General features: G+C 36.8%; 2 protein-coding genes across 2 annotated transcripts; one reads left to right on the forward strand and one right to left on the reverse strand.

The window, feature by feature from the left end:
* Positions 1 to 24,318: 24,318 nt before the first annotated feature.
* LOC150109981 (uncharacterized) lies at positions 24,319 to 83,158 on the reverse strand. Its single transcript, XM_090416235.1, has 2 exons — positions 82,900 to 83,158; positions 24,319 to 31,419 (listed from the first exon to the last, which is right to left on the reverse strand). The coding sequence occupies exon 2, from the start codon at positions 30,858 to 30,860 to the stop codon at positions 24,603 to 24,605; it is 6,258 nt and encodes a 2,085-aa protein (XP_090272361.1). The 5' UTR covers positions 30,861 to 31,419; positions 82,900 to 83,158; the 3' UTR covers positions 24,319 to 24,602.
* Positions 83,159 to 139,265: 56,107 nt separating this feature from the next.
* Positions 139,266 to 141,523, forward strand: LOC150109982 (zinc finger protein 711-like). The gene has a single exon (XM_090400612.1). The coding sequence runs from the start codon at positions 139,466 to 139,468 to the stop codon at positions 141,521 to 141,523; it is 2,058 nt and encodes a 685-aa protein (XP_090256738.1). The 5' UTR covers positions 139,266 to 139,465.
* The last annotated feature ends 2,656 nt before the right edge of the window (positions 141,524 to 144,179 follow it).

Here is a 144,179-nt window from a genome sequence, read left to right on the forward strand (position 1 = left end):
TATCCTTCACATATCCCTAAAGAAAAACGTCTAGGGGTGTAATGTCCAGGGACCATGGGATTGGACCATCTCCTGCCAATCCAGCGATTCGGGAATTCTCGATTAAGTCGATTGCGAACATCATAAGACCAATGACGGGGGGGGGGCTTCGTCTGGTTGAAAGTTAACATTTGGTTGCATCTCCTGTAGCTGGGGAATGGCATAATTATTGAGCATATCTAAATACACATTTCCATTAATTTCGTTTTCAAGAAAGAAGGGCCAATCATACGATCATGCATTAGTCCGTACCACACACTGTCCGAATGTGTTCTCTTAGGGAATGTTAGTTTTTCAGATCCCCAGATCCTTACATAGTGTCTGTTGACTACTCCACCCACGCGAAATGTTGCCTCATCAGAGAAACAAACACGCTGCAAAAAAATCATCGATGCGGTTCAAAATGAGGTTAGCAAATTCTTCATGCCATGAACGATCATCTGGCTTTATCTCCTGGACAACTTGGACTTTTTGCGCAAATAGTTTCAAACGTTTGCGTACCACTTTGTGGACTGTACTCTTTGGCATTTGAAGTTCTAGTGAAGCTCTTCAGATTAACTTCTGCGGTGATCGGGTGAAGGCAGTTTGAAAACTGCCTTAACTGTCTCCTCGAAAACCGATGGTCTCCCACTGCCTGTACCCTTATGAACTGAATCTGATTCTAAAAACTTTCTCTTCCACGACTTAATGAGCTTGACATCAGGTGCGTTCTTTCCATACTCTGCCCTAAACATTCGCTGCACTGTAACTGGAGATTTTGTTTCTGCTAGCCAAAGAACACATTAGGCTTTTTCCTGTACTGAAGCCATTTTTTAAAAAAAAATCAGCAGCAGCGCTCTTAGTGGCAAACTGGTTTTGGTTCTCTGCAGTCCTCCGGCAGAGAGGTTACATGCTCATTTTTTGTTGTTACACAGGAATATATGTAACACTTGTAAGGCGAATTACATTTTTTCATGCCATTAAGAGTTATTCTAACTTGATACTGTATAAGAACATAACAGTTGCTATAGGATATTATTTATCTATTTAGATGAGAGTAACAGATAATCATTATTCACACTGTTAAGAAAAAAAAAATTCTTTCCCCTTTCTTTGAGAAGGGTGGAGGGAATGATGTCACCTCTATGCTGGAAAGTGGACTATGATGCAGTCACCTTGCTCAGCCAGGAATTGATTCCTGGATTGCAGTCTTAGTGGAAAAGATCTAAGGTGTTGTTCTGCCTGTGGTGATGATGATGCTCGTGTAGGATCCAATTCCTCACCTTTTGTTTGAAGACCGTAAGGAGTTGGTCAGCTGCCTCTCTCTGTGAAGCTGTTGTGCTGTCTGGTCTTGTATGTCTGAGATAGAAGCTGTATATTACGCTTTCACACAGAATTAATGATTGTTAGACTCTGCATGGACGAGATTTAAATACTACTCCTCCTCTTCTGTACGAAGCTACAGCAGGTTAAAGCTGCGTTTCCCGAGACAAAGATTAATTGGGTGTTGATTGGGCATTCTAAGTAGATATGCTGGACTGTTCCTGATCGGTAGCAGAACAGGCAGTTATCTAAGCCATCCGAGTTAAATTTTCATAATATAGTTGGTGTGGGAATTGCATTGTGCCACATTCTCCACTGAATATCTGCGTCGGATTTGGTAGCTTTGTGCGATATGGTAGGTCCCATTGAAATAGTGTTTGGTGGGATGATGCAGGATTTTCCAATAAAGCGCTTTCGTTCTACTCTTGTGTTAGGGTGCAGTAGATTTTGTTGATGTTGTGAGTGTACGTTTTTCCCGTGAATTATTTGTTTTTATCAGAAAGATAGGCACCGGATCTTCCGAGTCAGAAGGGCTGAGCCCCTCTTCCGTTATGCTAGCAGGCATAGCAGCTTGAAAAGCAGATTTTACAATGTGTATCTGCTCAGCCTGATTCCCGTATTCCAGATTTTCGAGCGATTTTGGAAAGCGCCAGGTGCGGCTCGGATAAAGAATGTCAAACAAGATCCTCAAGCCTCGCCAGCTCCATGGAGTAAAGAAAATCTCTTTCTGAGTGATCTGGTTTCTTACCATCGTGTTGTGGAAGATGGGTTCCATGAGAATTTCAGGAAGGGATGCTGTCTTCAATCTGTGTTGGAGGTTTAGCTAATTTCATTTTCGAAGGGCGTTTTGTAGAAGTTTGTTAGATTTACTGGTACGTGTGCTGCTGTCATTTTTAAGGTTGTGAAGAAAGAGAGACCTCTAGTGGCAGAAGTGAAAATATATTCGGTGGTGCATTTGTGTGCCATTTCCTGTTGTATGGTATTAAGGAGAAAGAGAGTGCGGAAGGTTGTTATCCTGTTGTCAATGGAGGTCAAGCTTTGTCCTCCTGCTTTGAGAGGGGCACTTAGCTTAGAGCAGGAAAGCCAGTTTGTTCTGTTCCATATGAATCGATAGATGGTTTACTGTATTTTTTTTGATAAATTGAACCGGTGGCGTGAGGCTTTAGCGAATGTCAAAGGACACTGGTGGCTATTTGGTTAACAATTATTGTTCTCCCTCTTTTGGAGTTAGAGGCTCGTATTGCTGCCCATTTTCCTAGTACTTGGTTGAAACGTTTAATTAGTGTCTCCCAGTTCTTATCCATGTAAGAACGTGTTTCCTAGGTAAATCCCGTTATGCTATCAGGCTGCTATGCCTGATAGCATAACGGAAGAGGGGCTCAGTCCTCCTGACTCAAAAGAGTGCAGTGCCTATTCTTTCTGATAAAACCAAACAAATTCCTTGGTAAATTCCTAGGTATTTGTTTCTCTCTGGGGATCAGTGACCAGACATTGAGGAATTAGTTCGGTTTTGTTCATTTGCCACGCCACAGTCCTGTGGTTTTATATGCATTTAGTTTGGCTCCTGAGGTTACTTGGTATGTTGTAGAAATCCTCTTCTTTGCGGGCTATAACTGTAACATCATCAGCATATGCTGTCAGAGTTATGGGTTGGTAGGAAAGTTTAGGATGGGATACCCTAAGGAGCATGTTTAATCTATGCAAAAAGGGCTCAATGGCAACTGAGTAACGAGGGCCGGAAGGTGGACAGCCTTGTTTAATACCTCTGCTGTATGGTACAGATATGGTAAGTCTGTTGTTTATTTTCATGCAAAAGTGTGCTTTGGCATATAATATCTTAATGGAATGAATGAGCCCTGAGCCAAAGCCGAAGGATTTCAAGCAACTGAATTGGTAGGAGGTGTTCAATGTGGTCGAAAGCCTTTTCTTGGTCTAGTGTTGCAAGACCCATTGCTTCACTGTTGCTATTGCCTAGGCTTATGAGATGTAGGGTTTCGTGGATAGATCGTCCAGCGATGGAAAATAGATCTGATGCCTATCTATTATTTCGTTCAAAGTGGATTTAAGTTTGTTGGCAATGGCTTTTGATATTATTTTACAGTCAGTGTTTATGATGGAGATGAGTCGCAAGTTTCCTAATTTCATCGCGTCTCCTATCTTTGGAATAAGTTTAATAACCGATGTTGTCATATTCAGTGGGAAGCCATTGGTATTGGCTTCGACATATACTCTGTAGAGGATAGGCCAAGCTGTTTCCAGAAGGACTGGTAATATTCAGTTGTGAGCGCCCATCTATGCCAGATTTATCTTTATGTAAGGAGGTGCATGCAGTTGTCAAATCTGAGTTCTGTCTTATGCCGCATTGCTGGTGAGTCTCTTCACATAGGAGAGAATTATATCAGTGGCATCCATAGATGTTGAGTTAGCTTGGCATAAATTTTTGTAGTACTGCAAGGTATATAAAAGGATTTCGTCATGATTTTCTGTGATGTTTCCACTATCTGTTGTTACAGCAGATATAGTGGTGCACTCTTGTTGGCGTTTTTCCACTGAGAAGAAATACTTTGTAGGTGCATCTGCGAAGTTAATGTGTTTGGTTCGTGCTCTTATTAGTGCTCCACTTGCATAATGTTCTAGGTGTGAGCATATGGTGCCTTCTAAGGACTGATATTCTCAGATTCCGGATGATGTAATTGCTGTTGTTGTTGTTGCAGATTTTTAAGGATTCAATGTTTATTCAAATTCCTTTGGTCACTATACTTTTGGATAAATACCCTGCCTTTGGGCTTAAAGAGTGACCACCACTCGGAAATTGATTAGGAAGTAGGCATGTCTCTGATGAGAATTGTGATATAGTTTTTGCAGGTTCTGAGATATTCTGCATCCTGTAGTTAAATATCCAATATGCACCCCCTTTGTGTTTGGTGTCCAGTTACAAATGATCAGCAGCATGGAATCATGATCCGATGCATGAGATGAATGGTATGTGACTCTCCTAACGTAGGGTATTATGTGCATAGATGTGTAGTATATATCAAGCCATGCCTGGTATAGGACACTGATAGGACCACCTTTGGCCCTCCAGGAGAACACTTTTCCATGAGGATTCGGGTGTCTCAGGCTCGTAGTCATTTATTATATCCTGGAAAAGCTGAGCTGGTAAATGTCGATGTTCTTGGCATTGTAGGATCCAGAGTTCAGGTGAACTCCCCTGCCAATATGAGGTGGTCATTAACCTTGCTGAGGTGGTTTCAGATGAACTCTAATACCTGAACTGCAAATTGTTCGCTTTGTAGTACGTGCATATTAATTGAGTTGTAATGAGTGTATATATTGCACACCCAGGAAAGGAATCGATTATTCCTAATTTTAGGACGCTTTTTTGTGCATTCTAATGCTGACTCCTGATCCATGAAGTTGTATGGCAGAACAGTGGTGCATGGTATATGGCTAGTTCTTCCAGTGCTGATGGAATGAAGGTTAGTTTCCTGCAGCATAACTATTTCTGGTCAGTAGGCAAGGATATGCTGCAGGACGAGCCTGTTTCGCAGTAGTGTGGCACATCCTCTAGCGTTTAGAAAACCTTGAGAGTACGTTTACTGAGGGGCACATTATTTTATGGTTTATTTTGTTTGGCAGAGTAATCCTCACTTACTTTAGGAATAGTTACGCTGCCGCTGGGATTCAAGCCCGTTAATCAGGTAGTATATTCTTTTGATTGATGGTTTTTCTTCCTCTATTTCCTAACAGAACGTTCTTAATTTTTTCAACTGGGTGATAAGGCCACTGATGTCAGTGGTGTAATGTTAAGTTCTGAATGGAACTAAAATTAAATTAATTTACGTTTCCTTCAGACTTAACATGGGGTTACATTTTGAATCAATTGTTGATATATCAGAATATACTAAACACTTGTAATTTCACCAAAATATTACTAAACTGAGAATCTTTAATTTATTTATATTATAATATAAGTATTGTAAATTGCTTAAACCTTAAAAGTGGCTGGAATCTAAACATGTCCAACAAGAGTACAGGTGCACCCTTTTCGTAAGCAAGAAGTCCCCCCCACCACCACCACCACTCATACATTCCGAAAATCACGCTAAGAATTCTGTGTGTGGCGCTCAGTACTGGGTGACACTGAAAAATAGGAGAAATCGATGACGTAGAGTGAACGTGTGGCGCGCAATTTAAAAAGTCGTACAGTGCCTGAAAAACTCTCTTACGTCCCGGATCCCGTGCCTTCTTGCGGTCTTGCTGTGTGGGTGGGGCGTCCTCTCGTTTCCCGCAGATTCGAGACAATGACTGAGGAACTTTGATGTGGAATTCCCGAAAATTTACCGGTCGGCGACCAGCCCAGCAGAAGATAATCACTGATGCTTACGGAGATATCGTTATGATGTTGAGCCAGTTCACCAGAGAACGTCTACCAATTTTCGGAGGCAGAGATAAGAGCAGCTCGAACCCTTGAAGAATGCCTTGGAAAAAGCAGAAGGAATGTGGAGTCGAAAGTAATTTCGACTCCACACTATTTGGCCACTTCACATACCTCGTCTGGACAAATTGTCCAGACGAGGTATGTGAAGTAGCCAAATAGTTCCCGGCAGTTGGTAACGTACAGTCTATGTTTTTCATAAGTAAATGTGTATTAGAAGGATATCTGCACATTTTAGGAAGGACTCTAGAGATTGGTTTTTACTGATAGAGTAATAATGAGTTTTTTTTTTTGTTAAAGGAATAGTGCAAGAGCACGTGGAGCCTAGGAATTGTATCTTTTAATGGCTGAGTAAGTTATGAGAATTCTGTGAGAGAAATTGTATGAGAGCACGTGAAGCTAATTTAGTAACTCAGTTAATAAATGTCCTTAGAATTAATGAATAAGTGTGATCTTTCAAGTTTAGATTGTAAACCATTAATGAAGTTCTTTGTCATGCATGCTAAGATAGATACAGAGAATCTGAATAATTAGAGCTCATTCATTACCAATTGTAGAATACTTAATCAGAGTGTATTCATAATGTGTAAAATGTTTCAATCGAATTAAATGTTTTTTTTTTGTTGTTGTTGTTGTTTAACTGATGACTTGCCTTATTTTCTTCTCTATTGCACTTTCTCATAAAATACGAACCACAGCAGGAGATTAATTTATAGAGAGGCTTATGACTGCAAACGTAAATTATAGTAAGAATAAGATTATATCCTAATCTGTGTTCTGGTTCTTTGATTCTACATTCTTTGTTAATCTAGGATTCGGGGTGGCGCAGTGAAAAATAAATTTTCCCTGAATCCGAAAAAGGAATTAGAACCAGTGTTGAGACAGAGGAATTGGCATAGACCATTAGTATTCCCTTTGTCTCCCAAACCACTAGCATCGTTCTTATAAGTAAAGATCGGCCAAGAGAAAATATCGAAGTTAAGAGAAATAAAGTTTTACTATAGAAAGATTTTACAAAAGCACAGATACAAAAGTAATTAAGATATAAAGAGTGCAATACGAAAATAAATAAGAGGATAAATTTTACAGTAATCATATGCTGTCAGAAATTTTTGTGAAGCCTCAAACTTTCTTAAGCTGCTCATTTGTTAGTGGGCCTTCAGCATGAGGGAGACCTGCATTTTTAGTTTCCTGTTCATTGTCTCAGGATTCAAGAAACTCGATCTCTTCATCCCCTTCTACAGGCTATTGGGAGTGTTCCGGAATGTTTGGATGCGAAGATTCTTTGTTGCAGCTGCACTGGTTAGTCTTTGGCTGTTTTTCCGCTTTTATTTCTTGCTCCTCTTCATTATTTTTATTATTATTTTTTTTTTAATCAGAGTTGGTTTGTTGTCTGTTTTCTGTTTCCTTTTCTCCGAGATGGTTTTTAATCGATGTTGACACAAGTTCTTCCAAAGGCCGATTTGCTTTAGTGAAACTTGATTTTGTACCCTCGGTATCTGACTGAGAAGTTTTTCCTTGAGACTTTTGTTGTTTGTTAGGAATTGCTCTGTTTTTTGGGTTGGATGTTTGCTGCGTCTGGTTTTCTGATCAGCTAAGATTGGTAGTATTGTTATCCGGTTTCTTATTTTTGGTTATATATACGGGCATTACTTCCTTACATGACCTATCGTGGCAGTAGAAGCACTGAGAAGCAATAGTAATATAAAAGGTGTAGGGTACCCCAAGTATTTTCGTGTTGATTATATTAGGTATGGAGCTGCTTGTGTTGTCGCCAAAGTGCATTAAAGCCTGTCTTCTAAAACTCTTGATGTGAGCGAATTCAGGCCTAGTGGTAGAGGCTCGTAGCGTACGAATTTTACCAGTCACTGTGCCGTATTTTGACAGTAATCCGCGAAGCATTTGGTGATTTCCGGTGGAACATGTGATACTGTTACTTTCGAGAGAGCTAGCGAGATTGGTGACAAAGGAACAAAGAAAATTTTTAAAAAATTAAAAAATAACTTGGTCTAGCTTCACAAATTTAAAAAACTAATTTTATACGGCGATAGATCAGGTATATCAGGGCGATAGAGAGAGATTTTTATTTATTTAACTTGATAAAATATACATTGGAAACAAAAAGACTACATATTATAAGCATATATATTACAAAGAAAAAAGTTTTCCTTTCGCATATACAATGGAAAACACAATAAAAGAATCAACATTACAGTTCAGTATCACTCTTAGTTATCCTTCAGTTGAAGTGTGTCATCGGCAACAATCTAGAACAGGGTACCAGTTGGATTCCGCTCCTCTATGACTTTCACGACAGTTCTTGTTTCTTTATAATAATCAAGTTCCAGTGAAATTCGGCTTTGTAGTTTCCGACGTAGGCTATACATGAGGGTTTGTGCGATTCGGTGATGGATGGGTGCTGGTTATTAGCTGTGGTTGACGGCCTTAGCGCAGATGAAGAGGAAATTGCATATTCTGTGTCTGTTCCAATTCTTCCCTTCACTTACTGAATGGCTTGCAAAATTCAGAGTATGTTGCCCAGTAGGTAATTGTTTCAGAGAAAACGTGTGATTTCCTAGGATTTGAATGTGATGGAGAAAGTCTTCATGGGTGTGAGTACTTTGAGGGTATGCCATAGCACACTCACAGCCATCTGATGGGCTATTAGTACTCTTCCTCTAAGTGAAGACATTGAAAGTATGCTGTTCTATATTCCTAACACCTGTTTATATCCGTTGTGCAGTTGTGTCCAGTTCAGTGTATTATATATATTATATAAACGTCTCCGTTGTGCAATTGGAAGAACGGTGCATTGCGCCCTTCGATTGGAACAGGCTTAAGTTCAATTCTCGTCGTGACGGAGGTATCAGGGTTTTTTCTCCTGGAAATGAGGTTTTTCATCCCGCATACAGACAAATCGGCCCTTCAGAACACACGCAATTTACAGAAAATACTAGTTGTGGTGGGCGGTAGATGGCGTTGATGTAGTGGTGGAGACACTTGTATTGTGGGTGTCCTCCCGCGATGAGTCTTCGGACTCCTTGGATGTGCCGCGAATAATAATAATAATAATATTTTGGTGTTGCCAAGGTGTACACCTAAGTATGTTTGTCCTTCATTTGACCAGGTGTATTTGATCGGAGAATCAGTTCTAGTCTTCCATCTACCTGACCACAAACCAGTGGTTTTTGCACTGTAATTTGGCCGCTGAGGCTTGTGCATATAGTCTGTGTGCTTCTTCGGCTACTGTCATTCCTTCTTCATTTCGGACTGTTACAGTCACGTCATCAGCATATGCTGATAGGGTTATTTTTAGACGTGATTCTGTTGTGCTGGTTCGTTTGAAGATGATGGTGTCACATACTCTTTTTAAGAAGGGTTCTGTGGCCAGTGTGCATAATTGTCCAGAGAAAGGCATCCTTGCTTGATCCTTTGGGAGTATGGCAAAGTGCAAATGAGCCTGTTATTGATTTTTAAACAGAAGGGTACATCTCTATATAGCAATTGGACTGCTTCAATGATGAGAGGACCATAGCCGAATTACTTTAGGACTTCATAAAGATACTCGTGCTCTACTCTGTAAAAAGCTTCCTCCTGATCAAGGATGCTAGCTTTTCATTTTCTTTCCTCTCCCATTCTGTTTAAATGATAATACCACCTGAGATTAACGGTGCTAACGCATTCCTGGATGCTGACAATGTCAAGTTCTTTCCCAATATCCTCGTTTTTAATATAATATTGTCATTGATGCCATCTGTTCACGCCTTTAATCTTCCTCAGGATTCTCATATCTGTGGTCGCTAGTCTTTGATCAAGTGTTTTACTTCTGACCCAGCGGCGCTCAGATCCATAAGTTAAAACTGGTTTGAACACTGTCTTGTATACAGCTAATTTAGTGTTCCAACTAATTTCTCTCTTATTCCACCATGAATTTATTCAATTGACTTCCCACTATACCAGCTTTGCTGATTCTGTTGTCTATTTCTATATTTAATTTACCATCTTCACTAAAAATCAGGCTTAAGTATCTGAAATGTTTTACTTGTTCCACAGGTTCTCCATTCACAACACAGTTGACATTTTCAATGATTCTGCCAATTTTCTTTGTCTTTTTATTGCTGACCGTCAATACCATATCTTCTGGCTTCCTTCTCAGCAAAAGAGCTCGAGAGGCACTGTTAGGCTACAAACCAGTTAATGAACGAATCATAGTAGCAAGATTTCAGGCAAAGCCATTCAACATATCAATAGTCCAGATATATGCACCCACATCTGACAGCACAGATGAGGATCTTGACTTATTCTACAAAGATCTGATAGAGACAACAGAAACAATACCAAAGCAAGATGTGTTAATTATTGAAGGAGATTGGAATGCCAAAATTGGAATAGATAATGATGGCTGGGAAAAAGTCATGGGAAAATATGGTTTTGGAGAAAGAAATGAATGAGGTGAAAAATTGTTAGAATTTGCTGTGGACCACGGGATGATGATCTGTACATAAGATTCCAACAAAAGGAATGTATAAAATGGACGTGGCGATCAAATGATGGGAAAACCAAAAACATGATTGACATGATTATGATTAAAAGAAGATGGATAACATCAGTACAGCAATGTCGAACTTTTCAAGGAGCAGATATAGACTCGGACCATAGTTTAGTGATTGCAAACATCAAGATGAAATTGAAAAAGAAATATAAACCCCAACTTCAGAATAGAAGAGATACAGCACGAATAAGTGAAGCAGAAATAGGAAGAAGGTACAGAACAGCGTTAGCAGAGAGACTTAAAAGTGTGGAGAAAGAAAAAAAACTCGAATTTAAGAGTGAAAGAGTAATGAAGGCGATAGAAGATGCAGTTGAAGAAACAGTACCAGAAGAAGAGAAGATCATGAAGAAATGGATTACACAAGAAACACTGAAGAAAAGAATGTTGAAGATAAGAAGGGATACATCAGAACAAATAGAAGAAAGCGTAATGAGGTGAAAAAAAACAGTCAGAATGGATAAAACGAAATGGTTAGAAGCCCAATGCAACAATATAGAACAGTACTATGGAGAGCATAAAACAAGGGAGATATACAAAATGATCAGAACCATTAATAGAAAGTGGCAACCAAAACACACCACAATTAAAGATGAAGAGGGCAAAGTATTGATGAATAAGGAAAAAATTGTACAGCGGTGGACAAGATACTGTAGTGAGTTATATGAAGAAAAACTAGATTCAGATAGCATTGGGAAACTCACCGAAGAATTGAAGCAGATATCACCACCAGGTAATGAGCATGATATTGACATTTTAAGAGGAGAGGTAGAAAATGCAATAGGACGGCTAAAACACAACAAGAGTCCTGGTAACGATAACATTACTGAAGAAATGATTAAATATGGTGGTGAAAATATGGTTACAGAAATGCACCAACTATGCAATATGGTATGGAAAGAAGAGAAAATGCCAGAGGAGTGGGTGAAATCAATATTAGTAACATTATACAAGAAAGGAAATAAGCTAGAATGTAAAAATTATAGAACAATTGCCTTGATAAGTCACCTTGGTAAAGTGATGATGATCATATCGACAGAAAGATTGAGAACACAATTGGAAGCATACCTTGCAGACGAGCAAGCAGGATTTAGGAAGGATAAAACTACAGATTTTGACAATGAGGTTAATAGCAGAGAAAGCTAGGAGAAAAAACAAACATATATACTTGCTTTGTCGACTTTCAAAAAGCATTTGACAGTATTGACCAGAAAGTGACATTAGCAGTTCTGGAATCCTATGGAATTGATAAAAAACTAATAGCTATATTAAAAGATGTTTACCAGAATGCAGTTGCAGCAGTTAAAATAGGTGATGATTTGGGAAAATGGTTTAAAACAAGCAAAGGTACTAGACAGGGAGATTCAATATCACCAAGCATTTTCATCGCACATCTTGAAAGAACAATGGATAAAATGAAAGATGCCAAAGGAATATCTGTACACGGAATGAGAATTAACAATCTGAGATTTGCAGATGACATTGTTATTATTGAAGAAGACGAAAGAGAACTACAAAAAACACTGAAACTGTTAAATGAGGAAGGGAAGAGATTTGGACTTGTTATGAACTTTGAAAAAACAAAGACAATGGTATTTGGTGAGAAGAACATGAAACAAAAGATACAAGTGGATGGGACAGATATAGAAAATGTAGAACAATTCACATATTTGGGAAGTAAACCGATATATGACTTGGACTGTAAAAAAGAAATAAAGATCAGGATTGCAAAGGTAAGAACAAATCTGAAGGCCATGGATAACATCGGGAAAAGTAAAGTGATCAGTCTGCAAACAAAACTAAGAGTATTGGAAACATGCATCTTCAGCGGTGTACTGTATGGATCTGAAACGTGGGTAATAAATAAGGAATCAAGAAAAAGAATTTTGACATTTGAAAGAACTTGTTACAGGAAGATTCTAAGAATAGGATGGGTACAGAAAATCACCAATGAAGAGCTCTACCAGAAAATACAACCAAAACAGAATCTAATGCAGAAGGTTATAAAACGGAAGCTGCAATTATTTGGACACATCTGTAGAATGAGTGACGCCCGGAAGATAAAGACATTTATGTTTGGTATTTTGGATGGTTTAAACAGGAGAAGTAGACCATACAGGGAATGGATAGACAAAATAAAAGACTGGTGTGGAATGGGTGTACAACTGCGACACTGTGCACTGGACAAAGAAAGGTGGAAGAAGATAGTGAAACAGGCATCAGACATCAACGGGCAGTGAGCCCATGATTTGTGATTATAATGAATACCATATCTATTACAACAGTTATTCAATTTAGTCAAAGAATCTTGCAGACATGTAGCGGATTTATTTAGAAGTATAACATCATCCACATAAAGCAAAGAGCTGACATTTACATCTCCAATTTTGATATCATGTTTAATACCACTTTCCTTCATAATGTGATCCATATAGATAATGAATAACAGAGGGGATAATGTATATCCTTGTCTCACACCAGATTTAACATTAAACCATCTTACTGTACTTACTTCAATTCTATCTGCTGACTTACAACTCAAATAAAGACTACGTATCGCTTGATATAATACCCCATTGACACCATATAAATGAAGTGTATTGAATAGCTTCTCTCTTGGCACCTTGTCATATGCCTTTTCCAAATCGACAAAACTTAAATACAGATCTTTGTTATATTCCCATGCTTTCTCGACTATTTGTCGTAAAGTGAAGATCTGATCCTGACAGCCTCTATTTGGCCTGAATCCAGCTTGTTCTTCACCAAGCTTTTCTTCACACAATTCTTCTCAACCGTTTCTCAAGTATACTTGCATAGATCTTGCCAGGAACCCTCAGTAAGGAAATACCTCTGTAATTCTCACATTCAGTTTTATTTCTCTTTTTATATATGGGTACTATGAGAGCTCTATTCTAATCATCGGGAATTCGTCCCTTTGTCCAGACTTTCTGAACTATGCAGTGCAGCCAATGTAAGAATCTTATACTTCAGCATTTCTGGTCGAATATCATCTACTCTGGCTGCCTGTCCACATTTCAAACCTTTGATGGCTTTTTCTACTTTAAGTATGGATACGTATTCCTGACTGCATGCCTGGTCAGTGTTTTTTACCACTGTGCTGTCATCATTGCTTGTTTCATTTAACAGCCTTTCAAAGTAATTACTCCATACTTCAAGGATATCTTTCTCTCCCGTTTTCATGTGACCTTTATCATCTCTAACTCCTTTCACAGTACTCTTTCCTCCATTTCTAAGCTTCTTCAACAACCTCCAAAATGTTTTGCCACCTTCTTGATATTTATTTTCTATGTTCTTGCCAAAGTCCACCCATGACTTTTGTTTAGCTAGTTTTAGTGTTTAGCATTCTTGCATTTGTCTCTGTATTCTCTAAGAGCACAAGCTGACTTATTTGACAAGAATTATTGATATGCTTTCTTCATTTCCTTCACTGCCTCTTTAACTTCCTGTGTCCACCAGGGAGTTCTGATTTTTTTTTATCCTTGCACACCTCACCACATGCCTCTCTGGCAGAATCAATCAGTGTTTCCTTCAGTTTGCCACTGAATCTCCAAGGTTTCATTCCTGTTCTCAAACTTTTTCATTTTTTTCTTCAATAATCTTTGTGTATTTTAGTCTACAGTTCACATCTGAGAGCTGCTCAACTTTTATTCACTTTACAACTTTCTTATATGTTATTCTTTTCAATATGAAATTTAATTTTATCCTGCTCAAGACTAAATAGTGATCATTTCCAATTTCAAACCCTCTGTACACTCTGGTGTCCTGCACCAGGGAGAAAACATCACTATCAACAATAAGTCAATGAGACTTTTCTTATTCCTTGCCTCTTCTCTCCATGTGAATCTGTGCACATTTTCATGTTGAAACATGGTGTTAGTAATAACCAGTCCATGTCCTGAGCAGAAATCCAACAGATATTTGCCATTATTATTAGCTTTGCTCTTTTCTCCAAATTTTCCCAATATATTTTTGTATGTCTGACTATCATTTCCCACTCTATTTAGATCCCCCACAAGGACAACTTTTCCTTTTTCATTGTATTAGTTGCTTTTTCTAAAGCCTCAAAAAATTCCTCCACTTCTACCTTAGTAGAACCTTTGAGGGACCATAGGCACAAATAAATCTCATTGTCCAGTTTCCCCATTCTCATATTTGCCCACATTACTCTGCTTGAGACTGACTGCCATTCAAGATTATCCTCGTATTTTGTGTTGAATATTATGGCTACTCTTTCTTTTCCTTGATTGTCATTGCCTGATTATAACATTTTGTATTTATTGATCAGAAAGATCTCACCAGTTTTGGTCTTTTTTGTTTCAGTCACCCATATTATGTCGATCTGGTACTTATCTAATTCCTCAGGTAGCTCCATTTCTTTGCCATTCAAGCTTCTTATGTTGATAGTACTGATCTTTAACTCTGGTGATGTTGAGTTGGGGTTTGTTTTCAGATTTGTTCCAGTATCTGACTTTTCGCTGTTCGCCCTGGTTCCCTGGCGAAAACAACGGGGGCCTTGTTTAACTGGGATACACCCCAGCCGGCATGAAATTTTGTCATGTTGTATCATCATTTTTTATTTTGGTTTAACCAATAAGAATACAATTTGGTTGGCTCAATCCCAAATTGCCAGCCTCCTCGTTCGTTCAGTATCCAAGTAGATACCCAACATGGTGCACCATGAGGTGAGGATTGGACATTAGGTCAGAAGCCCTGGTCGGTTCTACGTATTCCTTTAAAGGCTATGTGGAGGTCTCCTCTCAGTTATACAGCTTTGACCCTTAAGCACCCCTGTTGAAAATGTAAGGTTTTAAAATTTGGAAAACAAAGATGGGATGCAGAATTTATGCTTGGTGAGAATATAATGTTGGAGGTAGAGGAAATAAGAGATCTTGGGGGGGGGGTGAAGTGGATAAGGATCTAAAATTTAGGGGACACATCGCCAAAATTGTGAAGACAACACAAAGGCTTCTGGGAATGATGCGGAGGTGACTGACATGTAGAAGTAGGGAGATTCTTGTTCCGTTGTATAAGGCTTTGATTAGGCCACACATAGACTATTGTGCCCAGATTCGGTCACCTGGTTTTCAGGAGGATCAAGAGATGTTGGAGAGGGTCCAGAAGCGACTAGGGTAGTTTCTGACCTCTGGAATGTCGAGTATGAAGAAAGATTGAGATGTAATTTGCAGTCTGGTGGACAGGAGGCAGAGGTGAGATATGATAAACCTACAAGATGGTAAGGATCAATGCTGGAGAAGTTTTACAGAGAATAGTGGGAGATCAGGGGAGAACCAGAGGTCATCCCCGGAAACTGTATAACGAGGGTGTGAGTAGGGGAGTGAGAGGCAGGTTTTTTTCGTGCAGAGTTGCAAATGATTGGAATGCCTTGCCTGAGAATGTGGTGTCTGCAAAGAGTTTGAATGCGTTTAAAACACGGTATGATGAGTTGTGTGATAAAAGGACCTCCCAGATGAGTCTTTCCATGAGGTCTTGGAGTAGTAATAGTAATTCATACGATTGGAAAATGAATTTATTGATTTGAGATAGCAATACATGCTCCCAGCTTAATTATGATCCTACCAAAAGGGAGATAAAAAAAACTCAACAAGTTTACTGGATGAAACAACATCCACAGATCAAGAAACCATCAAAAGACTTAAAACATACCATGCTAGATCTCCTAGCATATACGGTTCACCTAGATTATATTAAAGCAACTGTCCGCTTAGACCTATTGCGGATTCTATAAGCAATCCCACATATAAAATATCAAAATTGTCTAACCCTCGTCATCCCCTCATAGGCCACTCAGATTCATCACTAAACAATTCGACAGAATCTCACACAAAAATAAAAGACATTAAACTGTCAGATATGGACATGTTAATAAGCTTTGACACTGTCTGTCTCTCTCTCTTCACTAATATCCTTCACAAAGAGACAACAGAATTGTTAGCTCAAAAATTTTCATCCGACATTGTGGAATTATTCAAATTTACAATCATACCAGTTACTTCATATGGAAAAATAAAATATACAATCAAGAGGAAGGGACAGAAAAGGGCTCACTCTTATCACCTAACTTAGACAACTTTTTTCATGAACACTTAGAAGAAAAAATTTTTGCTGTTGACCCAAAACCAACAATATGGCTACAATATGTTGATGCCATCTTTGCAGTCTGGAGTCACATGGAACAAGAACCTGTTACTACTTTCTAAATAATATCAACAACCTACATCCTTGCATCAAATTCACACTAGAAAAGGAATCATCGCAATGTATTTCCTTCGTCAATGTACACATCCAACATAATCAAGATGGTTCTATTTCCATATTGGTCCATTAAAAACCAACTTTTTCAGGTCATTATATCCACAATACATCAGCTCACCATCCATCTCAAAAATATGGCATCATAAAATCTTTGGTATCCGGAGCACACAAATATTGTTCCTCTGAAGAATCTTTAAAAAATAATTGGAAATTGTTCAAGCTACAGCCTTACTAAATGAATTTAATCCAATAACAACTCAAAATATTATTAGCCACCCTCCAAACCAATAAACCAAATTCACAATTTGTTACCGTCTACAAAAGACAAATTCTCACCACTGATGCTACCTGGCATATACGAAGTGCCATGTTCTTAACTTGTCTTACTATGGACAAACAGGAAGATCTGTAAATAAACGCATCTCTGAACATCAAGACCACATCCGTTTTATCAAACCTCACAACCACAGGATCCAATGGCAACACACCAAGCTACTACATCGATCCATACATAAACATAAGCATTTGTATAAAGAAATGCTGAAGCCTTATGGCACAGACCCAATCGTAACCATAACGACTGTCTCACTATCCCAAAAGTTTGGGAAATTGTTATCCTCAACTGCATAAAATAAATTTATCAGTTTTTAATTTAATTTAATTACAACTCAATAGTATTTAGTCCTTAAATATGCTACTGTATACATAGAGGGATTCCAATGTAAACATGAGCACTAATGTTTTTTTGAATATAATTCCCATTGCTGTTTATAACTGTATTGATGATGTCTTATGATACTTAATACAAAATATTTACATATTATTCAAAAGTTAATTACTGTGGCATAAGTGTGAATTTATAGTTATGAATACTCCACAGGTTTCTCTATATAAAAAAGGAGGTGAGATTTGAGTTTCTGTCGGAAAGAGTGGATGGAGTTTGGTAGACTGAAGATGGTAGTGGACACTGTTAAGGTTATGTATGCAGGTTACTTTACATGGGGAGGAAAAATCTACAAACAGATTAATGGTACTGCTATTAATGGGTTCCCCCCCCCTTTAGCAAACTTTTACATGTAACACTTTGAAAACAAAGTACTTACCACTGCTACATACAAGCCACTAGTGTGGTTACATTATGTAGATGATGTGTTTGCCCATTTGGCCCCATGGGCTAGACACTTTGGATGCATTTATCACCTACCTAAACAGTCAACATCCCAAAATCCACTTCACAATAGAAAAAGAATCTAATAACTGTTTACCATTTCTTGATACATTAGTCACCCGCCTTTCAGATGGATCACTATCTTTTTACATTTACAGAAAGCCTACACACACACACACACACACACACATACAGGAATATACCTACACAAACAATCACATCATCATCCAGTTCAACACTGTGACATTTTATAAACACTCACACACAGAGCCATTTGTTCTAACGATACAGCTCTGACCACAGAACTCAAATATCTGCGGCATACATTCTTAGCCAATGGCTACAATCCCTACAAAACATAAAATACTACACAGCCCTACTCCTCCCTTCCCCTAATACACAGGAACACAACATGACCATCTCTATTCCCTATGTCAGAGATACATCAGAAAAGATAGTTAAAGTACTGTTGAAACATGGCCTTCGCACCACTTTCAAACCACATATAAAACTAGTAATCCGCTCACCTAAGGATAAACTTTATCCTTTAGCACATCCAGGTGTATGAAGTTCGCTGTAATTGTGACTTGGCCTGCTATGGACAAACAGGAAGATTAGTTAACATCCGCCTGGAAGAACATAAAAAATACATTCGCTACTATTACTATGGCAAGTCAGGACTGGCAGATCACGCTTTGGATACTCCCTCACACAGGATTAGATGGAAGAAAAAAAATGTGCTATTTAGGAGTTGTTATAGATCTGAAAGATTATTTTTTGAGTCAGCAATGGCCTTGAAGAATTCTCCTAACCTGAACAAGTATGGTTGCATTACTTTGCCAAAAATTTGGGAAACTGTCATCCTAAGAGCAACTCCCACATAGTTGTAATGATATTTTACTTTATTTACTTATTTTTTAACATTAGAGGGTGCCATAAATAGGACTTTAGATCCTTTGTTCACTAAAATTTTATTATTTTACTTACTCACTGTTGCGTGTACAAGTGTGTTGTGCTCTGAAGATGACGATTTGAAATTCAGCGAAATATAAGCAGTTAATAAAACATCTTTTTATTTAAATTGTTTTGGTGTTGTTAATACCATTAAAGACTTAAGTTATGTTAAGGTTGGAGCTTAGGCCACAGATATTGGTGAAGTGGATATGCAAGGTTCTAAGAGGCATACATTACACCGCAAGGGTCTTGCACATTTCCTATGCAGTGCCTGCATACTGGTCTCCATGGCATCTAAATTAGTGCCAAAATCAAGTGGCATCACTTGATTTTGGCACTAATTTAGCTTGTTTGTAGTCTATAATCCAATTGTTTCTCCATTTTGGAATATTTCTTCTTTATCAGTTTTAATTTAATTTAATTACAACTCAATAGTATTTAGTCCTTAAACACGCTATAGTTGTTTTTGAAGTTGATGACTTTTTTCTCCTTGAGCAAATGTTAGGTCTGGCCGAGCGTGCATGTGCGATTGAGGACAAGTGTCTTTGAACTTGTTGTTGATTGCCACTATTAATTTAGATGAGCTCGTTGGCATGTCACAAGTCACTTTTATGAGGTGGAAAGTTCATTCCATTCCTTTCTTTGATTTATGGATCTGAAACAATGGCACCTGACGATATTATTAGAATTGAAGTTGCATTCTACTAATTTGATGATGTCTTCTTTTAGTGATTTTCCGTTTTCTGTCAGAAATTTAAAAATAACTGCATTGAATTTTTTGTTTCCGGCCTCAAGCGAGTTGTGCACCATTGATGCAATTAGGTCGTGGAGTTCATCCACATGCAAGGGTGAACCTGCATTGCAGTACTGATTGTGAATTAGTTTGAGCTTAGCTTCCAGTGCTCGTATTTTGGAGGAAAAAGTTTCGTTCATAACATTGATGTGCTGTTTGAGATTTTCAAGTCATTTGCCTACGTTCAAAAGCTGTTTTACAGAAGAGAGGCACAGTGAACAGAAAAAAAAAAGGCTGAATGAGGTCGATAAATAGCTTGTGTGCAGGAACAGTTCTGTTCCAGTGCGAACAGAACTCACACAATATACCCTTTCTTTTTTTTATCAGTGACATCAATTTTACAGCTGTGGCACTGTGGGTTTGTTAGCGATTGATGGTGCTGCACTAGTGAGACATGGGGTGGGTGCTATTTTGTTGTTGGCTTTTGTTGCCGCCATCTTTGCTTGGGAGGCATAGCAGGCACTTACACATGGCTTATTTTTAATTGGAAGTTTAGCTGATTTAATGCACTATAAGTACTTACAGGTTATGCAGAAGTAATCAGCTCCTTAGTAAGTATAAGTACCCACTATTAGGATTTCCATTTAATAATTGATTTGAATGAAAAACACTTACAATAGTAATAAAATGCAGGAGCACAAGTTTAGAGTAGCTTATTCACAGACCAGTGCAAAGTTAGAAAAAAAAATAAATCTCCAATAAGGTGGTCTCATATTGCATGATGAAAAAAATATTAAAAACCTTATTCATCATCTATATGGAGGACATTATGAAAAAAAATTGGCATTAAACAAACCACTTATTAGAAACTGAGATATCAAACTTAGCTCTTTGCTTTATGCAAATGACAACGTATTCCTAAACAAATCCACAGCACATTGTCAGGATTCCCTAAACTGAATAACAATGATAACAAATTTGGCATGTAATATCAATGAAACAATGAAAATAAGCAGGAACATAGAAAACTTCAGCTGCATTCTCAATAGAGAACAAGTAAAATATTTCAACTATTTTCCCACAGTTTTTAGTGAAGATGACATTAAATACCGATAGATAACAACCAATAAGCAAAGCTGGTATGGTGAGCAGCCAATGGAATAAATTTACAAGGAAGAAAAATATTAGCCCAAACACTAAACTAGCATACAGTATACAGCATTCAAACCAGATTTAGTTATGATCTGAGAGTTTGATTAGAAATAAAACACATTATCAAAGATTAGAGATCAGAGATATGAGAGTTCAGAAAGATTAGGGAAGTGAACAGATGGCAAGAATCATATTAAAAGTGAAGACATTAAGAAGGAACTTGATGTTGCTAGCATTCAAGAATCTGTAAGCAGGGCTAATCTAAGGTGGTATGGCCACTTAAATAGAATGGGTGATTAAAGGTTAGCAAAACAGGTTGTGATGGCAGGAAAAGGACCCGAAGGAAGACCAAGATCTAGGTGGATTGATCCAGTCAGAAGCACCTTGGAAGACTGAAACATTAGATCCAACAATATTTGAATGCTGACAAATAATACACTAATTTGGAGAAACACTTGAGAGGAGATTTGTAATAATGTAAACTTAAATCATGTAGTACCGTCATATTCCAGCACACTCCTTGAGGATACTTATTAGGAAGTTGATTATATATTTTGCTTACTGTAACATGAACATTATTCAGGAAGAAAATAGAATACTGGTTACAACATTCAAAATATGAATCACAAGAATGAGTCACATAGCATGAGTATACTTTTCGCATTGTCGCAGCTAACTGAACAGGAGAATACCTATTAGAATTCAAGTGAACCAAGTATAACTAATTAAAAAAAAAAGTAAATGGTAATATTTTCCCAGAATTTTGAGACAGGCATCCAATCTGGGCAGTAAAGATTAGGGTGATTAGGGAATTTTAATCTATTGTAGCGCAAAATCTTGGTTTAATTCCAAAGAACTCTACATGTATAGTTCTATGGAATTAAACCAAATGTAGAGTTGTATGACATGGGAAAGAAGGCCAGAACATTTTGATTCTAAAAATTGATGTGGTCATGGCATTCTTGGATTATAATAATTTAGAAAGGCCAGTCTGTCTAAAGTAGCAAAGTCAACAGGAACAGGGCACTTGATAAAGATAATTTCTGAGGTGATTTATAGGTAGCGTATATATTGCATTTGCAAAGAATCCATGCTATTTTCTTTAAGGTAGGGTATGAAATTTTTTTTAATCAATCATTTAATTAATCTTTAATTCTATAGAGCTATACTTGGTTCCCTCAATCTCTATTAGTGCATTCTCGTGTTCACTCAGTTGTGACCAAGATACGAAGAAGTATTATCATACTATGTGACTCATCCTTGTGACTGACAATTGGAATGCTGTAAGCCGTGTTCTATATTCTACCTGAATGATGCTCATGTTACAGTGAGCAACATATATAGTTTATATTAAATTCAAATTTCTTATATATTTGTTAACTGTTTTTTAAAATAAATATATTACAGATTGCTTTATCAGATTACCTTTAGAAGTGAAAATTTTCAAAAGAATGTTCAGACGTTTTCCATCCCAATCAATCATGACCTCCCTATTCCACAGGCCTGTAAAATTATGATTTGTAATAAATAAAATTAAATCCTCAAATGTCTTATTCTCAAAGGGAGTAGGCAGAGATCCCTCAGACCCAACTTTTGGAAAGCAGGTAAAGCTGGTCTCTATATTCAGGGTTATCAAACATTTCTTAGGTATCACGGGAGAGAGAGAGTACAGCACACAACTGCTATCTTATGATTCTGCAGGGTGGTTCAAAATTTCACGTACAAACTTTGAGGGGAGGTAGAGAACATCAAAATCAACTATATTCACATAGGAAAGCATGACTGGAAACACTACCCGAAAGTGACAGGTGGCAAAGTTAGCTAGCACTCCAGTTGAGCAATTGGGGCTTCCTCATTCAAGCTTTCGACGTTGTACGAAGAACATGCACCTCGTTTACAGGTTAGCTGATGATAATGGATGAGCCGTTGTATGAATGTCGCGAAAGGTACCCAAACAGACATGTACCGCATCACTAAATGTTTGTGCATTTACATCAGAATTTGTGTGACTATGGATCATTCAGGGATCGCAGGTATGATTGTGGCAGCCATGATCAACGCAAATTCTCGCCATGGAAGAGGAGGTGTTGCATGCAATGAGTCCTTACATCCATTTCATCTACAACAGATACAGTTACTGATGGCCGAAGATTATCCTTGACATGTAGAATTCGCGCAGTAGTTTATGCAGAAAAGTGCCATAGACCTGGATTTTCCAACTTGTGTTTTGTTCACGGATGAAGCTTCATTTACTCGCAAAGGGGTTTTCAATCACCACAATGCTCATGTGGGCCCATGAGAACCCACACGCTGTGCGATCACATGCTGCACAACAATGCTTCGTCATTAATGTATGGGGAAGTATCGTCGCTGATTGTTTAGTCGGTCCATACCTGTTACCACCCCGACTGGACTCCCAGAAGTATCGGACCTTTCTGGAAGAAGTTCTCCCAGATTTACTGAACAATGTTCCAATGACTGTGTGTCGGCAGATGTGGTTCCAACACGATAGGGCTCCAGCCCATCTTGGCATTTCTGGACATCAGTATTTGGACAGGTCCTTTGGGGCTCGATGGATTGGGCGTGGTGAACCCGTCGCATGGCCCTATGCTCACCTGATTTATCAAGCATTGATTTCTTTCTGTGGGGGACTCTTAAAGCCATGGTGTACGAAACACCTGTTGCCTCTGACATGGACCTTGTAGCAAGAATTGCCATTGGCGATGCTAATATCCGTGAAACTCCAGGTATTTTTGAAAATGTATGACAATCAATGCGTCATCGGTGTCAGGCATGCATCACTGCTAATGGTCGTAACTTTGAGCACCTGATGTGAAACCATATCATGTATCCAACTACTACTGAACTGTTCAGTTATGCCTAATAGTTTTTTTATGCTACTTACTGCCTTGTGTTATTTCTGTATCTTTGTATCCCTGTTAGTATCTTCCAGTGGCATTTCCGGTCATGCTTTCCTATGTGAATATGGTTGATTTTGATGTTCTCTACCTCCCCCTCAAAGTTTGTACATGGAATTTTGAACCACCCTGTGTACTATTGTCTGAATAGTTATGCATTTTATTGAGTTCTGTGGTTAAAATCTGTCAAGGTTTGGGGAAAAAATAACTTACTTACTGCCAAAGACTAAGTCGTGAACCAAATGGAAAACACCACTCTGGCTGGAGACTAGAATCAAACTCTTGCTTCTAGTGGCCTAACACTGAAGTAAACACTAGTTCCACAGGGATGCACAGGTATACCACTTTTTTTTTTTTCTCTTCAAGTTCTTCAGTGTTATAATTTGATCTCATTCACATGACTGCATTTAAACAGAAAGCCTTGTTATAGCTGTAACTACAGCTGGCTGTTCAGCTGCATGTCAATTTCCTATTGTTCACTTAATTGTATCACTGACTGATGTTTTGTGATCACAACAGTAAAATATTTACTTTTCGTTATATTTAGTAATGCATTTATTTATATGTGTTATTGCTATTATATTTTCCTGATAGTTTTTGTGCATTAGTACTGAAGATGCTGAAATAAACATAAAATGAAAGTTGTCACTTGTTTTTCTTTATGCAAGGAAAAGTCGTTAATTCAAATCCAACATGTATTAACTATTAAAAACTTTATGACTTGCAATGTTTTTTCTTCTTTTCTAAAAACTTTATTTCAGCAATTTAAATACAATATTTAATTTAAAAAAAGAAGGGGAAATCATAATATGCAACTTGCACAATCATGTATATATAATACAGTGACTGGGATGATCATTGCATGCATTAATTTATTGCTTTATAGTAAGCCATCTTTATAGATGAACTACTGAATATCTTTTTTTCAGTACTGTGTTAGAGTTCACCATCCAGAGAATCAAATAACAGAAATAACAATGATAAAGTCAGAGAAATGAAATTCTATAAACTAAAATTTTTTCATAAACAAACTTTAAGCAATGTGATTAACCAAACTATTTCCTGATATCATCTAAAATAATCCTTGGTTGCAAATTCACTTTTTGAGCAATGTAATTCAACGGCAGTTTGAAAGGAAGAGAAGAATCACCTGTATAAATATTAACACTGATTCTACTCATTTTATCAGCACTCTGCTCGTTCACGGTACGAACAAAATATTCATGTAGGGACTGAAATTTATTTTTATTCACTCCATCAAAATTAACTTTTTGTTGCTTTAAGCTATTCTTATTAAACACATTTGTTTTGGTAAAGTGTTTTACATTTTCTGTTTTTATTTTCCAAGAGGAATTTGAATGCTCACTCAGTTTTAATACCTTTTGAAATTTGTGTTTTGACTGAAAGTTTTTATTAACTGCATTAGTATTAACTTTTTTTTGTTTTAAGTTGATATGATAAGTTTTGTTCTCACTCACCAACTCTAAATCACCAGATTTGACTTGTAGAATTCCTGTTTTAATTTTCCAAGATGGGATTGAATGCTTAGCTAGCTTTAATAACTTCTGCATCTTATGTTTTGACTGATAGATTTTATTAGAGCTATCCAAATTAAGTTTTTGTTGCTTTAAGTTATCCTTATTCAGCACTTCAAAGTCATTAGTTTTGACTTTTATACATCTCGTTTTAGGATATTTTACATTTCTAATTTTCATTCTCCAAGAAGGATTTGAATGTTTACCTAGTTTTAATAACTTTTGTAATTTATGCTTTGAAAAGTTTTTATTATCTCTATCAGAACTAACTGCTTGTTGTTTTAAGTAATCTGTACATAGCACTTCTAAGTTACCAGTCTTGATGGGATGTTTCACACTTTCACTTTTTAGTTTCCAAGATGAATGCTTATCCAGTGTTACTAGCTTTGGTAATTTATGTTTCATCTTCATCCTTAATTTATAATTTCTGTTGTTACATGGCTCTAACTTTTGAATTTTGCATGTTCTTTCTTTTTCTGATTTAGAAGGATCATATGGACGCTTTTTCACTGACATATTTTCTGATGTCTCATTATTTACGGCTTTACCTATAGGAATGTCAACCATAAAAATTTCAAGAGTTGATATGTTATGAAGAGAATTTACATTACAACTTGATGATTCCAGTTCCTTACTAATGACATTCTTGTCATAAAGTAAATATACTTTAATTTCTTTATTTAGATGACAATTTATGTGATGATCTTTAACATCACTTTCATATAAAAATATTGCATCACATGAACCACATATGTATCTGTGAATATGATGCTTAATAATATGCTTAATAAATTGTGGTAATGAAAAGCAGTTGAAAAGACAATATGGGCAAGTTAATTGAATCAGTTCATTAGTTTTTAGTAACTCTTCATATTCAGGGGTTATGCACCAAACAGGAGAATAAGAAGCCAATGAGTAATGCTGTTTAGTAATATGCTCAAACACTTTCACAAAATCATTTTGCTTGCTGCCACAGCAGTCACATATAAAATACCGCATCATTTTAGGATGAAATTTCTGTTTACCCAGTATATCATATTCATTTGATCTATTAGAAATCTCACTGGGATTTTTCTGTTCATTCATTTGATTTGGAATACTAGTTATGTGATAGAGAAATGGTTTTTTCTCTTTTAAATGTATTTCTCTCCAATGAAGCTTTAAGGTGCAAATATCAACAGTCCTCCTTAAACAGTGAGAACAATGATAAAGCTTGATTTCAGTAGAAATAACTGACTCTGAGTAATTTCTATCATACAGTAAATCGCATGATTTAAGAGATAAATTACTCTTCTCGGAAACCACATTTGAGATATCAAGTTTCTGTCTTTTATTTCTTAATTTGTCTGCTCTTTCCTCACTATCAGTTGTAACCCTCTTTAGAGAATACAAGCCATCACTGATGATTATTTTATTTTTGTCTTCTACAGGAGTTTTACTGCTTAGGTAAACATCATCATTCCTAATGTCTGCATCGGAGATATTGTTATTTGTATCACTAATATCACTAACAGTCTCTTTGCTATTTTCTTCAGGTTTCTCCTCAATTTTTATATTTACAGAATGTGCAGCTGTAAAGTATGGAAATACAGTATTGCATTTGCTTTGTTGTATAGGATATTTAAAATGTTCAGACTTGGCAACTTTTGGCACACATCCATAATGGCCAATAATATGTTTATTTAGATCATCTACCTTGTCTGCTATAAAATTACACCTTTTCAAGGGACACATTATGATTCCAATATTGGTAAGCTGGTGTTCAATAATTTTGTGTGCCCATGACTCAATACGATCTATTGAGAACTTTAAAATCTTCAAACTGACCTTGCTGTGCTTATTATGACTATGCACATATAACATCCTAATGTCTGTGAAAGACTGACTACAATAAAAACACAAGAAAGGCTTATAATAACAATGATTATAAAGATGTTCCTGGATATCAAGTATATCAGCATTCTTCCAATCACAAATAGGACACACAAATCTCTTACCAGGAGATTCAGAAGCTAAGCTCTGCTTAATGCAGAATTCAACATTACTTTCATTTGTTAATATGTAATTTTCTATCCATTTCTGAACTTCTCTGTTAGGCAGAATTGCAAACAACATTTTGGCTCCAGAATGTTCATTATTAAAGTGGCTTATAATTTCTTTTACTGTTAAAAAACTTTTTATGCATAAACCACACTTAACAGGTCTATAGTCTAATTCTGCATACAAATGTTGCCTGAAAAGATTTTTCTTGCAAGATAATACTTCGTAGTCACAAAATACACAACGAAACTTTCTGGAATTTAGGGGAACACTTTCCTGTTCAGTGAATTCTTTAATTTGTTCTCTACATAGCCTTAAAAATGTTCCCTGGGATGAATGACATAATTCTATGTGAAGAGTCATTTCTATTTCAGTCATAGCATAGTTATCACAACAGCCACATTTATAAATCCCTTCCACATTGTGCACTAACTGTAAGTGAAGAGATATATCATTCAAGCTAAAGCACTTTTCAGAGCAAAGAGAGCATAACCAATGGTTGACATCATTATCTGGTACTTTTTCTGGTAAAATTGTAAAATCTCCAGTTATATCTGTTAATGAAGAAATGGATGGTGAAATAAATTCTGAAAGATTTTTATCTGTTTTGTTTTTATAATTCAACCAATTACTGACAGCATTACTCAGGGCATTATTAGAGTGAACTTGAAATGTTTGATTCTTATTGTCACTAATTGCTTTGGGCATTATTTTGTTTTCATTACTAGTGGATGTTAACATAATATGTTTTCCAGTCTGCAAAGATGAGGCTGTTCTATCACATGTAACACTGAATTTAAATGCACTATCTTCAGTTTCAAGTAATTGATTAAAATATACTGATCTGCTATTCAACATAGAATTTGCACCCATATTTTCAAACTGAGGTGTGTGATCTATGCCATTTATATTTATTAAAGTGGTAAATTTTGGAAGAATATCACAATTGCAATTAATATTTTTGTCCTTCTTTATAGACTCCAGATTTGCAATTTCAACTGATGTTGTGCTTTCTTCACTAAATGAAACACTTTGCAATTCTAGCTTGGAAACCAAATCTGGAGCAGAGAACATATTTTGAAATTGCTTTTCATTTAAAGGATCACATAGTTCATCCTGTGGTAATAATTTTTCATAAATCTTAAAGAACTGGTCAGGGTGATGTTCAGAAAGATGCAAAAGCACAAGCATCTGCATATCAGAACTATAAGGACAATATACACAATGATATTTGTTAAAAGAGTGACTACAATAATGTTTAATCATATTTTCAATTTCCAGTATGGAAAAATACAAGTGGCATTTTTTACATTCATATTTTGAAAGATGCGGATGTTTTAATAAAATGTGCTGTTTAAAAGATGATGTATCAAATGTCCTATAATTACAGTTTAATACAGAGCAGTAAAATAGCAATTCTACTTTGAAAATGTCAATGTGAGTAGACTTATTCAATATATCATACATCATGCTTGCATCATTACCACAAGGATATATCTCAAGTAACTGGTTAGGATGAGCTCTTTTTCCATGAATTTCTACATGATATTTAGTACATGCACGATAAAAGCATAAGCTGCACTGGTAAATTTGATTTTCATGAGCTTTTATCATATGTTCTGTGAGAGAATTTCGAGAAGAATATTCACTACTACAATATATGCAGTACATTTTCTCAAGCTTGTGAAAACACAGGTGAAATTTGAAACTAGAAATGTTATCATTTGTGTATGAACAGTTTTTCTCCATGCACTTAAAAAAATGCTGAAGCTTATCCTTTTGCAACATGCATCTTAAAGCAGTTGGAGACTTAAAAGATTTTAGACTAAAATCTGTTGGGGAATCCAGAAATACACTATTTGAGTTTCCATGGGCATTCGATGATTGCTTTGTGAGTTTTGATTTGTTAATACATGAATAATTTTGAGCACTTCTGTATCTTTTCTTATATGATAATGGCATATCAGATTTTTTCAGTATAACATCACAAAAATTTGTAATAACAGCAAGGGGCTTTTGATTAGGACATTTTGGTTCTGATTTGAATATAACAGGTTCTGCTGATGATTTAAACTTATCAGGCACTAGTAAACTATTATTTTCCAACAATAAATTTAAATTACCATTTGGTGAGACAAAAGATGATATAACTAATGGATCACTTAATTCTTCACCTGCAAATTTCATACTACTCTGCACACTGCTATTCTCTGTTTGAACAGGATTACATGATATCTGATAATCAATATTAGCATCACTTTGCTTATTTTCAATATTCCCAACATTTGACAATAAAAGTTTATCTTGGTCCACAAAACTGGCAACTGCTCTACATGAAGATAGTGTTCCATTATTTGTATCTTTATTGTTGCCACCAATGGATAAACTATGCTTATTCAATAAGTCAGATTTAAGTATTAATAGTGGATCACTTGATATTTGTTCTTGATTATCAGTGATATCTTCTGACTGAATATTTGTGAAATTGCTGTTAGAACTTAAGCAAAACTGTTTTTCATTCTCAAAGATTACGCTACTCTGTATATCATGTCGATGTATAACACCATTATTTATTTGGAGATTGCATGATGGAAGAGAATCTACATGGTTTACCAAGGGTTCGTTATCTATCTTATTCTTAATATGACTTGATTCTAATTTATGCTCTGATATGTTAACAGATGATGTCAGATTTTGCTCCTTGCAGTAATTCTTGTCATGACTGTTATAACAAATTATAGGCAAAAGTTTTTCATCAAAGGTGATCACAGACTGTTGTGTAGAATCATTTATTTGATTACTACCACCATTACACAATTTCATTTTCATATTCAAATTATCATGCTGATTTGATTTTTTACAGTAATGGCTTGTAACTTTTCTTCGGGAAAACAATTTATTGGTTATGCAGTTTTTCATTTCAGATTGCAGTGTTTTAGGGAATTTCCGAGTTACAGACTTTATTTTCTTTATTTTCACTTGTTTCTCCTCTGACTTAATTAAAGGAGACCTACTCATCGTGGTAATTCCTGGTGCTGAAGAAACTTCAGGCATAAGTTCCAAGTAGTTACCACATGGCATAAATAACTGATTTATATTTCTAGAATTAAATGATACAAAAGGTGATTGTATATTCATGGATGCCACCTTTTGCAGTGTTAGAGAATCTGAGACAAGAGTTTTCTGGGACAACTGTGATGCCGTAAAATGACTAAAACTTTGTGGAACAACATCAGAAGTAATCAATTTTGATGTTGAAGGACAGCAGATTACTGGAGATGTGGTAACGTATGTACTGGCTGAATTTTCTTGTTGAATTCCTAAAGGGTGTGGCTGTGCAGTAACATTAACAGTGGGCAATAATGGTTGTAATGTTAACATAGCTTTTGTAGGTATTAGAAAAGTAATTTTCTTTTCAGCAGATGTGTGAGAGGTATAAAGAAGGCTATTTCCTGATGCTGGTAGTTGTGACACTGTTGAAATAATATTACATTTTAACAAATCCTGTGGATTTGGCATCACAGGCTTATCTGTATTTGGTGAAGATGAGTTTAAAAGAAACACATTCTCACAGCTTGAATATGTCAGTACACCATTTTCAGTCACAGGACTGGAATTAGGAAGTTTCTCATTAACTGTATTTCTATTACATAAATGCATGGAGGAAGCAAAAACAAAACCACTGGTACTTGATACAGTAGTAGTGGGGGTAGATACATGATTTAAGCTTGAAATCATTTTTACTTGAGGATTAAAAAAATAATTTACAAATAAGCAAACTAAACATTTCTCCACATTCTTTTTTCTTTTGCTTTTCTTTCTTTTTTTTACTTTGTCTTGATACTATTTCAGGTTTGTATCCTGCCCAAATTCAAGGTTTAGTTCTTATCTGCTATTTTATCATATCGTATTTGCAAAAATGATGAAAACAATATTCTTCATTCTATTTTATCTAATTATCCAGGCCCACTTCTTGAAATAATGATACAAATAATGTACAAGATAATTACATGCACAAAAAATGTTATCCTTTGGAGTTCTGAAGTGCTTATGGCTGAATAACAGTATATTTCTTATTGCCAGGCTATGATAATTCCAGTTAGATGCTGCACTAACATAATGACACCAATAATCACATTTCATGTCATTAAAATAATATATATTTTCACATGGAAATAACTCCACTTTATTTCTACATGTACCTTTTTGAATTTTATTCAACCATTTTCCATCGCATTCAACTTAAGACTTATGGCTGAAAATGAGTTCCTTTTGCTTTATTGCAGTTTCTAAATGTCTGAAATGAATAAACAAAATAAAATGAAAAATATTTTAAAAATAAAATTTAGAAAACAAAATATAGTATACCAAACTTAACTCCCAATCAGTGAACTCTCTCTCTCTCTCTGCGTGTGCGCACACATTCGTTGTGGAGAAGAAATTCATTAACTTTATTAAGGGAAAAAAGTTACATAAATGTTACACATTCACTGGTTCACACTCTGATTGGGAAGAAAGTAGAAACATTAAAACTGGAGATCTGAATACATGTATCTTATACTTATGAAACATACATAATGCTATTATAGAAAATATATTGTGAAAATCAAGATTACTTTTACTAATACCTGACAAAATATATATTCCTGTTTAATTCTTTATCCAAGTGAAAGCAAATAAGTTTGCATGGGAATCTCCTTCACGACTAGGCAACTTGTATAATATCGAGGCTGATGATATCATATCAACTGCCTTAGTATCCCATAATACAAAGCACATTTTCTTTTGGATGTGTATATTGCTCCAGACTAGTTTCAACTTTTGCTGAGGTCTCATCAGTTGGAGCCAGACCCAGAAAGACACCAAGGTTGATTTAACCACATTAGCATCAGCATGGATAAAATACATCACTCCTCATACACTTTGTATCTATCATATATTTCAATGTAACATCAATGATATTACAATTTTAATATGCACTTCACATCCATGGTAACTTTGATATGTATATACATCATGGCTGGTTGGGTGGCTAATACAGAAATCATATATTTTCCATATATAAGTAGTAAAAAGGTGTATCATATTATTAAAAATACTCAGGATCAGAGACAGCTGTAAAGAGGTTTTTTTTTTTTTTCAACTGAGTTACAAAAGTAAATTTCTTTACACTCAGATAAAGAATTAAACAATAATAATTTCTTGTGAAATATGTGGGAAGGCTTAGGTGTTCGTCGCTATTTATTAACTTATTGCTGATATTTCACTGGCATTCTACCCAGCATCTTCAGAGCACAAAAACAGTTTGTCACAATACACGAGACAACTACAATCCAGTGTGACAGTAGGATTAGTTTGAATAATTGTAATGTATAACACAAAGACTAAAGTCCTATTAAGGTGCCATCTATGTTGGAAAAAAAAAAAAAAACAGAGAAAGAAAGTATTAATTTGATCTTATGATGACTGTCTCCCAAATTCTGGTAAATTTATACAGCCATACTTGTTGAGGTTTGGAGTATGTTTCAAGGCTTCTGTTGATTTCAGGAACAACCTCTCTGACTTATAAAAGCTTCTGTGCAGCACTTTTGTTTTTTTTTCAATCAATCCTGTGTGTAAAGGTATCTAAAGCATGGTCTGCTAGACCTGACTTGCCATAGTGAGAGTGCCAGATGTATTAAGCTCAATAACACGAACAGGGCACTTCATAGACTCCAGGATATGATAAAGGAGAGATTCTGTCCTTAGGTGAACAGATGAGAGTTGCCAATTTCACATATGGTTTAAATACGGAGCATAGTTAATGTTTATTAAGCACTCTAGATATCTTTTCAGAAGTGCCTTTAATGTATGGGATGGTGACAGTTTTATTGTAGTCTTCTGTGGAAAGAAGTGGGAAGGGGGGGGGGATTTCTGGGATGTATTTAGTATTTTGTCTATCTGATGGGGGATTACAGCCAAGAAGATGTGATGTAAGTGTGTGAGTTCATTGGTGAGAACAATGCCATTGGAACAAATTATTCTAGTTCTGTGAGTTAGTGTTTTTAGAATACCATATTGTTGAGATGGATGATGGTGTGATTGTTTGTGTAAATATCTCCCTATATGTGTGTGTTTTCTATAAACCAAGAATGATAAGAGAACCAACTGGAAGACATGTGATTAGTAGTATCCAGGAAGGGTAGATAGACAGTCATAAGCTTCCAGTTCCATTGAAAAGTGGATTTTGGGGGGTTGGCTATTTAAATGCACTAAGGATGTATCCAATGTGTCTGGGCTATGTGGCCAAATAGTAAGCACATCAAGAACATAATGTAGCCAAAGCCTATGAGGGTTGTTTTAAAAGTTTGAAACAACCCTCATTCATTCATACCAGTGTCGGCACTTTCATCTTTTTTATGACCCCTGGCAAAATTTTAGCCATGTGCGATGTGTAGTTCTCGTTTAGCAAACATTTAAAATGAACATGTTCACATTTTTCATAAAAATTGAGAAAAACGAATTTCGTGCAGTAATAAAATAGTTTTATTTGAAGAAGTGGATGGCCGTGCAGATCAAAGATGAGTTAGATGCAGTTCATGGGGACTCTGCACCAGCATTAAAGACTATTTATTTTTGAATAAATGAGTTTAAATGTGGTCGTAAGTCCATTGAAGATGAAGCACGCTTCGGACGCCCAACTGAGGTCACTACGAAGGAAATGATTGACAAAATCCATGGTATCGTTATGGAAGACCACTGAGTGAAAGTGCATGAGATTGCTGAGATTTAGGCTTCTCAACTGAAGGGGTGTATAATAACCTGCACGAAAAATTGCACATGAAAAAAGCTGTGTGCACGATGGGTGCCATGATTGTTGACTGTCAATTAAAAACACATGCGAAAAGACATCTCAATGCAGTGTTTGGCAATGTTTAATCACAATTTGCAGGATTTTTTGCCTTGATTCATAACTGTAGACAAAACTTAGATCCACCACTACACACCGAGTCCAAGAAGCAGTCAAAACAGTGGGCAATGCTTTGTGAAAGAACACCAAAAAAAGTGAACTGTTTTTGTCAGCTGGGAAGGTGATGGCCACTGTTTTTTGGGATTCCCAAGGAATTATCATTATAGACTATTTGTAAAATGGTAAGACAATAACAGAAGTCTATTATGCATCATTGTTGGAAGGTTTAAAAGAAGAACTGAAATAAAAATGACCAAGATTGGTGCACAAAAAAGTCCTCTTTCATCAAGACAATGCACTGCCCCACACGTCGGCTGTTGCAATGGCAAGATTGCACGAATTGTGGTTCGAATTGGTTCCACATCCACCATATTCATTGGACTTGGCCCCGTGTGACTTCGTCTTGTTCCCAAACTTAAAACTTTGGCTCGGTAGGAAAAAAGTTTCTTTGAACGAGGATGTCATCAAGGCTGTCTGTCAATGACTACTTTCCACAATTTGAGAAAGCCTACTTTTTAGATGGGATGAAAAAATTGGAAACTTGCTGGTCTAAATGTGTAGACCTCAATGGAGACTATGTTGAGAAATAAAGGTGATTCTTTCCAAAAGAATGTGTTTAACTTATTTTTTTAGCAAACTTTTCAAACAACCCTCGTAGGTTTGAGCATGGCTGTATTGAGCAAGTCAGGTCTAGCAGACCATGCTTTAGATACCCCTACACATAGGATTGATCAAAAAAAAACAAAAGTGCTGCACAGAAGCTTTTATAAGTCAGAGAGGTTGTTCCTGAAATCAACACAAGCCTTGAAGCATATTCCAAACCTCAACAAGTATGGCTGTATAAATTTGCCAGGGGTTTGGGAGACAGTCATCTTAAGACCAAATTAATACATGCTTTCTGTTTTTTTTTTCCCCAACATAGATGGTGCCTAATTAGGATTTTAGTCTCTGTGTTGTACATTACAATTATTCAAACTAATCCCACAGTCACACTGGATTTTAGTTGTCTTCTGTACTGTGACAAATAGTTTTTGTGCTCGATAGAATGCCAGCAAAATATTAGCAATAAGTTAATAAATAGTTATTTTCTTATCAGTCTGTGTTCTCATCTACATTGTTAAAATTAATTAACAATTTCTTGTTAAGTATAATTTATTTCATAACAAGTGAAAAAATTTTCTATAATCAAGATTAAGCTCAGTGACTCTAGAATTCAACTCTTAAATAGACAAGGAAAGACTAGTTGTGTCACATTTGTGGGAGTAGAAGAAGCAACAGATTTCATATACTATTCAGTATTTTATTGCAATACTAAAAATTACAGTAAAATTTTACACAACTACACATTTTCAATATAAACTAAACCTGCCAAGCAATTAAATTCTTGTTTATCCATTCCTTTATTCAACTGTAAGCAAATATCTATGTGTGTGTGTGTGTGTGTTTAGTATCTTCATGACCAGCCTACTTGTAAATAGAGGCTGATCTTCTTGAATGGCAGGCAGTCTCAAGTAGTGATGTGGGCAAATATCAGAATGGGGAATTGGACAATGAGACTTATTTGTGCCTATTCGACCAGAAATGCTTAAGTATAGAGGTATAAAAGTTTTGCAGTGGCTACACTGCATAATTCAGAAGGTCAAATTCTCAGTGATTGAGTAGAGCTCTCATAGTATCCATCCATAAAAAATGGGAATAAAATTGAATGTAAGAATTACAGAGGAATTTCTCTACTAAGTATTCCAGGTAAGATTTATGCAAGCATACTTGAAAAGAGGTTGAGAAAGATTGTGGAAGAAAAAAACCTGGAGAAGAACAAGCTGGGTTCAGGCCAAATAAAGGTTGTCAAGATTGGACTTTCACTTTAAGACAAATAGTTGAAAAATCACAGGAATATGAAAGGATCTGTAGTTAAGTTTTGTAGATCTGGGAAATGCATATGACAAACTGCCTAGAGAAAAGTTTTTCAAAACAATACAATTATACAGAGTGAATAGAACATTACAGAGCAATACATAGTCTTTTTTTTTTTTTAAGTTGTCAGTCAGTAGTTAGAATTGAAAGAAATACAGGAAGATGATTTCATGTAAATCCGGGGTAAGACAAGAAGACACATTATCTTCTCTTTTATTCATCATATATATGGATCATATTATGAAAGAAAGTGGCATCAGGCCTGACATTAGAAATGGAGATGTCAAATTTTGCTCTTTGCTTTAAGCACACATCTAGTGCAAGTCTCCAGGATTCATAACTAATTTGAATAACAGCTTCAACAAATTTGGCATGAGAATCAGCAACAAAAAGACCAAAACTATAAAAATATGCAGGAGCATAGAAAACTTCACCTGCATTCTGAATGGAGTTCGTATATAAAAAGTAAAATATTTCAGCTATTTAGGCGCAGTTTTTAGTGAAGATGAGGTTAAATCTGGAAACTGACAACAGAATAAACAAAGCTGGTATGGTAGGCACCCAGCTGAATAAATTTATATAGAGTAAAAATGAAGAATGAAATTTGCCAAAACACCAAACTAGAAGTATACAAGACAGTGTTCAAACCAATTTTAAGTTATGGATCTGAGAGTTGGATTAGAAATAAAGCTTGATCAAAGACTAGAGACTACAGACATGAGGGTTCTGAGAAAAATTAGGGGAGTGAACCGTTGACATCAATGGCAGAATCATATTAAAAATGAAAATATTAGAAAGGAACTTGACATTGTTAATATTCAAGAATGTGTAAGCAGAGCTAATCTAAGGTGGGATGGCTACTTAAATGGGTGAAGAAAAGTTAGTAAAACAAAACAGGCATTTGATGCCAAGATACCTAGAGGAAGACCAAGGTCTAGGTAGATTGATTCAATCAGAAGTGGCATAGAAGCACAGAATGTTAAATATGACAACACTGGAATCCTTACAATAATAGATTGATTTGTAGGAAAGTTGTTGACAGGAGATTAATAATAAAGTAAACTTAATCATGTAGTGCTGTCACTTTAACCAGAACACCTCTAGAGGTTGGAGGGGGGGGGGGGGTTACATATCAGGAATTTGATGATGATGAAGTAAAAAGCTCTCAGATCCAAACCAAATTGGTTTGAACACTGTCTTGTATTTATTTTTAAGGAGACTAATTTCCATCAAATTCCATATAAATTTATTTAGCTGACTCCCCACCATAAAAACTTTACTTATTCTGTTGTCTATTTCCAAAATTATTTTTCTATCTTCCTGAAAAGTAGTTTCTAAATAGATCAAATGTTTTACTTGCTTTATAGATTCTCCATTTGAGATTCAGCTGATGGTTTCGATATTTCTGTTTTATATAGTTTTTTTTTTTTTTTTTTTTTTTTTGCAGATTTTCATACCAAATTTGTTACAATAGTTATTCAAACTGAGTTAAACAATCTGCACACTTTTGCTGGATTTATTTTAAGAATATAACATCACCTGCTTAAAAGCAAGAGGTGAGATTAAAAATTTTGATAATGATTCTGATACTCAGTTTAATGCCACTTTTTTTCATAAAGTGATCAATTTGATAATGAATAACAGCAGAAATAGTGCACATCCTTGTCTTAACACGTGATATATTTTAAAGCTTTATTAAATAAAGTCATTGTCTGAAATGAGGACACACTGAACGAGTTTAAAGCATAGTCTGATGAGCCTTGCGTGTACCTCCAGCAATCAGTATTTTGACTCCTTGGATGTCTGGTGCTGTGAAGGGTTTCCAAAAAGTAACACATTTTTTTGCCTTAATAATAATGAAAGAGAATGAGATAAAAACATGGTGGACAGACAGACTTTTAACAACATTCAAAAAAGAGGCAACAGTGGCACCACACTGCCATTGCAGTGTGGTGCCACTGTTGCCTCACAGCTAATTCCAGTTGCAAGATGGTGGCTACCATGTAAGTGTGGTCCAAAACAGGTGTCCACGAAGTTATTTGTTTTTTGCAAGCAAAAGAGACTTCGTCAAGTGACATTCACCATGAACCAGTTGCTGTGAATGGCAAAAAGGTGATGTCAAAAGAAGCGGGCCATGGTGACACTGACATTGGGCAGTAGGCCTTCAACAAGCAAGATAAAATACAACATTTTGCACACTAACCATTGTTCTTGAAGACCAGCGAGTGAAACTGGATGAAATTGCACAAGTAGTGAACTTGAATAAACCCAATGTTTACAAAATGGTTAACCAGGTCCTTGGCTTTTTGAAAGGTGCATGCCCAGTGGGCACCCCGAAAGTTGTCAGAAGAGCACAAGGCAACACACGTATGGGGATGTATCTGGAGAATTTGTTATGATACAGCGACAAAGACAAGAATTTTCTCACTTGCCTAGTTACTGCAGATGAAATGTGAGCTCATCACTGTACTCTGGAGAGCAAACAACATTTCATGACCTGGAAACATCCACAACCACCTGTGCACAAAAAATTCAAATCTGTTGCTATTGTCCAAAAAGTCATGGCCACATTGTTCTGGGATCAACAAGGCATTCTGTTGGACTTCTTGCAGAAGAGAGGAACAAGCAATGCAGAGCTTTACTGTGCAACATTGGCCAAACTGAAAGAAAACATTCAACACAAACAACCATAGTGTGATTTTGATGCATTACACTACTCCACACACCACTTGCGAGTGGTTGTGCTGTAACCGCTGGGAAACTAACCCCCCCCCACCCCCAACACACACAGCCTAGGCTTAGCTCCTTCAGATTTCCATTTGTTCGGCCCAGAAGAAACACCATTCTGGAAAGAATTTCACTACAGATGAGGAAGTTGATCAGATGGTGCAATGTTGGTTACTGAATGTGGGCATGGACTTCTTCAGTACTGGTATTGATAAACTGATCTATCATTGGGACAAGTGCATATTCACTTATTTGCTGGTGTATAATTTCAACATTATTACACATCCATTGAGGGGTAAAAATGTGTTATCCCTCATAATAATAATATTGCAGAGTGGAGAAATAACAAATTCTGACCCAATGTTCAACCTTTGCCCTCCTGCACCCAAGTACCTACTTGGATGCAGAATAGACAATGGGATAGGAACATATTCCCTCGATGAGTCTGCTGACTCCTTGGAGTTGCCCGGAACAATAATAATAATAATAATAATAATAATAATAATATAAGCCAAGACATCACTTGATTATATAAGGACTGCTGTTTCTTTAAGGAAATCAGGTCAAAGTTAAGTCAGTTACTGGAATGAACTTAAATGACAGGCATCACCACCAGTGGAGTAGGAAACACTGAAGCAAGTAAAGTATTCTAGAAATAACATGTCAACACAAAGTGATATCAAAGAAACTAAAATAACCAAAATGGGCAAGATTTTTCAAAATAAGTTTAAGATGATTTAATCAGTGATATTGTATTTAAACTAATATTTTGAAGGGGTGATTTCAAGTAAAATGATTAACACAAAAACAAACCTCTACATCAAAGGCTGCAAAGTCAATAGCATATCAATGTGGTGTATGGAGAAGAGGTCATGGAAAAAGAAGAAAGTGAGAGAGCCATTTCCAAAAAAACAGAGCTAGATGGGATGAATGAGAAGGAAAAGAAGTTTGTTTGCTAGAAAGTAAATAGACGTCAAGCTTTGAAACTTCAAAGGAGGAATGAATGACAGCCAGTTCAGTGAAACTAAGTCCATAAAAATATTCAGAGGAGCATAATAATGGAAAAAACACAGCATGTGATCAGGGGTCACCAATAAATAGGAATGCTCTCTTCTGGACAGCAGCAAGTAGCATTTCAAAGTTTGGCATAATTGAGAATTTATGTCAGGGTGCTTAAGGGTCAAAGCTGTATAACTGAGAGGAGACCTCCACATAGCCTTTAAAAGGAATGCGGAGAACCGACCAGGGCTTCTGACCTAATGTCCAATCCTCACCTTCTCGTGGTGCACCCTGTTGGGTATCTTGGATACTGAACGAATGAGGATGGGCTGGCAATTTGGGATTTAGCTGACCAAATTGTATTCTTATTGGTTAAGCAAAAATAAAAAATTATGGTACAACATGACAAAATTTCATGCCGGCTGGGGCGTCGTCCGGTTAAACAAGGCCCCTGTTGTTTTCGTCAGGGAACCAGGGTGAAGAGCGAAAAGTCAACTACTGGAACAAATCTGAAAACAAACCCCAACTTAACATCACCAGAGTTAAAGATTGGTACTATCAATGTAAGAAGCCTGAATGGCAAAGAAATGGAGCTAGCTGAGGAATTAGATAAGTACCAGATCGACATAATAGGGGTGACTGAAACAAAAACGACCAAAACTGGTGAGATCTTTCTGAGCAATAAATACAAAATGTTATACTCAGGCAATGACAACCAAGGAAAAGAAGGGGTAGCCATAGTATTCAACACAAAATACGAGGCTAATCTTCTTGAATGGCAGTCAGTCTCAAGTAGAGTGATGTGGGCAAATATGAGAATGGGGAACTGGACAATGAGACTTATTTGCGCCTATGGTCCCACAGAAGGTTCTACTAAGGTAGAAGTGGAGGAATATTTTGAGGCTTTAGAAAAAGCAACTGACACAATGAAAAAGGAAAAGTTAGTCCTTGTTGGGGATCTAAATAGCAGAGTAGGAAATGATTGTGAGACATACAAAAATATTTTGGGAAAATGTGGAGAAAAGAGCAAAGCTAATAATAATGGCAAATATCTGTTGGATTTCTGCTCAGGACATGGACTGGTTATTACTAACACCGTGTTCCAACATAAAAATGTACACAAATTCACATGAAGAGAAGAGGCTAGGAATAAGAAAAGTCTCATTGACTATGTTATTGTTGTAAGTGATGTTTTCTCCCTGGTGCAGGACACCAGAGTGTACAGAGGATTTGAAATTGAAAGTGATCACTATTTAGTCTTGAGCAGGATAAAATTGAATTTCATATTGAAAAGAATAACATGTAAGAAAGTTTTAAAGCGAATAAAAGTTGAGCAGCTCTCAGATGTGAACTGTAGACTAAAATACACAAAGATTATTGAAGAAAAAATGAAAGAGTTTGAGAACAGGAATCAAACGTTGGAGATTCAGTGGCAAACTCTGAAGAAAACATTGATTGATTCTGCCAGAGAGGCATGTGGTGAGGTTGTCTGCAAGGATGAAAAAATCAGAACTCCCTGGTGGACACAGGAAGTTAAAGAGGCAGTGAAGGAAAAGTAGAAAGCATATCAAAAGTTCCTGTCAAATAAGTCAGCTTGTGCTCTTAGAGAATATAGAGACAAATTCGTCTAGAATATAGAGTCAACTTCGGGAAGTTTCATGGAGGGAGGAATTGGAAGGCCGGGATATCACCAGTGCGTGGGAAATTGTGAAAGAATATTTGTTATCAGCAATGGTAAGTTGTATACCACGAGTGAAGAAGAGGGCGCAATTTGGAGTAAAGTGGATGACAAACAATATTAAACAGGAATTGCATGCGAAAAAGAGGCTATGGAAGAGATATAAGGAGACAGGTGAAGAGATGCATGAGGAATATAAGACACAGGCCAGAAGAGTGACTCGTGTGGTAAGGAAAGCGAAACTGGAATATGAGAGGAGATTGGCCCTAAGATCCAAAGAAAATCCTAGGGAATTTTTTAGCTATGTGGCCAGTAGGAGGAGAAATGACTGTAGAAGAATGATATTGTGGGATAAAAATGGGAATAGAGTGACTGATGCAGAGGACATAGTGGAATTGTTCAATGAACACTTTATTGGAGTATTTCATCCTAGAGGAGTCAGTTTTAATGCTAGAGGGATAGGACTGGTACGAGGTCTGGAGGTACAGGAGGAGAGTGTGTTTCAGATACTGAGTACTCTGGATGTCAGTAAAGCTGTGGGACTGGATGGTATTTCGCCACGAGTTTTGAGAGAATGTGCTAGGGAATTGACAATACCTTTAACGTGGCTTTTCAATGAAAGTCTGGCTTTGGCAAAGGTGCCCAGGGAATGGAAGGAAGGTAAGATAGTGCCATTGCATAAGGGTGGTAACAGACTGGAAGTGTCTAATTATAGGCCAGTCTGTGTGTCATCAGTAGTTGTTAAGATCTTGGAGAAAGTAGTGAGGGACCGTGTACAGCATTGGGCAGATGAGGGTAATGTTATCTGTGAGAATCAACATGGATTTGTGAAAGGACGCTCTTGTTTTAGCAATATGCTAGCCTTTTATAATAAAGTTACAAGAGCATTAGATGAGGGAAAGGCATATACTGCAATTTTCTTAGACTTGGCGAAGGCATTTGACAGGGTGCCACATGATAAGCTGATATTTAAGTTGCAGCACATGGGTCTGGATGTCAGATTGGTCAACTGGATTCAGGATTGGCTGTCTGATAGGTATCAGAGAGTTGTGTATGGTGGAGCAGTTTCCAGGAGGCAGAGGGTTACAAGTGGGGTCCCACAGGGCTCAGTACTAGGACCTATATTGTTTAACCTTTATATCAATGACATAGCCAGTGGATTGCAGGGGGATATTCGGTTGTTTGCGGATGATGCGGGGCTTGGAGGGATTATTGGTGGTGGTGCAGATGTGGTGGCCCTGCAAGGGGATTTGAATGGGCTGGATGGATGGGCGGATGAATGGGGGTGTCAGTTTGATGCAGCAAAATGTAAGGTCTTGAGGTTTGGGAGGCATCGATGGGATGCTGCATGCTCTATGGGAGGAGTTGTGCTGGAGGAAGTGGGGGAGACGGGAGATCTGGGGTTGATGATTGATAGAAACCTGAAGTTTAGGGGACATATTGCAAAGGTGGTGAAGGTAACACAGAGGATTGCTGCTATTATGAGAGGGACACTGACCTGCAGAGATAAGAGGGTTATCATTCCGTTGTATAAGTCTCTGATCAGACCACACTTGGACTATTGTTCTCAGATTTGGTCCCCAGGATTTGAAGGGGATAAATTAACCGTGGAAAGGATACAAAGACGGATGACAAAGATGGTTTCAGGGCTGTACAAGGATAGTTATGAGGATCGGCTTAGAGAATGTGGATTGCAGAGTTTGGTGGATAGAAGAAGGAGAGGTGATATGATTGAGACTTTTAAACTGTTGAGAGGTGGTTACAGGGTTGACACTGGGGAGTTCTTTCGCTTGGTTGATCAGCGGGAAGGAGTGATGACAAGAGGCCATCCCTGGAAGTTACGAAAGGAAACTGTGAGCAAGAGGGTAAGGAGTGGTTTCTTTGTGTGGAGGGTGGTTGAGCCGTGGAATGCATTGCCTGATGGAGTGGTGGGAGCGAGAACGGTCAGTGGGTTTAAGGAGTGGTATGATAAACTTTGTGTTTCTCAGGGGGGGACTTCCCCTCGATGAGTCTTGACAGACTTTATGTCTTAGAAAGGACCTCCCTCGATGAGTCTTTTGACTCCTTGGAGGCCTGAATAATAATAATAATAATAATAATAATAAAATGCAAGAATGCTAAACACTGTGTAAAACTAGCTACACAAAAGTCATGGGAGGACTTTGGCAAGAATATAGAAAATAAATATCAAGAAGGTGGCAAAATATTCTGGAGGTTGTTGAAGAAGCTTAGGAGTGGAGGAAAGAGTGCTGTAAAAGGAGTTAGAGATGATAAAGGTGACATGAAAACTGGAGAAAAAGATATCCTTGAAGTATGGAGTAATTACTTTGAAAAACTGCTAAATGAAACAAGCAGTGATGACAGCACAGTGGTAAAAAACACTGACCAGGCATGCAGTCAGGAATACATATCCATACTTGAAGTAGAAAAAGCCATCAAAGGCTTGAAATGTGGAAAGGCAGCAGGAGTAGATGATATTCGACCAGAAATGCTGAAGTATGCTGGTATAAGAGTCTTACAGTGGCTGCACTGCATCGGTCAGAAAGCCTGGACAGAGGGACGAATTCCTGATGATTGGAGTACAGCTCTCATAGTACCCATATATAAAAAGAGAAATAAAACTGAATGTGAGAATTACAGAGGTATTTCCCTACTGAGTGTTCCTGGCAAGATCTATGCAAGTATACTTGAGAAACGGTTGAGAAGAATTGTGGAAAAAAAGCTTGGTGAAGAACAAGCTGGATTCAGTCCAAACAGAGGCTGTCAGGATCAGATCTTCACTTTACGACAAATAGTCGAGAAAGCATGGGAATATAACAAAGATCTGTACTTAAGTTTTGTCGATTTCGAAAAGGCATATGACAAGGTGCCAAGAGAGAAGCTATTCAATACGCTACAGTTATATGGTGTCAATGGGGCATTATATCAAGCCATACTTCGTCTTTATTTGAGTTGTAAGTCAGCAGTTAGAATTGAAGGAAGTACAGAAGATGGTTTAATGTTAAATCTGGTGTGAGGCAAGGATGTACATTATCTCCTCTGTTATTCATTATTTATATGGATCACATTATGAAGGAAAGTGGTATTAAACATGATATCAAAATTAGAGATGTAAATGTCAGCTCTTTGCTTTATGCGGATGATGTTATACTTTTAAATAAATCCGCTACAAGTGTGCAAGATTCTCTGACTAAATTGAATAGCTGTTGTAATAGATATGATATGAAGGTCAGCAATAAAAAGACAAAGACAATGAAAAGAGGCAGAATCATTGAAAATGTCAACTGTGTTGTGAATTTTTTTAAATAACGAAACCTGTGGTGCGTTCATAATGAGAAGAAACACACGTATAAACCACAGTGAGAAATATTTAATTTAAATATTTCATCCACAGTATCTTAGGACATCATCAGTACAGTATTTAAACAAAAATTAGGAATAACATACGGTTATGGTGCATGATTACATTAGAATCTCATAAAAACGTGCATAACGTGCTAAAGTAGTACAACAACAAAAACAACAAAAAAACGTTAATTATTTAACACAGTTCTGTATGATAATTTCCCATACTTTAGGAATAGTAAGAACGTCGTTGCGGTTTAGGTTTGGTCTGTGTAGTAGGGCTTTCTGAAGCCCTACTACACAGACCAAACCTAAACCGCAACGACGTTCTTACTATTCCTAAAGTATGGGAAATTATCATACAAAACTGTGTTAAATAATTAACGTTTTTTTTTTTTTTTTTTTTTTTTTTTTTTTTTTTTTTTTGTACTACTAGCACATTATGCACGTTTTCATGAGATTCTATTGTAATCATGTGCCCTAACTGTATGTTATTCCTAATTTTTGTTTAAATACTGTACTGATGATGTCCTAAGATACTTAGGATGAAATATTTACAATTAAATAATTTTCACTGTGGTTTATACGTGTGTTTCTTCTCATTGTGTTGTGAATGGAGAACCTATGGAACAAGTAAAACATGTCAGCTACTTAGGCACGATTTTTACTGAAGATGGTAAATTAAATATAGAAATAAACAACAGAATCAGCAAAGCTGGTATGAAGTGAAGTCAATTGAATAAATTCATATGGAATAAGAGAGAACTTAGTCAGAACACTAAATTAGCTGTATACAAGAAAGTGTTCAAATCAGTTTTAACTTATGGATCTGAGAGCTGGGTCAGAAGTAAAACACTTGACCAAAGACTAGTGGCCGCAGATATGAGAGTTCTGAGAAAGATTATAGACGTGAACAGATGGCATCAATGGCAATATCGTATTAAAAACGAGGATATTAGGAAAGAACTTGACATTGTCAGCATCCAGGAATGCGTTAGCAGAACTAATCTCAGGTGGTATGGTCACCTAAACAGAATGGGCGAGGAAAGATTAGCAAAACAAGTGTTTTCTGCCAGGTTGGCAACAAAACGACCCAGTGGAAGACTAAGTTATAGGTGTATTGATACGGTACAAAGTGCCTTAGACGATAGAAATATAAGATCTGATAATACTGGAGTCTTGACAAGTAACAGACTGATTTGGAAGAAAATTATAGATAGGAAGTTAGTAATGATATAATTTTTTTATGTAGTACTATCATATCCTGTACACCCCTTGTGGGTACATGGCAGGAATTTGATGACGACGATGATGAGAATTTATGTCTTCAACTTCCTAATGGTAATATTGAAGCTGATGTTAGACCCTGAATGTAGAACTTCTTGACAAGTTATTCATTCAGAAATCTAACATGAAAGATTAACAAAAATATAAAAAATTGCATAATACCTGATTATCAGTGGAAGGTGAGAAACACCTAAGTTGTTGTATGTGAAAGTGTATATCAGTATGTGTAAGGTATTGGAAATATTTATTGTCAGACAGAAAGCTAAGATCGTGAATTATGTCAGATTAGCATTATATGTAAAGGATATACTAGTTTATTTTATGTCTTATTAAGCTACCAAAAAATCATAAGTCGCCAGACAGGCAATGACTAACAGATCAAAGGTCTGGGCCGTCTGAGCCGCACGTGCCTACCATAACGCCGAAGGCTGCAGTTTATGGGGAAGCTGATGTAAGCACACTTTCCTCGAAAACAACACCTAGTAGCAAGGGGGAAAGCAAAGGATCAACCTAAGGGCGATGTAAGTTACAGGATCGTGTGTAAAAGAATACAGAGAACGAGGGCACTGAAAAAGAATACATAAGGCAATACGCACCAAGTTGCAGACCTTTTTTTGCCTTTCTGGAATTTTGATATTGAGGACGCTCGACGAGTTATCGGAGATAGGAAGAGCCGGGGTGCTATGTCGTCGGACAGTGGGCTGTATTCCTGATAGCACTGAGAAGTATTCCGTGGAGAGCCGTACAAGTATCGATAGCTCATGCAGAATCGTGCCAGCCACTGGATGACCAACCTGAGGGAGCGGAGAAAACCCTTAGTTCCAGCCATAACCAGATTGTATTCGGTAGCAGTGAGAGGAACAACTTAGTTACAAGGCCTGACCCAGAGATAGCAAAGACAAAGGATGACCCGAGAAACACGTGGTCGTTAATAGACCTTCGGAAGGACTTGTTAATGTAGGGATCCTTTTGTTTTATGTCTTGGAATTGTTAGAAGACAGAATTTGTGACTTGATAAAGCAAAACAAGGACATATTAGAGAACTTTGATAGGATAAAGTAATTAATACAGCCAATTCTATTAAACAAAGAATTGTATAGGTTGAATCTCTAATTTGTATATGATTGAAGTAGTGAGAACCTTTCATTAAGTTGAACAAATATAACTAAGAAAGAAATATTTTTGTAATAGAGTTCACAGTTTGATATGAACACAGATGATTAATAAAATAACTATTTATTAACTTAAAAGCTAATATTTCGCTGGTATTATATCCAGCATCTTCAGAGCACACAACACAAAGTTTGTTACAAATGAAAATAGTTATTTTCTTAATCATCTGTGTTCATATCAAACCGTGAAATGTATTCCAAAAATGTCTGCTGAACACATAAGCCTATCCACGCATAAGAAACCATCAGGACTTTAGGAGAAATAATAGCTTCCTGCTTTTTCCTCATATACTGTTTGTTGTGCCTGCGTGCATGTGTCTTGTTCTTAAGTTTCTTGAAAATGGCAACGTGACGTTGCCGAAATACTGAAATATATTAAAATTTATTTTAATGTATATCCTAGTTGACATTGTAATTTCCTTAAATTACTTAATAAAAAATGCATAACCAACGTCTAAGCCTTTCCACGAGAATTACGATAATCCATGGAGATGATATCGCAACGTTAAGGCATGCCATAACGGTAAAATGAAGTTAAAGCTATCAAGAGAACTGAATCGTGTCGCCTTCCTAAAACGCTGCCGGGATAACAAGGTAATTCCTAACTGTGTGAAATTCAAACACCGTTTCTGTTCGCAAAAGGCTGTTCATATTTATAACCATGCAGGCCAAGCCTTACTCAGAGAACAAACTGCCGCTACTCGCCGTTTCCTGAATGATGCTAACTTAGCTATACAGGCTCCAAGATGACCTTTCAAGCGCCTTAAGCCACGAAATTTGGTCTATTTTATACGACATCTCGTGCACTGCAGCGGAGAAAGAATTTAAAAAAGTACGAGATCGACACATCAAAAAATTTGAAAATTTAAAAAAGAACTCTCTCTCGAAACCACAACTTCCTACCGAAACGGTAGTCAACCTTTCGCCATTTAGTGTAAAAAATGAAGCACTCGACACCCACATGGCCACAACTTCGCCATCACGCCCAGAAGAATACCTGCTGAAGATATTATAAGAATTGAACGCGGGATACGACACCTTCCAAACCATGTTGCCAAAGATATTAAACTGGATGTAGCTTGTGTTCTAACCAAAGCTAAACCACCAAAAGCCAACATGCGCAGTAAGGAAATTAAATCTCTACTGAAATTAAAGAAAAACAAGAAAATAATAATCACCAAAGCTGATAAAGGGAATGCCACAGTATTGCTTATCCAAAAGGATTACACAGGTAAGCTGAAAGCTTTATTGTTAGATCAGGCTGCTTACCTCCCTATCGAGTACAATCCCACCAACTCACAAATTAGAAAACTCAACAGGCTCCTTAAGAAGGTCACTTCTTGGCCTGTGGAAATCACTAACAAATTAAAACCATTTAACTCGATACCCCCCCCCCCATATTTATGGACTCCCAAAAACACATAAGGAAAATGTGCCATTACGTCCCATGGTGGATGGCATTGATTCCCCCCACATACAAACTAGCTAAACATTTGGCCAAAGCTCTCTCACACTATACTGGCAACACACCTTCACACATAAAACTCAGCCCACTTCAAAGCCAGCATAGAAAACCTTACACTCAAACACACTGACATAATGGTCAGTTTTGATGACTCCTCCTTATTCACAAATGTCCCACTCAAAGAATCCTTAGAGCTAATTCAAGCTAAATTTCCTCCTGATATCACAGCCCTTTTTCAGTTCACAATGAACTCAGGCTATTCTGTTAAGCAAGGAAAATTCTACAAACAAATAGAGGGGACAGCCATGGATTCTCCACTCTCCCCACCCTTGGCCAACTTTTAAATGGAAACTTTTGAAGAGAAAGCCTTAAACTCTGCCCCACAAAAACCAACCATTTGGCTTCGCTATCGCTATTTGGCCACATGGCTCCGATGAACTCCTCTCCTTCCTAACATATATAAACAACCAACACCCCAGAATCAAATTCACCCTGGAAGAGTAAAAAAACAACTGCCTTCCTTTCTTAGACACACTAGTCACCCTCCAGTTTGATGGAGTCTTGGATTTCTCAGTCTATAGAAAACCCATCCATACAGGAAGATACATTCACCAACAATCCCACCACCCCTCCTCGCAACAATACGGAGTTATTAAGACACTACACAACAGTGCTAAATTATCTGTTCAAATAACAATGCCCTAACCACAGAACTAAATCACATTCTCAACACTTTCTCAGCCAATGGCTCCCCCCCCAAAAAAAAAAAAAATATTGAAAACAGTAAACCACAACCCCCACACCAAGGATTACTCTAAATCCATCACCATACAATATATCATCGGAAAAAATTACAAAAATCCTAAAAAAACATGACTTAACATCTTGTTACAGACCATATAAAAAAATTGGCATCCATTATCCGCTCTACTAAGACCAACCTCTCCACCCCCTAGACCTACCTGGTGTATACCAGGTCCCTTGCAGCTGTAAGCTGTCCTGCTTTGGCAAAACAGGCAGGACAGCCAATATCAGAATTTCAGAACACAAGGACGACATCCGGTTTCACCAATACAGCCACTCTGGTCTTGTTGACCATGTGTTGGATACCTACCATAGAATATGGTGGAAGAAAGCCACGATAGTACACCGTAGTAAATACAAACATGAAAGGCTTTTCGTGGAATCAGCTTCAGCCCTAAGAAACAATCCAAACCTCAACAAATTTGGCTGCATGAGACTGCCTCAAATTTGGGAACCTACATCAGAAGACCTTCAGCCCAATCGCCCAAGAATACCAACATTGCCCACCATGGGGCACAATCAGGACTTTAGGAGAAATAATAGTTTCCTGCTTCTTCCTCCTTTACTGTTTGTTGTGCCTGCAGGCACGTGTGTTGTTCTTAAGTTTCTTGAAAATGGCAATGTGACGTTGCCGAAATATTGAAGTATATTAAAATTTATTTTAATGTATATCCTAGTTCACATTGTAATTTCCTTAAATTATTTAGTAAAAAAATAAGAAAGAAATAAGCTGTGAATTATCTGTTTTAGAGTAACGTGGAGGAAAGGATTTAATTTGAATGTGACATTGTTTTGCTTCCAATTGGTATTATATGATTTAGCATATCAGTTTATGCAAGAGACTTTGATTAGTATTGAACTGTTTGTCTAGCTCAACATAAGATATTCACTTAGCTAGGAAATTAGAAGTCTTCATAATTTTATGCATAATTTATGTGCTTGTCTTTTAGTATTAATAAACATGTTTTGTTATTTAAACGTGAGCCATGCCTGATTTCGAGGTGTCAAGCTACCACTTGTGAAAATAGAACCAATAGTGGGAAGGAGTTTAGATAAATATATGTTTGAGATTAGATCTTAGGTCACGACTGCAAGGTACCAAGATCTATATACTCGATCTATATACGCCTGTAGACCTAGGAATATTTCCCTGAACTTGAATTATATTCTTGTTATAGGAAACTGGCTGGCGCAGTAAAAATATAAATTTGCCAGTTTCTAAAAAGGAAATATCCCTGGGAGTCAAACAAGATTATTTAAAAGGTAAAAATATAAAATATAAAGATAGAAAAACTTTCATAACAATGGCGCAGCAGTCGGCAAGATTTGATTAGGGCCCCTGAAATTTAACTGAGTAGATCCTTAATCATCATAAGTGGTTTTGAACTCGAATCAGGTAATCAGGCAAGTATTGGAATTGAAAGATTTTGGAAAAGGGTTAAATTTGATAAATTGTAAGCTGATAACAGGTATGTCTCACCTGACCTGTTCTGAATTGGACGATTCAGAATTTTTCCGAATAATAAATCCCCAGCAAGTAATTCCACAGTTCTCAGGGAAAGAGACCGATGATGTAGTTACGTTTTTCGATTTTGTAGAAGAACTAAGAAGGATTGGCAGATGGTCTGACTTCCAGCTTCTTGGGTTGTTATGCAGCAAGTTGGTAGGGAAGGCCAAGACTTACTTTCAATCAGCACCAATGCTGAAAGAAACTCGTGATTACGGAAAATTTAAAGAGATCTTAATCTCACAATTTTCCAGTGAAAAATGTAGGGCCAAATCTTTGGAAGCTGCAAAAAGATGATACAAGGGGATGGGGAGAAGGTATCTGATTTTTACAACAGACTACTCACTCTCTCAGATACCTTTGACGTCCCCCAGTGAAGACAAACGTCACCTAGACTGGGCAGTCTTCCAACATTTCCGAATAGGCCTGAGAGAGGAGTCGAGAGAGACAGCCTTTGGAAAAGGCATTATCCAATTTAGCTGAATGCTACAAGGCTGTAACAGAATGAGAACAGTTGCTAGGAGATATTAGTCTCGCAGTTGCTTCTGTGCATGTCAGGGTAATTAAGGAAGAAAAGGATAATGGTAGAGACATAAGCACTACAAAAGGAGATAAGGAAAAGTTTGAGCAACAGAAAGCACAAAAACAGAGTGAGGAGAGTAGAGCTAAGTCATATTGTCAAATCACAAGAGGCATTCCCAATCAAGATGAAATCCATTCCATAATTAAGCAGGAGGTTGAGAGATTGCAACAACCAGTAAGGGAATGTCTCAATGCGGTGCTTAACTGACTACAGTCAGGCTCTATGAATAACACAGAAAGCGTCCACTCAAATGAAGAAAGGACCACTATCCTGATTCACACGGAATTTGAAAAGATGCAAGAACCACTGCTTAAAAGAGTGGACTCTATAATAGAAAGACTGTCGGAGCTATCCACCCAGTGCAAAAGCACCCCTTCTGTGTCCTCGGACGGAGAGAACGCCAGGGGTTAACTTCGTGAGCCCCCAAGATGTTACAAGTGCAGTAAGCTGGGGCACATTGCCAGAAACTGTTTCAGCAGACAAGGCAAGACGAATGGAGACTTTGCTGAGGCTAAATCTCATGTTTGGTAAGCAAGAGAAATGGAGAAAGAAAAAGGGGACCAGAGACAACCTTGAAATGACGGTTGAAGGAAGGTTATGTGGAAGAAAACTTAGAGCACTTATTGATACTGGCTCACAGGCTTCGATCATATCAGGATGTTGTTTCAGGGACTTAGAATCTTATGTAAAAGGGAGGATAAAGTTTCTAAGGGAGCCCATCAAACTACTAGGAATATCCTTCTCAATCACCCAACCTTTTTTTTTTAATGATAATAATAATCACCCAAGCTACAAAGTCTGTGAGACTGAAGATCAATCTACCAGCATTTTGCATGTGTGTCTGGCACAACTTTCTAATTTTGCCAAAATATTCTTCTCCACACTTAGGATTAATCCTAGGAAATGACTTCCTGTCTAGGTACAGTTTCTCCTATAATTATGCTAGTAGGGAAGTTTGTTTCAAAGGGAGAAGAAAGATTATAGAGGTTGAAAGGGAATCGCTAACACAGGAAAAGGGGGGGGGGATACCAACTTGCACGGAAAACACCTGAAAGGGAGAAAGCACAGACTAACCAAGGGAGACAGTGTACATAGAGTTTTCAAATGTAGAACAGAGCAATACCTCTTCAACACTGGTTTTAGAAAACCCTGACAAATTAGACCATGCAGAAGAAAGGAGACGCCTAGATGAAGATATTGCAGACAGAGATGTGAATATAACAAGTTATTTATTAAATTCACATCTCTGTTTATTAATTATGCTCACATCAAACAGAATGGAAGGGTCAACCCCAGAGAACTGAGGGGGGGAAAATGAAATGAGGGACACTTAACAAAAAATTTTTTGAAAAAAAAAATTTTATTAAAGAGGGGACCTTTGTTAGACTCTGAATGTAGAACCTCTTGACAAGTTATTCATTCAGGAATCTAACATAAAAGTTTGACAAAAATATAAAAAAATTGCATAATACCTGCTTACCAGCAGAAGGTGAGAAACACCTAAGTTGTTGTATGTGAAAGTGTATATCAGTATGTGTAATGTATTGGAAATATTTGTCAGACGGAAAGCTAAGATTTGGAATTATGTCAGATTGGCATTATATGTAAAGGAAATACTAGCTTATTTTATGTCTTATTAAGCTATCAAAATATTGTAAGTCACCAGACAGGCAATGACTAACAGATCAAAGGTCACGTCTGGGCTGCATGTGCTTACCATAACGCCAAAGGCTGCAATTTATGGGGAAGCTGATGTAAGCGCACTTTCCTCAAAAACAACACCTAGTAGCAAGGGGGATGCAAGTTATGGATCGTGAGGAAAAGAATACAGAGAAAGAGGGCGCTGAAAAAGAATGCATAAGGAATACGCACCAAGTTACAGGCCTTTTTTTTCCTTTCTGGAATTTTGATATCGAGGACTCTCAACGAGTGATCGGAGATAGGAAGAGCCGGGGTGCTATGTCGTCAGACAGTGGGCCGTATTCCTGATAACACTGAGAAGTATTCCGCGGAGAGCCGTACAAGTATCAATAGCTCATGCAGAATCGTGCCAGCCATTGGATGACCAACCTGAGGGAGCGGAGAAAACCCTTAGTTCCAGCCATAACCAGATTGTATTCGGTAGCAGTGAGAGGAACAACTTAGTTATGAGGCCTGACCCAGAGATAGCAAAAACGAAGGATGACCCGAGAAACACGTGGTCGTTAATAGATCTTCGGAAGGACTTGGTAATGTAGAGATCCTTTTGTTTTATATCTTGGAATTGTTAGAAGATAGAATTTGTGACTTGATAAAGCAAAATGAGGACATATTAGAGAAAAATAGGATAAAGTAATCAATACAGCCAATTCTATTAAACAAAGAATTGTATAGGATGAATCTCTAATTTGTATATGATTGAAGTAGTGAGAACCTTTTGTTAAGTTGAACAAATTTAACTAAGAAAGAAATAAGTTGTGAATTATCTGGTTTAGAGTAACGTGGATGAAAGGATTTAATTTGAATGTGATACTGTTTTGCTTTCCATTAGGATTATATGACTTAGCATGTCAGTTTATGTATGAGAGTCTGATTAGTATTGAACTGTTTGTCTAGCTCAGCATAAGATATTCACTTAGCTAGGAACTTAGAAGTCTTAATAATTTGATGCATAATTTATGTACTTGTCTTTTAGGATTAATAAACATGTTTTGTTACTTAAACCTGAGTCATGCCTGATTTCGAGGTGTCAAGCTACCACTTGTGAAAATAGAACCAATAGCGGGAAGGAGTTTAGATAAATATATGTTTGAGATTAGATCTTAGGTCACGACTGCAAGGTACCAATTTGAATTGGTACCTTGTAGTCGTGATCGAGTATATAGATTTAAAATCTATATACTCGATCTATATACACCTGTAGACCTAGGAATATTTCCCTGAACTTGAATTATATTCTTGTTATAGGAAACTGGCTGGTGCAGTAAAAATATAAATTTGTCAGTTTCAAAAAGAAAATATCCCTGGGAGCCAAACAACGTTATATAAAGGGTAAAAATATAAAATATGAAGATGGAAAAACTTTCATAACACTGACAATGTTATTTTTGTCCCACAAATAATACTGAGAAGATCAGAGTTTATTACTACATCACATCTTCATAGAATCTACATTTATTAAGTTGTGTACAGTTCCCAGATTATTTACCTATATGCAAGACGATGAATTCAGTTAATGGGAGAGGAAAAAAAAAAATGCTCCCTCTGCATGAAAGTAATTAACTCACTAAGATTCCACTCATCCTAATGACAACTAAACTCCAGTCATTTCCAACTGAAGGGCAAATGTCCTGTTGTTGTTGTTATCATCATCACCTCATCACCATGGGGTCAAAAGACTCATTGCAGGACGTCTATACTCTCTCTCTCATGGAAAAAGAAATCCATCCTACTCAATTATCACTCTCTATGTAAAGAACCTGCTTCTCACTCCTCTGCTCACATCCTACATGGAACAAGGAACAGTCTAGTTCTACACTTATTATTATCAACACCCGACTTCAATGGAGTCAGAGACTCATCGTGGGAGGTACTCACTATTGCATTCAATGCTCATCCAACTGCATCTTAAAAAATTTCAATGTCATACGTGAAGCGGCTAAAGAATCGTCAGTGACCTTGACCATTTTGTTTAATTTGAGTCTCGGGCCTGGGTTAGACCCAAGGGGGAGGAAAGAGGGGAAAACAGTTCCACTGCATAAAGGAGGTTCCAAGACTGCTGTTGTAAATTACCGACCAATCAGCATATCAGGAAGCGTTGTCAAGGTCTTGGAGAAAATAGTCAAGAGGAAAATACAGGATTCGATAGATGAAAATGGGATACTGTATGGGAGACAGCATGGTTTTGTTAAGGGTAGATCATGCCTCAGTAACTTGCAAACGTTTTATAACACAAGGCTCAACTGGATAAGGGTAATGGGTTTACAGTGATTCTACTAGACCTTGCGAAAGCCTTTGACAGGATACCACATGGAATTCTAATCAATAAACTGCAGCATATGGGGATGGATATAGGGTTGGCGAGATGGATAGGAGGGTGGTTGATGGAGAGATATTAGACAGTGGTTTATTCAGGAGTAGAGTCCAAAAGACGGCCTGTGACTAGTGGTGTGCCATAGGGTTCTGTTCATGGACAACTACTGTTCAATTTGTTCATTAACGATATAGGAAAGGATCTGAGTGGAACTGTTCATTTGTTTGCTGATGATGCAAAGTTGGGTAGAGCAATAGTGAGTGCACAGGATGTCAAAATTATGCAGGATGAATTGGATAGTTTGGAGGACTGGGCTAAGGAGAATGGATGTCAATTTAATGTTGCAAAATGTAAGGTTATGCATTTTGGGGTGAAAAGATTAGCAGCAGTATATCACATTGGTGGAACTGTACTGCAGGAGATTGACAAGGCCAGGGATTTGGGAGTGTTGGTGGATAGGAGTCGAAGTTTAGGGAGCACATCGCAAAAGTGGCTAAATCAGCTCATCAAATCACTTGGTTGCTGAAAAATACTTTAACAAGCAGAGAGAAACAGGTTATTGTTCCTCTGTATTGAGCTTTGACAAGACCCCATCTAGAGTGCTGTGCTCACATATGGGCCAGGGTTTCTTATGAATGGGGAGGAGGTGGAGAGGATCCAGAGATGAGTGACCAAGATGATAGCAGGTCTATGGAATGAACCTTATGAGAACAGGTTGAAGATTTGTGGGTTGCAGAAATTGGCTAATAGGCAGTAAAGGGGTGATATGAATGAGACATTCAAATTACTGAAGGGTTTCTATAAGATTAATCCAGAAGATATTTTTGAGAACAGGACCGGTGGTGGGAGGACTAGGGGCCATACATGGAAGCTGGGCAAGAGTGTGGTGAGCAAGGGTGTTAGAGCTAGATTTTTTACTTGGAGAGTGGTGAATGAGTGGAATAAGCTGCCAGAGTCTGTTGTGGGCACCATGACTGTAAATGAGTTCTAGGCAAAGTATGATAGATACTGTGTGAATGTCAAATAGTTGTTCTTGATATGATGTTAGGGCCTCCCTCGATGAGTCTATGGACTCCATGGAGTTGCCCGTAATAATAATGTGTCCACATCCACCAGTTTATGTCTCAATCATATCTCCCGCTTCCTCCTATTCACGAGGCTCTGCAACTTGCATTCTCTCAATCTGTCCTCGTACTCCACATTCCAAAGACCACTGACTACCTGTGTGAATTTTCTCTGTATCCTTTCCAACATATCCTGATTCTCATGAAAACCCGGCCACCAAATCTGTGCACAATAATTCATATGAGGCCTGATCAAGGCCCTATACAATGGAATCATAACCTCTCTATTTCTGCATGTCAGGTTTCTCTGCAACATTGCCATTATTCAATGTGATGTCTTCACAACTAGTGCAATGTGGTCCCTGAATTTCAGGTCCTTGTCCACCATCACTCCTAGATTTCTCATCTCCTCTACTTTTGTTAAAGTTTCCCCACCAAATGTATACTTGGCATCCAGCGTTGCTTACCAAATCTCAAAACCTTACACTTGGCAATATTGAACTGACAGTTCCACTTACCTGCCCATTCATGCAATCCATTCAAGTCCTCTTGTAAGGCATTAATATCAGCCTGACTGTGCATTGCTCTCCCCAGTTTTGCATCATCTGCAAACAGCTGGATATCACTAGTTAAACCCAATCCAATATCATTAACATACAATAACAAACACTTGCCTCACTCTACTACATTAAAAATTCAATTCACAAAATTCTCATAATAACCCATCACCAACTTATATGTCTCAATCATATCCCTCTTCTATTCACAAGGCTCAGTAATTTGCATTCCCACAATCTCTCCTTGTATTCATTCCATAGACCTGACATTTACCACCTTAGTCTTGTGGTAAAGCTTATATGTTGGCTATTCATAACTATATTTTTTTATGCAAATTACAACGTAGACTAATATTACCTAAAATAATTTAACTAATACTTCCAATATTTCACAAAACTCAAATTGCCATCGTCAGGGAACAAAATATAATAAGGTATATACATGCAGGCCTAAAGTGCTAAACAGTGCCCCTAGTGGGTGGCTAAATTGGGTGCTATTGGGCTGAAGTACAGAGGATGAAAGCTGCTAAAATTTAGAGAAGTTTCATGCAACGAAATTTGTTGAGGTTAAGGTAGTTCTTAAGGCTGAAGCTGATTCAAGGAAAAGTCTTCTGTATTTACTGTGAGTGACTTTCTTCCAGTGTATTCTATAACAGGTGTCCAAATCATGATCAGCAAGTCCTGAGTGGCTGTAATGATGAAAACACAGCAATTCTACCTGTTTGACCATAATATAGTTTACAACTATAGGGGACCTGATAACACCTGGCAAGTCTAGGGATTTTGGTGAGTCTTTGGTGGAATGGATAAGAAATGTTAAGATTTTACATGGTCTGTAAGTGGTTGAAGGATTGTATTATTTTTAAGATTTTTGTTAGTTATTCAGAGGTGGCCTTGGATATATGGAATATTGATAGCTTTGGTGTAGTCTCTGTTCTGGAGAGGAAGTGTGGGTTTTCTGTAAACAGAGAATGCCAGGGATCCATCTGGATGGCATGTAATTAAAGTATACCTAGGAAAGGAAGAAAGTTTTCATTTTCCTTTTCTATTGTGAAGTAAATCCTGGAATGTTGATTGTTTAGGTGGGTCAAAAATATGTTGAGAGCATCCAGGCCAGACAGCCAAACAGAGAATATATCATCAACAAAACATAGCCAAATACTGTGTTTACTCAAATATAACTCACACTGCCCCCTCCAAAAAAAAAAAAAACAGTTAAAAAATCGTGGTGCGAGATATATGCGGAGATTATTAAAAACTAAAGTTTTTCAAGAAAAAAAAAACTAAATTGAGGTTTATAATTAAATCTTCAGTATTCATTATAATTTATAATTGTTCACATTACTTATAAAATGAATGCATTTAAATTTTAATTATAAATGATATTTACATGATCGGCTATCTGAATCTTTAGCAATAATCCTTCTGTAATTACATTGAAACAACAAAAAGTTTTGTTATTTTATTAGTCCTTTTATCATTTCGGAATCATATGATCTTTGATTTTATCATAACTGAGTTTAAAACCAACACTGTAACTTGAATGTTTCTCCATATATCAAACAAAAATTACCAGTAATTTACAAGACTTAAGATACGTTAAGATACAATCCTTCACGAATGACTAACGAGAAGTGAAAGTGGAGCAGGAAACGGACAGCAAAAGTAGGCCAGGTAGAAATAGCACAGCTGTGAAGATGTGCATATGATCAGTGCAATTTTAACAAAAATATCATGTGAGAAAGGCAAGCCAACCATTATTGAATTGAAATGCTGATTCTCTTCAACTGAATTCCAAAATATCTGAAACTGCCATAACAACATTTGCTATCTATTTCTTACATTTTTAAACTTTTTTTTTTTCATGAGCGAGGTATATGCAAAACTTTTTAATTTCTTTTTTTCATAAAATAAAAGGGGTACGAGATATAAGTGAGGGCAAGCTATATTTGAGTAAATATGGTAGTGAACGCTCTAACCAATATGAGATATTGGTTAGAGCGTTCTCTTCAAATGTTTCCAAGAAGAGAGCCCATAGCTGTCCCCACTATTTGTTTGTAGAATTTTCTTTGCCAAACGAAATAGGCAGAGTTCACAGTGAACATAAACAAGACTGAAATATCTGGAGAAAATTCAGTTTGAATGAAGTCTAAAGTGTCTTTAAATGAGGAAACTGGTGAATAGAGAGGAGACATCAAAATTGACCATAATGTTAATGTGTTTGAGTGCGAGGTTTCTATAATATCAGGAGTCATTGTCAAAGTATTGGAGAAGTTGGTCAAGAGCAAAATACAGGAATGGATAGATGGAAATGGAATAATGTATGGCAGGTAATATGGTTTTGTGAAGGGTAGTCATGCCTCAGTAATTTGCTCACCTTTTATAATACAGTGGCATCTGAATTGGATAAGGATAATGGGTTTACAGTGTTGGACTTTGCAAAGGCCTTTAACAGGATGCCACATGGAATTCTAATCAGTAAACTGCAGCACATGCGGATGGATATAGGGTTGGTGAGATGGATAGGAGGGCGATTGATGGAGACATATCAGAAAGTAGTTTATTCAACAGTAGAGTCCAAAAGAAGGCCTGGGACTAGCGGTCTGCTGCAGGATTCTGTTCTTGGACCACTGCTATTTAATTTGTTCATTAATGATATAGGAAAGGATCTGAGAGGAACTGTTACATTATTTGCTGATGATGCAAAGATGGTAGAGCAATAGTGAATACGCATGATGTCAAAATTTTGCAGTATGATTTGGATAGATTGGCAGCCTGAGCTAAGGAGAATGGATGTCAGTTTAATGTGGCAAAGTGTAAGGTCGTGCATTATGGGGGGAAAAGATTATCAGTATACCACATTGGTGGAATCGTACTCCAGGAAACTGACAAAGACAGAGATTTGGGAGTGTTGGTCTACAGGGAATTAAAGTTTAGAGGTAACATAGCAAAAGTGGCTAAATCAGCTCATCAGATCACTCATTTGGTTACTGAAGAATACTTTGAGGAGCAGAGCCTTGATAAGACCCCATCTTGACTACTGTGTGCAGATCTGGCACCAAGGTTTCTTGGTGATGGGGAGGAGATAGAGAGGATTCAGAGGCGAGTGACCAAGATGGTAGCTGGTCTATGGAATAAACCTTACAAGAACAGGTTGAAGATTTGTGAGTTACAGAAACTGGTTAATAGGCAGAAAAGAGGTGATATGATTGAGACATTCAAATTACTGAGGGGTTTTTAAACATTAATTCAGAGGAAATTTTTCAGAATGTGTGGTGGTGGTGGTGGGAGAACTAGGGGACATCCATGGAAACTGAGCAAGAATGTAGTTAGCAAGGGTGTTAGAACTAGGTTTTTTTACTTGGAGAGTGGCGAATGAGTGGAAGCTGCCAGAATCTGTTGTGGGTGCCATGACTGTGAATGAGTTTAGAGCAAAACATGATAGATACTGTGCGAATGCTGAATAGTTCTTGACATGATGTTTAGGGATTCCCTCAATGAGTCAGAGAACTCCTTGGAGTTTCCATAATAATAATAATAATATTTTATGGCCAAACAGGTTTTATGTTTTTTTTTTATGTTTTGCCTACACATGAGAGGTTGGTTGATCAACCTATACTACATTAGTACCGAATATGGGTAGGGAGTTGGGAAAGGAGAAATTTTTTTACATTTGATTTAAAAGCCTGTATATTCTATTCCTTGGGAAATACATCCGAGAACAGACTGTTCCACAGTACAGCAGTAACAGGGATGAAGGAGGAGGAAAACAAACTTGTTCTGCGGGTTTCAAGGTGTACTGTGAAAGGATGTTGGTTGGCAGCTGTACATGTACCAACAGGCTTAGTACTGAGTAGGGGAATTATTGATGCTATTTAAGATGAACAATTGCCATGGAAATATTTATAGAATACACAAATTATAGAAACCAAACATATGTGTGAAGGTGAGGGGAGTGAGTTGGTAAGAGATGGTCATTTGTTAACTATACTGGCTTTAAAGTGCAATGAGTTTTTTTGTGTGTAAAAGAGTGTTGCCAGCATTTTGGTGGCACTTTGGTTAATTTGAATATGGATGAATCAATGGAATCTACAATTATTTGTAATGGCACATTATTATTATTATTATCCAGTCCTCCATGTAGTTAAAAGACTCATTGTGGAAGGTCATTTTTAGGAAACACAAAGTTTATCTGCATTGAACCGACAGATTGTAATTGCACATTCTATTGATGAATTTTATCATCATCAAATTCTTGCTATCTATCCTCAAGGGGTGTATAGCATATGATAGTACTACATGAAAAATTTACATCATTACTAACTTTCTATCTATCTACAATTTTCCTCCAAATCAGTCTGTTACTTGTCAAGACTCCAACATTATCAGATCTTATATTTCTATCATCTAAGGCACTTTGTACTGTATCAATCCACCTATATCTTGGTCTTCCTCTGGGTCATTTTCCTGCCAACCTGACAGAGAACACTTGTTTTGCTAATCTTTCCTCACCCATTCTGTTTAAGTGACCATACTACCTGAGATTAGTTCTGCTAACACATTCCTGGTTGATGACGAAGTCAAGTTCTTTCCTAAATATCCTCGTTTTTAATATAATATTGCCATTCATGCCGTCTGTTCACACCTATGATCTTTCTCACGACTCTCATATCTGTGATCTCTAGTCTTTGGTCAAGTGTTTTACTTCTGACCCAGCTCTCAGATTCACAAGTCAAAACTAGTTTGAACATTGTCTTGTATACAGCTAATTTAGTGTTCTGACTAATTTCTCTCTTATTCCATATGAATTCAATTGACTTCCCACCATACCAGCTTTGCTGATTCTGTTGTCTATTTCTATATGTAATTTACCATCTTCACTAAAAATCATGCCTAAGTAGCTGAAATGTTTTACTTGTTCCACAGGTTCTCCGTTCACAATGCAGTTGACATTTTCAATGATTCTGCCTATTTTCATTGTCTTTTTATTGCTGACCTTCATACCATATCTATTACAACAGTTATTCAATTTAGTCAGGGAATCTTGCAGACTTGTAGCAGATTTATTTAGAAGTATAACATCATCCCCATAAAGCGAAGAGCTGACATTAACATCTCCAATTTTGATATCATGTTTAATAACACTTTCCTTCATAATGTGATCCATATAGATAATGAATAACAGAGGGATAATGTGCATCCTTGTCTCACACCAGATTTAACATTAAACCATCTTCCTGTACTTCCTTCAATTCTAACTGCTGACTTACAACTCAAATAAAGACTAAGTATTGCTTGATATTGCCTTTTCCAGATAGACAAAACTTAAATACAAATCTTCCTTATATTCCCATGATTTCTCAACTATTTGTTGTGAAGTGGAGATCTGATCCTGACAGGTTCTATTTGGCCTGAATTCAGTTTGTTTTTCATCAAGCTTTTCTTCCACAACTCTTCTCAATCGTTTCCCAAGTATACTTGAATAAATCTTACCAGGAACACTTAGTAGGGAAATACCTCTGTAATTCTCACATTCAGTTTTATTTCCCTTTTTATATATGGGTGCAATAAGAGTTCTACTCCAATCATCAGGAATTCTCTCCATACTTCAAGGATATATTTTTCCTTCCATTTTCATGTCACCTTTATCATCTGTCTATCATTTAACTCCTTTTACAGCTTTTTCCTCTATTTCTAAGATTCTTCAACAACCTTCAGAATATTTTGCCACCTTCTTGATATTTATTTTCAATGTTCTTGCCAAAGTCCTCCCATGACTTTTGTTTAGCTAGTTTTACACGGTGTTTAGCTTTCATACATTTCTCTCTGTATTCTCTAAGAGCACAAGCTGACTTATTTGCCTGGAACTTTTGATATGCTTTTTTCTTTTCCTTCTCTGCCTCTTTAACATCCTGTGTCCACCATGGAGTTCTGATTTTTCTATCCTTGCAGACAATCTCACCACATGCCTCTCTGGATGATTCAATTAGGGTTATCTTCAAGGTTTGGTTCCTGTTCTCAAACTCTTTCATTTTTTTCTTCAATAATTTTGTGTATTTTAGTCTACAGTTCATATTTGACAGCTGCTCAACTTTTATTCGCTTTAAACCTTTTTTACATGTTATTCTTTTCAATATGAAATTCAATTTTATCCTGCTCAAGACGAAATAGTGATCACTTACAATTTCAAATCCTCTGTACACTCTGGTGTCCTGCACCAGGGAGAAAACATCACTATCAACAATAACATAGTCAATGAGACTTTTCTTATTCCTAGCCACTTCTCTCCATGTGAATTTGTGTACATTTTTATGTTGGAACATGGTGTTAGTAATAACCAGTCCAAGTCCTGAGCAGAAATCCAACCGATATTTGCCATTATTATTAGCTTTGCTCTTTTCACCACATTTTCCCAAAATATTTTTGTATGTCTCACAATCATTTCCTACTCTGCTATTTAGATCCCCAACAAGGACCAACTTTTCCTTTTTCATTGTGTCAGTTGCTTTCTCTAAAGCCTCAAAAAATTCCTCCACTTCTACCTTAGTAGAACCTTCTGTGGGGCATAGGCACAAATAAGACTCATTGTCCAGTTCCCCATTCTGATATTTGCCCACATCACTCTACTTGAGACTGCATGCCATTCAAGAAGATTAGCCTCGTATTTTGTGTTGAATACTATAGCTACTCCTTCTTTTCCTTGATTGTCATGGCCTGAATATATCAGTTTGTATTTATTGCTCAGAAACATCTCACCAGTTTTGGTCTTTTTTGTTTCACCTATTATGTCGATCTGGTACTTATCTAATTCCTCAGCTTGCTCCATTTCTTTGCCATTCAGGCTTCTTATGTTGATAGTACTGATCTTTAACTTTGGTGATGTTGAGTTGGGGATGTGTTTTCAGATTTGTTCCAGTAGCTGACTTTTCGCTGTTTGCTCTATTTCCCTGGCGAAAACAACAGCAGCCCTGTTTAACCAGGCAATGCTCCAGCTGGCATAAATTTTGTCATGTTGTACCATCGTTGTGTATTTTGGTTTAAGCCAATAAGAATACAATTTGGTCGAATAAATCCCAAATTGCCAGCCACATCCTTGTTCGTTAAGTATCCAAGTAGATACCCAATACGATGCACCACGAGAAGGTGAGGACTGGACATTAGGTCAGAAGCCCTGGTCGGTTCTCTGCATTCCTTTAAAGGCTATGTGGAGGTCTCCTCTCCGTTATACAGCTTTGATCCTTAAGGTCCCCTGATGAATTTTAGGTAATCCATATATATGGGGTGGGAGAGGGTTCTAGAATTAATATGCAGAGATACACCATTAGGTGACATATATTGTGTGTAGTGGTTTTAGCGCTCCTGAAGGATAAGTAACATAGTTTAGTTGATAATATTAGGATAACTTGTTGGTGTTTTGAACAGATGTGTGAATGACTGAGTTATTTAGTTCGTAAGTAAACCTTGTATGTTTTTTTTTTTTAAATACCATATTGTGAGATGGTGCCAACACGTGGTAGAACAATGGCAGCAAAGACCATGTTGTCAGGTGATTTGAATTTGTGGGATTTGTGCTGTGCTGTGTATATGAAAAATATACTCTTTGAGAAAATTAAACGGTATGTGGAAGGAAATTGAAACGGGGGGGATACAGATAGAGAGAGAGTGTGTGTGTGTGTGTGCATTAAATGTTTCAAAAGTGTCTATTAGGTGACGAGACTGCAGCAAATGTTCGTACAGCAGACAGTATTGACGTTAGAATGGAAAATGTCAGAATTAATGTTGAAAGTTCTACCATGGAAACAGAGGAGAATGAAATGGACAGTAATAAAGAAATAGTGTGCTTGAATGTTATCCTTCACAGGAGAAAGTGGGTAATTGAAAAACTGAAGCAGCAGCAATAGATTATCAGGGCTTAAAAGAAAAAGAAGCAGGTAGTTGAAAGTAATAATAAAGACTGAGCAAACAAATTAGAAAAATAGGTTAAGGAGAAAATTATGTACAGAGACCCAATGATCAGTAGAGTACTCAATGAAAGTGTGACAAAATCGTGTTTCCCATGGTACAAAAATTCATGATTCATGGTTATGCTATCTGGATGCAGAAAGGTGAAACAAAGGAACTGACTGTGGTCAGCACAAACAATTGCATGACCCAATGTTAAAGGGCAAGCCGACAATTGTCGAGTTGAAATGCTAATTCTCTTCAATTCAAATGCAATCAAACAAACACTTATTTCATGTAATTGAAAAACTGGACAATAGTTTTTAGTTAGATACTGTGTTGCTGGTGCAACATATGGTTTTGCTTGAGTATATACAGCATAGTTCTGTGGGAGAGGACATGATTCATTAGTTATTGCCGTTTTTATCCCAGTTGTCTTTAAGTGAGCCAACTGGAATAAAAAAAAACGGCAATAACCAATGAATCACGTTTTTATCTCAGTTATCTCTAATTGCACTGTTTGTTGAGAAATATATTACACAGACTGCAAATGTTATTCAGTTATACAATAAAACTACTTTTTTTCTAGCATCTGCAGCACATGGTTGTTGGGGAGGGCATGTTGTTTACCACAGGGAGCAAGTTACTATTGTCCTAATGTGAACGTGTTTAAACTTTTTTTAAAACTTTAAATGTGTTTAAACTCTAAGAGGTATATATGAAACTTTTTCATTTCTTTTTTCATAAAGTAAAATCAAAGGTGTGAGTTATATGTATTATATTCAAGTAAATACAGCATGTGAAGGCACAGAATCTAGGCAAAAACAGCGACTAGCATTGTGTCACAGGATTTGGTGCTGGGACCATTCCTGTTTCAATTTTATATAAATGATATAGGAAATAACCTGAAACGAAATATTCAATTGTTTGCTGATGTGAAATTAGGTAGAGTAATAGTTAACCAAGGCAACGAGGAGAGCTTGCAGGATGATTTACATAGGCTGCAGTATTGACAAAAGATAATGAGTGTTGGGTTAATATGGAGAAATGAGAGTTATTCATTTTGGGATAAATAGATTACAAGTTGTGTATCACATTGATGGCACTCTACTCCAGGAAACAGATGAAGCTACAAATTTAGGAGTGGTAGTGGACAGAGTTAAAGTTTAGAGGACATATTGTTAAGGTTGTCCATAAGATTGCTTGGCTATTGAAGAACACATTAACAAGTAGAGATGAGGGAGTTATTTCTCTTTATAATTACTATTATGATGCAGGCCTCCATGTAGTCACAAGACTCATAGTTGGAGGCTCATCCTTGAAAATGCAGTCTATCCTACCAATCCTTGAACTCAGTGATAATTCCTGCTCTCACCATTCTATCAAGCAATGCATTCCACAGTTTGACTACCCTCCATGCAAAGAAACCACTCTTCACCCTCTTGCTCACAACTTCCTTTCGTAATTCCAGGAATGGCCCTTGCCACCAAATGAAAGAACTCTAACAAATCTAAAACTATTGAACCTTGTGTTCCTGTTACTACATGTTATAGTTTGCCCACCATTTGTAGGTCTCTGCTTGGCATCTTGCCAAGAATAGTCGATTCATGCTGAAGGGGAGAAAGAAATGAAGGACATACGAATTGGTCGCCAACATGCGAAATCACGTGCTTTATAGGTAAAATTTTCCAACTGTTATACAAGCAACATAGTTAACTACAATAATCATAAAATAGAAGTTAATTTTTCGACCTGTAATAATAAACAACTCATCCCACAATACGGACTGATTACCCTATTATCGGAATGGATTCTCCTTTTTCTGACATGCGCAGAAGTGTCGAGGGATCTCTAATCGGTGGGCAAACTATACCTAAGACATCTGTCCCTCAAGAATTCCAGAAATTACATTTCCTTATTGCTACATGCAGTTTCATCATCCCAATTCATACTGCTGTAGTTAAAATCTCCCACAGCAATCATTCTTCTTGCACTTGGCAAGCTGAACTGCCTAAACATCTCCAGCTCTTCACTCTCTATGCTTCCTGGTTTGTAGCAACACCCCCACTAAAAATCTGGTGCTGCCTACCACTACCTCACTGCTCTCCAAATCCTCCACTCTGAGAGGACATCAGTCATCATTAGCACTCCACAACAGCATTTTCCCTTCCTATCCTGTCAAAATATGCTTTCACCCTGCTACTTATATTTCTGTCAGTATATCATCTTCTGTTAACCACATCTCAGAGATCCCAATAATCTTTAAACAGGTTGATAATATCAGCACCACCAATTCATCTCCTTTGTTCCGGATACTCCTGCCATTATTAAAAAGAATCAAGGTATTGTCACTGTTTCTATACCTATCATTTCCCCTCCAGACTGCACTAGATTCAGCATTACCCAATGTATTTCTCCTTCTCCCCAGCACCTATTCCAACAAGAGGCCACTCCTGCTACCATCCACCCTGATAATTCTGGTTTCCCTGTGTTGACAAGCACTGACTTGTTTCAGAGAACAGCATTCTCTCCAGATGCCTGCATCCTTCCCTCATTCAAATGCAAGATGTTTCCCTCAAATGTCCTACATGCATCCACATATTCCAAGCAAGCCTCTCTTTCATCACATTCTGGCTATTACTATTCATTATTGATGCTCTTCTCTACAGCTCTAATCTTCCCTGTCTCATTCGTTCATATAGCCTTAAGCACGAACCTCATCCGATTCACACTGCCTCTCAAGTCATTCATGCCCACCATCACAATCAACTCATTCACCCTTTTACCTCATTTAATTGCCATACATACCAAGCAAACACTCCTCAGGTATTCTATCTTAAACACCACTGATCATCATTGAGTCTCCATACATCACACCTCTTACCCCTGTTTCTTTCTCACCTGCATCCCTCACTCACACTCCTCTTAACACTTCCTTTCTTTTTTCTCCTACTTACCTGTTGTCCTGTCATCTCTCCATCCCTGGTTCCAGCACTCTCTCGTAGTTTTGTCATTCGCTCTCGTTTACTGGTTCTCCTATTCTCCCCTCTATTATTCCCATCTCTCTCTCTCCTACTCTGATTTGTTTTACATTCATTGTTTCCAGTCAATGAATTTTTTCTTCTTTCAGTGCACCTCTCTCTCTCTCTGCAAGCTACCTACTCTTCCTCGCCATTCATACTCCTATGTAACACCATCTTTGGAAACTTCAATGTTTCAAACTTACCATACTACCTACTTTTATTTTTTCATCCATATTCTGTTTATCTTCACTCTTGATCACGCTACTCATATCTCTTAATCAGTATTCTCCTACTATAAAAATCTGATGTAACTCTTCCAAGGTCTATTATACTAATGTCTAAATCAAAGTTCTTCCCATTTTCTACATTTTCCACAGACAATAAACCCTTGATTTAACTGACTTTGGATTTAACGGACAAAATTTCCGGTCCATATTGTTGGATTCTGAATGAAGAGAAATTGAAGTTATTGGTATTTCTTTCAGAATCCAACATGATCTTCCATAACATAAGCAAGACTTGTAAATATTGTTTATTGTTTGTCTCTTGCTTAAACTGTATTACTCATATAATTGCTCTGTATTTTGTCAGTTATTAATTAATTATATAATTTTAGGATATGTCATAATAATGAAAGGACTCTGTAGTAAATGCCATTTATTTTATTACTTTATTCCTTCAATAATATTATACGAAATTGTATGTATGTAACTTTATGAGCCTTTATGTAAACTGTAATATATGTTTTTTTTTTTTTTTTTTTTTTTGTTATTGTGAATGAAGATGAAGGTAAATTTGAGTAACTATAATATTTTTTTTTTATTAATTTTCATTATTGCATGTAAAGGTAAAATGTTATGTAATGCTTATACTTATGTTTCATTTTGATTGTTGTCATGGAGATGGAATTAAAACTAGATAGCGCGAGCTATGGTATTCAAAGGGAGATGGAATTGATATGAACTCGACTGTGAGAACAAGTTTTTGCCGGGAAAGAAAGTGAAGGTATATAAATGAAAAACGAGAGTATACAAGGGATCAGTAGACCAGAAGCATTCGCGATAGTGCGGTGAAGAAAGAGGGGGAAGCGGAGAGGTGGGAAGCAGGAAGCACTCATGGCAGCACGGAGTAAAGTAAGAGCCTGTAGTAATGGGAATTAAGTGTTGTAATTAGATTACGAAGGAACAGGATGCAAATTGGCAATTCAGAATATTGATAAGGAATTCTAAAGTTATGACTAATTCCAGAAATTTTAAGGAAGATTAGTGAAAAGTTGATTTTATTGCAAAGTAGTAAATGAGGAACAGGTGAATTTTCTAGTGAAAGTGTGTCTACATTTGTGATGTGCAGAGATTAATGATTAAGCTATTTTAAAGAAGATTACTTTTGAAATGTGTAGCTCCAGTGTGATAGTTAACTAAAGTTTTAAGTGTGCCTCAGTGAATACCACGAGCAAAGGATTTATCCGGTAAGAACTGTCCAATTTTATATTACTTCAGTGCAGAGATATATGTGTAATTCCTCACATTAACTATAACGTTTTTTGCTGAAATCGCCGGAGTATGAAGTATGAAAGTGTATAATGAAGCAGTTGTTGCCACCATTAATGTATTGAGACTTTACTGAGACTGTGTGATAATAGTAAAATTTGTTACTAAGAGATTTTGTGATATTGAACTCTATTAAAAGTTATTTTAATATTGTGAAAGCTATAAATCTGATAGCAGAATGCCCATAGACTGAATTTGTAAGATGTTATGACCAGTTAAGCTAAGACCTTTATATTATCTTGTTCTCAGAATTGAGTTTATATGTATAGTATATTATCCAGAATTAAATGTTTTGTTTTGCAGATTTTAAAATTGTGTTTGCCTGAATCTCTTTTACTGCACCGTTCATGAAATTATCGGACCTAGCGGGAGCTTCGAAAATAAGAGATATACTTGGCCTATGTAAGAAATAATATTGATATAAAATTAGTTAATGCTTGGTTACACTACATTTCATTAGACTAATCTAGATATAGAGTGGCGCAGTCTAAAAATATAAATTTCTCTATATTTAAATTAGTAATCAACCAGCAACTTATTACTTGTTTAAGAACAGAGCTAAAACAAGATGGTGGATCAAAAACAAGGAAATACGATCCAACAATATGTCACATGTGAAAATTAACTCTGTTAATTTTAAAATGCTTTTAACCAAGATTTGCTTATAATTAAATTAACAGGTTTTTTTTTTTTTTTTTTTTTAATTAATTTCCTGTTATTTTTAAGAAATTTTGGTGAACAGGCCATCATATGTTGGAAAAACACTGTAGTAATTTAGTTGACATAAGTCACCGCTCAGAAAACATGTTCGGCGAATAATTAGGATGTGATCACACCAATTACACTGTTAATTGGTTCTTCTGTAACGTGGTGCGACTTTCTGCAGCAGTTTTATTACACACATTTTTATAATTTTAAGGAGTTAATTATAAAAAAACGGGAGAATTCAAAAGTTCAAAACAAAACAAAAAAAAATAGTTTTTTTCAAAGCAGGATTACCTAAACCAAGTGCCTCAACATCATAGAACATTAACTTATCTAAAAGTGTGTGTAAAACATTTTTTTGTTATCACAGTGCTAATATTGATAAAATTACAGTATAGTGTTACAGATATTTTTATTTTAAAACATTCGCGATTTAACATACTTTCGATTTAACGGACACTCCTTATTAGTACATTAAATCATGGGTTTATTATATATGCACTCCCCGACCTCGCACTTGCCACATATCTAACTGTCAGGATGTCTACGTACCACAAGAACTGCATACCACAAAACACCTTGATATGTCCACAAAGGGGGTCATCCCTGAAAGTTGAATAAAGGTGTAATTAGTAATGATGTGACAACAAGATTTTTTACTTGGAGAGTTGGGAATGAATTAAAGATACCAAGAAATTATATACTTGGTTTAATCCATTATCCAAGTGTAAGCAAACAAAGTTTGTGCCTGAAGTATCTTGCAGGACTGGGGCAACTCATGGCAAAGGTGGTATAAGTTCTCATCACTTGCCTCATTATCCCATCATGCAAAGCACATCTCCTTGCGGACACGTATAATGCTTTGCATTAAAGGAAGGGTCACTACCTAGACCAGTTTCGACCTTTATTGAGGTGTTGTTTAAGTAAAGACCTCTATAAAAATTAGGCAGTCCCCCAGACCACTCCCTACGAGTGACTGAAAGACAGTCCAACTCAGTGGTGGCACCATTCAATGACAGGCTCACCCCACCACCAAGCAGAGACATAATCTCAGTGGTGGCCCTACTCAGAGATGGGAAAAAACCTACTCCCAAGCAGAGCCTCTCACATCTCAGGGAAAGCAACCACTTCTGCACAAAAGAACATCAGTGGGAGACTGAACCAGAGGTGGTGATACTGAGGTGGAAGTGATGGAGAAGTCATATTTCCATACACAAGTTGCCAAAAGGTGTCACACCTCATTTTTAAAAATACTCTGGATTAGAGATAGATAGTTGTTGAAAGCTTTTCACTTGGTTATATTATATATCAAAGATACCAAGAAATTATATACTTGGTTTAATCCATTATCCAAGTGTAAGCAAACAAAGTTTGCACCTGAAGCATCTTTGAGGACTGGGGAAACTTGTGGCAAAGGTGGTATAAGTTCTCATCACTTGCCTCAGCATCCCATAATGAAACCGGTCTGGGTAGTGACCCCTCCCTTAATGCATAGTATTATACATGTCTGCAAGGAGATGTGTTTTGCATTATTCACTTGGTTATATAAATTAAAGATACCAAGAAATTATATACTTGGTTTAATCCATTATCCAAGTGTAAGCAAACAAAGTTTGTGCCTGAAGTATCTTTCAGGACTGGGGCAACTTGTGGCAAAGGTGGTAAGTTCTCATCACTCGCCTCAGTATCCCATAATGCAAAGTACATCTCCTTGCCGACATGTATAATGCCATGCATTAAGGGAAGGGCTACTACCCAGACCGGGTTCGACCTTTATTGAGGTCTCATAAGTGGGAGCCAGACCCAGAAGTGGTCATACTGAGGTAGAAGTGATGGAGAAGTCATATTTCCATATACCAGTTGCCAAAAAGTGTCACATCTTATTATTAAAAATACTCTGGATTAGAGATAGATAGTTGTCGAAAGCTTTTCACTTGGTTATATTATAATTAAAGATCATCATCATTATGCATGTCAAGGATTTAGGCCTAGCATGGCCTGTTCTAGCCTTAGAAGTCACCGTTGAATCGTTTAAGAGGACGTCCTGGTTTTCTTTTTCCTAATGGCTTGTTTTGGTAATCTTTCTATTTTCATTCTTTGAACGTGTTCCATCCATTTATGTTTTTATATTTTTTAATTTTTTCTATTACTGATTCTTGGTTTAATTCTTTCATAATTTCTTTGTTTCTTTTGTGATAAAATAGAGTATACTTCGCAGTTTTTCTCATAAACTTCATTTCTGCAGTTATTAATCTGTTTTTTTTGTTTCATTGTCCAGATTTCACTTCCATACAATAAGACTGGTAGGGCTAATGTAGTGTATACTTTTAGTCTAGTTTGTTTTTGAACTAGGTTTGGTTTCAATATAGAGTTAATTACACCTGTTATTTTTAAATATTTAGATCTAAAATAGCTTTCAATAAGTTGTCTTCAGAATTTGTAATTATTATTTGGTCGTTGGCAAAAAAGAGTGTTTAAGTTCACAGTAGGAGAAAGTTTAATACCTTGCTGGAAATTTTTATTCCATTGAGAGGGCCATCCCTGTCGGACCACTTGGTTTATCTCTCTCGTATATGACAGCTGATGATTTAATCTATAACTAAAGATATACCAAGAAATTATATACTTGGTTTAATCCATTATCCAAGTGTAAGCAAACAAAGTTTGCACCTGAAGTATCTTTCAGGATTGAGGCAACTCATGGCAAAGGTGGTATAAGTTCTCATCACTTGCCTCAGTATCCCATAATGAAACCGGTCTGGGTAGTGACCCTTCCCTTAATGCATAGCATTATACATGTCTGCAAGGAGATGTGCTTTGCATTATGGGATACTATCGGTGTGGGTAGTGACCCTTCCCTTAATGCATAGCATTATACATGTCTGCAAGGAGATGTGCTTTGCATTATGGAATACTGAGGCAAGTGATGAGAACTTATACTACCTTTACCACAAGTTGCCCCAGTCCTGAAAGATACTACAGGCGCAAACTTTGTTTGATATCAGATATAAGAATTGTGATATCAGCATAAAACGTGTATAAGGCAAGTATGTCCGGTGAATCTCAGGGAAATGAGCATGCATACAAGCTATAAGACTATGTATATGAAAGAGGACAAAATGGAAATGATAGAGGATGTGAGGGAATTATTTGAGGTAGCAAAAGAGAAGAGTGAGAGAGTTAGGATGGTGAGTATCTTACCACGGTATGACAGCGAAGTGTTTAGAAGGAGGGCCATAACTGCCAATGACTTTATGCGTGGGTTATGCATGGAGAGTGGTGTGGAATTTGTGGATGTGTGGAATGAGTTTGATGGGTGAAAGGACTTATATAAGATGGATGGGTTACATTTGAATGGAGTTGGTGTACGGAGACTTGAAAAAGTGTTGATGAATGATGTGGAAGTGGATGTACAGACTCAGGAAAACTAGATTTATTAAGAGGGGGGGGGAGTATATATGCAGACTTTAGGGAGGCAGTTGAGTGTATGAATAAGTATATTATGCCTGAGCGAGTACGAAGGACAACAAATCAGAATGGGATAGTAAGTATAGTAAGGGATAGGACAAATGGGCTTCTGCAATTCATGTACACTAATGCCAGGAGTATTAGGAACAAGAAGAAAGAGTTTTTGGCCATAGTTGGCACTTCCAGGCCACAGGTTGTTGGTATTAGTGAAACATGGCTGACAGAAGATGATAACGCTAGTGGGATTGAATGCGATGGGTATAACGTGTTCAGGAGTGACAGGGTGAATAAAAAGGGGGGAGGAGTGTTATTGATGATAGCTGATGAGCTGCAGCCAAGGAGTATAGAAGATGAACTGCAGGATAGAGAAAAGAGCACGTTTGAGGCTGTTTGGTGTGAGATAGAATCTAGCAGAACAAAATATACAATTGGGTGCTGCTATAGACCAGGTGATGGAAAAGATGGTGGGGGATAGTATGTATAGGCAAATAGAAGAAATGAGTGGAAGGAGGGTAATTATTATGGGTGATTTCAATTATGGTAACATTGACTAGAAAGAGGAGAGGGCACATGGGAGGAAGGAATTTGATTTTATGCGGTTATTAAGGGACAACTATCGACGGCAACATGTAGTGGAAAATACCATGGGGCAGAGAGTACTGGACCTTGTAATTGCAACTGAGAATGTGGCTGTAACGAACATGACCATGTTGCCACCAATTGGTGAGAGTGACCATAAGGTCATGATTTGGGAGGTGGCTAAAGGAGTGGAATTTACAATTAAGACAGGGTACATGTGGAATTACCGGGCTAGTAAGTACGACAAGCTTAGGTGTGTGCTTGGCTCAGTGCCATGGCATGTAAAACTGCAAGAGCTGGAGGTTGATAGTGCATGGGAGGTGGCTAAGAACTGTTTGCAGGAGGCAATGGTTGACTGTATACCAAGAGTCCGAATAACAAATCAAGTAGGGGTTAAATGGATGAATAACACTATAAAGCTTGAGCTACAAAAAAAGAAACAATTGTGGAGGGAATTTAAGGAGAAAGGTGACCATCAGGCACAGGAACAGTATAAACCTCATGCCAGGATGGTAACAAGGGTGGTAAGAAAAGCAAAAGCAGATTACGAAAGAAATTGGCCATGCAGGCTAAAGAGAATCCCAAACAGTTTTTTCAATATGTTGCAAGTAAATGGAAAAATGCTCATGGTAGAATGATCTTAAAAAATGCTGAGGGTAGGGAGGTAACCGAATCAGTCGATATTGTGGAATTACTGAGCGAGCACTTTGCAAGAGTATATCATCCAGGTGGTGACTTTGCAGGAATGGAAGAACCAACAGCTTATACGAATTGTGATGAATAAAGTAGAGGTAACTAGTCTATTACAGAACCTCAATGTCAATACATCTGTGGGATTGGATGGTATACCAGCTCGTGTCGTACGTGAAGCGGCTAAAGAATTGTCAGTGCCCTTGACCATTTTGTTTAATTTGAGCCTCAGATCTGGGTCAGTCCCAAGGGGGTGGAAAGAGGGGAAAATAGTTCCACTGCACAAAGGTGGTTCCAAGGCTACTGTTGAAAATTACCGGCCAATCAGCATAACAGGAATCATTATCAAGGTCTTAGAGAAAATAGTCAAGAGGAAAATACAAGATTGGATAGAAGAAAATGGGATACTGTATCGGGGACAGCATGGTTTTGTGAAGGGTAGGTCATGCCTCAGTAACTTGCTCATGTATTATAACACAGTGACGGCTGAACTGGTAAGGGTAATGGGTTTACAGTGATTCTACTGGACCTTGCTAAGGCCTCTGACAGGATACCACATGGAATTCTAATCAGTAAATTGCAGCATATGGGGATGGACAAAGGGTTGGTGAGATGGATAGGAGGGTGGTTGATGGAGAGATATCAGAGAGTGGTTTACTCAGGAGTAGAGTCCACAAGACGGCCTGTGACTAGTGGTGTGGCACAAGGATCTGTTCTTGAGCCACTGCTATTTAATTTGTTCATTAATGATATAGGAAAGGATCTGAGAGGAACAGTTCATTTGTTTGCGGATGATGTGAAGTTGGGTAGGGCAATAGTGAATGCAGATGACATCAAAATTTTGCAGGATGATTTGGATAGATTGGAGGTCTGGGCTAAGGAGAATGGATGACAATTTAATGTAGCAAAATGTAAGGTTATGCATTTTGGAGTGAAAAGATTGGCGGCAGTTTACTGCATTGGTGGAACTGTGCTCCAGGAAATTGATGAGGCACGAGATTTAGGAGTGTTGGTGGATAAGGAATTGAAATTTAGGGGACACATTGCAAAAGTGGCCAAATCAGCTCATCAAATCACTTGGTTGCTGAAGAATACATTGACAAGCAGAGACAAGCAGGTTATTGTTCCTCTGTATCGAGCCTTGATAAGACCCCATCTCGACTACTGTGCCCAGATTTGGTCACCTAGGTTTCTTCTTGATGGGGAGGAGGTGGAGAGGATCCAGAGCCGAGTGACCAAGATGATAGCAGGTCTGTGGAATGAACCTTATGAGAACAGGTTGAGGATTTGTGGGTTGCAAAAATTGGTTGATAGGCAGAGGAGGGGAGATATGATTGAGACATTCAAATTACTGAAGGGTTTCTATAAAATTAATTCAGAAGATATTTTTGAGAACAGTGCTGGTTGTGGGAGGACTAGGGGACATCCATGAAAACTGGGCAAAAGTGTGGTTAGTAAAGGTGTTAGAGCTGGGTTCTTTACTTTTAGAGTAGTGAATGAGTGGAATGCGCTCCCTGAGTCTGTGGTGGATGCTGTGACAGTGAATGAGTTTAAGGCGAGGTATGATAGATACTATATGAATGTTGAATAGTTGTGATGAATATGATTTGGGGCCTCCCTCGATGAGTCTAATGACTCCCTGAAGTTGCCCATAATAATAGTAATTAAAAAGCTCTCACTTTTGAAGAGTCGAGACAGCCTCATTCAAACTGTCATGAAGAGGTGGGTCCTAGTTGAATTTTCATGTAAGAGTCATCACAAAGTTGTCAGTAAGGAGAAGAGACAACAGGTATGTTCGTCGACAGAAGAAAAGGCATTCATTGTTGACAGAGCTCGTCCTCATTGCCAGAAAAAGGAAGTCCATCAAAAGAAGAAATTGGTGGCTAAGTAAAGAGAATTTATTTATTAGGGGTGACTGAAACAAAAAAGACCAAAAGTGGTGAAATCTTTCTGAGCAATAAATACAAAATGTTATATTCAGGCAATGACAATCAAGGAAAAGAAGGAGTAGCCACAGTATTCAACACAAAATATGAGGCCAATCTTCTTGAATGGCAGTCAGTCTCAAGTAGAGTAATGTGGGCAAATATGAGAATGGGGAACTGGACAATGAGACTTATTTGTGTCTATGGTCCCACAGAAGGTTCTACTAAGGTAGAAGTGGAGGAATTTTTTGAGGCTTTAGAAAAAGCTTAGTGTTTATTTGAGTTGTAAGTCAGCAGTTAGAATTGAAGGAAGTACAGGAAGATGGTGTAATGTGAAATCTGGTGTGAGACAAGGATGTACATTATCCCCTCTCTTATTCATTATCTATATGGATCACATTATGAAGTAAAGTGGTATTAAACATGATATCAAAATTGGAGATGTTAATGTCAGCTGTTTGCTTTATGCAGATGATGTTATACTTCTAAATAAATCCGCTACAAGTCTGCAAGATTCTCTGACTAAATTGAATAGCTGTTGTAATAGATATGGTATGAAAGTCAGCAATAAAAAGACAAAGACAATGGAAAGAGGCAGAATCATTGAAAATGTCAACTGTGTTGTGAATGGAGAACCTGTAGAACAAGTAAAACATTTCAGCTACTTAGGCATGATTTTTACTGAAGATAGTAAATTAAATATAGAAATAGACAACAGAATCAGCAAAGCTGGTATGGTGGGAAGTCAATTGAATAAACTCATATGGAATAAGAGAGAAATTAGTCAGAACCACTAAATTAGCTGTATACGAGACAGTGTTCAAACTAGTTTTAACTTATGGATCTGAGAGCTGGGTCAGAAGTAAAACACTTGACCAAAGACTAGAGACCGCAGATATGAGAGTCCTGAGAAAGATTATAGGCGTGAACAGATGGCATCAATGGCAATATCATATTAAAAACGAGGATATTAGGAAAGAACTTGACATTGTCAGCATCCAGGAATGCGTTAGCAGAGCTAATCTCAGGTGGTATGGTCACCTAAACAGAATGGGCGAGGAAAGATTAGCAAAACAAGTTCTCTGCCAGGTTGGCAGCAAAACGACCTAGAGGAAGACCAAGATATAGTTGGATTGATACGGTACATAGTGCCTTAGACAATAGAAATATAAGATCTGATAATGTTGGAGTCTTGACAAGTAACAGACTGATTTGGAGGAAAATTGTAGATAGGAAGTTAGTAATGATATAATTTTTTCATGTAGTACTATCATATCCTGTACACCCCTTGTGGGTACATGGCAGGAATTTGACGATGATGACATGGTGTTAGTAATAACCAATCCGTGTTCTGAGCAGAAATCCAACAAATATTTGCATTATTATTAGCTTTGCTCTTTTCTCCAAATTTTCCCAATATATTTTTGTATGTCTGACTATCATTTCCCACTCTGCTATTTAGATCCCCAACAAGGACCAACTTTTCCTTTTTAATTGTGTCAGTTGCTTTTTCTAAAGCATAAAAAATTCCTCCATTTCTACCTTAGTAGAACCTTCTGTGGGACCATAGGCACAAATAACACTCATTGTCCAGTTCCCCATTCTGATATTTGCCCACATCACTCTACTTGAGACTGCCTGTCATTCAGGAAGATTAGCCTCATATTTATTGTTGAGTACTATGGCTACTTCTTCTTTTCCTTGATTGTCATTGCCTGAATATAACATTTTGTATTTATTGCTTAAAAAGATCTCACCAGTTTTTGTCTTTTTTGTTTCAGTCACCCCTATTATGTCGAGCTGGTACTTATCTAATTCCTCAGCTAACTCCATTTCTTTGCCATTCAGGCTTCTTATGTTGATAGTATACTGATCTTTAACTCTGGTGATGTTGAGTTGGGGTGTTTTTTCAGATTTGTTCCAGTAGTTCAAATGTTCACTGTTCACCCTGGTTCCCTGGTGAAAACAATGGGGGCCTTGTTTAACCAGGTGAAAGCCCAAGCCAGCATGAAATTTTGTCATGTTGTACCATCATTTTGTAATTTGGTTTAAGCCAATAAGAATTACAATTTGGTTGGCTAAATCCCAAATTGCCAGTCCATCCTCATTCGTTCAGTATCCAGGTAGATAACCAACAGGGTGCACCACGCGAAGGTGAGGATTGGACATTAGGTCAGAAGCCCTGGTCGGTTCTCCACATTCCTTTAAGGGCTATGTGGAGGTCTCCTCTCAGTTATACAGCTTTGACCCTTAAGCACCCCTGTTGAAAAATCACAGTGTTAATATGATAATAATCCTATCAACAGCTTTAATGCCTTGATCATATCTCCCCATATACCAAACTCTGCAGTCTGAATGCCCTCAGTCTATCCTCATAATCAACCTTGTATAGTCCTAACATCATGTATGTTATCTGCCTCTGCACCCTCTTCAAGGTTACTTCATCCCCCCCCCTTCAAATCCCTGAAGGAGGATGAAGTTTGTGTATTTCTGAGAACAGAAATGTGGTCTGATCAAGGCTTTATACAATGGGACCAGAACACCTTTATCTCTCTTGGTCAATATTCTACTCAACATTGTGTAATTCTCTGTGATGTCTTCACATCTGTTGCAATATGTCCTTGGAACTTAAAATCTCTATCCACAATCACCCAAAGATCCTTTGCTTCCTCAATTCTTCCAGTATTACTCCACCAAGTGTGTATGAAGCATCTTATCTAAATCCCAAATTTTAAAAACCCTACATTTAACTCCATTAAACTGACATCTCCATTCATTTGCCCACCTTCCCAGCCTATTCAAATCCTCTTTAAGAGCCAAAAACATCAGCATTATTATAATAACCCTCTAATAACTGAATTAATAATATTATTAATGTGTGTGTTTTCACACACACAGCCTTCTAATATGAATTCTAGAAAGCACCTAAATTTAAATACATGATCCGTTCAATGAAGACCTGAACAAGGACACTGCTATTAATGAGGAACTTGTTTTATAGGCTTGATGTAGTGAAACGACACTGAGAAAGAATTAACACACATGTACACACACATGCGTGGATGAAAGACAAGAGTTCTAATTAGGTGGAGGTGCACTCTGTGGGCACCAGTTAGCAGCCCACACCAGAATCTCAGTGTTAGCATTTTTCATATTTTGGAAAGTTTTATTGTTATTATTATCATCATTATGTGACACCTCCAGGGAATCCAAAGACTCATCGAGGGAGGGCACCTACTCTACAGCTCTCTCTCCCTCAACAAACTGCAACTACACCAACACTTGTATTTTCACAGGTAATCACAAACATCCATGCATATGGCTGGATTCCAACCTGCAGCCTTTTGGCTAGAGAGTGGATATGCTAACCACTCGGCCAACCAGGCCAGCATGCAACCATATTTATTCAAATAAGGCTGATTTTTAGAGCAGCTACAGATTCCAAAAACAGTATTTCCTCTAATAAATTTAGTGTGATGAAGCATGGTGGTCTTTTTCTGACTGATTCATATGAACATTACCTAAAGTATGGTCTGCAAGGCCCAACTGACTAGTCTTGATTGCAGATGTTTTTTTATGTTCTATGTAAGTGAAATTCCTATTCTTCCTATCTGTCCATAGAAGACCAACTTTGCAACTTGCAAATTCCATCATCTATTAGAAGTTTTCGTTCAGCACTGGAATAGCTCTGTGCATGTATTATCTGAATACCATTATATGTCTTCATTTTCTTTAACTAGTCTTTTGATGTTGCAGCACCATCATCCCTTTTCAATTCCTTCCTCTAAAGTGGTTGGTTGTCTAATAGAGTGAAGCACTGATTGCAGTGCTCCACAATAGAGCACTTCACTGAATGCCAATACCTGAACTTCAGGATTTTTTTCTAATGTTCTTTTTTTTAACGTTCTATGTAAGTGAAATACCTATTCCTCCTATCTGTCTATAGAAGACTAACTTTGCAACTTGCAAATTCTTTCAGTCTGTTTTGATGACTTCTGGTAATATTTTTATTTTTACTACTTTTCAATTTCAACAACAAAGGGAATATCTTTAATAGAATTTAAAATAACCAGATTCAATTATGTGCAATATAGTGTGTTGATATAGATCTGGCATGCCTCTGTCATTTTGCTCCCAACCCATTATTTCTTTGTCAGAATGATACCTGTAACACTTGTTCTAGTGCCTACTAACCAATTATAAGTTCTTTGTAAGAAAACAAAGTTTGCATATAAATTATCTTCATTCAAACTAGGCTAATTGTTATAGACTGTTGAATTATGATCAATTGCCTCATATCAGTAGCCTGGTCAGAAAGATACTTCATGTGTCCTGAAATAGCGTGCTGTGCATTATGGGCTACTGAGGCAAGAGTAATTTGTTCATTTCACTCTCTAATGTATCAAAGTATCCTGCAGCTTACATTGGGTTTACATTAATAAATGTCTCTTTCAATTTTAATCTACGTATCTTATATAATGGACAAATTCATCCACATTTGAAATATCTGCAGAAGCATCTAGAAAAAGCTTAACTCTACTGGAGTCTTCAATTATTTCCTTACATAATTCTTGTTTAATACCATCAGCAAAACTGACGTGATGACATTCACTGACAACTTGACAGTGAATGAAATTATGTTTTAAAAAAAATAATAAATAAATGTGAGTTATACAAAGGAAATATATTCTGAATGCATTCAGAACCTAGATGCAATTTTACTCACCATTTGTCTGTGATAACTTGCCAGGGGAAAGTGAATTTTTAGAGCCCTGGTTACCAATGTCTATAGACAAAGAATTTTTTGTGTGCATAGGGGATATATTTCCAAATGAGAAGTTTGGAAATGATTTCATTAATCGAACATTTTTTTTTTTTTATGGTTAGATTTTCGGAACATATTTATTTACATAAATAAGAACATTACAAAACACTGGGGGACATCTGGAAGTCTAAAAATATTTTTGCGAGACACTCATGCTACTTAAAGAGTATCTTACAGAACAGGCAATTCTTCACTCTACTTTTAACTTCCGAATGGCGAAAAAGATGTAAATAAATGAATACCAACGTATTCATAAAAACTATTTGAACTCATTAAAACACTTACTACATCATTGAAATCCGGATTCTAAACTTCACTGCTTTAAAATAAAATAACGTTGCAGTGGAAGAACACGTTCTTCTTACTAACTAAATAGCAATTAACAGCACCTTACATTGTTGGGTACTACTACTGTTTAGTGTTAATAAAACTGAACTGTCATTAATCAAAACTGTGCCTGATTCATCGTGGGCCTCCCTCGATGAGTCTAAGGACTCCTTAGAGCTGCCCGTAATATTAATTAACTTTTTTTTTTTGTGAGCAAAAGTTCAACACGTTGTCAGTGTTGTGCATATAGTATCAGACATGTGTTTAGAATAATTAACACAAATGGGTAATGCTTATTAGAGATAATCTACAAAATTTAACTGATTTCTAACCATTATTCATACATATGAATTCATAAACTTTTTTTCTTTTTTTTTTTTTTCTTTTTGTGAATAAAAGTTCAGCACGTTTCCAGTGTTGTGCATATAGTATCTGACATGTGTTCAGAATAATTAACACAAATGGGTAATACTTTTATTATTATTATTATTGTTGTTGTTCCGGGAAACTCCAAAGAGTTTCCCGGAACAATAATAATAATAAAAGTTACTTATTAGAGATAAAAAAATTACTTATTAGAGATAATCTACAAAATTTAACTGATTTCCGAATTTAATGTTATACTGATCACCTTAACGAATAAACATAAATGAAGACGGAAAACACGAAAGAAAAACTCACATTAATACCCAGCAACCAAAGCTAAAACGTTTTCTCCATTTAAAGCTGGCGGGAACATGTTGCTGAAATCAATGTCGTATAGCGGGGTGACTCATTAATCTAGCTACCAAACATCAAACATAAGCCCAGATTACCTGTTAGATATCTTATTTTAATTTTAAGCACTCACATATATTTGAATATTTCAAATATGTATGTGTGTATACACACACAAGCAATCGCGCGAGCACCACACAATTTGGAATATGTGAAAGTTTAAAATGCCCGTAACTAATTAAGGTTTTCCAGACATTTTTCAGCCATTTCTAGAGTTTGACATTCAGTGTTGGTCCTTCCAGTAGAAACTCAGCTAGAACACAAACATCTTGGTGGTGGTGAATTAGATTAAGCGGAGAAGTAAATGCGAGTTATTTACTGGTTGCTCTTGGAAAATGCATTAATGAATAAACTTATTTATTTGAATTACATACGTAAAGTGAATACTAGATCCATCATTATTTCAAAGCCGAATGTTTGAGGAAACTATGAAATTTTCTTAAGTTGACCTGAGAACTTACGAAAATACAATCCTCGTCTCCCCGAGTAGCCCTAGTTTGCACTACTTAAAAGACATGGGCGCTACCCAAGAGTCCATATATTCGACTTTTATTAATGCATTTGAAAAATGTTTCACTGGCCTAATAGCTGTTTCTAACTGAGACAACTCTGGGATGCCGAGGATTGTACTCTCGTAAGATCTCGAGTCAAACTTACAAAACTTTCATAGTTTCGACGAAAATAAAACATTATTCTGCTTTGAAATAATGATGAATGTAGTATCCACTTTGCCTAGGTAATATTACGTCGCCGAATACGTAACTTGCACAGTCACGTGATCCTATAGGATAATGTATTATTATAATATATATATCTCAGACGGAAGGCAAGTGAAGCTCTCAAGGGGCTCCTTCGCTTAAAGAACAAGATGTGGACCAAACTGACCGATGGGTATTTTCTGTGTCTTCCAAACAGAAAAATATTTAAATTAAAGATACCAAGAAACTTTATACTTGGTTTAATCCTCTTTCCAAGTGTTAGCAAACAAAGTTTGTGCCTGAAGTATTTTCAGGACTGGGGTAATTCGTGGTAAAGGTGGATTGCTTCACATCACTTACCAGTCTGGGTAGTGACCCTTCCCATAATGCAAAGCACATCTCCTTGGCAGTGCCGTAACGAAAGAGGCGCCCGCCACGGGCGCTACTAGGTTTGGGGTGCGAAACGTATAAAAATTTTGGATTAGGGGGCACAAGTTAGACACTTGCCACAGGCGCTTCATACCCTCGCTATGTTGCCGCTCCTTGCAGACAAGTATACCAAGGCAAGTGATGTGAAGTCATACCACCTTCACCACGAATTACCACAGTCCTGAAAATACTTCAGGTGCAAACTTTGTTTCTACATCAGCCTTTCCACAACACTAGATAGGTCACATATATAATCACTCTTGTAAGACGGAACTATCATACATTCTTTCCAGTGGTGTGGAATCTTTCTTGACTTGAGACTCAAGTTATTATTATGAACTACTCAATGGAGCCCTTAGACACATTGGCCATAAACGTTAAGCATTATCCAACATTCACACAGTATCTTTAATACTTTGTTTTGAACTCACTCACAGTTATGGCACCCCATAACAAACTCTGGCAACCCATTCCACTCATTTACCACTCTCCAAGTAAAAAAAATCTAATTTCAACATCCCTGCTAACTACACTGTTGTTCCATTTACATGGTCCCTAGTTCTCCCACCACTAGACCTCTGAAAAATTTTCGTTGTATCCGAGATCCGTTGCTCAATTCGAAGAACGATGGTACCCTACGCCTGCAAGAAGCCTAAGTTCAATTCTTGTAATCAGGAGAGGAACTTTTATATGGTTGTTTCAATTTAAGGTGAGTTAGCCAATCTCATACGAGGATGGCAGGATTTTTCATCGCTCTTACAAAAAATGCCTCTGATGGTGGTGAGCAGTAGATGGTTTTGGCAAAGGTGATGATGAAGCTAGTGGTGGTCTGTTGTAGTTGGTCGAGACAAAGAGTTGTAGAGTCGGTTTCTTCCCTTGATGAGTCTTTGGACTCCCTGGAGGTTTTATGTAAAAACACCTGCAGCAAATTGTATAACATAATCAATAATCATATCACCTCTTTTCCGCCTGTCTACCGTTTTCTGTAAACACAAATATAATCTTCAAGCTGTCATCATAAAGTTCATTCCATAGACCTGCTATTATCTTGGTCACTGGCTTCTGGATCCTCTTGACCTCCTCCACATTGCAGAGAAACCCGGATGACCGGATGTACACCCACTAATCAAAATGGGTCTTACCAAGGTTCAATGATAAGTATAATAACCTATTTGTCTATGTTCTTTAGTGTGTTCTTCAGTAACCAAGAAATCTGATGTGCAGTTTCAGCACTTTTGCGATATATCCTCTAAACTTTAACACCCTGTCAAGTAACTCCCTGGTTTCGTCAATTTTCTGGAGAAAAGTTTCATCAATGTGGCACAACGATGATAATCTCTTCTCCCCAAAATGCATAATAGTAACTTGTATACTAATAGCAACATGTGGGAAAAAAATAAGATGTTCCATATTAATATTGCTGTAATCCTGTAGTCCATACTTAAGATTATCTGCATAATTTAAATCATGAAGCATTATTATGATTAACGGCCTGGGTATTCATATGAAAGTGACATTTGTATTCACAGACCCATGGAACCCCAATACATGGTCAGAGTTCTAGTAATGACTAGCAGAACTTTTTAAGTCGTTTTTCGACCCTTTCCAAAAATTAATCGAATTTAGCATAGGTAAATGTTTTTTTTTCCTACTGAAAAACTCGCGTTTTTCGTCCCCTGAGCTCAAGAAAATCGACCATTGAACGAAAACTATTTCAGATAATAATATATTATGTGAGTTTGGGACCGTACTGGCATGTCCACTCCTCACTGATTGCCGAATAAAATTGGCAGCAGTCTTGAGCCTTCTATCTCTGACTAGCTAACGGCAGACACTACATTTCAGGCCCCAATATTGGAGCAAAAACTACATTGACTACTCCCTGTGGAATAATGAGTGTTAGTGGATTATTTTAGCCAGTTATTATTATTATTATTTGTAGTAGTAGTAGTACAGTACGCTCACAGATACGAGACCCATCGACACATCTGCGCATATCGAAAGAAGGAGAATCCATTCCGATAATCGGGTAATCAATCCGTATTGTGGGGTGAGTGTTTATTATAACAGGGCGGAAAATTAACTTCTCTTTTATGATCATTGTAGTTTTTAAACTGGTAACTATTTTGCTTGTATAACAGTTGGAAAATTTTATGATTACAAAGCAGGTGATTTTGCGTGTTGGTGACCAATTTGTACATCTCCTTATTTCTTTCTGCCCTTCAACGTGAATTGACTCTTCTTGGCAGTCTTCCAACGACAGCTCGCTTAGGTGGTCGAACTATAGTATAGAAGTATTTCCAGTGAATCAGAAGACTCATTGCAGGAGATCCTTCATTCACACACACACACACGCACAATAACAATTATACTTCTCCTTAAAATCATACACTAATGAAGCATTTACAGCTGGCTTTGGCAACCTATTCCACCAAATGATCACTTCCAATCAAACACATATAATCCTAACACCTTTGATTGCCGCATTCTTCAGTGTCACTCCTGTACCACCTCTTTAATAACTTATGATGTGTCTATCACGTCTTTTCTGACTATCAGCTTGTTTTAGAAGCATACACCTTCAAATCTTTCCCATATGGAGCATATCAAAGACACAATATTTGCCACTCAGCTCTTTATCAACTCTACAACTTCTTTAGCTCGGGATTTGGGACTATTAGAGATATGGTTCTTAAAACTTTGAAACTTGCATTAGCCATGTAATTTCCCCCATTGTGCTAGTCGATTTATGTCTTCTGCAGGATCTATGCATCATCTTCATTTACCATTACTCCTCCTCATCATCATTATCAATGAAGAACACTTTGCTGTAGAAATTAAACAATAGTAGGATAATACCAATCTCTGTGGCACACCACTAACCTGTAATATCCTGGAATGAACTCTTCTAAAACACCTCTTTGATATTGTTTCTATTGCCATTCTCTAATTCACATCTCCAGATTCATATCAATTCTGATATGCTCAGATTTATGCAAAACACTTTTATGTGGGATCCTCTCAAATGACTTTGCAAAGTCTAATAGTATCAGTGAGCAGCCATTTCCCTTACCTTTATTGACCTATGATTTCAGTGAGGATTTTTTCCATGACTACAGGTCATAAAGAGTCCAGTTATTCCTGTCGTGAGCATTTCTTTTTCATTTTCTTCCAACTTTCTTGATCATTGGGTTCTCTCACCTTAAGGCCGGTCTTCCAGGTTTCCTTTTGGTATCTCTCAGATACCAATTTGTTACTCTAACTATCTATCAGTTGTCTCTTATTCTGACAAGATGTCCTACCCATATATGGGCTATTTCCTTTATCCAAATTTATTATAAAAGTAAGAAAATTACTAAGTCAAGACAAGACCTATCCTCCACAAAACCATGTTTCCCCTTAAAAGTACCATATTAATATACACTCAATCATGAATTCTGTGTTTCAGAAATTTCTTAACCACTACTCTTGAAATGCTGATTGACCAATAATTTTTTACGTCTATCTTGGTACTTTTCCAGTACTTTATGAAGGCAAAATTTCCCTCGCTATATTGTAGAATCTCATGTTTAAAGTTTATATATTGTGCAAATGTCGAGAAGCTAATTCGCGTTGTATTAGTACTTTGGGTTAATTATATCACTGTCCTACGAGCTCGTGCGATCTGTCGTTACTATGCAGAGTTCTGGCAGTAACCTTATGAAGGTAAAAAATCCTTTTCTAAATATTATTAGTTCATGACACCTCCAAGGAGTCCGAAGACTCATTGATCGAGGACATCCCCCCCCCCTTTACATCTATCCATCTCCACCACTACACCAAACGTCTACTACCATAATCACTACATCATGGCCATCCACTACCCACCACCACCACTAATAGTATTTTTCTATGCATATCGTGTGTTCTGAAGGGCTGATCAATCTGCATGCAGGATGAAAAACAGCTTCCAGGAGAAAAATGCCACCTACTTCCATATGTGATTGGCTAACTGACCTTCAGTTAAAAAAAATCCATATGAAGATTCATTCCATCACTACGAGAATCAAACTTAGGTCTTTTCCAATCGAAGGGTACAACGTGCCGTTGTTCTTCCAATTGCGATATGAAGGCCTAAAAATTTAGGCCCCAAAAAAATCCAACACCCACAACAGTCATCCACAACCCAAGTGCACATCAAATCAACGATATCTTCAAATCTGTTCCAAGAAAACAAGCATTTGAAAAAATGCATTTTTAGATTAATTTTAACTGTTAAAAACAAATTCACCTTTGGTCAGAGGAGCTTTCTGTAATACAAGTAACGTAAATTAAAAGTTGGGGCAAAAAAGTCTTGCTTTTTAAAGAAATTCTGAAATTGACCACACAAAGAAAGGATTTGGTGGTTCAAATCTAGTCGCCGACTAGAGGAAATTTTTCACCTTTTTTTCCACCGGCTCCTGAGTTAGTCGACCTCTGGCACGGGATAGCGGTTTTTTCTCCCTGAAACTCGTGTTTTTCGTCCCGTAAACTCAAGAAAATCGACTGTCGAACCCACACTATTTTCAGACATTTAAAATATTGTGTTAGGGTTAGGGACCACGAGATAGCGGCACTAGCTTGTCGCTTTCTTCACTGCGTACCAATGTATCAGTGATAGCCTTGTATCTCTCTGATTGGCTACCAGTGGAGATTGAACTGCCCACTCAGTCTCCAAATGTTAGAAAGAGCAATCGACCCAGCCTACTCCCTATACGGGAACAATTAGGCGTTAGCTGATTTTTTTAAATTATTTTTTTTGCATAATATATCCAAGAAAATTAACAAATCATGACTTGAACAATGAAATAAAATAACATGAAAAACTTATGTAAGTAAGCAATTTAAGTATTCAATCTAAATTAATAAAATGCCCAAATTGTGATTTGTTCCATCAAAACAGTACAGTATGCTGTAAACAATGAATTAATCTTTTGTCTTTGCTTTAAATATTTGAAAGAATGTTAAATTTCAAACGTATGCTGCTGTGATAATGAATTTAATATTATTTTCTTGTGTGTAATGGCCATTTATTGTTTGAAACTGTTTCAACATTGTCACTCGTGGAATTTAAGTTCAGCCTACGATGAAAGTTACATTACTTTTTATTTTTGACTTTGAATAAGTTGATTAATTTCCACTGTTCAATACTTCTGAAGTTCTCTTTTCTTCACTGAAACAGTTATATTATTTGAGTGAATCTATATGTAACTAGAATTACATCCTGATAGTAAAATGCTACTGCAAATCTCAAAGCATTTCACAATATACACAACGATGCCAAACCTTGGTTTTATGGAAAAAGCTGCTTACTTTTCTCTGCTCAAATAACAGGAATTTATAACATTCCCTTTGTTCAATGAAGCAGCTACAGCTATACATACGTAAAGGGAATACAAACATAAAATTGACAATTGACAATTGACATTTATGAAGTAAGGGGTGAAGCGAAAAGCTTTTCATATTCCCCGTTGTCTGTAACGGTCACAGTGAGGGCAAATATTATGAGCAGTTTGCTCGCCCAGAAAGGGCATTGTGATTATACATCACTAAAGGAAATTAAAATGGCTTTTGGTCTTTTGTGTTTGAATGTATCCGTAGGCTCATAGGCTACACTTGCTGAACTAGATCATTGGGATGAGTGGACGTCTTTAGGAAGAACTTCGCAGCTAAAGTTTGTAGGAAGGAGAAGATATAAGGAATATTTGTATCTCGGTGAAGTTGATGATTTCTGACGAACCATGAGGCGTTTAGGATTATTCTCAAGCATTTGTTCTGAACCTTTTGCAATTTGATAATATTTGTAGTGGAGGTGTGGCTCCAGGCTGGAGAACCATAAGTAACAATAGGACGAATCGTCAGCTGGTATAAAACCAGTTTGATTCTGATGTTTAGCTTGCTGCTTCTGTTTATTAGGGGGGGGAGGTAAATCTGAGCGATGGCTTTAGATGCCTTTGTACATGTAGCCTTGATGTGTTGGTTAAAAGTTAATTTTTTGTCGAGGATGACACCTAAGTATTTGGTTTCCGTCTACCAGGGAATTTTGGTGGTAATTTTGAATAATAAGATGTCTCCTACAGGAGATATCGACCTTTTGGAGGATAATAGCTGAACGTTTTTGGAGATTTACTTGCAGTCTCCATTTGGAGAACCATCTTTCTAATTTTAGAGTTTTCTTGAAGTTTTCTAGTAACGAAATGTGGTCGTAGAGATCTGACTAATAATGACACAGCCGGAGTGCCACAGGGATCACTACTAGCAATAGAGCCAGTAGTGATCCCTGTGGCACTCCGGCCAAGATCGGTCGCTGAGATGAGGTAGTGCCGTTAATCATGACTTTGCATGGTCCTGTTTTGCAGATATGGACTAACTAAATGTGTCGAGTTCATTGAGATACTAGCTGAGATAAATTTATGTAACAATCCAAAATGCCATATTTTGTCAAATGCTTTGGATAGGTCAAGGAAAACAACTCCCGTGTATCGACGCCAGTTGTAGCTGGTAGCAATGTATTCCACTATTCTGTGGATTTGGTGAGTAGTACTGTGGCATTGCTGAAAACCGACCTGCTCTTTAGGAAGGATGCCTAGTTCATTTATTGAGGCTTGAAGACGTGCGAGGATGACTTTCTCTGCAATCTTGCCTAGTTTGGAGATAAGACTGATTGGCCGATAATTTTGAGGGCAGGTGAGGATCCTTGCCAGGCTATGTATAGGAATTACATCGACCAGTTTCCAGGTGGAAGGAAAATAGTGAAGACTTAGGATTGCATTTAAAGTTATGGTCAAGTGCACTACAGATTTTTCGGGGAAAGAAGTTTGATCACCCGATTAGTAATGCCGTCTGGCTCAGGAGCTTTTTTGTTCTTTAATTTTTTAATAATGTCATGTATCTCAGCAGGTGATAGGTGATGTTGGTGCAACACGGTCAGAGCTGGTGTCAGGAAATTTGAGTGAGTGTCTGACCTTGCTGTGAATCTTATATACGTGATCAGAGTCAAGGTTTTCATACGAAGGCGTGTATTGCTCCTCCAAATTGTTTGCTATAACTTCTGCTTTGTCTGTATCTATGTGAGAAAGGCCTTGGTCAGAGAATATTGGGGAAAAGGATCTCTCTTTGTTTCTGATATTTTTCAGTATTTCCCAGATGGAGTGATCAGTAGGTGAAATAGAGGCTGACTTTTCTTCCCATACTTGGTCTCTATGAGCTTTGAGTGCATCTCTTACTGCCCAATTTAGCTGTTTACAGCTGTTTTATCTTGTGGTGCACACGTGTTATGCAATCTTTTCCTAGCTCTGTTTTTGTCTCTGACCAAATTCATGATATCTTCAAGCGCATGATCTGGCTTGCGGGCAGATTTGTAGGAAGTAGCTACCGTTATAGCAGAAATAATTTGCTGTGTGAGATTTGTAACTGCAGTTTCTACTTCTTTTGTGCGTATGTGAGGAACAGGTCCAATATAATCCTTGAGTGCTGTTGACAGTCTTTCCCATGCTATGTAGGAGTAAGAAGGAGGAGACAGGTATTCTTGTTTTCCCATGTGTACTAGAATTGTGTTGTGATGGGATGATAGTTCATCCATAGATATGATGCTACATTGAATTTTGATATCCTGCAGGATAGCTATATCCAGGATATCAGCAGTGCAAACGTACTGAGATGAGTTGGTTCGGTGGGACCTGCCACAACAGCATTGCTTGATCCTAAGTAATTAGAAAGGATGCACCCATCCCTGTTGGTGGTTGTACAATTCCATGCAGGATGCTTGGAGTTCAGATCCCGCTATAATGGTGGGCTCTCTGATGCTTAAGATAGCATTTAGGCCAGAGTGTAGTAGAGGTTTTTGGAGAGGATTATAAGCTGAGTAGATTTTCAGTTTGCAGCGGAGCTGGCGACTACTTCCACGCCTGTGATCTCAAGGTTAGTGGTTGAAGGGTTGCTCACAGAGTGGTGCTTAATGTAATTTATAATGAAGATGGCAGTGCCGCCGTCTCTGTAGAGTAATCTATTTTTTCTGTATAGGCGTTAACCCATTATTTTAGGATTGTCTGAGGGTCTTAAATGAGGTTCACTGATTAATATAACATCTGGTTGATACCGATATGTGAAATCTCGGAGTTTTAGAATTTTGCTTTTAAGGCCATTTGCATTCCCAGCAACAATCTGAAGAGATGCTGGAATGAGTTTGCTACTATTCATTTATGAGAACTGTGAGGATGACCTGCGTTTTACGAAGAAATCTTTTAGTGGAGGTTGCAGTAGGGTTTGACAGGCTGAAATCGTGTAGCATATTTGCTAGTGAGGATGTATTAACAGCTGTTAGATTTTTAGGTGCTATTGGTTGATTTTGTTTTGGTATTGGTCTATTTGTACGGGTCACATCGGCATAACTTCTTGTTTGCTTTTGGGTGTCTCTATTACTGCTGGAGGTCTCCGACTGTGGCCGCTGAGTCTCCGGTTTTCATGCCTGGGCCTCTGGTGTTCTTATACTGTAGGAGGAGTGCTGATTGACTGCCTCCATCCGTCTGTTCTTCGGGTGCTGAGTACATCCTTTTGTAGTTCGCAGGATGATGGCCACCGCAGTTGGCATATTTGGCATATTTGTGCAGGTATTGGTTGGGTGGCTGTCCCCACATTTCAAACATGTATATTCCGCTCTACATAGATTCTGGGGATGGCCAAATTTCTGGCTCCTGTGGCACTTCTCAGAAGATGATCTTTTCCGGAATGGTTCTGGTGTGACTATGAGACCACAGACTGTTTTTAAGTTGTAGATATTTTTGTAAATTTTATGAATCTCTACTAGGACTAATGGCATGGGAGTCTTGTCTGCTTTGTACATTCTGCTGACCTTGACTGGAGGCAGATCCTGAGAATTAAGGTCAGCAGCTATTTCTACGGTGTCGATGTCTTCACAGACACCACAAAGGATCACTTTTAATTTTTTTTTTACGAGCTGAGCTCAAAGGTATGATACTGGATGCCTCTATCATCCAGTTCTTTGGTCAATCTTCTATAGTCTGTCACTGTTGCTGGCTGTATTTTTCATCTATGTTTTTGGCCTTAATTAAGCCAATGTGCAGATTGGACATTGTGGATCTTAAAGCTTCCCATCTCTGCTTTTCTGTAAGAATGATCGGAGGCACCTTTCCTTTGTGAGAAATAGCGGCGTCCGAACCCTGAGTATCCTGTTCCATTTCGTTGTCTTTGTGCGGTTCTTCTGTTGTTCTTCGCTTTTTGCGTGCGCACACTTCTACAAAGTCTGAAGGAGTAGAAGGCACCGGTTCTAACTGATCTTCTGCGACAACGTCTGTGACACTTTCCAGGGGAAATGTGTCGTAAAGTTTCACTTTTCCCGGCCAATTGATGTTAAGTAGTTCACATAGTCTTATAAATTCTCTATATACCTCCTCGAATATTATCTCATTTAGCTGCTTTTCCATGACTATCAATGTGAATTATCTAAAGTTGAAGAAGAAAAAAAAAACTGCTTACCGTGCAGTTGAAGCCTTACTGGCACTTATGCAGGACTCAGAATTTTTTGGGTAGGAGCACTGATATATAATGGCGTGGTGTTCAGGATACATTTACAACAAATATCATGTGATGATTTTCATGTGTTTTTCATGTGATGAGTGGTCATGAATTGTGATGATTGTGTGGAGTGACTGGCGGTCACTCCACACTATTATCACAATTCATGAGCACTCAGAATCCGCGTACATGTATCATTGAAAAACCCTGAGGAAATAATCATCCTTACACAGACAACCAAACAGACAGTTCTTTTTATCTGATGTCGTTTGCAGAAACCTTGAGTACAATTGTAGAACTGCAGGAATAAGCTATGCTCTCCTCCTCCCGGCATCAGAAATTGAGTTGTTGCCTACTAACAAACATAAAAAAAAATAATCTAAAGTTTTTATTCCTTTATAGAGGTGAGGCCGTTTTATCCCTATTTAACTTTTGGAGACTGAATGCGCAGTTCAATCTCAAGTTCAATTAAGTGGCACGCAGTGAAGAGACAGCTCAACAAGTGCCACTTAATTGAACTTGATCCCTATCCCTAACACAATATTTGTAATGTTTGAAAATAGTTTTGGTTCTACGGTCGATTTTATTGAACCATCATCAAAATAATGACTGCTGATTTTCAAACAAAATGTGTACATAGTGATACTAAATAGACATCTAGCTTGCCATTAAAAATTTCATACAAGCTGCTTATTAAAAAGCCAGTGATGAAATACTCAATACAATAGTGGCAAAGCGCCTCCGTAGCGCAATTGGAAGAACGACGGTACATTGCGCCCTTCGATTGGAATAGGCCTAAGTTCGATTCTCGTCGCGACGGGAGGAATCTTTATCTGGTCGATTTCAATCGATGGTGAGTTAGCCGATCTCATACGGAGGTAGCAGGGTTTTTTCTCCCGGAAACTCGGGTTTTTCATCCCGCATACATACAAATCGGCCCTTCAGAACACACGCAATTTACAGACAAAAATTACTAGTTGTGGTGGTGTTGGAGGTGGGCGGTAGATGGCGTTGATTCGTAGTAGAGGTAAGGTGTAGAGACAGTTGAAGATGTCCTCCCGCGATGAGTCTTCGGACTCCTTGGAGGTATCAGGAATAATAATAATAATAATAATAATAATAATAAACACTCAATTTCTTTTCATGGGTTAGTTTCCACAAGAAATCAGTGTATAAGTTTTTTTTTTAACAATTAAATTTTCTGAACAAGTATTGGATGCTACATGATCTATATCATAGTCTAATGTCTGAAACTTGTATTTTCATAAGTTTTTTTCTTAACGAAACCTGCATTTCGAACTAGTTAACAAGCAAGTGAAATATTAAAAAGAACCTAATAAAAGGCGAATACCCAAAATGCAATTCTATAGGTTCTGAGATTCCTGGAAATCTTCTTTTTAATTGAAAAAAAAAAAAAAAAATACATACAGTACTCATAATTTCCAATTTCTTGCCATATTGCTCCGCAAATAGTGGCCTACCATGGAACTACAGGAGTGCGGATGTCGAGGGTTTAAAAGTTAATTGTAGCGCAATTGGTGGAGTTTGATAAAAGGAGCTTGTCTCTCAAATTGTTTTTACCCTGTTAATTTTTGGGGGGGCTTATTTTGAATTGCTTATTGTTATCTCTTATAACAAATTGCTAATGTACACGTAGGTAGCAGATTTTTGTTTATTTATTTTTTGTCTCTCTCTTATTATATTTTTATTTAATTTTATGGAACATAGACCATCATAAATCCATCTAGGAGAGTATTCTAGGTCTTTTCTTTTAACTAGTTATTCTCCCCCCCCCACACTTTTTGTTTTGAGACTTATACTTAACTCTATACTGTTTATAAACATGAACTTGCATAATAATGCCCGTTTTTATGAAACGAAGAGTACTTATCAGTACTCTGCTTTGTTAGAAGAAAAAGACATCCAAAACTTGAAATGTGGAAAGGTAGCTGGAGTAGATGACATTTGACTAGAGATGCTAAGTACGGAGGTATAAAAATTTTGCATAGTTCAGAGGGCCTGGTCAGAAAGTCGAATTTCAGATGATTGAAGTAGAGCTCTCATAGTTCCTCTTTATAAGAAAGGGAATAAACAATGTGAAAAATAGAGGAATTTCTCTGCTAGGTATTCCAGGCATTCAGTTATGCAGGCATACTTCAAAAGAGGTCAAGAAAAATTGGAGAAGAGCAAACTGAATTCCTGGTAAATAGAGGTTGTCAAGAACAGATTTTCACTTTATGATTAGTTGAAAAATCATGGGACAAGAATCTGTACCTAAGCTTTGTATATCTAGAAAAGGCATATGACAAGGTGCCAGGGAAAAGCTTTTCAAAACACTGCAATTGTGTGAGGTAATTGGAACATTATATAGAACAGTACAACATCTATATTTAGGTTGTCAGTCAGCAGTTAGAAATGAAGGAAATACAGGAAGATGGTTTGATGTAAAATCAGGGGTAAGACAAGGATATATATTATCTCCACTTTTATTCATCATCTATATGGATCACATGAAAGAAAATGGCATTAGGTCTGATTGGAGATATCAAACTTAGTTCTTTCCTTTATGCAGATGATGATGTACACCTAAAACATTTAATGCAAGTCTCCAGGATTCATAATTAAATTAAATAATTTAATTATGAATCCAAACTTTAACAAATTTGGCATGAAAATTAGCAATAAAAAGTCCAAAACTTTGAAAATAGGCAGGAACACAGAAAACTTCTGCTGCATCCTGAATGGAGATCCTATAGAACAAGTAAAATATTGCTGCTATTTAGGCATAGTTTTTAGTGGGAATGGCAAGTTGAATCTGGAACTAGACAACAGAATCAGTAAAGCCGGTATGCTGGGGAGCCAACTGAATAAATTTATATGGAATAAGAAGAAAATTAGTCAATACATCAAAGAAGCAGTATACAAGACAGCATTCAAAACAGTTTAAGTTATGGATTTGAGAGTTAGGTTTGAGATAAAGCACTTGATCAAAGACTAGAGATTTGAGAGTTCTGAGAAAAATTAAAGGAGTGAACCAATGGTGTGAATGGCAGAAGTGTATTATAAATCAACGTGTTTTAGAAAAGGACTTGACATTTTTAGCATTCGTGAATGTGTCAGCAGTTAATCTAAGGTGGTATGGCCACTTAAATAGAATAGGTAAGGAAAGGGTAGCAAAACCTGTATTTAATGCCAAGGTCTGGGTGGATTAATTCGGTCAGAAGTGTCTTAAAAGCACGAAATGTTAGACATAGTATTGGAGGGTTCACAAGGCATATACTAATTGAAAGAAAAATTGTTGATAGAAGATTAATAATAATGTAAACTTAGGAAGGACCTCCCATGATGAGTCTTTTGACTCCATGGAGGCCTGAATAATAATAATAATAATAATGTAAACTTAATCATGTAGTGATGCCATAGTAATTTGAACACTCCTTGAGGATACATTCCAAGAAAATCCAAGGCATATTTAATGATTACTGGAGAGTCTTTTCAAGATTTGTTCTTGTTATATATAAAGTTTATATAGTGTTGGATATTACTCAAGTTGTAGATGAATGTAAATGAAGCATAGTTCTTTATTCTAGAGACAGTTTAACAAGTTATAAATTACAAATTAAGGTGTGAATACCCCTCAGTATTTCTGTTTGCCATTTTTTGCAATATTAATTCTGAATACTGGATTGAAGAAGTATACTTTTACAACCTTCTGTTGAGAATTGTTTGTGGCATAATAGATATCCAGTAGTGTGTTCAAAACTCGTACACTTGCATTATGATTAATCCTAAGTGAGAAAAGGGAAATTTCTTATTGGTATACTTATGTATAATGATCACAAAAACTAATTTAGCTGTAAGTGTGGTAGCCTGACAGTTACATTTGAGAACATCACACCACTGAATGAATGTAATGAGGCCAAAAGATCCTGTTCAAAACATTGCCTTGGCAGTTTTCTCCCCACCTCTCCCACAAATGGATTCTTTTCAGACATAACTGACATGGTAGCAGCAGCAATAATATTATTTACTAGCTGATCTAGAAGCTTTATAAACTATCCTCTTAGAAGCTTCCTAAACTATCTCTTGGCTAATTTTGAAGCAAAGCACTTGCAGATGGAAGAAAATTTGGGTCTCTCTCTTTCTCTCAGCACACATTGTTTACAAGAAGAAATTCCAAGTAAACTAGATCCATGTTCTTTATGGAGTCTAGAGACAGTGTTTCTAACCATTTTGAGTTTCTGTTTAGCATGGCAGGATTGTCACAATAGATTATCCAGTCATTTGTCTAAAGTTCAATTCTGTTCTTACAAACAGCTTCATGTAACCTTCCCAGCATTTCTAAATGTTAGTTCACTGTTGTTGTTTAATGAATGTGAAGTGAGCTTTTCCCTTATGGTAAAAAAGAAACAAACATTGGTTTGATCTGCAATTGTCTTCCCTTTTTTAAACTTCTTTTGCTGCTCAAATATATTGCTTTTTCATGGCATTATCACTATAAATCACTTATAGTGTCTAGCATTTCATTTGAACTTTTGCATAACTTTGTTCAAAACCTGGTGTTATTGTTCTAAATACTGTTTGCTCATTTTACAAGTGAAAGCAACACACATGCATGAAACTCTACCAGCACAATTGGTCAACTACTAGTTTGAATGTTTTGATATATGACCTAATGCAGAGGCAGAGTCGCATGTTTTTGTGCGACTTGTCACACAAACTATAGGATGAGGACATTCTCTGAATTTATGTTACTAAAAGAGTTTTATAGGATTGATCCAGGGAAAATATTTCAGCAGTTGGCCAGTGGTGGAAGAACAACAGGTCATTCTCAGGAATTAAATAAGAATATGGTTAATATAGCTGTTAGGACTAGATTATTATTTTTTTCACTTGGAGAGTGTTGAATGAATGAAATGCATTTCCTGACTCAATTGTGAGTGCTTCTTCTGTCCTTCATGCTTACACGGTGATCAGAATACATCAAGAAAATTATGGAAACAACTACCATGTTAGAGTAAAACTTTAGTTTAATATAAACCAAAATAAACACTTAACGTTTTGACCTTCACATTAAGGTCATCATCTGGAGTATACACATATATACAAAGAAACAAGCTGCACTACAATCTACATAGCATGCTAAAGTTACTGACCAACTGTTACAACTATTGTCCTGACCTCTGGTGAAAATAAAAATTTACTACATCAAAGCTAGTCTTATTATTATCTATTAGGTTACAAAATTAAATTAGACTGGAGAGCAATATGTTTACAAAAAAGGAAAAAATATTAATAAATAAAAATCATCTCATGTCAACTTCCGTTTTCCCTCTTTTTTTCCTTGTGGTGTCGAGGGTTTTTACTAATCATTGGACCTCAGACAGTTCACATGATAAGGTGGCCAGTCCTACACCCTGGTGTATCCTACGTCTGTAGTATTGAGTTCTCAAGGCTGGTTTGCTTGCTTTTGCAGGATGAAAAAACCCCAGGATAAACTGGGGGGAAAAAAACCCACTGTTAACACCCAAGACCGGCTAACTTGGCTATGGCTGAGGAAGATCCTTCAGCTCCTCACCATTCAGTTCGTTTCCTGTCGGTGGCAGGAATCGAACTGAATGGTGAGGAGCTTCCCCAGGCATATAGTTGCGAAGTGCACAGCCACTAGGCTAACTGCATGGACAATAAATAAATAAATAAAATTATAAGTGTGTGTGTGTGTGTGTGTGTGTGTGTGTGTGTGTGTGTGTGTGTGTGTGTGTGTGTGTGTATATATATATATTTTTTTTTTTTACTGTTTTAAGGATATTGGTGACATAAGATTGAATGATATATTCACATAAACACAAGCAAGATATTTATTTAACCAAATATTTTGGTCTGGAAATAGCAGACCATCTTCAGTGGTATTATAAGAACAGTTTAAAAAAATAAAATTACAAGCTAGAATACTAACAATAGATCGTTAAAAATAGAACACGCCGCATGATGTTATATCACTAAGTATGAAATGGAATATTTTGAAGTAGAGACATGATTAAAAAAAAAAAATTAATGAGTAATCTTGATTAGACTTTCCCAGATTTTTGATATAGATATACAGTCATTACGATTCAGGTTGGGACAATGGAGCAAGGCCTCCATGCTTTCCTTGAACAAATGTTCGAACCTATAACGGGATCTATGTAAGAGGCGAGTCCTGGACCAAAAGATGCTGTGGTCAGTTTCAATTCCGTGTTGAGCCAATCCAGACTTTTCAGGTTTGTTGTGAAGAATGGAGGATTGATGTTCTTGGATTCTTTTTTCAAGAGAACGTCCAGTCTTTCCAAAATAAGAGAGATCACAGTTGCAAATAATTTGATAAACTCCAGGAAGAAATAAAGCTGAGCGTTTGTCTTTAGGAGAAGGAAATTGAGAAGACAATTTGTTAATAGGTGAATACGTAGTTGTTAAATCATATTTCTTTAAAATTCTTGCGATAGGTTCTGAAATACCGGAGATATAAGGAATAGGCACTCGATGTATTGAAACTTTGTTGTTTTGTGGAGGATTATAAGAATTGAGAAGATGTTGAGTATTTTTTTCAGAAAAGCCATTGAGTTTCATGTGTTGTTGGATAGTAGAAAGTTCTTTCTGTAGATAATCAAAAGTAGAACAATTAGTTTTGGCTCTTCTGATGAGGCATTTTATAATTCCTGTTTTTTTGACATGGATGATGGGCCGATTCTTTAAGAATATAACGACCTGTGAACGTTGGTTTCCTGTATACTGTAGTTATAAGAATATTTGAAGGTGACCGGATGAGGAGAATGTCTAAAAAAAGATAACTGGTTGTTTTCTTCTATTTCCATAGTAAGCTTTATACGATGATGCAAGGAATTAATACTGTTTGAAAAAGAATGTAAAGAGTTTTTGCTGTGAGGCCAAATAGTAAAGATGTCATCTATATATCTTACCCAAAAAGATGGTTGAGGGGAAAATATATGAGAAGAGGACTTTTTCTAAATGCTCTAAATAAAAGTTGGCTAAAGCTGGAGAAAGAGGACTTCCCATGGCCTTTCCTTCTACTTGGCTGTAAAATTTCTTTTGACATACGAAATATCCAGAATGTATTACGAAATCGAATAGTTTTATAATGTCTTGAAGAAAGATGTCAGCAAGTAATTTTAAAGTTTCCTTGAGAGGTACATTGGTATATAAAGATTCTATATCAAAGCTAACCATAAGATCTGTAGGTTGTAATGAGACATTTTTTAATTTTTCTAAGAAATCTGAGTTTTTTTAAAAAATAGAGTTGCCAATGGAAGATTTCAATAATTTAGCTAGATATTTGGCTATACGGTAAGTAGGAGAATCAATAATCTACTATTGGACGAAGAGGATAGTCGATCTTATGGATTTTTGGAAGGCCATAAAATCTAGGGGGTCTTGCAAAATGAGTTTTAAGTCTTTCAATTGTGTCTTTATCTAAACTGACTTCATCTAAGAGAGAATTTAATTTCTTTAGTTGTCTGTTGGTTGGATTATAATCAATTTCTTGATATGTGGAGCGATCTCGAAGCAAAAGAGAAAGTTTTCTTCTGTAATTTGCTGAGTCCATAACTACTGTTGCTTTTCCTTTATCAGCTTTGGTGATAATGGGGGAGGGGTGTTATTGATGATAGCTGATGAACTGCAGCCAAGGAGAATTGAAGTATTGCAGGATAGTGAAAGGAGCTCATTTGAGGCTATTTGGTGTGAGATTGATACTGGCAGAATAAAATATACAGTTGGGTGCTGCTATAGACCAGGTGATGGAATAGATGGTGGAGATGGTATGCATAAACAAATTGATGAAATGAGTGGAAGGAGGGTAATTATTATGGGGGATTTCAACTATGGTAACATTGATTGGAAGGAGGAGAGGACACATGTGAGGAAGGAAATGGATTTTATTCAATTATTAAGGGATAACTATCTGAAACAGCATGTAATTGAAAATACTAGGGGTGTGAGAGTGCTTGGCCTGGTAATAGTATCTGAGAATTTGACTGTAATGAATATGACGAGAATTTGACTGTAATGAATATGACGAGAATTTGACTGTAATGAATATGACCATGTTGCCACCTATTGGTGAGAGTGATCATAAGGTCACACCTTTAGCCACCTGGGAGGTGGCTAAAGGTGTGAAATTTGTGATTAAGACAGGGTATATGTGGAATTACCGTGCTGGCAAGTATGACAAGCTTAGGAGATTGCTTGGATCAGTGCCATGGCATGTACAACTGCAAGGGCTGGACGTCGATAGAGCATGGGAAGTGATCAAAGATCATTTACAGGAGGTTATGGCTGATTGTATACCTAAGGTCCGAATAGTGAAACAAGGAGGGGTTAAATGGATGAATAACACCATTAAGCTTGAGCTGCAAAAAAAGAACCAACTATGGAGGGAATTTAAAGAAAGGGGTGACCTGCAGGCACACGAACGGTATAAAGTACAGGCCAGAAGGGTAACGAGAATGGTAAAAACAGCAAAAGCCGATTATGAAAGGAAACTAGCAATGCGAACAAAAGAGAATCCCAAACAGTTCTTTCAATATGCTGCAAGCAAGAAAAAACTGTACATGGCAAAATGATTTTAAGGAATGACGATGGTAAAGAGTTCACTGAACCAGTCGATATAGTGGAGTTACTGAGCACGCACTTTGCAAAAGTATATCATCCAGGTTGAAAAAATGACGTTGAAAAAATGAAGGAACCATTAGTTTATATGGGAATTGTGATGAATGAAGTGGAGGTGAATAGTCTATTACAGAACCTTAATGTGAATACATCTGTGGGATTGGATGGTATACCGGCATGGGTCTTGCATGAAGCGGCTAATGAATTATCAGTGCCCTTGACCATGTTGTTTAATCTGAGTCTCAGGTCTGGCTTAGTCCCGAAGGCGTTGAAAGAGGGGAAAATAGTTTCACTGCATAAAGGAGGATCCAAGACTATGGTTGCAAATTACCGACTGATCAGCATATCAGGAGTCGTTGTCAAGGTCTTGGAGAAAGTAGTCAAGGGAAAAATACAGGAATGGATTGATGAAAATGAGATACTGTACAGAGGACAGCATGGCTTTGTGAAGGGTAGATCATGCCTCAGTAACTTGCTCAAGTTTTATAACAAGGTGATGGCTGAACTGGATAAGGGAAATGGGTTTACAGTGATACTGCTGGACCTGGCAAAGGCGTTTGACAGGATACCACATGGAATTCTAATCCGTAAACTACAACATATGGGAATGGATATAGGGTTGGTGAGATGGATAGCTGGGTGGTTGATGGAGAGATATCAAAGAGTAGTTTATTCAGGAGTAGAGTCCAAAAAACGGCCTGTGACTAGTGGTGTGCCACAGGGTTCTGTTCTTGGACCACTGCTGTTTAATCTGTTCATTAACGATATAGGGAAGGATCTAAGTGGGACAGTTCATTTGTTCGCTGATGATGCAAAGTTGGGTAGGGCGATAGTGAATGCAGAAGATGTCAAAGTCTTGCAAGATGACTTAAATAGATTGGAGTTCTGGACTAAGGAGAATGGATGTCAATTTAATGTGACAAAATGTAAGGTTATGCATTTCGGAGTGAAAAGATTAGCAGCAGTATACCACATTACTGGAACTGTACTCCAAGAGATTGATGAGGCCAGGGACTTGGGAGTGTTGGTGGATAGGGAGATGAAAGTTTAGGGGGCACATTGCGAAAGTAGCTAAATCAGCTCATCAACTCACTTGGTTTTTGAAAAATACCTTGACGAGCAGAGAAAAACAAGTTATTGTACCTCTGTACCGAGCCCTGATAAGACCTCATCTCGACTACTGTGCCCAGATTTGGTCACCTCGGTTCCTTCTTGATGGGGAGGAGGTTGAGAGGATCCAGAGGCGAGTGACTAAGATGATAGCAGGTCTATGGAATGAACCATATGAGAACAGGTTGAAGATTTGTGGGTTGCAGAAACTAGTTGATAGGCGGAAAAGGGGAGATATGATTGAGACATTCAAATTGTAAAAGGATTCTATAGGATTAATTCAAATGATATTTTTGAGATCAGGACTGGTGGTGGGAGAACTCTGGGACATCCATGGAAGCTGGGCAAGAGCGTGGTTAGCAGGGGTGTTAGAGCTGGGTTCTTTACTTTTAGAGTGGTAAATGAGTGGAATAAGCTGCCAGAGTCTGTTGTGGGTGCTATGACAGTGAGCGAGTTCAAGGCAAGGTATGATAGATACTGTGAGAATGTGGAACAGCTGTGTGAACATGATGTTTAGGGCCTCCCTCGATGAGTCTAAGGACTCCTGGAGTAGCCCGTGGTAATAATAATAATAATAATGAGGTGATTATTTTTTCTCAACGACTGTAAAGATTTCATTTCAGAAGGAGATACGTTGGAAGGAGGAAGTTTGGCCTTAAGTAGAGAAGAAGCGACTTCTAGGCGAAGAGCATTAGCTTTATCACTAGTTAGATGATTGAGATTCCTTTCAATGTTAAATAGGAAATCTAGATATGGTATCTTATTTGGAACAATAGAAAAATCATGTCCTTTTTGACAGGATGAAGGTTTTGCTTTCAGTCAAAGGACGTCCGGATATATTTACAATCCAATTATCTGGAGTTATGAATGGCTTGGATTGTCTAGATGAAAGAGCTTCATATTTACGGTTAAGATGTTGACTTAGTTCATTATAAGCACGTCGAGTAGAACGTTTAGCCACATTTAGAACTGTGAGAAAGATCTATTGTTAGTATTCTAGCTTGTATTTTTTTTTAACTGTTCTTGTAATACCATTGAAGATGATCTGCTATTTCCAGACCGAAATATTTGGTTAAACATCTTTCTTGTGTTTACGTGAATATATCATTCATATATATATATATATATATGATATGTATGGTAGATATTGTGAGGATAATTTGGATCACCTGTCATGTGTTTACTGACTCCTTGGAGATGCCTGTATAATAATAATTAATTTTTGCACCTTAATGTGAAGGTTGATTTTTCTAATTTTGATGGTTTTATGCATGTGTGCCAGTGTGGGATATATATCTGCCCTACCAACAGGTTTACAAACATGGAAGTGTATTGGTTGCAGAAAGCTGATTTGAACTTCACCAAAGTCTGGCATAATATTACATTGTGGTAGCCTGAACGTTAGGTTTATCACTTTCAGATTTCTGAATTTATTCTTATGCATTACAAACTACTGTTACATAACACCTCCAATGAGTTCCGGGACTCATCGTGAGAGGACAAATTGCTCCACTACAACTCGTCTCAATTACATGACACTACTAACGAGAACACTGCCCATTAACAACAGTAGATTTTTGTCTGTAAATTGTGAGTTCTTGTGGCAATTTGTCTGTATGCTGGAGGGGAAAAAAAACCCTTTGACCTCTTTATCAGATTGGCTAATTTGCCTTCAGTTGAAACAGTTTGTCTTGGTTATCAAGAAGGATGTTTACAGCCTCATACCTTGCCCAATATACAAGCTAATAAGAATATATACAATATTAAAGTTTTTATCATGGCATCAGCTTTACTTTTATTCACCCACTCATCCTTGATTTGTATTACATGTCAAGGTAGCCATGGAATTAAAATTGCAATTCCATTGATATATTGAAATGGATGTATTTAAGATGACGAATGTATTTTTTATCCACACAGATGTTTCACTGGTTAATTCAGTGTAACACTGAAGGATAGAATTGAATGTTTTAAATAATGATATTACTTTTGGAAACTTGAGTTTTTTTTACCCCCACAGCTCAAAAATTATTCCGAAAGCCTTGATAGCTTCGGTTCCTGTATCAGTGATGGCTGAGAGAAGACCAGCTGCCTACTGATCTTCAGAGCTTTGCTTACTCTTTTTTGGAAATAAGTGCCATTGGATATATTTATTTATTTACAGAATGATATAAAGTCAAACTTTTTATCATTTAACACGTTCGCTGCCATGCTACTTCGGCATAGTCTGTTCCCGTATGCCGAGCAATTTCACTTCTTCAAGGTCAGTACGGTAATCTCGTTGCCGGCGGTAAACGTCATACAAGTATACTCATAGTTGGCTTGTGCAGAGCATATACCATCTATGAGAATACACAGTTTTGATGCTAGCTCCACAAGCCAAGCATTTTCACTTCTTCAAGGTCAATACAGTAATCTCATTGCTGGCTTGTGTGGCTGGTTTACCAACTACGAGTATACTCGTAGTTGGCAGCGAACGTGTTAAATGCTTTTAGTGGAAATGACTAAAATGTTTTTTAGAAAGTGGTGCGATTTTTCCAAGAAAATCTAGAAGAGTGATCTGGTCTTGACCATTAAGTTGAGCATTATCAAAAAGAAATGGAAAACTAAATTTTTTGCAAGAAAACAATCAAAGTTGTTTTTTAGAAGTATTGAAATGTGACTGAGTTGTTGTTACTCAGCTGCAGAATCGGTATTTAAGGTACTTTTTTATCTTGAGCCCATACACAAGAGATTAGTTAGTATGCTAGTACTGTGTATGGATAGTGGGTTGGGAAAGAAGAAACTTTGATATTTCATTTAAAAACCTGCATGTCGTATCCCTTCATCCCTGCAACTGCTATTTTGTTTCACAAAATAGCAGTTGCAGGGATGAAGGAGCAGGAAAAGAAACTTGTTCTGTGGGTTTCAAGGTGTGCTCTGAAGGGATGTTGATTGGCAGCCCATGCATGTTCCAGTGGACTTAGTACTGAGTTGGAGAATTATTGATGCTATTTCCTCTGAACATTTGCTGTGGAAATATTTATAGGATACACATATTGCAGAAACCAAATGCCTGTGTGAAAGTATGAGGAGTGAGCTGGTAAGAGATGGATTATTAATCAGTCCAATCGCCCTCCTCTTGGGTCAAGCATTTTGAGGAAGCTCTTGGGGGGGCCCACTCCAGATGTGAGAGCAGTATCCAATAGATTTATCTTGAAGTTTTTAGTTGTTTGAGCATTGCAAGGTTTATAAGGAGGATGAGTGAAGAATGCCATGATCAGAAAGCTGTGAATTGGATTTGAGGTCAATATGAGAGCAGTCAATTTATATGTATAAGGAAAGGATTAGTGAAACAAGTCCTGAGTTACATGGCATTAACAAGAAAATCTAAAGAGAGAACATTTTCCACTATTATCAATGACCTAAGAAAACTGGTAATCCAGTTACAAAAGTAGGAAGGGGGACAATAAGACTATTATTTGCTGAGGTGCTCCTCAATCCCAGTCCTTAGGATGTCAGGTGCAACAGTACAAGTTTATCCAAACTTCTCCATGGCATGTGTCCAGATTTGTGATGTAGGCTAATTTTTTAGCCTACATTACACAATACGGCAAATCCATATTGATGGTCGTGAATTAGTTAAGAGCTCTCCAGATATCAAAGAAGTTAATATTGATGAATTTCTCCATTATGGACAACGTTGAGGTGAGAACAATAGGTTGATAGTCCAATGTTACACGTGTCTTCTTCTTTTTTTTTGGACTTAGCTCTGTGTTCTTGCTTTCCATGCCACAGTGAATACTAACTGAATATAATATAGTGTATGGATGATGCAGAACAGGTGTTAATTCAGGACCAGAAGGCTGTTTGGTAGCAAGGTTCTTCAAGATTCTCCTGGTGTTTGGTAGAATGTTACAAGATGCATACTACAATATTGCAGGTAAAGGAGGTGATTTGCCTTCATCTGTATAGGAGCTGAATAAGAATGTCAGAAATCAATTTATCTTCAGTTGATGTTGCACTGCTACCATTTGGATGAGAAAGAGATAGAAGCACAAATGGACAAAAGTTACACCCAGCAGTTTTGCTAGGACCAGAAAGCACAACTGCCATTGGCTCAGGTAGTGAATTCATTATTGCATGGGCACCTCCATGGAGGTGCCCATGCAATAATACACAGGAGTGATGTTTATTCAGGATTAGATGAGTTATTATTATTATTACGGGTATCTCCATGGAGTCAGTAGACTCATCGCGGGAGACCCAAACTAGCAAAACAATATCTGTCATATCTCTTCTTGAATTCATTTACAGACGAAGAGCTCACAACTAAGTCAGGCAATGAATTCCACTCATTCACCACTCTCCAGGCAAAAAACCTTGTTCTGACACCCTTGTTAACCACACTCTTCTTCAATTTCCAGGGATGACCTCTTGTTCTTCCATCACTATCACACAGCTGAAACATTTCCCCTACATCAATCCTCTAAAAACCTTTTAGTAATTTAATTGTTTCTATCATAACCCCTCTTCTCCACCTATCAACCAATTTTTACTTACTATCTGTTTTTTCCAAAGATCAGAATATTATTATTACATGATACTTTCAAGGGCTCATTATGGGGTGGGGGTGCTTTATTCCATTACACACATCTCATTGTCTCCATCACTTAATTCTCCAGCTATACACATTGATTACCTTCAGCACCATGCCATATTCTGCCCACCACCACAAACAATACAGGGTTAGATTCAAGATATATTGTAATCTTCATATTCTACTATAAAATTTTGACAATCATATGTGTAACCTAAGAGGAACAGCTCGTCCAGCTTACGATATGCATAAAGTTACAAAAAAATTATGTAGTGCATTATCATTATATACACATATGTACATTCATATAATATACATATACTAGGGGGATCTGCCCCCCCCCCCCCCCCCCGAGTTCCGGACTGGTAGGTCAATTCTCCTTGAATTTTGAAGACCCAAAAGGGGGGGGGGGGGTTCTGCCCCTCCCTCCAGTTCTGGACGACTGTAGGCCGGTTCTCCTTGAATTCTGATGACTCAAATTTTGAAGACTCGAAAGGGGGTGTTCCGGACTGGTAGGTCGGTTCTCCTTGAATTTTGAAGACCCAAAGGGGGGGGGGGGGTTCTGCCCCTCCCTCCAGTTCTGGACGACTGTAGGCCGGTTCTCCTTGAATTCTGATGACTCAAATTTTGAAGACTCGAAAGGGGGTGTTCCAGACTGGTAGGTCGGTTCTCCTTGAATTTTGAAGATTCGAGACTCAGGGTAGGCCCTGAGTTTCAAATAACTTGACAAAAAAGTTACAAAAAAAGGCTTATCATTTGATATTATAGAGTAAATTAAAATGGCTGGGCATTTAGCCTAGTGGCTGTGCATTTCGCAACCATATGCCTTGGGAAGGAGTGTCCCAGGTTCGATTCCCGCTGATGATGTGAGGAGGATCTTCCTCGGCCATAGCCAAGTTAGCCAGTCTTGTGTGTGGACAATAGGGTTTTTTCCCCAGTTTATCCTTGGGTTTTTCATCCCGCAAAGCAGGCAAACTGGCCTTAAGAACTCAACACTACGGACATAGAATACACTGGGGCATAGGGCTGACCACCTTATCCTGTTAACGGTTTGAGGTCAATGATTAATAAACCCTCGACACTGCAAGATAAAAGAGGGAAACGGAAGATGAGATATTATAATATAATAATAAAATCACAGGAAACATGCTAATAATATGTATAGGGAAAGTTGCATAACATTATTTAGGAACAAAATAAAACAGTACTTTTACATTTTATACTTGAATCAGGATATTTTTAATACCAATATACAAAAACCAGAGTTTGAGAACAGGAATCAAACCTTGGAGATTCAGTGCCAAGCCTTGAAGAAAACCCTGATTGATTCAGCCAGAGAGGCATGTGGTGAGGTTGTCTGCAAGGATAGAAAAATTAGAACTCCCTGATGGACACAGCAAGTTAAAGAGGCAGTGAAGGAAAAGAAGAAAGCATATCAAAAGTTCCTGGCAAATAAGTCGGCTTGTGCTCTTAGAGAATACAGAGAGAAATGTAAGAAAGCTAAACACTGTAAAACTAGTTTTAAACAAAAGTCATGGGAGGACTTTGGCAAGAATATAGAAAATAAATATCAAGAAGGTGGCAAAATGTTCTGGAGGTTGTTGAAGAAACTTAAGAACGGAGGAAAGAGTGCTTTAAAAGGTGTTACAGATGATATAGGTGACATGAAAATGGGAGAAAAAGATATCCTTGAAGTATGGAATTTTTTAATTTTTTTTTTTACTAAATAATTTAAGGAAATTACAACGTCAACTAGGATATACATTAAAATAAATTTTAATATACCTCAATATTTCGGCAACGTCACGTTGCCATTTTCAAGAAACTTAAGAACAAGACGTGCATGCGGGCACAACAAACAGTAAGTGATTACCGTAATGGCGTGCTTTACATGTGATATCATCTCTGTGGATTATCGTAATTCTCGTGGAAAGGCTTAAACATTGGTTATGCATTTTTTTACTAAATAATTTAAGGAAATTACGTCAACTAGGATATACATTAAAATAAATTTTAATATACTTCAATATTTTGGCAAAGTCACGTTGCCATTTTCAAGAAACTTAAGAACAAGACACGTGCATGCAAGCACAACAAACAGTAAGTGTATATCCTAGTTGACGTTGTAATTTCCTTGAATTATTTAGTAAAAAAATGCATAACCAATGTCAAAGCCTTTCCACGAGAACTTGAAGTATGGAGTAATTACTTTGAAAAACTGATAAATGAAACAAGCACTGATGACAGCACAGTGGTAAAAAAAACACTGACCAGGCATGCAGTCAAGAATACATATCCATACTTGAAGTAAAAAAAGTCATCAAAGGCTTGAAATGTAGAAAGGCAGCAGGAGTAGATGATATCTGACCATAAATGCTGAAGCATTGTGGTATAAGAGTCTTACAGTGGCTGCACTGCATAATTCAGAAAGCCTGGACAGAGGGACGAATTCGTGATGATTGGAGTAGAGCTCTCATAGTACCCATATATAAAAAGAGATATAAAACTGAATGTGAGAATTACAGAGGTATTTCCCTATTAAGTGTTCCTGGCAAGATCTTGCATAGATCTAGATCTATGCAAGTATACTTGAGAAACAGTTGAGAAGAATTGTGGAAGAAAAGCTTGGTGAAGAACAAGCTGGATTCAGGCCAAACAGAGGCTGTCAAGATCAGATCTTCACTTTACGGCAAATGGTCGAGAAAGCATGGGAATATAACAAAGATCTGTATTTAAGTTTTGTCGAGTTGGAAAAGGCACATGACAAGGTGCCAAGAGAGAAGCTATTCAATACGCTACACTTATATGGTGTCAATGGGGCATTATATCAAGCAATACTTAGGCTTTATTTGAGTTGTCAGCAGTTAGAATTGAATGAAGTACAGGAAGATGGTTTAATGTTAAATCTGGTGTGAGACAAGGATGTACATTATCCCCTCTGTTATTCATTATATATATCGATCACATTATGAAAGAAAGTGGTATTAAACATGATATCAAAATTGGATATGTTAATGTCAGCTCTTTGCTTTATGCGGATGATGTTATACTTCTAAATAAATCTGCTACAAGTCTGCAAGATTCTCTGACTAAATTGAATAGCTGCTGTAATAGATATGGTATGAAGGTCAGCAATACAAAGACAATGAAAATAGGCAGAATCATTGAAAATGTCAACTGTGGTGTGAATGGAGAACCTGTGGAACTAGTAAAACATTTCAGCTACTTAGGCACGCTTTTTAGTGAAGATGGTAAATTAAATATAGAAATAGACAATAGAATCAGCAAAGCTGGTATGGTGGGAAGTCAATTGAATAAATTCATATGGAATAGAGAGAAATTAGTCGGAACACTAAATTAGCTGTATACAAGACAGTGTTCAAACCAGTTTTAACTTATGGATCTGAGAGCTCGGTCAGAAGTAAAACACTTGACCAAAGACTAGAGACCGCAGATATGAGAGTCCTGAGAAAGATTATAGACGTGAACAGATGGCATCAATGGCAATATCATATTAAAAACGAGGATATTAGGAAAGAACTTGACATTGTCAGCATCCAGGAATGCGTTAGCAGAGCTAATCTCAGGTGGTATGGTCACCTAAACAGAATGGGCTAGGAAAGATTAGCAAAACAAGTGTTCTCTGCCAGGTTGGCAAGAAAACGACCCAGAGGAAGACTAAGATATAGTTTGATTGATACGGCACAAAGTGCCTTAGACGATAGAAATATAAGATCTAATAATGTTGGAGTCTTGACAAGTAACAGACTGATTTGGAGGAAAATTGTAGATAGGAAGTTAGTAATGATGTAATTTTTTTCATGTAGTACTATCATATTCTGTACACCCCTTGAGGGTACATGGCAGGAATTTGATGATGATAAAAGCATTGCATATTAATTATGTGTGTAACTCACCAGAAAATAAAGTGCTCAGCTTGAGATAACGCACTTATGATTTTTAATGCTCTTTCCTGGCAGAAAACAAAGACAAATTTCAACAATAAACACTTTATATGGTATACAATTGATGTACATGCATGCTAAAGGGTGTTTCCCCTAATATAAATCCGCTACTTATAACTACCTGCAAGATATGGGCAGACACAAATTTAACAAAGATAAAATTTGAATTTTAAGACACGCTGTAAAAATATGAATAGATAAATGGTTACTACAATTTCTTGACTGTGTGTTTGTCAAAACCGCGTTGAACAAGGGTTACTACAATTTGTAGACTGTTATATTGAAACCGCATTATACGAGGGTTACCTGTACTGACCATTTAAAACTATATGTTTAGAAACTTATGTACATTTAATCATACAAATACAACATTTATTTTACAAATGATATTCTATATTTTTCAGTTTAGCTACTTGAATATAAATTATCTATTTCTAGATATACACAAAGCTTTTGACTCTGTATCACATGAAATTTTAATAAAAAAAATTAGAAGTCATAGGAATAAGAGGTACTGTCCTAAACTGGTTCAAATTACTTAAATGCCAGATTACAAATGTAAAAATAAGCAACGGCTATAACAGCTCCAAAACAGTAGACTGCCATGTACCAGAAGGATCTGTCTTGGGACCAATTTCATTTAATATTTATATCAATGACTTCTGCAATCTTAAACTAAACAGTAAAATAAATACTTTTGCAGATGATACAGTACTAATTTTCTCTACAGACACAGCTGAATGAAAACCATCGTGAATGCTGATCTTTAGAAAGTAACAAATTGGTTCCAGTCAAACAAACTCAATCTGAATGTCTCATAAACTAAATATGTAAATTTTAACTTGCAAATTACAACTGGCAAAATGAACTTCACGGCACAATTAATTTTGCATGATTGGAATTGCAGGACAAATTCAAATTGCAACTGCAAGAAAATAGAAAAAGTCAGTGTAATAACTTACTTGGGATTAAAAATTGATAGTAGTTTAAGCTGTAAACTGCATATTACCAATGTCGTAAATAAAGTAAGGATTATGTTAAACAGACTTTACTATCTAAACAGATTCTTAAATTTAAATATGCTAAAAATATTATATTCTACCTGGATTCAAAGCGCACTACAATATGTTATATTAAGTTGGGGAGGAATCTATCGCACTATGCTGAAATCTTTGGTCTTGACGCAGCATGAAGTAATTAAAATCTTAACTAGAAACAAATAAGGATATTGCAATGTGTAATAAATACGCCATACTAAACATACTATCCCTTAGATATTTATTCATCTATAGGGTACTATTATTCATAAAAAACGACAACAAATACATACATTTCAAACAAGATGCTTTCCTTAGTAGACATAAGGGCCTAAAATATATAGTTCCGAAAGCAAATAAAGGAGCAGTACACAAACATTATACTTATTTAGCACCAAAAGTATTCAACACACACTACCTTTTAACAATAAGAAATGAAACTAACCCAAACAAATACAAAACTAATCAAAGAGTTTATTTTCCCATGGAAATGAGGATCTCTGTTCAAAATAATTGTATAAATTATTACTTTTTTAGCATATTTGTATTCAAAGATCATAAAAATTTTAATGCTATTTAACTGCTTTATTTTGTTTCTAATTAATTGTTATGCAACTTTCTCTGTACATATCAGCATGTCTCCTGTGATTTTATTATGTAATTATATTATAATAATATCTAATATGTATATTATATGAATGTACATATGTATATAATGAAAATGAATTACATAAATTTTTGTAACTTTATGCATATCGTAACCTGGATGAGCTGTTGCTCTTAGGTTACATATATGATTGTTCAACATTTTGTACTATTGTAGGAAGCTTACAAATAAATTTTACTAGTTTAAAAAAAAAAAAAAAAAAAAAAAAATTCTACCCTACGGTTCTTTATGAACTGGTCAGTAACATTGTCATAAAAAGTTGGTTGTAACTTAATTTTCCCAAGCAACACGCACACTTGTAAAGGCTGCTGAAGCTCACTGGCTAGAGCTTCATCAGCCTTTACAAGTGTGCGTGTTCTGTTGCTTAAACCACAGGCCATACGTTGACTGCATATGGCCTGTGGTTTAAGCAACAGAATGAGATGTGTGAAATGCATGTGCATGAAATCACAGTGCCGCTGCGAGGACCTGTAAGCTCCTACAACCGAGCAAGCCAAGGTAGCTTTGACTAGACGAGCAAGTATCGGCCTTCGATACACAACGCAAAGCTCTATTGCTGTGCAAGCTTAAGACTTCTTCTGTCTACAAAAATAAAAGCCTAAATGGGATGCTTATAAATGCATACATTTATTAACCAATAAATAGTACTTCTTTCTCAGTTAATGAGCTTTCGTAGCAAGCATGAAGAATTCACTACTGGTTGGTGCAGAACTGTTGATTGGATTTTGTTTCCACTTATAAAGTTCTCCCAAATATGATCTAGGCACGTTCTACCACTATTGAATGGTAGACCTTCCATTTTGACTGAGGCTAAAGTGATTGTAGTACAGGTGTTACAACATTCACCTTCAAAGAGTCTTAGAAAAACTCTACACCACAAATGTCATGGCATTACTTGGAGAACCACTGAACAGTTAGCTTCGTCTATACTATGTTCACTCAGTTCAGTAATTGAAGCCACTGGATAAGAAAAAAATGTGATGTGTACTGTAGCCAAAAAAAAAAATTTGGTCATCAGTAAATTCTCATGTTTCTATGTAAACCCCTTGCATTCTCTGAAATTTGGAGTGTGGTTTGCAGTATCATACCATCACATTGTCAGACCAACTTTCTTTGAGATGACATTAAACAGTGCACTGTGCCAAGATATCATTGCCCATCACCCATCTGGGGTGCAATTCTTGCTCGCCTCTTCGTAGTGCACTCTGGATAACACTAAAGAGCTAGAGTGACTTGGCAGCCAGACTATCTTCTCGATCTCCTGGTTACAGCACACATGAACTCAATCACAAAGGGCAAGATGACTAGAAATATTGGACCTGCTGTCCGAATTTTCCAAATTAACATTGAGCGTATATGTAGAGCAAAATGTGAATACTTCTCAAAAATTTTATGATTATGATGTTGACGTTGTTCTTGTTCAAGAGACTCACTATAAGGTTGAAGATCAGCCTCACCTCAGGGACTGAATTCCTGGTTACATTGTCATTGGAGCCACTTACCATCATGCACATGGCCTTGCCACCCAGAAGATTCCCACCTCATTACAACCAGCATTGTCAGCGGTGTGCATCTGATAACTATGATAGGGAACATAACCATTACCTACGTGTATAAATCTCCTGCCTCTTTTGGCCTCCAAGTTCTACCAGTGTTACAACCACCCTGTGATGCATATAGGTGATTTTAACAGCCATCACACACACACAGTATGGAAATGTGCTTCCAACAATGAATGCAGAGAGACTTTGACTGAATCGGCGGAAATTCACAACATGCACCTAATTTTCGATGCAAAAGATAGATCTTCCTTCAGGTCAGCAGCTTGGAACAGGGAGTACAACCCTGACCTCTGCTTCGTCACTCAAGACAACAATGGACGACCGTTACCCACATTGAGAAGAGTTCTCTCCAATTTTCTGCAAACCCAACATAGACCAATTATATTAGAGGTAGGTCTGCAGGTACCCCTTGTTAGATCCATCCAATGTCCCTGCTGGAACTTCCAGAAAGCTGACTAGGATACATTTGCTGCCTGTCTTGACAAATATGTCTGTTGGATCCCTCCAACATGCAATAATTACAAGAGATGTGGGAGCTGTTTTAGCTGTAGGTAAGACCATACCAAGAGGCTTCCAGGAGTATATCCCTGGATGGGATGATGACAGTAAGTAATGTACCAAGAATACCTAGAGCGTGGCAATCCTGATATTGCAGATGAACTCATTCACAGCCTTGACACCAACCGACAAAAGAAATGGACTGAGACAGTAGAAAGACTCTATTTTCAGCACCCCAGTAGAAAAGCATGGAACCTTCTAAGAAAACTAGGTAGTGGCTCTGACTGTCTGGAAATAATCAGCTATTTCTCCTAACCAACATGCATCACATATTGTCAACACATCAAGATATGCTGCCAAGGACAAATAACACACTCTTCAAATAAAAAGAGAACTTATATATTTGAAAAATAACAGACCATCAGACCCTTTGTATTCGCAACCTTTCACTCTCTTGAAGATATTAACACTGCTCTAATGGATATGAAACCAGGCAAGGCCCCAGGTTTTGATGGAACTCACCATGATTTCCTGTTGAAGACAGGCCAAAAAGCTCGACAGTGGTTGGCTTGCTTTTCCTCTGATCTTCCAGACTGGTAGACTTCCAAAAGAGTTTAAGAGGACAAAAATTATCTCCATCTTAAAACCGGGAAAAACTAACAACAAACCAGAAAATTACTGACCAATTGCCCTTCTTAGCACCTGTTATAAGGTTCCTAGAAAGCTCATCCTCAATTGAATTGTCCCTAAAACAGAGGTCGGCAACACAGTGCCCGCAGGCGCCATGGCACCTGCGGTGAATTTTTAGTGTGCCCTCAGAGAAATTATTATAAACTTGTTTGGAGCTCGCAGCAGTAATTTTGCAGCGTAGTTCGCAGTATTATTATTATTATTTCGGGCGACTCCAGGAGTCCTTAGACTCATCGAGGGAGGCCCTAAACATCATGTCCACACAACTATGCGATTACATTCTCACAGTATCTATCATACCTTGTCTTGAACTCGTTCACCGTCATAGCACCCACAACAGACTCTGGCAGCTTATTCCACTCATTTACCACTCTAAAAGTAAAGAACCCAGCTCTAACACCCCTGCTAACCACACTCTTGCCCAGCTTCCATAGGTGTCCCCTAGTTCTCCCACCACCAGTCCTGATCTCAAAAATATCCTCTGAATTAATCCTATAGAATCCCTTTAGCAATTTGAATGTCTCGATCATATCTCCCCTCCTCCGCCTATCAACTAGTTTCTGCAACCCACAAATCTTCAACCTGTTCTCATATGGTTCATTCCATAGACCTGTTATCATCTTAGTCACTCGCCTCTGGATCCTCTCCACCTCCTTCCCATCAAGAAGGAACCGAGGTGACCAAATCTGGGCACAGTAGTCGAGATGAGGTCTTATCAAGGCTCGGTACAGAGGTACAATAACTTGCTTGTCTCTGCTGGTCAAGGTATTTTTCAACAACCAAGTGAGTTGATGAGCTGATTTAGCTACTTTTGCAGTGTGCCCCCTAAACTTCATCTCCCTATCCACCAACACTCCCAAGTCCCTGGCCTCATCAATCTCTTGGAGTACAGTTCCACCAATGTGGTATACTGCTGCTAATCATTTCACCCCAAAATGCATAACCTTACATTTTGTCACATTAAATTGACATCCATTCTCCTTAGCCCAGAACTCCAATCTATCTAAGTCATCCTGCAAGACTTTGACATCTTCTGCATTCACTATTGCCCTACCCAACTTTGGATTAGTAAGCTACAACAGATTCCTGAAATATATGGGTGTCACTTTGGATAGAACTCTATCTTTTAAACTACATCTCATTAACACAGCATCCAAGCCAAAAATACGAAACAGTATACTGCAAAAACTATGCGGAAGTACTTGCGATGCCTCAGCAGTATATCTGAGAAATGCCATTACTAGTATGTGCTAAAATGCAAGAAAACATAAAGAAAAAAAAAATACTGCAAATATAATACATGGTGGTACAAATTAAGTGAATATTGAATCTGGCATTATTTCATAGCCGAATATAGAAACTACAAGAGTTTCATGCCGAATATATAGAAACTAAAAGTTTTGGATGCAAGCATAAGTAGTGCCTTATGGGCAACTCGTAGTAAAGGTGGAGCAAGCTCCAGACCCCTTTCCTTAGTATTTTCTATAAATGTAAAGCACATCTTGCAGAGGTCAGCAACCTTTTTAATATGAAGAGTGCAATATAAAATTTGAAAATTACAGAGGGCTTGTGACACAGTCATTTTTTCTCTCATTTCACGCTTAGAAATTCTATGATTAGTTGTTTTTAAGAAAAACGAGGTTTCAAGTTTTAACATTATTTTATTTACCTCGCTTTTACAACATATTTTTGTCACGTATGAATGAATATAAAATACCATTAAAAATGAATAAAAAAAGAATATTCATGTTAACAATTAGTATCTTCAACCACAAACTGCTAAGCTACAACAGATTCCTGAAATATATGGGTGTCACTTTGGATAGAACTCTATCTTTTAAACTACATCTCATTAACACAGCATCCAAGCCAAAAATACGAAACAGTATACTGCAAAAACTATGCGGAAGTACTTGCGGTGCCTCAGCAACAATGCATCGCTGCACTGCTCTTGGTCTCGTTTACTCTGCAGCTGAATACTGCTCACCCGTATGACTGAACAGTATCCATGTGTATTTGGTTGATGCTCAGCTTAACATCACTATGTGCCTTATTTCTGGAACAGTGAAATAACTCCACCCTACTGGCTCCCAGTGCCAAGCAGCATCACATATTCAACTTTCTTATACATGAATACAGCAGAATCATGGAAATCCAAAATCTTCCAATCTACAAAGACATCCCACCTCGAAATAAGCAGGCTAAAGTCAAGGCACCCTCCAATCTTAACAGCGAAAAATCTTGCAAAGACAAGTTTCAACATGAGGGAGAAGTGGAAAGAGTCCTGATGTAACACTTCAACAGGGGACTTCCATGAATTAGACTTATTTCGAATCCACATCAATCATGGCAGATGTGCAAAACAACTTTTATGAATGGGGCATGTTTACCCCACCCAGGTGCTAATGTGAATTGCCCCACTAGACAGTTAATCATATTACAGTAGAATGTGTCCAACGTGCATACAGTGGAAAACTGTCGGACTTCATCCATACTACACCAAGTACAGTTGACTGGATAATCAACCTAGACATACAGCTGTAGCCTATTCTTGAGTGTCTCTTTTTTGACTGTATTATGTCTTATTATTGTACACATGTCCATTATGTACATGTATATATTAAGGATTAATGCGATGTAACTTTTCATGTGTGAGCCATATGCTAAATAAAATAATAAATAGTCACCCAGTTCATGGTTTTCGAGATGAGCATCACCGAAGCAATCAGAGTAGTCAGTAATTCCATGCTTCAAAGAGTTGCCTCCAATTTGGTAAAAAGATTACCTGTCTATGTTCAAAAACGAGGCAGCCATTTTGAACATTTGCTTTAATAATGTTATTTACTTTGGCCTTTGTAAAGATATGGTTATAAGCTTTGTTTGTAGCAATTTAATTCTATAAAGTTTGTCACTAATAATGAAAAGTTGAAGTTTATTTTGTGTTCAACTTTTGGATCATCCTATAGAATTCTTACCATTTCGAATGCCTGCACAGTGAAAGTGTGGGTCTATGTGCAAGCATAAATCAACAAAACATCAACTGCTCAAGAAGAAATTATTCCAGTGCATCATATTAAAGCAATATCTTAATGTATTTCTAAAATTAAATTTAAAGCCTTCCAACATCCTTGTACAATTTTGTCCTCTTAAAAAAATCTTTTTTTATCTTTTCACCAAAATACAAACTTTCTCCTTAATTTTCCAGGTATCTATCAGATTTCTTGCTCTTATGGCATGGCTTATTTGAACAATCTGGGAGATCTGTCTTGAGGAACAAATCTCATATCAAGTATCTTGAACAATCTGGTCTTAAAATAAATATTCTTTATGGAACGTACCTATAAGGCAACTTGTGAAATACTGCAACGTTATTAGGAGCGATACTTTTTTCAGTCTGCTGACCTTTTATAGTTTTTTTAATTTATTTTCGTTTCTGCATTTATTTTTTAACTTTATTTAAATTAGAAATTGGTTAACCATCCATTAACCATCCAAATGACTTGCGTGAAATATATCAAAAACATATGGCTTTTAATCCATATTTCTATAATATCGAAATGTTATTTTAACTGAAATGGACATGTAACATCCATGTGATTATGGATATATATATATATATACACACACACACACACACACATATGTCAAGGACGGTTTGGCGATTAAAGCTATTACAGTTGGTTTTTTTTTTTTTTAGTATCTTTCTGTTACTTATTATACTCTGCTATTTGTTTATTTTATTTATGATATTATGCACACTTTTTTTGCAAATTCTGAGACAGATTAGATTTGTTTTGTGTTTATTAAAGAAAAAAGAGAAAAATTAAACCACATGGATTTAAATGTGAAAGTTACAATACCGTCAGATTTGTAGTATATCTAGTTCTGAAAGATTCCAAAAAGTTTAAACAGTAGCCATTTTTACATTGACCTACTACCTCTAAATCACCAGGCAGATATGAAAAATGAAACAGTTACGTGCCTTTATACAGTTAGAAAAAAAAAGAAAAAAAGATTCAATTGTGCTCAAAAATTGAATTCTATATTTGGAAATAATTATAATTACTCTTTCACATGGCACCTCTCAAATAAAAAAACTTAAAATATTTATCACAAACAGCATTTTGAAGACTTACGTAATAGATAAGAGTTGGTTTCAATTCTTTAAACGTGCTTTCACATTTTTCATGGTATTCTGTAATATTTTAAAATAAAGTAGTTAAATAATCTGCAAATTTAAAATTAAAAAAGATTTAAAATCAGCAAGTGCTTGCTGATTTTAAATCTCTTAAAGTAAAAGAAATATTCCATAACATAAATTAAGAATGCCAAGAAATTATATTCTTGTTTGATCCTTTATTCAAAGCATAAGCCAACAAAATTTGTGCATGAAGTTTCTTAATAACTTAAGCTACTTGGATTTAGAAGCTAAAGACTTCACATTAATTACCTTAGTATCCCATAATGCAAAGCTGACATCCTTTTGGGTGTGTATAATCACAGCATCGCACTATACACATGCTGTAATACAAGTAGCCTAGTCGTGAAGAAACCTCATGTATACAAATAAAGCATGAGGTAACTTATGCTTGTACACAAATGTCAGGAGTATAAAGGAACAAATGGGTTAATTTTGTTACACAGCATTTCTCAAAGTGTCATACACTTAGAGAAATGCTGGGGATCCTCAGAGACATTTTCAGGGAGTTCACAAGGTCAGAACTGTGTGACCTTGTGAACATGTTAAGTTTTTATGGAAAAACTGTTAACGTGTAACGGATTTATTTTAATAATGAGTTATTTTAAATGAATTATAAATCAATATTTAAAAAATGTTTTAATCTGATGCAGTAAACATAAATAAATATGACCCAAATAAACAAAAGCTAACTTTGTGAGTCCCTAGACCAAAACGTTTAGAACCACTGCCTTAAGTGAGTACATTTTGGCTTCCGTTTATAGTCATTAGTGAGACCTGGCTCTAAGGGGTAGATGTACAAACTAGTATTGAGTAAATGGTACAGTACAGTATTTTTAGGAAGGGTAAGCAAGATAGGAGAAGAGAGATGGTGATGCTAATGATATAACTACGATATAACCTCGAGTTTGAGGTTATATCGTAGTGTGTAGTGTTCGTGCAAGCTCCTGATAAGATAAGTATTATTTTCAGTTATCGTTGATAAAATTAGTTAATATTGCGTAGTTTTGTTTGCCTTGCGTATTTTAGTGCGTCTGTTTGTGTGTTTTTGGTGTGTATAACTTATTATTTGATAAAACACGTTGCAATAATTATGGCACCTGTATGAAGGAAAATGGTGGCCAGTAATGATGGTTCGCCATCGTTATCAAAGAACAGTAGTATAAAAGAAATGAGTTAGTGTACTAGCTGTGAAATGTACGCCTTACGGAGTGTGGATAGATGATAATAAAGGATTGAATGTGTGTAGAAAATGTAGGGAGAATGAGGAATTGAAGTGTATTTCGGATCGTGAGTGTGATATTTTTGTCAACCTTCAGAATGAAGAAAATAGCGATATGACAAGAAACGGCAAGGTTGTACATGAGAGTGTGAATGTAGAAAGTGTGAATGATAGTATTAATGGTTTCTCAGAGAATAAAAAAGATGAGATAGATGCATTGAATGAGATTGCGTTGTTGAATGGTGCGATAGAAACGGCAAAACAGCAGCTGGAGTGCATGAACAAAAGTCGACTGAATGAACCAACCAATAATAAAAGGTATGACAGGAAAAATAGGCGTATGAATGTGAACATGAACAAAATGAAGGATAGAGTGCTGTATGAAGACTCGTTAGTACGAGGTGTGTTAGTAGAGGATTTGACAAAATCGTACCAACCTGGTGCAACCATAAAGGATGTAACTGAGTCTATTAGAGAGCAAAAGGAAAGGGTGAAAGAAATGATTGTTGTGGCAGGTACGAACGATTTGAAAGGAGATAAAATGGAAATGATGGAAGACCTGAATGAATTGTTTGAGGTAGCAAAAGAAAAGAGTGAGAGAGTTAGAATGATTAGTCTTTTGCCACGGTATGACAGTGAAATGTTTAAAAGGAGGGCCATAATTGCGAATGACTTTATGCGTGGGTTATGTATGACGAGTGGTATGGAATTTGTGGACATGTGGAGTGAGTTTGATGGGCGAAAGGATCTATATAAGATGGATGGCTTGCATTTGAATGGTTATGGTGTAAGAAAACTTGAGAAAGTGTTGCTGAATGTAGTGGATGTGCAAATTCAGGGAAACTAGATTTGTTAAGGGGGGGGGGGGGCTAGATATATAGTCCTTAGGGAGGCAGTTGAATGTAAGAATGAATATAATATGCTAGAGCAAATAAGGACAACAAACCAGAGTGGGATAGTTAATATAAGGCATCAAGGTAGGGTTGGGGCTAATAGGGGTCTTAAATTCATGTACACTAATACTAGGAGTATTAGGAACAAGAAGGAAGAGTTTTTGGCCATGGTTGGCACTTCCAGACCACAGGTTATTGGTATTAGTGAAACATGGCTGACTGTATATGATATAGCTAGTGGGATTGAATGTGATGGGTATAGTGTGTTCAGGAATGACAGAGAGAATAAAATGGGGGGAGGAGTATTGTTGATGATAGCTGATGAGCTACAGCCAAGGAGAATAGAAGTTGAATTGCAGGATAGAGAAAAGAGCACATTTGAGACCATTTGGTGTGAGATTGTGGCTAGCAGAACTAAATATACAATTGGGTGCTGTAGACCAGGTGATGGAAAAGATGGTGGTGACAGTATGCACAAGCAAATGGAAGAAATGAGTGGAAGGAGGGTGATTATTATGGGAGATTTCAACTATGGTTGCATTGATTGGAGTGAGAAGAGGAAGGAATTGGATTTTATGTAGTTATTAAGGGATAACTATCTGTGACAGCATGTAATGGAAAATACTAGGGATCAGAGAGTGCTTGACCTAGTAATTACATCTGAGGATTTGGCTGTAACAAATATGACCACATTGCCACCAATCGGTGAGAGTGATCATAGTGTCTTGACTTGGGAGGTGGCTAAAGGTGTAGAATTTTCAATTAAGACAGGGTACATGTGGAATTATCGGGCTGGAAAGTATGACAAGCTTAGGAGTTTGATTGGCTCAGTGCCATGGTATGTACAACTGCAAGGACTAGAAGTTGATAGTGCATAGGAGGTAGTTAAGAAGTGCTAGCATGAAGCAATGGCTGACTGTATACCTAGAGTCCGAATAATAAATCAAGTAGGGGTTAAATGGATGAATAACACCATTAAGCTTGAGCTGCAAAAAAAGAAACAACTATGGAGGGAATTTAAGGAGAAAGGTGACCGGCAGGCACATGAACGGTATAAAGCGCAGGCCAGAAGGGTGACGAGTGTGGTAAGAAAAGCAAAAAAGGATTACGAAAGAATTTTGGCCATGCAGGCTAAAGAGAATCCTAAACAGTTTTTTAGATATGTAGCAAGTAAAAGGAAAAATGTACATGGCAGAATGATTTTAAAGAATGCCGATGGTAGGGAGGTAACTGAATCAGTTGAGATAGCTGAGTTACTGAGTGAGCACTTTGCAAGAATATATCATCCAGGTGGTGACATTGCAGAAACGAATAAACCAGTAGATTATACGGGATTGTGGTGAATGAAGTGGAGGTGAGTAGTCTATTGCATAACCTCAATGTCAATACATCTGTGGGGTTGGATGGTATACCAGCTCGTGTAGTACGAGAAGCAGCTAATGAATTGTCAGTACCCTTGACCATTTTGTTTAATTTGAGTCTTGGGTCTGGGTTAGTCCCGAGCGGGTGGAAGGAGGGGAAAATAGTTCCACTGCATAAATGTGGTTCCAAGACCGCTGTTGTAAATTACCGACCTATTAGCATATCAGGAATCATTGTCAAGGTCTTAGAGAAATTAGTCAAGAAAAGAATACAGGATTGGATAGATGAAAATGGGATATTGTATGGGGGACAACATGGTTTTGTGAAGGGTAGATCATGCCTCAGTAACTTGCTCACATTTTATAACACAGTGACAGCTGAACTGGATAGGGGTAATGGGTTTACAGTGATACTACTGGACCTTGCCAAGGCCTTTGACAGGATACCACATGGAACCCTAATCAGTAAACTGAAGCAGATGGGGATAGATATAGGGTTGGTGAGATGGATAGGAGGGTGGTTGAAGGAGAGATACCAGAGAGTGGTTTATTCAGGAGTGGAGTCAAAAAGACGTCTTGTGACTAGTGGAGTGCTGCAGGGCTCTGTTCTTGGACCACTGCTTTTCAATTTGTTCATCAATGATATTGGAAAGGATTTGAGAATAAGTGTTCACTTGTTTGCTGATGATGCAAAGTTGGGTAGAGCAATTGTGAGTGCACAGGATGTCAAAATTTTACAGGATGATTTGGATAGTTTGGAGGACTGGGCTAGGAAAAATGGATGTCAGTTTAATGTGGCAAAGTGTAAGGTTATGCACTTTGGGGTGAAAAGAATAGCAGCAGTATATCGCATAGGTGGAACCATACTCCAGGAGATTGATGAGGCCAGGGATTTGGGAGCTGATGGATAGGGAGTTGAAGTTTAGGGGGCACATTGCAAAAGTAACTAAAACAGCTCACCAAATCACTTGGCTTATGAAAAATACTTTAACATGCAGAGAGAAGCAAGTTGTTGTTCCTTTGTATCGAGCCTTGATAAGACCCCATCTGGGCTTGTGTGCCCAGTTATGGGCACCAGGGTTTCTTCGTGATGGGGAGGAAGTGGAGAGGGGTCCAGAGATGAGTGACCAAGATGATAGCAGGTCTGTGGAGTGAACCTTATGAGAATAGGTTGAGGGATTTGTGGGTTGCAGAAATTGGACGATAGGCGAAGGAGGGGTGATATGATTGAGACATTCAAATTACTGAAGGGTTTTTATAAGATTGATCCAGAAGATATTTTTGAAAATATGACTGGTGGTGGGAGGACTAGGGGCAATGCATGGAAGCTGGGCAAGAGCGTGGTTGACAAGGGTGTTAGAGCTAGGTTTTTTACTTGGAGAGTGATGAATGAGTGGAATAAACTTCCAGAGTCTGTTGTGGGTACTACGACCGTGAATGAGTTCAAGGCAAGATATGATAGATACTGTGTGAATGTTGAATAGTTGTTCCAGACATGATGTTAGGGCCTCCCTCGATGAGTCTGTCGACTCCTTGGAGTTTCCCGGAACAATAATAATAATAATATTATTATTATGATATGAGTCCATGTTAAAAATTTAATGGAGTGAAATAGCTCTAGGAAAGGATTAAAAGTAGTATTTAGCTCTTCCAATATTTTGGAAGAACTAAATATGAAACTAAAAATGTTACAATATGAAACTTGTAACACACAAGTAGCACACAAAACTAAGTGAAACATATTGATGAAAGAAAAGACCAGTCCTAATTAGGTGGGCTCCCTCTATGGACACTTGTTGACAATCTATTTTTTTTATTTTGTGACACCTCTAAGGAGCCCAAGGACTCATCGAGGGAGCACACCTACTCTACAACTCTCCATCTCCGCCACTCCATCCACCAACTACACTGAACCTCTACTATCATCTACATCAAATTAGTGTTTCTCATGGGAAGTTTTATGCAACCATATTTCTTCAAAGGCTAATTTTTAAGAGCAGCGTATCAGATCTATAAACAGTCTTTCTCTTCTAAATTTACTCTGATGGAGTATGATGGTCTTTTTTTCCAGTTGATTCCGTGAGCTACATGGTGTGCAAAGCCAGATTGACCATTGTTGTGATCGCAGATGTATTTATGTTCTTCCATGTAGATGGTAGCTGATCTACCTGCCTGTCTGTCTATAGTAGGTCAACTTGCAGGAACATGTGATTGAGTTGCTGCAAGAGAGGTCTCCTTGGAACAAAGTTATAACTATGGGTTAGTGCTTTTATGATACCATATTTTTGAGAGTTGGGTGTTAAAAAAATTTGAGAATGTATCTCCCTGTGCAATTGGGTTTCTTGCATACTGAAAAGAACAGATTACCATTAGGTAGGCAGGTGACCAAGGTGTCTTGAGTGGGTAGACTATTATCAGTTTCCTTTGTTATTACAAATTGGATTCTAGGGTGAAGACTATTGAGATGACAGCAAAGTATGTGGACCATTAAACCAAATAAAAAAACATATCATCTAATATCTTGGCCTGATAGATTTGCAAGAAGCAGAGTCAAGAGCTTGTTTTTAAAAATCTTCCAAAAAAAATTATAACAGAGGGTACTTTTGTATGGTCTCTTCCCCCCCCCCCCCTTACACACACACACTGCCAGTTTTTTTAAGTAAGATTTTGAAAAACCTGTTCTTGACTCAGCTCCCCTCAAACCTTCTATCTGGTTAAGATATGTAGATGTGTTTTCTATTTGGTCTCATGGTCCAGATATATTACACACTTTTCTCTGTCATCTCAATGGACTTTCACCTGCAGTCCAATTTACAATGGAAAAAGAAACTAATAATAGTCTACATCTAGCCTTTCTAGACACTTTAGTCACCCACTTATGTAGACAGATAAATTAACAAACTTTCCCATTAACTCCCCCCCCCCACACACCTTAACAGTATGGTGTCATCATAAAAACGCTGACCTATAGAGCCCATAATTTTTGTTGCAGTGAGACCTGTCTTACAGTAGAACTCAATCATATAAACCACACTTTTTTTATCTGATGGCTACAGTTCTTCACAGTATCAAAAAATAATCAATCCTTCCTCAAGTCTGCTACCTGCTCTTTAGAAAGATTTAGTAGTCCAAGGCACATCAGAAAAATAGCCAGAAGGTGTATATAGAGTTTCTTGTTCTGCAAGCTATTTTTCTGATGTGCCTTGGCCTACTATGGACAGACAGAAGATCAGATACTATCTGCATAGAAGAACATAAAAAAAATACATCTTCAGTCATGACTATGGTCAATCAAGCCTTACGGACCATGCGTTGGATACAGCTCACAGAATCAGTAGGAAAAAGATCATCATATTCCATCACAGTAAATTTAGAATCTGCCACTGCTATTACAAATCAGCTGAAAGAAATATGGTTGCATAAAACTTCTCAAAATATGGGAAGCACTAATACTTTGAGATCACACTTTACATCCTAGGCTGCCAACAAGTGTCTGTAGAATGCATCCCATCTAGTTAGGATTCTAGTCTTTAGTCTACATGAAAATTTCACTTAGTGTTACTGCCTTTGTGTGGACAAATCTGATATTTTACTCCCTGACAATATCTCTAACTGCAAAGGATATTGGAAGAATTAAATATTTCCAAAAAAGCCCTAGAAAGGATTTTTAATCCTTTCCTAGTACTTTTTCACTTCATTAAACATGAGTTTCTCTCAGCACTTAAACTTTAACACAGATATGAGTCTATCTGGATGGACTCATATTGATGTGTTCAGACAGAACAAATGGATACTCATGATACTTTTCGTTTTGACAGGATTCAGCATTGGAAGGCTGTTGCATTATTGGTAAGATAAATGATTGAATTATTGTAAATTACTAGTTTGTATAAGGCAGGAAGGATTCAATATATTTTAATAGATTTAAATTGATAGTGGGAAAGATTTTAACAGGTGATATACACTATTTACTGATGCAAAGAAGAATAGCACAGGAATACAATTGATATGCAGTACTTGTGAAATGATCTGATTATACGCTAACCACTTGGCCAAGTGGTTAGCGTATCCTCTCTCCAGCCAAAGGGCTGCAGGTTCAAATCTTGCTGTGGGCATGGATGTTTGCGATGTCTGTGAAAAGAATAGTGGTGATGGTCGGCGGTGGATGGCGTTGGTGTAGATGAAGGTAGTTGCAGTTAGTGGAGATGAAGAGTTGTAGAGTAGATGTGCCCTCCCTCGATGAGTCTTTGAACTCTCTGGAGGTGTTATGTAATAATAATAATATTATGCACTTTGGTTTAATGAGATATCTGGTGGCATATTAATGGAATTGTGCTAGAAGAAACTGACCAGAGTAGGGATCTTTCAATTTTAGTAGGTAGGAAGTTTAGATTCAAGGATCATAATAGCAAAAATTGTGAATGCTGGAGATAATTACAATGGTGAAAAGAATGTTGTTTCAGAATGAGGAAGTTATTTTGCCCAATTATAAGGTCTTTAAAAAGACCTGATGTGGATTGTTGTGCAGAGATCTAGTCTTGTTTCTGAGGTGATACAGATAGACTTGGAAGGGTGCAAAGGAGAGTGCTGATCATATTAGGACTGAAATGCAGATCTGTATACTTGAGATGTTAGTAGACAGGATAAATGGATAACAAATTAAAAATGCTTGACATTTAGTGGTCATCACCAAAATTTTCACCCTAATATCAAGGGCATCTTCAGTATCACTTCTAAATTAAACAAGAACAGAAATTAGTATATTCAATGACAGATGTGAACTGTACATGTAGAGCATTTGTTGTATAATTATATTATGCTTCAAGTAAAAATAACATTAAGAAGATTAAATAACAAATAAAAATATAATTAAATATTAAAAATATAAAACATAATTAAATTTAAGTTGATTATGGAATTTGTGAAGAACTATTTCCCCATAAGAGAGAGAGAGAATTGAAGTGTTATTGTTTTTATTTAGGTTACTATTATTATTATTATAAAAACCTCCATGCAGTCAAAGATATCATGAGAGGTCAACTTTTATACACACAGTTTATCATATCGCGCCTTAAATATATTCATTGTCTCTGCGCTCGCCACACTCTCGGGCAATGCATTTCAATCACTCGTGACTCTCCATGAAAAAAACCTGCTCCTCACACCCTTCTTATACAGCTTCTGGGGATGACCTCTTGTTCTCCTGCTATCTTCACCCATTCTGTGCAAAACCTCCCTGACACTAATCTAGTAATAACCTCTTAACAGCTTATATGTCTCGATCATATCCCCCCCCTCCTCCTTTTATCCACCAATTTCAGCATATTGTTTTTTTGTCAATCTGTCTTCATACTCTACATTCCAGAGACCAGAAACCACCTTAGTCAATTGCCTCTGAACTTTTTCCAATGCATCTTCATCTTTTTGAAATCCAGGTGAGCAGATCTGTGCACAGTAATCCATATGTGGCCTGATCAAAGCATTATATAAAGGAACCATAACATTCTCACTTCTACAAGTCAGTGTCCTCCACATCATTCCCATTATCCTCTGTTGTCTTCACAATTTTAGTAACATGTCCCCGAAATTTTAGGTCCTTGTCTATAATCACTCCCAGATCTCTCATCTCCTCTACCACTTTCAAGATATTTCCACCAATTGTGTACTTTACATTCCATCTCTGCTTCCCAAATTTCAAAACTTTACACTTCGAAACATTAAGTTGACATCCCCACCGATTTACCCATTCAACCAATGTATTAAAGTCCTCTTGCAAAACTACAGCATCCTCCACTCCTTATAGCTCTCCCCAACTTTGCATCATCTGCAAACAACTGCATATCACCTCTCCAAATATTATTTACATACGAATTAAATAGCAGTGGACCCAAAACACATTCTTAAGGTACAGCAGCAGTAACTATCCTCTTCTGGGATATCGTTCCTCCATAGACAACTCACTGATACCTATCAGACAGCCAATCTCCAATCCAGTGAACTAATTTACTGTTCAGCTCCATCCGTTCCAGTTTAATTACCAGCTTCTCATGTGGCAATTTATCAAATGCCTTTGCAACATCTAAATATACCACTGTATATGCAACACCCTTATCCAACGCATTTGTCACTTTATTATAAAAAGTAAGCAGATTGCTAAAGCACAATCTTCCTTTAGTAAACCCATGCTGGCCACCAAAGAGTATTTTTCTGTTGTGAACCCATTTCTGAATCTTAGTCCTAACTAACTTCTCTAATACCTTAACCAGAACTCCAGACACACAGACTGGTCTATAATTCAAAGCCTTACTCTTATCACCTCCCTTATGAATTGGAACAATTTTACCCTCTTTCCACTCTTTTGGAACTTAACCCAGTAAGAGACTCATGTCGAAAAGATATGCAAAAGCTATTTTTAACTCTCTGGCACATTCCCCTCAAAACATGTCAAGTCCCATAGCCTTATTTACATAAAGTATTCAGTTCCTCATATACCGCCTATTCACTTACTAACAGTTCCTCCTCCTCCTTTTCCCCACTGCTTTCAAGTTTTGCATGATGTCACATTCACAAGAATGAAATACCTTTATAAATTGCTCACTATATATCAACTATATCCTCCTCCTCCTCCAGCAGTTATCATTCCTCCGTTTTCACCAATCAATTCCATCCTATCATAATCATTCTTTCTTCTACTGGCCACATATCGAAAAAACTCCTTAGGATTTTTTTTTGGCTACTTTAGCTAACTGCTGCTCATACTGCATTTTTGCTACTCTTATCAGGCTAGTCACCTTCCTCGCCTGCTCTTTGTATTTCTTGTGCAGCTGGTTGTTATAAATACTCATTTGGTGTTTCTTCCATAAAAACCTTCCAGATTGCTTACCTTATCTCTTGATTCATCCATTTTACACCTACTCTATTTACTCTCTTAACCTTTGGAATACACTCTGGTATTGCCTCCACCAAATAGTTCTTGAGTATGGCCCAAGCAGCATTGATATCCTTTCCATCCAGTTTCTCTTTCCAATTTATTATTGCAAACTGTTTCCTGAGCTTTTCATAATTACCAGTCTTATAATTCCACATACATCGATCTCTTTCCTAACAGACTTTTTTGAATGAGTGGTCACCGTGCAAGTGATCACTTTGTGGTCACTCTCACCAACTGGTGGAAGATTTGACACCTCATTTATAATAACATCATCTGATGTGATGATCAAATCCAATACTCTTGATCCTCATGTACCCTCCATTACATGCTGCCTAAGGTAATTGTCTTTCAAAAACTCCAAAAATTCATTTTCTTTGCCCCCAGATGCAGTCTCTTGCTTCCAGTCTATATTACCATAATTAAAGTCGCCCATAATGATCACTCGTTTCTTGCTAGTTGTACTCGCAAATCTAACACCTCTTTCAGTTATCAAAGCTACTGTTATCCTTTTTTTTATGTCTTATTGTGTTTTTACTTGTTTATTTGCTTTTCCCCTTGTTCTGTACCCATTAGTCATTTGTGTATCGTGTGGCCTTTCTTTTATTTCATAGATTGCGCCTTTGCTATATGATGATTAATTGTTTGTTATATCACGTGTACCTAGTTAAGTTGGTCTCCTAAATTAATTCTTCTATTCTTTTTTTTTTTCTTCTACCACTTAAACTTTAAGATCCCCCACAAAACAGTGATGCTGCTGGTGAATATGCCTGTGAACGAGGCCAATTCACATGTGCAGATATCTATCTCCTATCTTCGGAGATATGTTCTAGCACCTGTGGGATACAGCTAATTCTAATTGTGGCCTTAATTAACAGTCGTGGCAATTCCTCAAATTCTTAGGTTGGGAGTTTTTTGCGAGGCAATGCATTGTACAGAGATCAGGGGATAGTCTCTATTAAGCAATCAAAACATTTATTGTAACTTAAAATAATTCCACACTATTATGCACTTTTCATACAACTTCTTTCTTAATCTTATGTTGAATTTCAATTACCATCTAACATTATTAATCTTGTCAGTTACAGTGAGAGGAGATTCTCATATTCTACAATTCTGGCCGACACTATTCCTAACTTATGTTATGCTAATAATTCTATTTCAAACGTTGCTATCCATGACATTACTATTAGCATAGTAACCTTATGTCCAGTAGACTCACAGTTATCCTTCTACACTTAACTATTGATACAAGAAATCTACTCACAGATCCTTAGTAACACATACAGTTCTATCAGTGCATGAGATCCTTGGCTGTTTCTGCTGATTCCTCCAATCTGTTCTGTGTACTGGATTTCCTCGTTCAGTGCTCGGTAGCCATCCATCTGTAATTCATTTGCAGGAATAGCGGCACATCTTCGCCAATGGAACTAGGTCGAACAAGGGTGTCCTGCTTTCTGTGCACGAGGCAAGTTCCCTTGCTATACATCATGGTGTTAAATTGTGAATGAAGATATTTATAATAATAATACTTCATTCATAATTAACAAGACCTACCACATCATAAGCGGGATTTATTTAAATTTATTTTGTTAGTCTCTTGCTTATAAAATGTTATTCATGAATTCCTTTTTAGTTTTGTTAGTTAATTTTATTTATGTAATATTTTAAATATATTATAGACATGAAAAGCCTCTATATTAAAATGTCAATTATTTTATTTACTTTATTCTTTTAATAATAATAATAGAAACTGTAATGTATGTAATTTTAATATATCCAGAAGATACTTTGTGATATCATTTGATTGGTCGTTGTGAGAAAACATGCAAATTTCTCCTAGCGCGTGTTGGAGTGTGAACTACCATATACGAAGGGAAAAACAAGTTTGAGGTGAGCCTAACCAATGAGAACCAGTTATTGGCAGGAAAAAGGAAGGAGTGGAAAAAAAAAAAGAAAAACGAAAGTAAGGAAAGAATCTAATAAGGGAGTATAGAGAACGGTAGCTGGAGACTGGAGGGGAATTTTGATGTGCCAAAAATGGAATTAAAAGGATTGGGATTCGCTTGGTATTTTAGCTTAACTTTTTCTGAGTTGGATTTATACCAAAACTTCCTAACGTGTGCAGGAAATTGGATAATACGCATAAGAAAAAGAAGAAATAGGTAGATAATTATAACCAAGTGAATAAAGGTTATATTCTCCCGAGTCTATAAATTAGTTGCGGAAATGGAAGATTCTTTTAAGTTTGTGTTACTACATAGTAAAAGTCAGCAAGGACTTTAAAAATTGTTGTTTGATCTCCTTAAGATGTGATGAAGCTATATTCTGGTAAGATTACCTATACTATACTTAGTGAGATGTAACGAAAATTAATTCCGCCAAAAGTAAATTGTTTCTAGTTGTTGCAGTATTCAGCGAGTCAAGATTTAATATGTGATTCATTTAATATGAGTTATGATATAAGTTCTTTGTAATAAGAAGGATTAGATCTGTTAAATATAATCTCTAATTATAAAGTTTAAGCTCAGCTGAGTAGTATACTAATGACATAATGAGAGCTTTATATTCGTTCAATCATAACGTCCCTGTTGGAATATTGTGTTATGATGTAAGTTGTGTCACTGCATTAAATAATTTTGTTTGAATTTAATCTTGTATTTGCCTGATTGTTTCATTGCACCGCTCATTAAAATAATTCAAATCTCAGCGGGAACCTTATGTAGTAAGAATAAAAACCTTACTACATTTTTTTAAACAACAAAAAGGATTCATGCCAGGAAAAAGTACAATTAATGCCATTAATGAATTAAAAATTATTATTGAAAGATCAATAGAAATATTAAAAGACATTCAAATTGATGCAAAAGATCTCAGAATAATAATAGAATTATACTGGAATCAGAAGACAATTTATAAGTGACATGAATAATGAAACAATAGATATCAAAGGAGGAGCGAGACAAAGGATAGGGGATATTATATATCCCCTATCCTTTTCAGTATATATACAGTGAAATGATAATGAAAGAATATGAAATGGGAATAAAAAATAAATGACATTAGAATTAACTGTTAGATTTGATGATGATTTGGTGTTCATAGTGAAATCGAAAATAGTTATAAAATATGGTTGAAGTATTAATAAAGAAAATTCAGAATCATGGCAGTATTAAATACAGCAAAAAACCAAGCATATGGTAATAAGTAAAAAAACAGCAACAAAACACAAATTTCAGAATAACAGGATTCATTCAAAATGTAAATGCTTTTTACAATTATTTAGGAGTAATGATCACTGAAAATGGAACAGCAGTTATGGACATAAAATCAAGAATAACTAAGGCAAAAGAAGCGTTTTGGGATAATAAATTACTAATGACCTCTGGAATAAATAAACCGACTAAAATAATAAAATCCTATGTATGGTTCACATTGAATTGTGGATGTGAGACATGGACACATACAAAATCCATAATTAGAAAGCTGCAGGGCTTTCAGATGTGCAGGAGAGCACTGAAGATTTCTTGGAATGAAGGGGGGGTGTGAAGAAGTATTGAAGTTAATGGTAACCAGAAGAGCACTCATGGAAGACTTTATAAAGAGGAAGTGCAAGATGGCAGGACTCATATTAACAGGATCAGCAGGGAAAACATCTCTGGAAATACAGGAGAGAAAATTAATGGGAAGATCATCTGGTCGACCAAGAATTTCTTGGGTTGATGATGTAAAGAAATGGGTGGGCAACAAGTGCTATTATAAGATCAAAAGAATGGCAGAGAGTCGTACACTCTATCAATTGGTAACCTCCAAATTGAAGAAGCTACTTAAGAAGAATAAAACTTGAATCTGTCAACTGTTAAAGAGACCATCTAATTACTCCCATGCATGTCAAAGATGGAAGAAAGAAAAAGAAGAAATATATATATATATATATATATATATTGGAATGCGAGGAAGAAACTAGCCACCATAACACTGTCCTGAAATCCTCTGTGCTGAGAAGGTGGCAGTTAAGAAAATATCAAAAACACTTAAACATATGTTTAGTCCACCTTGTGATAATGTAAACATACCTGAAATTTATGAATGAGTGCTTCTCTTTGAAGCATATCAGTCACCTGACCTGAAGAAGAAGAGAATGGGTGAATCAGAGAATGAGAGAAAGTCAAGAGAGTACAGGAACAAGGGAACTTGAGATGAATGGAAAGCAGTTAAGTGGGAGAGCAAAGAAGAAAAATATTGGAGGAGAGCCAGTGAAGAATGCAGGTGAGTAAGGAATGAATGGATCTGTTAGGGAGTGATGTATGGAGACTGAGTCTCCATACATCACTCCCTAACAGATTCATGGTGTGTGGGTATGTGCATGTGCGTGCAAGTAGAACGGTATTAGAGGAGTGCTTACATAGAGGAACAATAGAAAGTGTCTGTATATATATGGCAATAAAACTAGGTGAGGATGTAGATATGATGGTGATGGTTGGTGCAAATGAACTGAGAGGTAGTGTGAATAGGGTGGCAAGAGATTTGAGGTTATTGTTAGGAACTGTGGCAGCAGACAAGTGTGAGAGGGAAGATAGTGTCTTTTACCCAGATATGATATAAATCAGAATTAAAGAGGAGAACAAGCAGTGATGAATGGTATAATAGTGAAGATATATTGAAAGAGTAGAAGATGTGAATGCTTGGAGTGCATTTGAGGAGAGTGCATTTTGAAGAGCTGAGTGTAAAAGATGTGGACTGCATTTGAACATGGAGTAGCATAGGCATCTGGATAGATTATTATTCTCAGGGCAAGCAAGAATATAAGGGCATGGAAACTAGAGATGTCAGAGTTCTGATATAAAACATAAAACCAGTATAATACCAATTTATACCTTACTTGGAGTTAGGTTTCAGATATTTCTTAAATATTGCAGTCCTAGAATTTAATCCCTTTTTTTACATTAAATCCAGTTTAATGCGTAGTATGTTTACAGAGCTGTCTGCTATTGGGGACTTGTGTTTTATGTTCCCTCTTCCTGATGAACTCTTCAGGGTGGTCTAATATTTTTGATATGTTTTGTTCAGTGGTGGGATTCAGCCGGTTTGGCAGAACCGATACCTAATTTTTTGTTGAGTTCGGCGAACCGGTTGTTAAAATGGCACTTGTAATCAGGGTTCTGTTTAAGGTGAGGAGCGTCTTGGCAGCTGCCCAATGTGGAAATCACAAATTTACATTCCTTACTCTTTTTTTAACTTTCATCTGCGCAACAGCGTATTCTAAGCGCCCTTAGTAATGTTCATTCCGTCCATAGGTGAAAAAAATTAGACGGAACTATGCTTGTAATATTTATTTATTCATTTCGTAAAACTCATTATACCTTTGATGAAATACTATATTTTTATTCCCTCGCATTTATTACTTCAGTAAACAAACATAACAAAGAAAAAAAGTGCCAAACAACCAGGGGATGACACACTGTCATTTGTTTCAGCTTTGTGTTATGCCCAAAATTCCCACAAGATATTATGAGTGCGCTGGTGTTTCCTGATCGATAAAACCAATAGGAAGCTAGGACACAATGAACCAATAGAAATATAGATATTTCAATTGTCATCTTATCGTCCATTTCGGAAGCCGTGGAAAAACTTGTGATAAAAACTGTTTTTATCACAACTTTCCCGTGAAAAACAGGTTTGTTGTACACATTATTCTATCGTATTCAATCTGCATAGCCTATGCCATTTATTAATTCAGCGAGAAATTTTCATTTAGTATCGATAAAATGAAGAAAAGTATGTTCTGACTGATGTTTATCAACAGTATAAGCACAGTGCTTTGTTTATAAAAGTTCATGACATGACCACACGTGGACAGAACCAGTAAAAATATTCAAATATATAAGCACATCTCTGCTCCTGCTCTATTTTTTTTAAAATTTTTTTGCAGTAGCCTTAATAGAATGAAAAGGCAACAAAGTTTGACAGATTTTTTTCAATTGTCGTCTGGTAGCATCCTCTAGCAAGAGGGTTGCAGTAGATGAACAGCTCTTCTCCATTTCTCTCTGTCGCTTCCATCATTCTTAAACCAGTCCATTCCACGATGTCATTAAACCCCTCTCTAGTTGGTCTTCCATGTCTTCTCTTCATTAACTTTCCCTTGTAATATAGTTCTTGTCAGGTGTCCTGAAGAACCTCTCAGAAGATGTCCTGCAAATCTGTCTTTCTTTGCATAATATTCTTTAGCAGTGTTCTTTCCATCCCAACTCATCTTAAAACTTCTTGATTTGATATTCTTTCTGTATAGCTAATCTTTTCCATCATTCTATAACACCACATTTCCATTGCATTAATTCTTTCCATATCTCTCTTTTTGAGTGTCCATGACTCACTTCCATAACTTGCAATACTCCAAACTGTTGCTTTAACTATTCCAATTCTAACGCCTATTTTAGTGTTCTTGTTTATTAAAATTCTCTTCATTTCCATAAATGCCGATTTAGCTCTACCTATTCTATTTCTAATGTCCAACTCTGAAGTTCCTTTCTCTGAGATCCAGCTACCTAAATATTGAAATCTTTCCTCCACATCTTATTTTTACATTATCTCCTATTTTTCTACCCATTATCATTATCTTGGTCTTTTTTGTGTTAATTCTTAGTCTATACTCTTTACAAGAGTTTTCAATTCTTTGAATAATTTGTTGTAACCCATTTTCACTTTCTGCCATCACCACTACATCATCCACATATCTTAAGTTATTAATGATTCTTCCGTTTGTTTTTATTCCTTCTTCTACATCAAGTGCCTCTGAACATTTGTTCACTATAAAAGTTAAACGATAATGGTGATAACTTGCATCCTTGTCTGACTCCTGTCTCCACTGGGAATTCTCCTGTTTCCTCTCCATTTACACATACTGACGCTATTTGTGACCAATATAATCTCTTTAAAATTTCCAAGTCATAAGAGTCAATATCAGTATTTTCTAGAATGTCAAAAAACCTTTCATGTTTCACTATATCAAATGCCTTTTCAAAATCTAGAAATCCCAAAAACAACTTTCCACCATGGTTTAGTGTTTTCTCCCCAATAATTCTTAGACAAGTTATAGCCTCTAGTTCCTCTGTTGGTTCTGAATCCAAACTGTTCCTCATTCATTTCTTTTTCTATTTTATTCCTAATTCTCTCTAAAATTATTTGCACCATAATTTTTGCTGTGTGAGTTATAAGACTTATCGTTCTAAAATTGTTACAGTCTAAAACTCCCATCTTTTTTGGAATGGGGATAAAAATTGATCTTAACTCCTCTGGTAATTCTTGTCCGTCATAAATTCCGTTAATAATTTGCCATAACACTTCCATACCTTTTTCACCTATATTCCTTATAAGTTCTATCTGTATACCATCTATTCCAGATGATTTTCCTTCTTTCATCTTTTGAATTGCTAGATTCAAGGGGGGGGGGGGGACACGAACCGCCCTGGGTGGCACTTTGAACCTTTTTGAACTTTTGTTAATTTTAAAATACAGTCTCGAGAACTCATTTCCAAATATTGTAATACTACTGCAAATTTTCCTCAATTGCTGTAAGTGTTGCTAGTTGTGAGAGGAGTTTTTCTAAATAAAATTGATTAAGAATTACCTACATTACTATGAAATATTTTGCCAATGTCATCGATTTTGCTAACAGAAAAGCAAGAAAAATAACATTTTAGAATGTTGAAATTAAGGTTTTACTTTAAAAATAAACAGTGTTTTAATTTATTTCCTTATACATCGTTTTGACTTTTTGTAGTATTTTTGGTGTGTATTGAGAGGGGCAGCAAAAGCTCTAGCTACACCACTGTGGTGACTGAGTGGATAGCATTGCCGCTCATCAACAGGAAGCTGTGCTTTCAAATCCCATTCTAAGTATGTTTATTTGTGAATGTCTTTAGGTTATATGTTACATAGTGTTGAGATTTCAACCTTTTTATTTGGACCCCTACAGTGGCTTGAAAAAGAGCCATATTTGGTTTCTAGCGTAGGGTAAGTTGATTTGTCTTAGTTCACCCACTCAATATTAAATGCATGATGGCTTTTGACCTGATCTTTTATGGACAAGATTTTCATAAAAATGCCTAAACTTTAATTATAAAAAAGGTTTTAATTTATTGACCACTGTTGTTAGAATTATTAATGAATGATTAAAATTTATTATTTTTAAATAGAAAAATAGATTAAAATTAGTTAAATTTGATTAATTTTTTTTCAGATGATTGATTTTTGCCTTCCTATTGCAGAAAGAAAAATAATTTCACTTATTTGAAAATCAGTTACCCTGATTTGTGCTCATGCAGCTCTTCTTTAAGAACTTATCCTGTTTTTTTACTTGAATTTTATCATTCAGCCAAGGGTGATTTTTTGAACAGTATGATGAAAGCAAAAAAAAAATGCACAGTGGTGAAATAGATCTGACAAATGAGCATCTCTCAAATTCTCTAGAAGAGCTTTCTTGCTCATGTAACACTGTCATTCTCTCAACTGAAACATTGCAGCTAATTGATGGAAATACCCAGTTGGAATATAACTGGTATACATATAATAGTCCTGATAAATGGATATTAAAAAGTAGTAAATATTCCCTCTTTGGAATTAATTCTCTTGTAGACTTCAAAAATGTTACACGACTGCCATTTCTATCAGCAAAAACAGAAAAGATTGAATTGCTGCATTTTTTTAAGTGCATGGAGAATGGTTGTTTTTATACATCAGATGAAGAGGAGGCATTTAGAGCACATCTTTCTACTCATGAAATCAGCACAACACTTTGTGTATATTGCTTTCTAAAAATTAAAGCAGATTCTACTTTAATAAAACATATGACTGAAAAACATGGTAAACGTAGGTACCAGTGTAGGTTGTGTTTGTATCGAGGAATCAGTAAATGCCACATAGAAATACACATGTCAATTATCCATCCCAGATTTCCATCTCATTTTGTCATTCGCAATGCAATAACACATCAGCCTACCTCAGTTGAAAACCATTTCCAAACTGTATTAAAAACTTCAGAAAAATTTACTAACAGTGATTTACAGGAACCTGAATCGACAGGTTTGTACAAACTGGAAATTGCATCTGGAAGTTTATTAAGAGTTAAATTATACCACTGTTTAGCAGACTTATGCAACTTCAAAACATATGGAACAGTTGAATTTAAAGAACACGTAGAGAATATTCATAAAGATTTATCTTTGTACACATGTCATGAATGTTTTTCATTTTGTACAGATGAACTCAGCAAACTACTTGTACATTATCAAAATCATGCATTTGGTAACTTTCAGTGTTTGTATTGTTTGTATGGATCCATAACTGAAGTAAATATTCTTGAACATATTGTTCATGAGCATGCAGATATGCCTCTGAAAATATTTGTGAGAGACTTTTATAGTTTTTCATGTCATGAATCAGACAACAAAATGAATAAAATTGTGTCCAGCAGTTATATTTTGAAGGCAATAACATCAGATAAATCTCAAGGCAACTCTACCATTATTAATTTGCATCAGTCTGATGTCAAATTTAATCATGAAGATTTTAGACCTAGATCTTGTAAATGGGAATGTGTTTTGTGCCAGTCACAATATTCAAAATTAAATGAGATTAGTAGTCATTTGAAAATAGAGCATAAAGTTAATAAAGCATACAGATGTGCCTATTGTTACAGGCTTAGTCTCTGCAGAGACATATTAAGGAGCCATATCAAGCAGATACATTGTGGTATGCCACTAGAAGCATTTGAAGTGCATACAGGATACAGAGTGTCTGTTAACTCAATAGATATTCAGGAGGATCCATCATTAATATTGCAGTGTTATTTTTGTAGCTATAAGATCATTGCTAGCAACAAGAGTGATTTTTTAAAGCACCTTTGTAATGAGCTAGATTACAAAAGTTTCAAATGTAGTTTATGTATGATGCAATTTTATACAAAAGATCTTATTAAAAAGCATTTTTTGCACAAACATCCTACTAGTGAAGTTTCATATATTGCTGAATGTAATGAAGAAATAGAGAAGTGGATGAATAACCATATTCGCTCACAACTTGATGGAAACTTCACCAAATGTACTCATGTAATCTCAAAGTCAAAAAATACATGTATGTGTTCCTTGTGTTCATGGGAAACTAATGATGCATTTGATATGCAGGAACATCTCTATAAGCATTTCAGCTATACACCTTACAGATGTGGAGTTTGTGATCAAACATTTGCTGATTTCAGGAAGTGCCTCGACCACGAGTCTATTGAACATTTATCTGTAACCTTCATTTTGAAAATAACCATAACTCGCATTGAACAGTGGGTAGAAGAATATATTGAAGAGCATCTTTCTAAAAATGGTACTTTATTATGTAGTATTCATACATGTAATTTCTCAACCAAAAAAATAAATGAATTAACTGCACATATTTTGAAACATTTTGTGACAGTTACTTATTAGAATTGTTGTAGTTTTCAGTGAATCTCTAATTATTATAATGTAAGTTTCTTGAAAAATCAATATAGGTTGTGAACTTCTGTATTTTATAGTTCTGTTAATTTTTTTACTGTGTAAATTGGAATCATAATTTAGCATTTTTAATAGCATTGGATAAAGAGAACATTTATCTTTTATTTTTATTCAGTGTTATAAGAAAATGTTGAAGTTTCAGATATTACTTGAATCCAGTTTCTAAATTGTTTCACAGTTTATTATAATACAAATGCAACAATTTGTATACTTTTACACTTAATGCTAAAATGAAATCTTACTTTAGTTAACCTGTTATCCCTGGAAGTTGTTCAAGGATGAATCGTCCACTCTGGCTCCCAAATTGATCATATCTTAGTCATTCACTACCTGTGCACTTGCTTCTATATATGCAAGAAACCTACTTCACATTTTCCTACACAACTTTCATGAGTGAGCCTTGAATTAAGCTCATCCCTTTGTAATGCTGTATGAAAAATCCTCCCTAGCATATATTTTATAAATATCTCTCATCAATGTCTTATTCATATTACCAAATAATTCTGTTGCCAAATCCTGATATCTTTTTTATCCATCTTTGTACTCTTTATAAAAGTTTCCTCATCCTCTTGAATTCCAGGTGCTCTTATATCTTCACAGAGTAGCTCAAGTGTAGTGTGAACAAATCTTGATACAATGGAACCACCATATTCTTATGTCTCCTGGTCAGTGTCCTTTGCAATGTTGTACCAGTCTTCTTGGTTGTAGTCAATTAGTTTTGTAATATGTTCTTGCAACCAATTTCCTATTAAGCATAACTCCCATGATTTCATGTCTCCACCACCGCAAACCTATTTATTCTTATCATTCTAGGATTACAACCTGTTGCTGCTGTTATTAAATTGCTAACTCTCAAACATCACTGATCTCTTATCTTCCAAGTTCTTTCATCTATAGTATAATTCCTACTTAGCTCCTAAGTCTTTCATAATCACCTACTGTGTTTCAGGCCCTTTCTTCCTGAAAGAAACTAACATGTCTACCCTGCCCAAGGTAAACTATGCAATTACTTGCTCTTCAGCTGGAGGTTACGAATCTCATTTGCATTGACATCTTCCAGATACTATGACCATATCCAAAACTCTTTATTCTTGAACCTCCTGCTGTCTGAGATAATCGTTCTTCAAGAATTCCAGAAAGCCAATTTCCTTATGAGATGCAGAGTCCTCTTTTTTGTCTTTTATATAGTGTAAATATTTTGTACTACCTTCCTTCTGCTTCACACCCTACTCCATCAAAGCACTTTTCATCTTGTTTCTCTGCTCTGAGTGGGCATATTACTATTATGAGTAACATTCATTATCATAAGTGTTCCATTTTTTTTTTTCTTAAGGAGTGAGCATAATGCAGGTACCAAATTTAGAGATATAAATTTTTGAACGTGTATGATTCATACTTCACATACACATGCATATACACTCGCTCACTAAATTTTCCATTAATACAAGAATTCCAGAAAAAAATGTTTTTTGTAGTAACATGTGGTCTGTACTCTTATGACTCATAATGCAAAATTAACATTCTTCTGAACATCTGTATTAGATTTTATTTTTTACATGATCAGATATCAAGCATTTGCTTAATTTATATATTCTTATTCATCAGTCATATCTATTAAATTTGAATTTCTCTATTTAAAAAGAAAAGAAATCACATTCTTTGTAATTACTGTAAATGTTTTATTTGGTAACTCCTAAGCTTTTCACTTTATCTTTGTTCCTAGAGTATTCTTATATTGTTCACTTAGGCTGAACAACATGGATGGATAGTGGTCACTCCTCTGCTCATTCCTTCCTTATAAAGTTTATGATAACAAGAATGAAGGACAAGTTTGGTAATTTTGTTGCCCTTGCCTGTTCACGTGCAGTGATACCAAACCATCCTCTTTACTTCTACATGACAATCCTCATCCTTTATCTGTTGTGTTGGCTTTGCAACACTAGAAATAGTATACTACTTTAGTTCAAGTTCTTGTCTCCTATTAACACGAGTTTCCTTATTGTGTATCCTCGCAATTCATTACGGAGAGAATTCATCGTGAGAAAATTGAAATAATATTGTAATGTTACACATATATGAAAAATGAATGCAAAACATGAAATAAAATATTTTAGAAAATATAATTTATTTCTATATTATTTATTTAAATTAATTTGATTTCACTTTTTTATAATATTTTTATTCTGTATAAAGTGAAATTAATATTTTATATTTTACTGATCAGTGAATTTGCTAATTTCTGTTTATTTCTTAATATTAATCTTCTATCTTCTTACTTAGATACTACAGTCTCCATATATGGGATATTAATATTTTACAGAAGTATTATCGATCCTTTTCCTGCACTACTGTTTACACTCCTCATGTAATTGATTCTTGCTTCCTGTTTTATACTGCCCCATAATTCTTTCTTCTGGACAGCTTACTTAAATCACCCATGGTGGATGAAATACATCCACTATGTTATACTTTGTATCCATGTTATTTCAATAGTATCTTAATGATATTTCAATGATAGGCTTTGCATCCATGTTTTCATTGATATCTCAACAGGTCATAACCAGCAAGGTGACTAATCTACCTTGTT

This window comes from Typopeltis vanoorti, chromosome 1, assembly GCF_054136105.1.
Source record: "Typopeltis vanoorti isolate ZY-2024b chromosome 1, IOZ_Tvanoo_1.0, whole genome shotgun sequence".
Classification (NCBI taxonomy): domain Eukaryota; kingdom Metazoa; phylum Arthropoda; class Arachnida; order Uropygi; family Thelyphonidae; genus Typopeltis; species Typopeltis vanoorti.

What these genes read in the sequence shown, in the direction of transcription:
- LOC150109982 (XM_090400612.1), top strand. Translation starts at nt 139,466, where the DNA reads ATGCACAGTGGTGAAATAGATCTGACAAATGAGCATCTCTCAAATTCT.
- LOC150109981 (XM_090416235.1), bottom strand. Translation starts at nt 30,860, where the DNA reads ATGATTTCAAGCTTAAATCATGTATCTACCCCCACTACTACTGTATCA.